Source organism: Moschus berezovskii, chromosome 22, assembly GCF_049115385.1.
Source record: "Moschus berezovskii isolate FMDL1 chromosome 22, NW_MosBer_1.0, whole genome shotgun sequence".
Taxonomy (NCBI): domain Eukaryota; kingdom Metazoa; phylum Chordata; class Mammalia; order Artiodactyla; family Moschidae; genus Moschus; species Moschus berezovskii.
In genome coordinates this window covers 50,609,589-50,752,288 of record NC_142481.1, presented here as the reverse complement: position 1 = coordinate 50,752,288, position 142,700 = coordinate 50,609,589, and the positions used below count along the sequence as shown (strand labels likewise).

Genomic DNA, 142,700 nt, shown 5'->3' with positions numbered 1-142,700 from the left:
CCAAAAAATTAGGTTGGTGCAAAAGCAATTGCAGTTTTGCATTGCTTAATTTTGCCATTTGATATTGGAATATATTCTTCCATGAGTGTGGTTGTGTTATACACCATTTTGATGCATTTTTTTGGCTTTATTTTTGCTAATGACTTATTACTGACTGTTTACTTTGTATTTATGTTAGACAAAAAGTAAATGTTAACAATTTTCTTATTTGAGTTCAAAATGAGTTGTCCAATCCCAAATCTATGGGATTCAGTAAAAGCAGTGCTGAAAGGAAGGTTCATAGCAATACAAGCTTACCTCGAGAAATAAGAAAAACATCACATAAATAACCTAACTTGACATCTGAAGTAACTAGAAAAAAGAAGAAAAGGAGAACCCCAAAGTTAGTAGAAGGAAAGAAATCATAAAAATCAGAGCAGAAATAAAAGAAAAAGAAGAGAAGGAGACTATAGCAAAAATCAGCAAAACTAAAAGGTGGTTCTTTGAGAAGAAAAGTAAAATAAACAAACCGTTAGTCAGACTCATCAAGAAAAATAGAGAGAAGAATCAAACAAATAAAATTAGAAATGAAAATGGAGAAATCACAACAGACAACACAGAAATACAATGACTCACAAGAGACTACTATCAGCAACTATGTGCCAATAAAATGGACAACTTGGAAGAAATGGACAAATTCTTAGGAAAGTATAACCTTCCAAAACTGAACCAGGAAGAAATAGAAAATCATTCCAGACCCATCACAAGCGTGGAAATCAAAACTGTAATCAAAAATCTTCCAACAGACAAAAACCCAGGACCAGATGGCTTCACAGGTGCATTCTACCAAAAATTTAGAGAAGATCTAACACCTATCCTACTCAAACTCCTCCAGAAAATTGCAGAGGAAGGTAAACTCCCAAACTCATTCTATGAGGCCACCATCACCCTAATACCAAAACCAGACAAAGATACCACAAAAAAAGAAAACTACAGGCCAATATCACTGATGAACATAGATGCAAAAATCCTCAACAAAATTCTAGCAAACAGAATCCAGCAACAAATTAAAAAGATATCATGGCCAAGTGGGCTTTATCCCAGGGATGCAAGGATTCTTCAATATTTGCAAATCAATGTGATACATAATGTTAACAGATTGAAAGATAAAAACCATATGATTATTTCAATAGATTCAGAGAAAGTCTTTGACAAAATTCAACACCCATTTATGATAAAAACTCTCCAGAAAGCAGGCATAGAAGAAACATACCTCAACATAAAAGCCGTCTATAATAAACCCACAACAAACATTATCCTTAATGGCAAAAAATTGAAAGCATTTCCTCTAAAATCAGGAGCAAGACAAGGGTGCCCACTCTCACCATTACTTTTCAACACAGTTTTGGAAGTCCTGGACACAGCAATCAGAGAAGAAAAAGAAATAAAAGGAATCCAGATTAGGTTAGAAGAAGAAAAACTCTCACTGTTTGCAGATGACATGATCCTCTACATAGAAAACCCTAAAGACACCACCAGAAAATTACTAGAGCTAATCAATGACTATAGTAAAGTTGCAGGATATAAAATTAATACACAGAAATCCCTTGCATTCCAATATACTAACAATGAGAAAACAGAAAGAAAAATTAAGGAAACAAACCCTTTCACCATTGCAACAAAAAGAATCTAATACTCAGGAATAAATTTACCTAAAGAAACAAAAGACATATATATAGAAAACTAAAACACTGATGAAAGAAATCAAAGATGACACAAACAGATGGAGAAATATACCTTGTTCATGGATCAGAAGAATCATTATAGTGAAAATGAGTATATTACCCAAAGCAATCTATAAAATCAATGCAATCCTTATCAAGCTACCAATGGTATTTTTCACATAACTAGAACAAATAATTTCACAATTTGTATAGAAACACAAAAAACCTTGAATAGCCAAAGCAATCTTGAGAAGGAAGAATGGAACTGGAAAAATCAACCTGCCTGACTTCAGACTATACTACAAAGCTACAGTCATCCAGACAGTAAGGTACTGGCACAAAGACAGAGATGTAGATCAATGGAACAAAATAGAAAGCCCAGAGATAAATCCACACACCTAGGGACACCATATCTTTGACAAAGGAGGAAAAAATATGCACTGGAAAAAGACAATCTCTTTAAAAAGTGGTGCTGGGAAAACTGGTCAACCACCTGTGAAAGAATGAAACTATAACACTTTCTAACGCCATACACAAAAATAAAATAAAAATGGATTAAAGAGCTAAATGTAGGACCAGAAACTATAAAAACCCTAGAGGAAAACATAGGCAGAACACTCTCTGACATAAATCACAGCAGGACCCTCTATGACCCACCTCCCAGAGTAATGGAAATAAAAGCAAAAATAAACACATGGAACCTAACTAAACTTAAAAGCTTTTGCACAATGAAGGAAACTATAAGCAAGGTGAAAAGGCAGCCTTCAGAATGGGAGAAAATAATAGCAAGTGAAACAACTGACAAAGAATTAATCTCCAAAATATACAAGCAGCTCACGTAGCTCAATACCAGAACAATAAATGACCCAATCAAAAATTGGGCCAAAGAACTAAACAAACGTTTCTCCAAGGAAGACATATAGATGGCTAACAAACACATGAAAAGATGCTCAACATCACTCATTACCAGAGAAATGCAAATCAAAACCACAATGAGGTACCATCTCACACCAGTCAGAATGGCTGCCATCAAAAAGTCTACAAACAATAAATGCTGGAGAGGGTGTGGAGAAAAGGGAACCCTCTTATACTGTTGGTGGGAATGCAAGCTAATACAGCCACTATGGAGAACAGTGTGGAGATTCCTTAAAAAATTGGAAACAGAACTGCCATACAACCCAGCAATCCCATTGCTAGGCATACACACCAAGGAAATCAGACTTGAAAGAGACACATGTACTCCAATGTTCATCACAGCACTGTTTATAATAGCCAGGATATGGAAGCAACCTAGATGTCCATCAGCAGACAAATGGATAAGAAAGTTACATATATACAATGGAATATTACTCAGCTATAAAAAAAAGAATGCATTTGAATCAGTTCTAATGAGGTGAATGAAACTGGAGCTTATTGTACAGAGTGAAGTAAGTCAGAAAGAAAACACCAATAGAGTATATTAATGCATCAGTTCAGTTCAGTTGCTCAGTCGTGTCCGACTCTTTGCGACCCTTTGAATCACAGCACGCCAGGCCTCCCTGTCCATCACCAACTCCCGGAGTCCACTCAAACTCATGTCCATAGTGAACGACTTGACTTTCACTTTTCACTTTCATGCACTGGAAAAGGAAATGGCAATCCACTCCAGTGTTCTTGCCTGGAGAATCCCAGTGATGGGGGAGCCTGGTGGGCTGCCGTCTATGGGGTCGCACAGAGTCAGACACGACTGAAGCGACTTAGCAGCAGCAGCATGTCCATAGAATCAGTGATGCCATCCAGCCATCTCATTCTCTGTCGTCCCCGTCTCCTCCCGCCCCCAATCCTTCCCAGCATCAGAGTCTTTTCCAGTGAGTCAACTCATCGCATGAGGTGGCCAAAGTATTGGAGTTTCAGCTTTAGCATCAGTCCTTCCAATGAACACCCAGGATTGATCTCCTTTAGAATGGACTGGTTGGATCTCCTTGCAGTCCAAGGGACTCTCAAGAGTCTTCTCCAGCACCACAGTTCAAAAGCATCAATTCTTTGGCGATCAGCTTTCTTCACAATCCAACTCTCACATCCATACATGACCACTGGGAAAACCATAGCCTTGACTGGAATTTAGAAAGATGGTAACAATATGCAAGACAGCAAAAGAGACACAGATGTAAAGAACAGACTTTTGGACTCTGTGGGAGAAGGCAAGGGTGGGATGTTTTGAGAGAATAGCACTGAAACATGTATATTACCACATGTGAAATAGATGACCAGTCCAAGTTCGATGCAGGAAGCAGGGCACTCAAAACCGGTGCACTGGGACAACCCTGAGGGATGGGATGGGAAGGGAGGTGGGAGGGGGGTTCAGGATGGGGGACACATGTGCACCCATGGCTGATTCATGTCAGTGTATGGCAAAATCCACCACAATATTGTAAAGTAATTAGCCTCCAATTAAAATAAATTAATTTTTAAAAATGAGTTGTAAAACAGTGAAGACAACTTGAAACATCAATAATGCATTTGGCCCAGGAACTGCTAATGAACATACGGTGCAGTTCAGGTTTTGCAAGGGAGATGAGAGCCTGCAGTTCAGTGGTGGATCAGGTTTTGCAAAGGAGATGAGAGCCTTGAAGAGGAGGAGTGTAGTGATCAGAAGATGACACTGACCAATGGAGAGCCATCATAGAAGCCTCTCACAGCTAGATGAGAAGTTGCCAAAGAATTCAATATCGACCATTCTACAGTTGTTTGGTATTTAAAGCAAAATGGAAAGATGATAAAGCTCTATAAGTGGGTGCCTCATGAACTGACTAGGAGAAGGCAATGGCAACCCACTCCAGTGCTCTTGTCTGGAGAATCCCATGGATGGAGGAGCCTGGTGGGCTACAGTCCATGGGGTTGCGAAGAGTCGGACATGACTGAGCGACTTCACTTTCACTTTTCACTTTCATGCATTGGAGAAGGAAATGGCAACCCACTCCAGTATTCTTGCCTGGAGAATCCCAGGGATGGAGGAGCCTGGTGGGGTTGCACAGAGTCGGACATGACTGACGCAACTTAGCAGCAGCAGCAGCATGAACTGACTGCAAATTTTAAAAAATCATTGTTTTTAAAAATCATCTTCTCTTATTCCACACAACAGTGAGCCATTTCTCGATCAGATTGTGACCAGCAACAAAAAGTGGATTTTATAAATCAACCCAGGCTTCTCAGGTGGCACTAGTGGGAAAGAACCTGCCTGCCGATGCAGGAGACATAAGAGATGCAGGTTCAATCCCTGGGTTGGGAAGATCCCCTGGAGGAGGACACGGCAACCCACTCTAGGACTTGGCAATCCACTTCCATGCAAATTTCCCACTTGCCTGGGAAATCCCATGGAGTGAAGAGCCTGGTGGGCGATGGTCTATAGGGTTGCAAAGAGTTAGACACAACTGAAGCAACTTAGCAGCAGCAGCATATGACAACCAGTGATTACCAACTCAGTGGTTGGACCAAGAAGAAGCTCCAAAGCACTTCCCAAAGCCAAACTTGCACCCAAAAAAAAGGTCATGGTCACTCTTTGGTGGTCTGCTGTCTGTCTGATCTACTACAGCTTTCTGAATCCCAGTGAAACCATTACAGCAGAGAAGTATGCTCAGCAAATCGATGAGATGCACTGAAAACTGCACCACCTGCAGCTGGCACGGTCAACAGAAAGGGCCCAGTTATTCTCCATGACAACACCCAAATGCACATCACACAACCAGTGCTTCAGAAGTTGAATGAATTGGGCTACGAAGTTTTGCCTCATCCGCCATGTTCACCTGACCTCTCACCAAATGACTACCACTTCTTCAAGTATCTCGACAACTTTTTGCAGGGAAAACACTTCCATAACCAGAAGGAGGCAGAAAACGCTTTCCAAGTGTTTGTCAAATCCTGAAGCATGGACTTCTACACCACAGGAATAAACAAACTTATATTCCATTGGCAAAAATATGTTGATTGTAACGGTTCCTGTTTTGATTAATAAAGGTGTGTTTGAGCCTAGTTATAATGATTTAAAATTCACAGTCTGAAACCACAATTACATTTGCACCAACCTAATTAAAAATTCCAGAACACTTTATGTGGCAGAAGTTGTTGGATTCTGTATCAGAAATTTACCCTCAGGAAGAAAACGTGTGTGTGTGTGTGTGTGTGTGTGAGTCGCTCAGTCATGTCCAATTCTTTGCTACTCCATGGACTATAGCCCACCAGGTTCCTCAGTCCATGAGATTTATCAGGAAAGGACTGTAGTGGATAACCATTCCCTACTCCAGGGATCTTCCTGACCTAGGGATCAAACTGGTGTCTCCTGTGTTGCAGGCAGATTTTTTACCATCTGAGCCACCAGGGAAGCCCAGGAAAAAAGCATAATGAGGGGCTAGTTGTCTGTAGCTGGGGGCTGGGTCTGAGTTTCTTTTGTAGTATTTCAGTCCCTGGAGGTGCAGCCAGTCAGGGCTGTGAGGGAAGTGGCCAAGGATGGTGGAGTCAGAGGAGAAAGGGAAGAGGAGGCATTTTCTGTTGTGGTCAGCCCAGGGTGCTGTGACAGGTCCATGCTGGTGGCTTCTGGGCCAGCACACTCACTCTGAGGCTAGGATGCTGTGAGGAGGAGATGCTTCGAGACTGTGGGTGGTCAAGCCAGCCAGACTCCCAAGTCTGCCTGCCTCCTGGCCTCTGAGTGATGCAGAATGGGTGTGTCAGTTATCTGCTGCTGCATAACAAATACCGCCCCCCCGCCCCGAAATCAGGGGCTTAAATAGCACGTGTGCTTTAGTTAGCCCATGGTTCCGTGGGGCAGGAGTCCAGGAAGTGCCTGAGCAGCTGTGGTCAAGGTGTCGCACAGGGCATCAAGGATCCACTTTCAAGGTAACTCTTGGTTGCCAGCAGCCCACAGGACCTCACTGGCTGTTCTTGGAAGGCCTCAGTTCCTCATCACATCTCTGGGGAGGGCAGCTGGCTTCCCACAGTGTGGGTAATCAGAGAGGGGGAGAGATAGACAGACAGACAAAGACATAAGCCCCAGTCCTCTTGTGACTTAGCGATGCCTGTTCTGTTAGGGGTGAGCAAGTGGGTGAGTACAGCCCACACTCAGGGCAGGAGAATAAAGCTTCCCCTCTTGAGGGGGCAGAGAGTCCAGGAATTTGTGGGCATACTTTTATTTTTTTAATTAATTTATTTGGCTGCATCAGGTCTTGGTTGCAGTGTGTGAATTCTTAGTTGCAGCTTGTGGGATCTAGTTCCCTGACCGGGAATGGAACCCGGGCTCCCTGCATTGGGAGCATGGAGTCTTAGCCACTGGACCACTGGGGAAATCCCCTGTGCACATACCTTAAAGCCACCACGACAGATGACCTTGCCCTGCTGGGGTATGTGGCTTAACCAGGGGTCCAAGACTGCAGTGATGCTCTGCTGGGAAAGCAGAGGATGACCTGTCTCCTGCCTCTACCGCTTACCTGCTGAGCAGCCTATCTTCTTTGTAAAAAAAAAAAAAAAATGACTAAAGGCAAAACCCAGGAACCATCCCTGATCTTAGCAGGATGTGGGATGGTTAACTCAGGTGGGGCTCAGTTTCACAGCAGTGAAACTGCTGCCAACAGTTTCCAAGTCATGTGTGTTAGTTGCTCGGTTGTGTCCTACTCATTATGACCCACCCCATGGACTGTAGCCCACCAGGCTCCTCTGACCATGGGATTCCCCAGGCAAGAATATTGGAGTGGGTTGCCATTTCCTACTCCAGGGGATCTTTCCAACCCAGGGATTGAACCCGAGTCTCCTGCATTGCTGTTGGATTTTTACCACTGAACCACTGGGGAAGCCAACCTCTATCCTCACCTTTAGAATGAATGAGAGCTGCTTGAATCAATAGAGATGAACCTAAAATATCAGGTGGAGGGGAAAAGACCCTCTAAAGGGTTTGAATGGTATGGCCATCTTTATTGAGTTTCCGTGGGCTACACATGACGATGGCATATAGTGGGAGGAACACACAGCAACTTGGCAAGAAGTCGCCTCTGAGCCAGGTGAGAGGGGAAGGACGGGGTGGAGCTTCCACTCTAAACTGATCTCCTTACAAAACACTGCAGAGCAAATATGGAAAAGATGAACATTTGTTCAGTCTGGGTGGTAGTACATGGGTGTCTGGTACAGGCTGAACCAGGCACAATTTAAAGTCTTGAGTGTGTTTTGACAGCGGAGCTGCCATGAGGATGCTATGGGGAGAGGTGGGTTGAATGCACCCCCTGCCCATGACACTAAGGTGCTGGAGACTCGTAGGGTCATCTCACTCCCTGGGCCTGGATTGCATCACTCGTGCCGCTGAGTCGCGATACGGGAGGCGGGCATGTCAGCACATAGCAGAGTCTGACTCCGACTTGGATGTTGGACTGCTGGCAGCTATGAAGCCTCCGCACCAATACCCCACATCCGGGCAGGCTGATAGAAAGTGGGTGCTCCCTCCTTCGTGGCTGCTGACAGCTCCGTTCTGAGAGCAGACACCTCACCCCCAATCACAGCAAGACCCAGGCAAATCTCCCTTCTCTGCCATTTCGGACCCACGTGGGTGGCCACCCTGCTCCCCGCAGCAAGCCTCATCATGGGTGCTCATCTCTCCTGACCTGAAACCCCCTCTTGGGGTGGGGGGTTCACCTGCTCCCTCCCGCCCAGCCACAGCACTCTGACACCTGGGAGCTCTCACCTCCTGGCTCAGGAAGGCTGGGCCAGGCGAGTCCCTGGTCCATCACACATGGGCATCTTGTCTTCGGGGATCAGACAGAGGTCGGCATCTCCTTCTGTCTGGCTTCCGTCTCCCCTCCCACCTCATGGCTCTTCCCTGGGAAGACCCTCGGAGTCTCAGTGGGAGACAAGAGGAGGGCAGCTCCTTCTGGCGCGAGACGGACAACAGTCTCTGGGGGCTCTGTCTGCTTCGCTGGCCAACAGTGCTCATGGGAACTTCCTCCAGGAAGTGACCCTAAAATGCTGGAAAGAGAAGATGGGGGCCCTGGCCCCCTAACGCCCCCCAGGGGCCTGAAAGTGAGCTCAGCTGTCAGGGGACAGAGGGGCCCCGAGCACCCTTGACATCTGATTCCCTGAAATATGGTCAGTGTTGGTGGCAATGTGTGTGAAGAGTGACGTTGGTGGCAATGTGTGTGAAGAGTGATGGTGCATCCTGAGAACAGGCCGATTATAAAACAGCCTCTAAGGTTTGCCACAAACTTAGCATTGAACCACATCAAGTTGCCCTTTTGCAGGGCAAAAAAGGCCCCAATTCAGCAATTTCATGTAGTTCGTACAGGAAACAAAAACACCCTATGCATTTTGTGCCTTCTCCCCTCCTTTCACCCACAGTGTAGTTGGTTGGTTGTTTGATCCCTGATTTCAAGAAATGCCCTGGCTTTGTAGCCCCTTGGGCTGGAGTGGAAGCCCAGCGTACACACTGCATCTGATGGGCGGGGAGAAAGCGAGGCGACTGCACGGACGCTCCCGTCCAGATGGGGTCTCCCTCGGCCTGCTCTCCGCTCCGGGCCTGCTTGCAGCGCCGCCGCAGGGACCAAAGCCGTAGGCCCGAGGCTGCAGGAAAGGCCCTTTGGGCAGTGCAGGGCTGGACCCCAGTCGCCTGGCCTCAGTGCAGAGAGCTGGTCTCTCTTGGCCTTTCTGGATAAAGTGAATTTGCTGGAATTCGCTACATAAACAGCTCCGCTGGACTGCCAGCTAATGGCAGAGATTCAGGCTCCAGGCTGAGATTCAGGCAGCACGCCAGGAAGGCCTTCTAGCCCCACCACTGACACTGCCTGGGGCTGCGGTCAACCCGGCCCCACTGAGAACCCCGCTTCCTGCAAGGCGGGCTGGTGGATAACCTGTATGCACCTGATGACCCCTACCCTTGGGGGTGGTCCTGGACCAGGTGTCAGCACTGCCTGCTTTAGAAATGCAGATCTCAGTGACCACCCAGTCCTGCCAACCCAGAATTAGAGCCAGGAGGCTCTGTGATGGGAGGCTGAGCTGTAGCAGGGAGGACCATCCGGCAGCAGCTGGTTTGCAGAATGCGTGTGCCCTTTGACATGGCGAGTCTGCACTTTGGAATTTATCCCAAGGAAGCTATCAGAGATGCACCAGGGAAAATCTGACCTAGTAACGCAGCACTCACTCCAGACACGGTGGATGCTTCATTCATTTCATGTCCTTGGGCATAATCCTGGGATGGAGCTGGCTGGCCAAGAGGGGACCAAGGCTTACAAAAGTTAAGGACCCCCAGGCTGCCTGCCAGGGCATGGTAGGGTGAGGAGTTGAGCTTGGGCTTCCTACCAGCAGTCCCCTGCCTCTTGGGTGAGTGTGGCCATAGTGGTGTTGTTTACAAGAAGTGGGCAGAATGGGGGTACCTCGTGCACTGGGGTGGGCACAGGGGGACTGTCTTTCCAACCAGGTATCCTGCCTCTGGTTTGGGGGTGTGGATACCAGTCCCTGGTAGGCCCCCCTGTACACTTGAACAGCACCCCTCCAAACTGGGCTAAGGTCCATAATTTCCTCCCTTCCTCCAGCCCCTGTAAGACCCCCAGGAACCCCAGGCACTGCTGTGGCTTCCCAGGAGTTGGGGGAACTCTGGTTCTCCCAGCTGAGGCCTGTGAGCCTGCTCTTGCTGCCACGGCTGCCATTGGCTGGGAAAGCACGTGTCTGTGGTGACAGGCTGGCATCGCCTCGGGCAGCTTAAGGCAACCTGCATCCTAGAACCTGGTGCTTGAGACCAAGGGGCTAGGAATTAGGCGCAGAAGAGGACTCCCAGCCCTTGTGGCTGCAGCTCCAAGGTGTCACTGTAAATGGGTTCCCAGGCTCTCGAAGGAGCTGGCAGGTGCACAGGTCCACACAGACGAGCGGGATGGCTTCCCTACCATCAGAGGCACAGATAGCCCAGCATCAGTTACAAGCTGGGCCCAGAGGCACCACTCCAGGTGTCTTCCAGAGCCCCAGAGAAGGGGGAGCCTGCCCCTTTATCCCACCGTGTCCCCCCAGTGCCTTTCCTGTCCCAGATCTGCTCATAACCAGGGCACTTCAGAGGCAGTGTGGACCCTGGAGCCAGACTGCCCAGGTTCGCATCCTGGCCCTGCCCCTCATGAGCTGTGTGATTCTGGACAAGTGGCTTCACCTCTCTGCTCTTCAGCTTCCTTCTCTGTAAAAGGGGTCATAATAGTCCACGGAGCGCATGCAGTTGTTGTGAGGATTAAATGAATTAATATATGGAAAGCACTGAGAACAGACAAGTACAATGTAAACGTTATAAAGCTCTAAAGGGGTGTAAACTATATTCATATCTAACATCTGCTATTATCAATGGCTCTGGACAGACACTAGCAACCTGGGCCATAGAAGACAATTTAATGAAATGAGAAAATGTGCAGGACATGTCCCAAGTGAAAAAAAAAGAAGTACAAAAAGCCTCTTCCTGCTTTTGTAAAATCTATCTGTGTTAACTGCGCACAGAAGAAAAAGCCTGAGAATAAAGAAATCAACTGTTGGCTGTGTAACTGCTGGACGTGGGTGCGATGATGACTTTCACCTCTTGTGTGTGCATTCCTGTATTTTCCAAAGTGTGTACAGTAAATGTGATGGTTATAAGATGAACCAAATACATTTTCAAAACTTTCCCACAAAGAAGAAAGCTATATTTCAGGAAGCCCCCAACTCTTGTCATAACAGGGGGCTGTCTTTCCTTTTCCCAAAGCTGTGGCTCCACTGCAGGGCGAAGGTGTGTGGGGGTGGACCAGTGGGAAGTTATCAGAACCCTTACCTCTGCCCCCAGCTCTCCAAGGAGCAAGAGATCCCTGAGCCAGCAGGCTCAGCCCCTCCCCACTCCTGAGCTTCTGTCTCTTTTCCTGGGGGTGTCTCCCACAGGGAGGGGTGGGGTTATTGTATAGATTCAGTGAGTAACTCTGAGGCCAGCTCTTCATTACTGCCTGCAGCCGGGTCAACACTGACAGTCACACATCACCTATTCTCCGCAGGAAGGTGGCGCTGATTCTTCTTCCCACATGTCAAGTGAGGACTGTGAGGCTCAGAGAGGCCGAGTGACTTGCCCAAGGCCACAGAGGAGCAAGGGGCAGGCTTAGGACTGAACACGCATCCCCCGAGTCCACCCCAGGCTCTGCAAATTCTTCATCAGGCAGGGATTCCTGCACTGACACCTATGTACCAGCCGAGCCTGGTCTCCATGTCACCAGTAACTGCTGGCTGTCAGCAGAGCACACTGGGCTTCTGCAGACGGCTTTCTGCCACCAGGGCAAAGGCCACACCTGTCCTCTGTCATATCCCCAGCCCTGGCCTAGGGTTTCTTGAATGAATGTTGAGTAAGCTGTTGAGGGTTCAAGGTTAAGAGCCTGTGTTTGGGAGGCAGGAGAGATTGGGAGAAGGCTGGGAAAGAAGCCCATCTGCTCAGCCATTCGCTTGGCTGAGCAGAGTGCAGACCGACTCCTGTGAGCTCAAGGCCTGGTGTGTTCTCTGACTAGTCGGGGTTCAGGGAGGCTTCAGTGGACTGGACTCAACCAGATTCAAGCATGCTCCAGGGTGTAGGCCCCCAAAGGTCCAAACTTGACTGGTGCTCACCCTCTGTGATTGCCACTTCATGTCTCACTGACCCTTCCTCCAGGAAGCCCTCCAGTGTCTATCAGCTGTGGTTACAGTGGGAATGGAAGTGTGTGTGTCTCAGAACCCATCTGTTCAGGTACCTGAAATGCTTTCCACAAGAACACATTGTTGGGGGTGCTGATGACTCTGACCTCATTGGTTCAACTACCCCTACATCCCCAGAGCATGAGACTCTCTGGGAGGCAAGACTACTGCACTCTGAGGATACAAGCTGGGTCAGATGGAAGAGGAGTGGCAAGTTGTCTCAAAGAAGCTGGGTGTGTTAGTGAAGATCCTTTAAGAGTGACACCAAAAGCACGAGGGATAAAAGAAAAAGCAGATACGAAGGGCTTCATCAAAATTAAAAGCTTTCATGCTGCAAATGATAAAACTATGGAGAAAGTAAAAAGACAACCTAGAGAATGAAAGGAAATATTTGCAAACAGTCTATCTGCTAAAGGATTTGTATCCAAAATATGCAAAGCACTCCTACGGCTTAATAAGAAAAGTACAGATTTAGAAAAGGGCAAAGGACTTGAATACACAGTTCTCCCAAGAAAACATACAAATGGCCAGTAAGTACATAGAAAGATTCTCAACATCACAAGTCACGAGGAAAATAGTGCAGCTGGTCTGGAAAACGGTCTGGCAGCTCCTCCAAAGGTGAAAGAGAGTAACCATGTGACCCAGCAATTCCTCCGCTAGGTTTATACTCAAGAGAACTGAAAACATATATGCACACAAACGTTTGAAAACAAATGTTCATGGCAGCATTGTTCATAGTGGGCAAAAATAGAAGCAACCCAAATGTCCATCAGCTGATGAATGGGTGAACCAAATGCGGTCCATCCACATGATGGAATGTTACTCAGCCACAAACAGGCCCGAGGTACTGATGCTAAAACATGAATGAACCTTCAGGACATTATGCCCAGTGAAAGAAGCCAGTCACAAAGAGCCTGCATTGTATGAGTCTTTCTATATGGGGCGTCCAGAACAGGCAAATCCGTGCTGACAGAAAGCAGATTAGAGCTTGCTGGGGGTTGGGGGAGGGGACGGTAAGGAGTGACTGCTAATATGTACAGGGCTTCTTTGGGAGTGATGAAAAGGCAAGATTACATTGTAATGATAGTTGACAACTTTATACTAAGAACCCTGAATTGTACACTTTAAGTGTAGGTATTATACGGTATGTGCATTATATCTCAATAAAGTTTTCAAAATTTTTTTATTAATTTCTTTTTTTAGTATATTCACAGAGTCATCACCACAATCAACTTTAGAACCTTCTCATTACATCAGAATGAGCTCCTGTACCTGTTAGCAGTCACTTTCCACTTCTCACCAACCTTCCTGGCCCTAGATAACCACTCTAGTTTTGTCTCAATGAATCTGCCTTTTCCAAGTATTTCATACCTTATATGAATTATGTACTATGTAGTCTTTTTCTTTTAATCTACTTTTGGCTGTGTTGGGTCTTACTTACAGCACCAGAGAGCTTTGTTGCGGTGTGCAGGTTTCTCTCTAGCTGCATCGTGGGAGCCCAGTACTTGCAGCTTGCAGGCTTAGTTGCCACAAGACGTGGGGTCTTAGTTCTCTGAACAGGAATAAAACCCATGTCCCCACATCACCTTTCCACATGCATGGAAAGGTGGATTCTTAACCACTGGATCTCCAGGGAAGTCCCTCCATAAAGATGTTTTAAAAACACCTTTTTGCAAAAGCCAGACAACCCAGCTCAGAGAGATGTGTGCAAAAAGGGGATTCGTTCCCTTCTGTACTTAAGTAAGTCGGTAAGTTCAGACAAAACCGGCCTTCAGGTACTGCCTGATTCGGGGGACTAAATCAAGTTGTCAGCCCTTGGGTGAAGGCACCCAGCATGTGGGCTGAGACTCAGGAAGACTCTCGAGTGCGTTTGTGTAAGCAGAGTGCTGGATTCTGAGCAGCCCTGTGTGCACTGCAGGCTCCAACTGGCACAGGGGGCTTGGGGGAGGCTACATCCATGGGAAAACAAGGTGGGGGTAGGGAAGGGCTGGAAGAGGGGAGGAGGGGGTCCTCAGATCACGGTACCTATGAGTTACTCTATGGTCCTGGGCAAACACTGGCCCACCTTCTTCATGCCGTCATCCCTGAAGTGACTCATTGAGCACCTGCCCTGGACCGACACTGAGTCAGGATAGAATGTTAGCCCAGCAACCCCGGTCCCTGCCGTCAGTCACCTGGCAGAGGACGCTGGGGAGGAGCCAGCCTGGACCGCATGATGCGGGTACGCAAAGGCCCCAGGGGCTGTGGCACCACAGGTGGGGCCACCCACCCTGGCCTTGGAAGTGGTCAAGGGGCCAGGCAGACTTCCTGGGAGGAGTTACAGAGCAGAGACCTGACAGGGTGCGGCAGGACAGGGGGCAGAATAGGTGAGGGCAGAGCCAGCAGCCCAGGCCAAGGGGACAGAGGAGCCAGGAGGGGAGGACGCAGACCGAGAGGCAGGCACCGGTTAGGGAGGCCTTATAAACCGGGTTAGGGAGGCTGGGTGTGATCCCAAGTCCAGTGGGCTCTTATGAGACACTTCCTGACAGGACAGGTGTGAACTCACCTGGCCTGGCCCACATACCTGGTCCACACTGCTTGGGGCTCCCATCCACGACTGTGACTTCACAACCCCCCCCCCCCAGCCATTCTGGTACACCCACCACCTATGGCAGCTCAGCCCCCGCCCATGGCCGTCGCCCAGACTCCAGGACTTTCATCCTCCCCTTTAATGAACCAGCAGATTTACAAGCCTCTTCAGGCCAACCCTGCAGCACACACACACACACACCCAACCCCGCTGCCATCAAGCTAATCATCACGGGGATGGACGAATCGGATACAGAGTAGATAAGGGAATGGCAGGAGGAAGCCACTAGCTGCCTCAGTCTAGTGAGGTCTAATCACTCTCATTAGCCCTGGGAGGCAGAGAAGGAGGAGGGAACCGAGACAAGCGATCTGGCTGGGGGTGGGGAAGCGTTTTCCTGGACGCCTTTCTGCCCCCCCACCCCGACACCCCGCCTGCTGAGCAGGGAGTGTGCGTGAGGCGTCCGTAATCCTCCCACTCCTCTGCCCATACACAGTCTGTGTCCCCAGCACCACCACTGTGACATCAGAGTGTCAAACAAGGTCAAACACAGATCGAAAGCAGCCCCAGCTGACAGCACCTCCGGGCTCCACCGTTCACTTATGTGACCAGCTCTGGTTTAACAAATGTTTAGGGAACGCCCACTGTTCATTCATTCATCGGTTTCTTCATTCATCATCGACTCAAAATGCAATGATCACACTCCTGGTGTGTGCCAGACACCGTGCCAGGCACAGAGAGGGGAGGAGAGGAATCAGATGGGGTCCCACCTTGCAGTGTTCCCCTGCCTGTGAGTGGATGAGACCATGATTTAAGAGATGTGACTTTACAAATAACTACAAGGCAGAACGACATGTGCTGAAACCAGATGAGCACAGCTGTCAACAAAACTCAGAGGAGACACATCTGCCTGGCCTGGTTCCTGGGGAGGGATGCTGATGGTGGATCGTGTGAATGAGGAAGTGTTCCTGGTGCAGAGGAGTGTGCACACGTTACAGAACACATAAGCTAGAAAGCAAAAGTAGCTGTTTGAATAGCCCCGAACTGGAAACAACTGACCTGAATGTCTAGTTATGTTGGAATGGAGCGAGTACCATCCGATGTATTTATACAATGGAATATTATACTGTTAAAGAAATGAATGACCCCCAGAGCTATGTTGGGTAAAAGAGAGTGCATGTATTATAAGTTCAGTCACATAAAGTTCCAAAACTAAACTAAACTACAGAACTTAGGAATACACATACACAGGTGGTAAAACTACAAAGAAAAAAAGATAATGATAAACTTGGATTAATGGTTCTGTTTGGGAGAGAGGTTATGATTAAGGGGAGCACACTAGGGGGTTTGAGATGCTGATAATGTTCATTTCCTTCACCTGGGTGGTTGTTTGTGGACAATGCTATACAACCACTCATTAAAATGTATGAACATGTAGCTTGACCATAGACAACAACTTGTCTTCCCCAGTGAGGGGATGTTTACACACTCAAGACAGAAAAGTGTGGTAGTTGCAAGCCTGTGCTTTACTGTTTACTGATTGGGTTCATTTCCATCTTAGGCAACTAATTTGACATGTCCAGGTCTCAGGTTTCCTCATGTGTAAAATGGGGATAATAATAGTACTAGCCTCACAAAGTTGTCATAGGATTAAATGTGATAGCAAATGTCAAGTGCTTGACACAGAGCCAGGCACAGAAATGTAGTAATTAATCCTGATCACCAAAATCATCACCATCAACATCATCACCATCACCACTACCACAATCATCACCACCACACCATCACCACCAGCACCACCACCATTGCCACCATCATCACTATCATCACCACCATCACCATTGCCACAGTCATCACCACCATCACCATCACCACCATCACCATCACCACCATCACCACCAACACCATCACCACCAACACCATCACCACCAACACCACCATCACCATCACCACCATCACCAACATCACCATCACCACCACCACCATCACCACCACCACCATCACCACCATCACCACCAACACCATCACCACCATCACCACCAACACCATCACCACCAACACCATCACCACCAACACCACCATCACCATCACCACCATCACCAACATCACCATCACCACCATCACCATCACCACCACCACCATCACCACCACCACCATCACCACCATCACCACCATCACCATCACCACCATCACCACCAACACCACCATCACCATCACCATCACCACCAACACCAACACCATCACCACCATCACCATCACAACCACCACCATCACCACCATCACCACCATCACATCACCATCATCACCACCATCACCATCACCACCATCACCATCACCACCATCACCATCACCACCACCATCACCACCATCACCACCAACACCATCACCATCACCACCAACACCATCACCACCACCATCACCACCATCACCACCAACACCATCACCATCACCACCATCACCACAAACACCATCACCACCAACACCATCACCACCATCACCATCACCACCACCACCATCACCACCATCACCATCACCACCATCACCATTGCCACAGTCATCTCCATCGCCACCATCACCACCATCACCACCAACACCACCATCACCATCACAACCACCACCATCACAACCACCACCATCACCACCAACACCATCACCACCATCACCATCACCACCATCACCATCACCATCACCAGTATCATCACTATCGCCACCATCACCATCACCACCACTGTCATCACCATCATCACCATCACCATCACAACCATCACCATCACCACCACCACCATCACAACCACCACCATCACCACCATCACCATCACCACCATCACCATTGCCACAGTCATCACCACCATCACCACCACCACCATCACCACCATCACCATCAACACCATCACCATTGCCACAGTCATCTCCATCGCCACCATCACCACCATCACCATCACCACCATCACCACCAACACCACCATCACCATCACAACCACCACCATCACAACCACCACCATCACCACCAACACCATCACCACCACCACCATCACCGTCACCACCATCACCATTGCCACAGTCATCACCATCACCATCATCACCACCACCACCATCACAACCACCACCATCACCATCCCCACCACCACCATCACCACCATCACCATCACCACCACCACCATCACCACCACCACCATCACCACCATCACCATCAACACCATCACCATTGCCACAGTCATCTCCATCGCCACCATCACCACCATCACCATCACCACCATCACCACCAACACCACCATCACCATCACAACCACCACCATCACAACCACCACCATCACCACCAACACCATCACCACCACCACCATCACCATCACCACCATCACCATTGCTACAGTCATCACCATCATCACCACCAATACCATCACCACCATCACAATCACCACCATCACCACCACCACCACCACCATCATCACTATCATCACCACCATCACCACCATCACCATTACCAGTATCATCACCATCACCCTTCCCACAGTCATCACCATCACCATCACCAGTATCATCACTATCGCCACCATCACCATCACCACCACTGTCATCACCATCATCACCACCATCACCACAGCCTCTCTTTTTCCTTCTCGTTAATCCATCCAAATCACTCCTTCCTTATCCTTCTCTTCCTTCTTTATTCTTCCTCCTCTCTCTTCTTCATAATTGTCTCTATCTAGAAATGGAAATGACCCAGTGACAGTGCTCCCTGGGGTCATGATAGTTCTAGATCTTCTTAAATTAGGAAGTAAAATGACGCCTGCCATTTTTCAAAGCTCTTTTATTCTCAGTTTCAAATCATCTGTCCCACTGTCAGAACACATGTCCTGGTTTATTTCATTGAACTATAGTTGTCTTACAATGCTGTATGAGATTCAGATGTGAGCATAATGATTCAGTTATATGCATACACACACATACATATATATATGATGTGATGATATGATGTGTATATATGTTTTATATATATAGAATACATATATTATTTGTATTGCATGTATGTGTGTGTATATATATTATACAAATAATATGAAAAGTATATATACATATATTTTCAGATTATTTTCTCTTTAGGTTATTATGACTTCCCTGGTGGCTCAGACGGTAAAGCGTCTGTCTACAATGCGGGAGACCCGGGTTTGATCCCTAGGTCAGGAAGATCCTCTGGAGAAGGAAATGGCAACCCACTCCAGTACTACTGCCTGGAAAATCCCATGGACAGTGGAGCCTGGTAGGATACAGTCCATGGGGTCGCAAAGAGTTGGACACAACTGAGCGAGTCCACTTTTTTCTTTGCTGCTACTGCTGCTGCTGCTAAGTCACTTCAGTCGTGTCCGACTCTGTGCGATCCCATAGACGGCAGCCCACCAGGCTCCCCCGTCCCTGGGATTCTCCAGGCAAGAACACTGGAGTGGGTTGCCATTGCCTTCTCCAATTCATGAAAATGAAAAGTGAAAGTGAAGTCACTCAGTTCTGTCCGACTCTTCGTGACCCCATGGACTGCAGCCTACCAGGCCCCTCCACCCATGGGATTTTCCAGGCAAGAGTACTAGAGTGGGGTGCCATTGCCTTCTCCAAAATTTGTGCTTAGACAACTTAAAAAAGTTAAGTGATTTGAGAAAGACAGCTAGTTCAGTTCAGTTCAGTTCAGTCGCTCAGTCGTGTCCGACTTTCCACGACCCCATGAATCACAGCACGCCAGGCCTCCCTGTCCATCACCAACTCCCGGAGTACACTCAAACTCATGTCCACAGAGTCGGTGATGCCATCCAGCCATCTCATTCTCCGTCGTCCCCTTCTCCTCCCGCCCCCAACCTTTCCCAGCATCAGAGTCTTTTCCAGTGAGTCAACTCGTCACATGAGATGGCCAAAGTATTGCAGTTTCAGCTTTAGCATCAGTCCCTCCAATGAACATCCAGGATTGATCTCCTTTTCTTCATAAATATAGATGGCCTAAAGATAAAATCTCATGACTTCACACTAAAAAATAAGTTGGTATTACATAATTTCAATAAAAGAACCAAGCAGAAGAAAGCTTCTGGTCATTTTTGATTGATTGATTTGTATTATTATTTTTTCTTTAGGTTATTATAAAATATTGAGTATCGTGCCCTGTGCTATACAGTAGGTCCTTGTTGGCTATCTATGTTACACACAGTCATGTGTATAAATTAATCCCACCCTCTTAATTTATCCCTCCCTACCCTTTCCCCTTTGGTAACCACAAGTTTGTTTTCTATGTCTGTGGGTCTAGTTCTGTCTTATAAATAAGTTCATTTGTATCTTTTTATAAAAGATTCCACATATAAGTGATATCACATGATATTTGTGTTTCTCTGTATGACTTACTTCACTCAGTATGATAATTTCTAAGTCCATCCACGTTGCTGCAAATGGCAATATCTCATTTTTTATGGCTGAGTAATATTTCATTGTGTGTATATTTCATCATATCTATATCTGTCTCACATGGCTAAATAACATGTGATATACATATATATATATATATATATATATAGTGTGTATATATATATATAGTGTGTATATATATATATCACATGTTATTTAGCCATGTGAGACAGATACATATAGATATGATGAAATATTACTCAGCCATAACAAAGAATGAAATCTTGCCATTTGCAGCAACATGGGTGGAACTTGAGGGCATTAAGCTCAGTGAATTAAGTCAGACAGAGAAAGACAAATATTTCATTGCAACTCTGTGTGGAATCTCTTTTTAAAAAGGGGGAAAGAAGCTCACAGATACAGGGAACAGAATGGACTGAAGGTTGCAGGGGAGGTGGGTGGGCGGAATGGGTGACGCAGGTCAAAAGGTACAGACTTGCATGTATAAAACAAGTAAGTCAGGGGTGTCATGCACAGCATGGCCTCTAGTTAACAACACTGACTGCATATTTGAAAGCTGCTAAGAGTGCAAACCTTAAATGTTGTCATCACACAAAAAAATAATTCTATAACTCTGTGTGGTGATGGATGTTAATTAGACTTATTGTGGTGGTCATTTTGCAGTATACACAAATATCAAATCATTATGTTGTACACCTGAAACTAGTATAATGTATGTCAGTTATACCTCAAAAAGAAAAAATGAAGTATGAAAATCCCTAGGTCCATCCATGGTTGCTACAAATGGCATTATCTCATTCACTTTTATGGCTAAGTAATATTTCATTGTATGTATGCATATATACACCATATTCTTTATCTATGTGAGATAGAGGAAATATAGATCATATAGATGTGATAAAATATTATTATGTGGAATTATAACAAGGCATGGTGAAGAAAGCCCTTTGGGTGGGGTCTTTGATCCACGTGGCATTTGCTGGAGTGGCTAGACAGGAGCTGGCTGACCTACTTTCAAAATGGTACGCTTACAGACCTTTCAACTGGGACTGGCTGTGGGCCAGGAGTCCAGCTGGGCTGACAGCTGGAGGATCTGTTTCTCTCCTGGTGCTGCTTGGGCTTCCTGACATCATGGCGAGTGGGGTCTAAGCTCTCCAGGATCTCAAGAGCATGAAGCAGAAGCTGCGTTTACGCTGTAACCTTCAAAATCACATTGCGCCCCCTCTGCTACATTCACCAGCCAGCCCACCTCCTGGTAGGAGAAGTATCAGCATTACGTTCCAAGAGAGCAGCAAAGAAGGGAGCTCCTGCTGCAGGCATCTCAGTGTCGGGTAAACACAGGCTCATTCGTGAAGTTTCTTTTCAGTTATTCAGTCATGTCCGACACTTTGCGACCCCATGGACTGCAACACGCCAGGTCTCCCTGTCCTTCACTATCTCCCGGAGTTTGCTCAGACTTATGTCCATTGAGTAGATGATGCCATCCAACCAGCTCATCCTCTGTCACCGCTTCTCCTCCTGCCTTCAATCTTTCCCAGCATCAGGATCTTTTCCAATGAGTTGACTTTTCACCTTAGATGTCCAATGTATTGGAGTTTCAGCTTCAGCATCAGTCCTTCCAATGAATATTCAAGGTTGATTTCCTCGAGGATTGACTGGTTTGATCTCCTTGCTGTCAAGGGACTCTCAAGAGTCTTCTCCAGCACCACAGTTTGAAAACATCAATTCTTTGGTGCTCAGCCTTCTTTATGGTCCAACTCTCGCATCCATTCATGACTACTGGAAAAACCATAGCTTTGACTACACAGACCTTTGTGGGCAAAGTGATGTCTCTGCTTTTCAATATGCTGTCTAGATTGGTCATAGCTTTTCTTCCAAGGAGCAAATATCTTAATTTCGTGGCTGCAGTCACCATCAGCCGTGATTCATGAAGATGAACCATAAACTGTAGACTGAAGCTCAGTTCTCTGAAGGAAACACACAGGCTTCCGTGGAGGTAAAATGGGGCCGTTCTTTAGATAGGGAAACCAAGAAGCCTTTCTGAAGCCAAAATCAGAAAACTTCTTGGTCACAGGAAGAGGGAGAGGGCAGGGAAATGGTAGCTCTCAGTCCTGGAGGCTGGAAAACTGGACAGCTTGGGCTGGAATCCTGCTCAGTCATTATTTTTCCTTTGGCCAGGCACTTCACTGAGTGAGTTCCAAGCTGGTGCTTTTTTTTTTTTAATTTAGTATTTATTTATTTGGGTGCATTGGGTCTTAGTTTCAGTATGGGAGATCTTTAGCTGCAGCACGTGGGATCTAGTTCTCTGACCAGGGATGGAACTCGGGCCCCTACATTGGGAGTGTGGAGTCCTAGCCACTGGATCACCAGAGAAATCCCCTCCAAGCTGGCCTTTGTGGAAGCTGAGTGGGTAAGCCCAGGTCACCTGAGGAGTGCCCTGAGGTCACTACCGTGAGTTGTTCACCCCAGAGCCTGGTGCACAGAGTCGTGATATTCCACATGGGGGTCTGGCTTTTTGTTTTTTCTCCCTGGTCTGTGTTTTGAAATTGCTGGGTGGTACTATGTTTATAACCTTAGAGAGTTTCCTCCAAAATGAAATCAATACCGTCAGCCCTACTTTATGGGAGAATGATCTCCAAATTGCACAGAATGAATGCCTCTAATATCTGCATTTCAGGAAAGAGAGTCTGAAACCGCTGGAGCTAATCTGACCAAACCTGGAGAGGAGGGAAGGATCCTGGGGGTTGTGTACTGGAATTGCCTGGAGGAAAGGTATGCGTTAGCTAGAGGTAGAAGGTGCTGGCCAGTAATTACTTGGAACCAATCACCATTTCCCAATGAGATCTCATTGCAATCCACTGCTTGTGTGAGGAAGGGCTGCTGAATCAGCAAAAGACAGCTTGGAAATAAAATGGAAGAAAGAAAGTGCAGAGTGTCCAAGAGAAATGGCAATTTTATGGCAGCTATGTTAAGGGGAGCAGGCTGAAGGCTGGGTGTCCCATGTAGAAAGCCATGACCTTCACTGGGGGTTTGCCTTCTAGTAACATCACGTCCCACGTCTTGAGCACCTACCTGAGGCGCTGGGCACTCAGTTCAGATAAATTCTCACAGTGCTCGGGAACTGTTATTGTGCCCATTTTACAGATGAGAAAAATGAGCTCAGAGACTTTAAGGGACTGCCCAGAGCCACACAGCTGCCAGTCCCTGGAGGCAGGATTTCAATCTGAATTGTGAGGAAAGTCTGTAGCCCTTCACAACATTTAATCTTTCTTTTACATGAACAGCCCTGAGATTTAGAGAGACAAAATACAATAAAAGCAGACCTAAGCCTGATAACATCACACGGAAGAGCTGGAAATGTGTTATTTGTTACTGAAACAGGTTTGATTGGATTGTAGTATTTTGAGAGGACTGGATATATTGGGGCTTCCCAAGTGGCTCAGTGGTAAAGAATCTTCCTGCCAATGTGGGAACATAGGAAATGCAGGTATAATCCCTGGATTGGGAAGATCCCCTGGAATAGGAAATGGCAACCCACTCTAGTATTCTTGTCTGGAGAATTCCATAATCAGAGGAGCCTGGTGGGACAGGTCCTTGGGTCGCAAAGTGTCGGACACAAACTAAGCGACTGAGCAGCAGCACAGATGTATTGAAGAAGACAGAAGACAAAGCAAGGTGAAATAGATTCTATGAGAAAATCTGAAATGAGTGACAGTTACAGGATTCAAAAAAAGGCAGAAAAGGCTCTTTAAAAAGCAAACAAAAAATGTGAATAAAGGCGCATGTGGAAGAAATACCTCTTTTTATTTCACAGCTGACATTATATGTAATAATTCAAAACTATCATAAGAGCAATTTAGTTTAGACTCTTAGAAAGGAATTCATGATTGAAGAAGCTCGCACCAGCCAAAGGTCAGACACTGGAGCCTTGAAAGTTCACTGTTGGTGCTGCCTGCAAGCTCATGGAAAACTACCGGCAAGAGGAGAGGCCCTCTCGGCCCTGACCCGGAGAACTCAGGACATCTGGGCTCCCTCAAAGGAAACCCCTAAGCCAGTACACATCCTCATTCATTTCAGTTCTCATGAGCTATGGAATAAAGGAAGATGTTTGTTAACATTTTTCATTAAGAAGAATCCCCCGACTTTTGATCTTTGGGACTAAGCCAAAATGTTTCTATTTAGTACATACAAGTTTTGTAGAATAAAATATACTCCATTGCTTAGTAATATTCAGTAGCAGTCCGATATGAATTTTTCTTCTATACTCTGTGTATAATTAACTATGCCCCCATTTTATGAGAAACAATTTTGTTAGCTACCTTCATAGCTTTGAATACAATGGCATCTTTTAAAAATACTTTTTGGTAAAATTTATACAGACTAGAATGCATGGATCTTAAGTGTACAATTTGGTGAATTTTGATAAACCTGCATATCCATGTAACAAACATCCAATCAAAATAAGGATATGTCTTGTGCTCAGCTGCTAAGTTGTGTCCAGCTCTTTGCAACCCCATGGACTGTAGCCTGCCATGGGGTTTTCCAGGCAAGACTACTGGAGTGGGTTTCCATTTTCTTCTCCAGGGGATCTTTCCTACCCAGGGATTGAAGCTGCGTCCCCTGATTGGCAGGTGGATTCTTTACTACTGTATTTGGGAAGTACAAGGCTATGTCTAGTACCCCACAAAGTTCTCTTTGTCTCCTTCTAATCAGTTCTCACTGTTTATGTTTCCATCACCATGCATTAGCTTCGCCTGCTCTAAAACTTCATATGAATGTGGGCATACTCCTGCATCTATGGCTTCTTTTGTTTAACATAATGCTTTAGTGATTCATCCACGTTGCTGCATATGTCATAGTTCATTCTCTTTTACCGCTGCGTGATATTTGATTACATGAATCTAGCACTATTTATTAATTCATTCGCCTATTTACAGATATTTGGGTTGTTCCCAGGATTTCGCCATTCTAAACATTCTTACTTAAACCAAAAGTCTTGTGGACATGTATTTTTTCTTCAAGATAAAGACCTAGGAGTGGAATTGCTGGAAGAAAGCTGATCGCCGAAGAATTGATGCTTTTGAACTGCGGTGTTGGAGAAGTCTCTTGAGAGTCCCTTGGACTGCAAGGAGATCCAAGCAGTCCATTCTAAAGGAGATCAGTCCTGGGTGTTCATTGGAAGGACTGATGCTAAAGCTGAAACTCCAATACTTTGGCCACCTCATGAGAAGAGTTGACTCACTGGAAAAGACTCTGATGCTGGGAAGGATTGGGGGCAGGAGCAGAAGGGGACGACAGAGAATGAGATGGCTGGATGGCATCACCGACTCTATGGACATGAGTTTGAGTGAACTCCGGGAGTGATGGACAGGGAGGCCTGGTGTGCTGTGATTCATGGGGTCGCAAAGAGTGGGACACGACTGAGCGACTGAACTGAACTGAAGCCTGATTACACTGAGTTTCAGCCAGGAAGCAGAGAACCAGAAACCCAGGGCACTGCTTGCGGAAAAGAAAATTGCTCCAAGTGTTCTGGAGGTCCCTTTGGCTACTTCCATTAAGTCTAAGATAGGCTAGGCCCAAGAACTGCACCCCCAGGCATGTAGGAAAACCTCCCAGAGGGCACAGGGAGGCGCCACCTAGAAGGTGCACGGAATCCCAGTAACTCCAAGTCACAAAGCAAAACTGAAAACTCCCTAACTGTCCCTCTGCTGAGGGGTGGTGAAGAGGGTACAGCCCTGCAGGCTGATGGCCCTTCAGAGAGGGGGCTTTGGCTATCCTGGGGAGAAAAGAAACTGGACTTGAATTCTAGGAGGAGGAGGGGCTGGTTTTCTCTTGAGACCCAAAGGTGGGAACACTGCTGGCTGGAGGTGTAACCCCGTTCCCCCACGCTCCCCTCGAAAGTGCAGCTCTCCTGGCCTGCCTAAACCTCGGCTGAAGGCCTGCTCCGCTGAGTACCCTCACCCCCCATCCCCCACTGCAACCAGCCTGTGCATTCTCGCAGCGCAGCACTTGGCTGCTGCCATTTGCCCAACATGTTCCGGAGAGCTGGGAACTCGGGCTCCTGTCTGCGGATTTATGGTCCAGGAAATGCACTTCAAATTGGTCCCAGGATACCCGGATCCAGGAATCAGACACCATCTCTTGGGGCTGGGGGGTGGGAGTCTGTGTGGAGAGAGACCTAATTACGCCTGAAAGGCGATTCCACTTTGTTCCCCCAAAGCGCAACGGCTCACGGGATGGAGGGGGGCTACCTGTTGGCCCGGGCGCAGGGGAGAAACGGAATTTGGGTGTCTTTACTTAAAGGTTTGTGCGTTGCTGGACTTTCTCTTAATTTATGGGGAGGGGCCAATGACCAAATACGTTTTCTAAGGCGAGCCTCTCCCTTCCCACATGTGGACCCAAAACGCGTGGAAGGAAAAAGGAAGGATCATTTGTCATAGACAAAACCACCTGTGGTCCTCCGAGAGCCTCTCCAGTCAAGTCAGGGCCAGGCGTCCCAGACAGGAGTCGGGCGCGAGGGGCAAGGCGCGCGGTGGGCGAGCCGAAACGCGCCGGGCGCCCCTGGCCTGCCCAAGGCCTACGGCGCCCGGCTTCACCTCGCGGCTCCCGGGAGGGGACAGAGAGCGCCCTGGGTGCTGGGCGCCTTCCCGTTACGCAGTTCCTGTCCCTTTAAACCCAAGTCCCGGGAAAGACGGGGGAGGGAGGGCGTCTGGACCCCTATTTCCAGGCCGATCGGAGCAAGAGGTGACGCCGGGCGGGCGGGGCTCCCTGGGTCCCCGCCTGCGCCACGCGCCCTCAGTCAAGCGGGCCAGCTCCCCTCTCCAGGCCGCGGGCGCGCCGGGGGCTGGGGGCCGGGCGGGGGCGCGCGGGCGGCGGGGTGCGGGGGCGCGCGGGCGGGCGGGGCGCGGGGTGCGGGCGCGCGCCGCGCTGGCCCGAGCGCGCGAGCCGGGCCCAGAGCGCACGCCGCCGCCGCCGCCGCCGCCGCCCGACCCGCCGCATTGCTGCTGCCGCCGCCGCCCGGCCCGGCCCGGCCCGCGGCCCCCAATATGGTGCAGCCGCCCGCGCCGCCGCCCGTGCCGCCGCCGCCCGCGGGCCCCGCCGCCGCCCTCGGGCGCCCGCAGCGCGGCAGCCGCAGGTGGGGGACTGCGCCCCGGGCCTGAGCGCCGCCGTCCCCGCCTGGCCTGCGCGGCCAGCCCGGCGGGCTCGCCTCCGAGGGGCACTTGCCGCTGAGGTGGAGCCGTTCGCACCAGCCGCTCTTGCTCCTGCCCCCTCCCTCCCCCTCCCCTCCCCTCCCCCGCCCTCCTCCCCTCCGGTCCTGTCTCCAGCGGGAGCGCGAGACGCTGGTCAGGCTCCGCGGCGCAGCTCGAAAATGAATAATCGCCCCCAATTGACTTGAATTCCTCCGAAGCCGACGCCGCGGCCGTCCGCCGCCCGGGATCTGTTCGCTGTGTTTTTTGCTTTCTCCATTCTTCCTTACAAAAAAAAAAAAAAGCAAAACAAAACCAGCCAGCCAGCCAACCAAGACTCCGGTTTGTTGATCGCCTTTTTTTTTTTTTCACCGTTTGCGGGATTTGCAAACCGAGTTACATGCATGTCCAGTGGGGGCAGGTTTAATTTTGACGATGGAGGGTCCTACTGTGGAGGCTGGGAGGACGGCAAGGCGCACGGCCATGGCGTCTGCACCGGCCCCAAGGGCCAAGGCGAATACACCGGCTCCTGGAGCCACGGCTTCGAGGTACTGGGCGTCTACACCTGGCCCAGCGGCAACACGTACCAGGGCACTTGGGCGCAGGGCAAGCGCCACGGCATCGGCCTGGAGAGCAAGGGGAAGTGGGTGTACAAGGGCGAGTGGACGCACGGATTTAAGGGGCGCTACGGGGTGCGGGAGTGCACGGGCAACGGGGCCAAGTACGAAGGGACCTGGAGCAACGGGCTGCAGGACGGCTACGGCACGGAGACCTACTCCGATGGAGGTAGGTGCGCCCGGCGCGCGGGGGATGGTGGAGGAGGGACCTTCTTCTCTCGCTTCTTCTGTTTTATCTCTGGGGAAGTCGAGCTTCTCCCTCCAGAGGGCCGTGGGCACCTGGGGCATTTCCTGGGGCTCCCTGGAGGCCACAGCGGCCTTGGCTACAGGTTGCCTCACTGCCTGGTGGGGGACAGCGCCCCTGTGCCAGCGGAAGGGTGTTGGGGGCTTTCTGGGAGCAGTGCCAGGCCCGGGAGCCTCGGAGCTGAGCCGGGTGTTAGTGCATCGTCCAAGAGCAGGCCGGAAAGGCCAGGCTGGGCCCGCGGCCTCCTCTGGGACCCAGCAAGGGCGCAGGGGGCTGGGAGAGGGCCCCCTCCCCTTGCTGGCCCAGCTCCCTGGGTGTCGGCCTCTGGGAGTTAGGCCCCTGCTCTGCTGCTTGTTTTTCCTGCGGTGCCTCCGGGCCTCTCTTAGTCCTGATCAACCCAAGCCAATGGAAAGAGAGCGGCTGGGAGAGCTAGAGGCGGGGGACGCGAACCCAAACCATCACAACAAGGCAATAAACTTCTAGGTGGTTGGACGCGGGGCTAGCGCTGTTGGAGCAGGCTGCTGGCGGGAGGGAGGGAGGGAGGCCCATCTGTTTAGCGCGAGCCCAGGAATCTCGCCTTTCAGTGGCTGAATCATTTTCACCATTAGTTTAGGGATGCTCTGTGCCTTCATTCTAAGATGCCGCCACATTCCCGGCTGAGCCGGCGCCGGAAGCCAGCGTGCTGCCCACCCTCCGCGGCTCTAAGATGGTTTCTGTGCAGGGAGCCCTGGCTGTCCCAGACACTCCAGTGTCCACTCCTCAGGGCATCTGAAAGGTGTGGGGCACTTCTGTTCCTGGAAGCCAGACCCCAAGTGAGCCTGCTCCCCAGAGGCCCCCTCCCCCATCTGGGAGCTTATCCTAATGAGTGGCTCCCCCTTGGCAGCTGGCTAATTTTTCAGGTTTGGATGCCTGGGAAAGGAGTGGGGACTGGAGGGGACTTGTGTGCTTCTACTGGGCACAAGAGTCACAAACGTACGTGCGGTCCCCTGCTCGTTCTCTGAGGCTCCTGAAGCTTGTGCTAAACACCTGCTCCCTGGCCACATCCAGGAGTGTCAGAGGGCTGGAGAGTAATTATTATTTTGGCTTATGCAACTGAGAGGCAGGGTTCATTATTCCTCCAAGGGGAGGAGGCGTGGGGGGCAGTTAATTATATAACGCTCCTGCCTGTCAAAGCCATGGCGCCCCGTCCCAGGAGGCCTCTTCTGTGCTGTTGTTGTTTTCCTGGAGTGGGTTGGAGAGCTTCCTTGACCCTGGGGTGCCTGGGCCAGGCCGAACAGACAGCCCTCCTTGGGTTCTAGGCCGTGGGCGTGTGTGTGTGTGTGTGTGTGTGTGTGTGTGTGCAGGCATGGCGAGGCCCAGGCAGCAGATGTGGGTGGCTGAGGTGGGCGGCCGAGCAGCCTGGCGCTCCCAGCTGGGCACTTTGGGAACCCAGGGCAGCCGTCACCCGTGGCTCTGATCTGGCTGCTCTGCAGATCTGTCCTTCCGGAGGTTCTGCCAGCTGTGTCTGTGCCTGGAAACTGGAGCCTGGGAGGAGAGGGGCTGGGCCGGTCCCCCGTGGGACTTGGCAGGGTGTCTGCAAGGGAGGTCCAGCACCCTGGTCGGCCCCTCCTTCCCCAGAGATTTTCAGTGGCCCATGGAATTCTAGCCTCTGTTCATCAGACACCTCCCAAGTGCCTACTATGAGCAGGTGCTCGGGGCCCTGGGAAGATGGCAGGTGGAAATCTGTGCCCTCACAGAGCTTTCATTTTAGAGGAAAGGGTGGTGGTTTCCCTGGGAGGAGAGGATCCGATCCTGTGGGGGCCATGAGTGTAGGATGGGCTGTGTTGTTGTGAGAAGCGCTGCTGTCATTGGGTGGTCATCCTTGGGTCTCCATCGGCTACCAACCAGCTCCACCGTGTTCACCCCCTAAAACGCTTTCCTCCACATCATCTTGCTTGAGTCTCACAGGTTTCAGGGGAGGAAGTCATGTCCACCACCTACCGAGCCAGGGAGGCCCTGGAGCCCATGGGACAGGACCAAGCTCCCAGCCTTTGGTGGCAGAGGCGAGGGTTTGAACCCCCAGCATGTCCAGGGTGGGAGCCCCCTTTCCTCACTGACATCCCATCACCTGTGTGCCAGCCGAGGCGGACACATGGATGCAGGGTACCAGGCTGACTTGCTGCCTTTTGGTTGGCGACAAGGCAGCGCAGAAAGTTGAACTGCCCTTTGTGGCCTGGAATAATCAGGCCAGACATCCGGGGCCACTGAAACCCGGTCCCCACCCCTCACTAGGAAGGGGGTGGCTGTTGAGAATGTTTGCTCCCAAGTCAACTGGTGGGCAGCGTGGGTCATGCTTGGAGAGGGCCAGCAGAGCCTTAACAAGCTCATGGTCCTGCCTCCAACCCTGCTTTCCTCTGCACATGGGATGGGGATGTGGGAAGGGCAGACGCCCAGCTCCCAGTGCTGACTTGGGGAAACGGCGATTTTCATGAATAATGCACCAACGGCAAATGTATTCTACATTTAGCTGGAATTGGTATGGAATCCATTTCAACTGGGGACACTTCTGCCAACTCCTCCTCCTCCAGGTTCATCCTCGCCCAGGCGCAAGGCCGGCATTGCTCACTCAACCGAGCTGAGTGGCTTCCACTGTCTGTCGGGTGACCCTGAAGAGACGGTGAGGCCTGAGGGCACAAGGGTGGCAGGAGCACACGCTGTGGGGTCGACACCCATTGGGCTTGAATCCTGGTTGTGCCTTTGCTCTTCTCTGTGACCTTGGGGTGAGTTACTCAATGTCTCTGAGCTTCTGTTTCTGAAGCCATACAAAGGGCCGATAGCAACGACTGTGAAGTAGGTGGGGCTTAATTGAGGTGGTGTACATGGCGGTGCCAGGAATAGAATAAGCTTTCATTATTATTTAGCACCGTTTTATTATTAGGGTTCACATGCAATGAATGTCACTTACAATGATCGTTATTAGAACCAAAAGCCAGACATGATGGTAATGATCAGTAAATGTGAATAAGCGGCCGTGCTCAGCACTTACTGCGCGCCGGACCTGTGGCGAGTGTCTGCGTGACCACAGCACTCAGTCCCTGCTTGTTTCCGAGCTTGGTTTTCTCCTTCCTCCCATTTCCCACTTTGGGAAGCAGAGGCTGAGGAGCCAGGTGACTTGGCTGCTGCACACTGGGCGGCACCTGGAATCACACTCAGGGAGGCGGTTCCCAAACTCTTGCTTCTGTGCGGAACACTTCTCTCTGAACTCCCATGTGCAAAACCCCATCCTTGTTCTTCCTCTCCCTCCACACCCTCCTTCTCCTCTGGGTGCAGCAGAGGAGTTGCCGGCAGGTGCACTTGCCCAGACACCCCACCCGGGCCCTCTTCTCCGCTTGATGGACCCCTGCTTTGCTGCACAGGTAAATATTTTCTGTCGGGTGCCATGTGCACAGGATCCCTCGGACCAAAAGTTACCCCCCGCAAATAAAACCCTCCCACAGCCCGAAAGATGTGAGTCATTGCACACACCCGGCCGCTCCCCCTCACATACAGATTCCGTTCACTGGCCCAGATCCCTCGGCCCACACGAATCACACACGCCCACAGTCAAAATTCAGATCCCCCTGCGCCTGCGTGCGTGCACACAGTACACCTGTCACCCAGAGACGGTTTTCACCCTGTCCCCCAAAACACAGCCACGTGTGCCCTCCAGCTCTGTTCGCTTGCCGGGTCCTCCAGGTCCCCCCACCTCCACTCCTCCCGAGAAGTGGCTCTCCCCGTAGAGAGGGTGCCAGCCACAGAGCAAGGCTCGGGTACATATACACATCTGCGGCTTTGTTTCCACTTTAAATACACATTTAGGCAGTCAGTACCCCCCACTTTAAGTGGGGGAAACCCTCTATCAAAATAAATGACCATTGGTGCTTGGAATATGTAAAAAAGTGAACTTTTTTTTTTTAATCTAAATGCTTAATTTAGGAGGAAGCAGGTCCATGGACAGGGATATTGCGCCAGTAGGAACTCATTTCAGAAACGAAAGGCAATTGGAGATGAAAGTGCGTCTTCAGAGAGTCTTTCAGCCCCTTTGGGGAGGGAGAAGGCTCCATGAGGTGAAAGGAGAAGGGAAAGCAAATAACTAGTTCTTTGTTGCCACTAATAGCTGAGAGAGGAGTGTTACTGAAAAGTCCCCTCACCCAGCACAGCCCTGGAGCAATTTGACGGGCTTTATATTAGGAAACCTAACTGAGCTGGTGAGGATCAGCACCCTCCGAAAATAGCCATCCACCGGGTAGCTAGTGAGTAGCCCTCGCTGACGCTGACAGTTCATGCAACAAACCCGAGGACAGGGGACTGTGGGTCCATCTTCTGAGGATGCCTGTGGAGAGAGGAAGCCCCCAGGAAAAGGCGGTGATGGTGGCAAGAGGTCAGGGCCAGGAGCGTCTGCCATTTTTCCTCAAGACTTTCTCTTCCTCATCTTCCATCAGGCCTCCACAGCTCTAAAGACAGCTAGCTATCAACCCTGAGCTGATAAGTCTGTATAAAACACTCCTCAAGTCCTTCAGTGTCAGCACGGTGTTAGATTTGTGAGCCCTGGAAGGACGGGTGATGTTTGAATTTTCTGCAGCGTTTCGTCCCCTCTTGGATCAACTGCTCCCCAGTTTGTAGTTTCCTGGCTTGGGAAAGGGCACGTGGTTGATGAAAGTGGTGCTATGTGGGGTCCTGGCTTTGCCAAACAGGCTCTATGGACTAGAACAACGGCTCGCCCTGTTCCGGAGACAGGAGCGGCCCATTCAGCACCTTGGAGAGCGCTCCCCTGTTCTGCCTGGGCTACTGGGAGACTGCCTTGCTCTGATTCCCTATGGGTACTAAGACCTTGTCTACTGGCCAGTTGAATGCCTTCTCGGTGTCTCCTGGTGAGCCAAGGGGGCATTTCCCAGCTAGGGTGGGCAGGGTTGGAATGGGGTCCTTTAGTAGAACTCATGAAAATAAAACCTGAGGTTTACATCTGCCTTGGGTTGTGTGTGTTCAGTTCCCATGGGGTGTACAAGGGTTCAAGTGCACACCAGGGGCTTCCCTGGTCTTCCAGTGGTTAAGACTCTGAGCTTCCACTGCAGGGAGTGTGGTTTCAATCCCTGGTCAGGGAGCTAAGACCCCACATGCCATGTGGCACGGCCAAATAAAGAGAAAATGTGCACACCAGGAAGTGCACACACGGCAGCAAAGGAAGGATTTTGTCTGTTGCAGACAATGAAAGATGGTCTTGCCTCCGTTCTGTTTAAATCAGCATCAATGGATTAGTCATCTGAACCAATTCTGCCCAATCTGCATGTGGCCATTTGAATTTAAATTTGAATTTCAATTAAATGAAATTTAGAAACTCAGTGGCTCTGCCATGCTAGCTGCATTCCACACGCTCAAATGCTGCTTGTGACTTGAGGCCATCACCTTGGCCAGGGCAGAGGCAGAACATTTCTGTCATTACAGAAAGTCATCTTGAAAAAGCACCAGTGTGGAGCATAAGAGTCGTGCAGGAAGGGCTGTGTGTCCCGTCACTAAAGTAGTGCCCACATACAGTGGTCACTCAGTAAATATGTGTGGGATGAATCCATTGGGCAGATGAAGCAGTATTTGGTAATTTCATTCACTGTCATCATTTCACACATCCATCCCTTTGCAAGAACTTAGAACTGGATATAGACAGTTAAAGGGAAATTAAAAAACCCTCTAAAGCATCGCTGTTAAAATTCCCTGATTGGTTTTGTTTTGTTATCAGCTCTGTTGTTGCTCATTGACTTGCCAGCATTTTACATGAGTAAGATAGATGGTGTTGAATACAGTGAATAATAGAGATGTTCAATGCTGTGAGGCAGTCATGGCCAGGACACATTGTTGGAACACTGTCTAATGAGCAGCATTCATTGTAAAGTGCTAGACAAGGGACTTTCCTGGTGGTCGAGGAAAGCCTGGACCCTGGTTGGAGAAATGAGATCCCATGTGCCACGGGGCAATGAAGCCCATGTGCTGCAGCTACTGAGCTCACACACTCTGGAGCCCATGTGCCACAAACAAAGAAGCCTGCAAGCCACAACAGAGAGCCTGTGTGCTGCAACTGAGATTTAATGCAGCCAAATAAATAAATATTTTTTTAAGTGCTAGGAAACACAAGCAGAAAAATAAATACCCTTTCATCTGTCCACTTTCTAATGGTCCTTTTTACTCAGCTTGATTCGTTCAGCAGTTGAGCAGCATTTACCAAGTTCCTACTATGCTCACAGCATAAAGACTGAAACCTCATTTCCAGTGGGTCCACCCGGCAGTATCTGCTGTGCCTGACTCTCTGTCTTTGTTCCTTTGGGCTGCTGCAGCAGAAAACCGTAGGCCAGGTGGGGGATGGGGAGGTTGTAAACAACAGCATTCATTTCTCATGCTTCTGGAGGCTGAGAAGTCCCAGATCAGGGCGCTGGCAGATTCAGTGTTTGGTGAGGACCTTCTGGGTTGTAGACCACCGGCTTCTCTATGTCTTCACATGGAGGGAGGACAGAGGAATTCTATGGGGTCTCCTTCATAAGGGCACCAATCCCATCGTGGTGGACCCCATCCTCATGACCTCATCACCTCCCAAAGCCCGTACGGTTCTGGGGGGACACAAGCATAGTCCATAGCTCTATGTATACAGTACATAGTTTGCAGTAATGTAGGCTGTTGGAAAAGAAATAAGCAAATAAAATCTAAAACACAAGAAACAGCATGACGACTTTTATAGAAGAATATGTAGTCTGGGTACAAAACTATAATATGTAAAACAATTAGGAGTTTCTCATGCCAAACTTTGGGCATCTCAAAAGGAAATGCCACAGGTGAGGGTTCTGTGAAGGGAAGGGAGAGCCATGTCTGTCCTTAAGTGAGCCCCAGAGGCATCCTTGGAGGGGCACCTGAGCCGAGTCTGAATGACGGTGGGTAGTGTGGTCATTACATCAGGACTGAAGTTGCTGGCCTTGAAGGAGTCTTGTCCTCAGCACTGGTTTTCTCATCTCCATGATGAAAATGTTAGTCACTTCAGTTGCATCCGACTCTTTGTGACCCCATGGACTGTAGCCCGCCAGGCTTCTCTGTCCATGGAATTCTAGTCAAGAATACTGGAGTAGGTTGCCATTCCCTTCTCCAGGGGATTTTTCCAACCCAGGGATCAAACTCGGATCTCCTGCATTGCAGGCAGATTCTTTACCTTTTGAGCTACCATAGCAATTTTTTCCATATGTGTCATCTCACGAATTCCCAGGAATGTCAAAGGTATTGATTTGGACACAGGGATGCTTTTGGAGACCTCTGATCGAATCAAGGGTCAGTCTTGCTGCTGGTACTGGCCTGCTATTGTCTGTTATCCTAGGCCAATGTGTTCTCCACCTGATTGCATCACCTGGGAGGTGTGTTAAAATAGATTGCTGGCCCCCTGTTAAAATAGGTTGCTGACCTCCTGGGTCTGAGAGGTACCCCCAGAAATTTACATTTCTTACAAGTTTCAGTTGATGCTGATGCTACTGGTCCGAGGACCCCACCTCTAGAACCACAGCACTAGGCAGCCCTTCTCATCCCCAGCCGCACAGTAGCTCCACCAAGGATGGTGTCCTGGGAGACTGTCAGAAATGGAGAGTCTGACCTTCCCTCCTCCCCCAGACCTGCAGGGTCGGAATCCTCATGCTTGCAAGATGCCTAGGAGGTTCACATGTGTTCAGCTCCATTGGAGTTCCTACCTTGGCTGCATGTAGAGTCATCTGGGCACTATGAAGAATACTTGGTGCCTGGCCCCACCCAGAGATGCTGACGGGGTGGTCTGGGCATGGCCTGGGTGTTTGAGTGCTTTTTCAAGCTACCCAGGTAATTCTTATGTGTGGCTTGGACGATGGTCTTGTGTCTGGAGCAGCTTCAGCTACACGTTGGGATCACCGGGATGGTTTGAGGGAGGGATGTGTCTGGGCTCCATGCAGCACCTCTCCAGCCAGGATCTCAGACGGTGGCATCTGGCTTGGGTGTGTGACAAAGGAGGCAGGGCTGAGAGTCACTGCTCTGGACAGAGTTGTTTAAACTCTGGGTCATATGGCTTACAAAAATGAAGTAGACTAGCGTTCCCCAGCACCACATCCACGAGGGTCAGCGATGTTTCACTTCTGCCCGGTCGCCAGTGGCCTCCTTCTCTGTGTCTCCCCTTTGTTTCTTGAAAGGACGCCTCTCATTAGATTTAGGGCTCAGCCAAAATCCAAGGTGATCTCATCTCAAGGACTTTAAGTTCACTGCATCTGCAGAGACCCTTTTTCTAAATAAGAGCACACAGGGGACTTCCCTGATGGGCCAGTGGTTAAGACTCTGAGCTTCCACTGCCGAGGGCATGGGTTTGATCCCTGGTTGGGGAACTGATACCCCACATGTCACCTGGCCCAACCAAAAATAAATAAAGATGGTTAAATAAGGGCACATTCCCAGGTATCGGGATTTAGGACTTGGACATCTCTTTTGGGGGACATTTTTCAACCCACTGCAATGTCATACCAGTTTTGGTTTGAAAGAACTCCAAGGCGAATACGTGTTAACTGGACTCCTGAAGCCAGGAGATTCCTTTGGAAGAAGGGTACTCACTGTCTTAACATCCACTTTGTTCCAAGGGCTGAGCTGTACACTTCCCATGGTGTTATTTCTTTTAATCCTTTGTTGTGGTTCAGTCACTAACTCACGTCCAACTCTTTGCAGCCCCATGGACTGCAGCACGCCAGGCCTCCCTGCCCTTCAGCATCTCCCGGAGCTTGCTCAAACTCATGTCGATTGAGTCAGTGATGCCATCCAACCATCTCATCCTCTGTCATCCTCTTGTCCTCTACCCTCAGTCTTTCTCAGTGTCAGGGTCTTTTCCAGTGAGTCGGCTCTTTGCGTCAGGTGGCCAAAGTATTGGAGCTTCAGCTTCAGCATCATTCCTTCCAATGAATATTTGGGGTTGATTTCCTTTAGGATTGACTTATTTAATCTCCTTGCAGTCCAAGGGACTCTCAATAGTCCCTAGAGAAAAGCACCACAGTTTGCAAGCATCAATTGTAGTCCTTAAATCAGTGGTTTGAGGTAAGGTATGCATGCTCAGTCGCTTCAGTTGTGTCTGACTTTTTGCAACCCCATGAACTGTAGCCTGCCAGGCTTCTCTGTCCATGGGGTTCTTCAGGCAGGAATACTGGCATGGGTTGCCATTTCCTTCTCCAGGGGATCTTCCCAACCCAGGAATCAAACCCACGTCTCCTGCATTGCAGGTGGATTCTTTACCACTGAGCCACCAGGGAAACCCTTGCGGTAAGGCATGGGGTCTCATTTAGGGGATGAGAAGGTGAAGTGTACACGTTCTGTGGCTTTGGGAGGTTGCATGACTGTTGGGTTGTGGGCTCAGTTGGCCCAGAGCTGTCCACAGTCCCAAGCGATGGTGTTCCCCAGTGGAGCCATAATTTCATCCCCCTCCTTACAGCTGAGGAAGCTGGGGCCAGAGGAACTGACGTCTCACCGTGAAGCAGAGGCTGGAGAGGGTGACACCATCTTTTGAGCCTGGACCTCCGGTGGGCCTTTGTCCACATTCATAAATGCGTGGGTTCTCCCAGGCCCTCCTAGAGCTGTGGCCCTTGCCCAGGGGAAGGCAAGTCCTGCGATGTTTTGTGGGCACCTCTGGGGGTTGAAGACTGCCCGAGGCTTCTCCATAGACCCCAGATGAGAACTCCGCCATTCTCCATGGGTGTCCGTACACACCAAGATCTCACAGCCGGTGGGGAGTAGACAGAGGACCTGCGGACTCCTACAGGTCTGAGTCCGAGGCCTAGGGCAGGAGTGAGCAGTGGGTCTCCCCTGCCCGCTCTGTCCCTCCTCTCCTCTCAGGATGCTCCACTCCAGAGGCCTATGGCCCGAGGCTTCTCCCAGAGGACTCCAGGGTCCACGCTTGCAGCTAGCATCTGACGCCCTGACCTTCCTCCCATCCTGCTCCCCACAGCTACCCTCTGTCAGCTACCCTCACTTCCATGCCTGGTGAGTGTCTGGCCTTTTGAGCTGGGAGTGACCCGGCCTTCTTCTTCCTTTTTTAAAAATTTTGGCTGTGCTGGGTCTTCCCTGCCACGTGTGGGTTCTTCATTGCAGTGAGGGCTCCGTATTTGGGGCATGCAGGCTTAGTTGCCCCTTAGCATGTAGGATCTTAGTTCCCCGACCAGGGATTGAACCCTGCATTGGAAGTGTGGATTCTTAACCACTGAGCCACCAGGGAAATCCCTGCCCAGGCTTCTTCCCTGTGGTCCCCTTGTGAGATAAGCGTGACCCCTCCATTTTACAGATGGGGAGTGGGCCTGAGGCTCAGGGAGGTAGGGGAGATGGGAAATGCTGAAACAGGGACTGAATTACTTGTGGCCTGACCAGGACCACCTGGACGGGCTCCCAGAGGAGAGCCCGGGGGCCTGCAGTGGGGCTGCCTGATGCGGGTGGTCATAAGGACCACGCTGAGAAGGCCTGTCCCCTCACCCCAGCGGGTCTTTGCATCAGGGCTGAGGACGGTTAATGGGGACAGAAGGTGTTTCCATGTGGGCCGGGCGGCATCTGCACCGTGGGAAGTCCTAGAGGGGTTTTCAATGGGAGGGTTTCAGGGACTAAGGGGGCTTGGGGGGGCCCTGCCAGGAGTGCCAGGTGAGATCCTACGTGGCTGGCCACTGTCACAAACCACGTAGGCTTTCTCGGAGACTGGTTGTAGGAGCAAAGCCAGGGGTCGTGAGCTGGGGCCCCACTGCCTACCTGGGGATGTGCAGCCAATGCGTGTGCGTTTCGGGGCCCTACCCCCAACCATTGGGTTGTTACTGGTGAATTTAGCGACCCAGCTGCTCGTGGGTCACTCTGAGATAAAAAGCAACAGTCGAAATGCACTTTGGTGAGGACAGTGAAGGTGGTCTGTGGCTTTGCAGGTGTGGTGCCCCTCCCGCCCCCGCTGGCCCCTGGGTGCCCCTGGACCCTCCATGTGTACCCATGCTTGTGCACTGGCTCCTGTGGCATCTTCTCTTCTTGGATTGGAAGCTCCAGAAGGGCAGAGGCCCATCTGTTGAGTTCCTGACTGTGACCGCCAGGTCCAGCCACAGTGCCTGCAGCAGGGGAACCTTGGGGGACCGTGGTTGGATGGTGAATGAATGACCCCTTAGCAGGGAGCTGGAGATGTGAGAGGGCAGCCTCTCGTGAAGAGGGAGAGAAGGTGCAGGCGGGGAAGACAGCACGCACGTGCAAAGGCCGGGAGGCAGGGCTTGGTCTGCAGCAGAGGGAGGCAGAGGGTAATGGTGTCCGAGCTCAGCTTCCGGGCTGCAGGAACGATGCTGGATTTTGTCCAGAAGCCAGGGAAGGGCTCTGAACGATTTAAGCAGGGCAGCATGCGATCTGGTGTTTGTGCTTTCGTAATTAAATGTTTTGTTTCCAGATAATTGTAGATTCACACGCACTTGTGAGAATGATGCAAGGACATCCCCTGAACCCTCCACCACATGCCCCCAGTGGTAACATTTTGCAAAACTCTAGCACGGTGTTACAGTCTGAATGCTAGCGTGGGTACTGTCTCAGACAGAATATCCCATCACCACCCAGACCCTCCGTCCTCCTTTAGGGCCACATCCGCCCTTCTCCCCTGGCACCAGTCTCCTCAGCCTCTGCTCTCCGTTTCTGTCATTTCTCAAGAATGTTCTACAGATGTAGCATTTGGGAGCTGCCTTTGTCGCTCGCGGGGGTTCCCTGGAGACCATCCAGGCCATTGTTTGCACCAACAGTTGGCTCCTTTCACTGCCCGCTGTGCTCCCGAGTGAGTGAAGGGGCGCTGTGGCCCCGTTGAGGGGCATCTGGAGTGTTCCCGTTGGGGCTTCTGTGAATGCCGCCGCCGTGCTCTTCCACGCGGAGGCTTTGTGCGAGCCTCAGCCTTCACTTCTCTGGGATAAATGCCCAGGTGTGCACTTGCTGGGCCGTGCGGCAGTTGTATGGCTGTGTTTGGAGGATCACTCTGGCTGCTGGGTGGGGAAGGAAAAGGGGGGCCTAGAGAGGAAGCTGGGGGCCCCCGGGAGGGATGCAGGTGTCCGGGAGGGAGGGGATGATGGCCTGGGTCTGGGTGGGGACAGTGCGCAGGGGAGAACCAGAGGCCTGGGAGTTTGGAGGTGGGCAGAGCAGGGTGGTGGAGTGCAGACAGACAGTGCCCGGGAACTGGGGGCTGAGGGGACCCAGGGAGGAGTGGATGTGGGGTCGGGTGAGGACGGTGTGGTGAGGGCTGGGAGTCTGGGTCTCAGGGGACATCATCCTGTGGGAGGTGATGCTGAAAGTCAGGGGAGGCGTCTTCCCAGAGGGGCCCTGGGACTCCGAATTGGAGGAGGAGGAGGAGGAGGGTGGGGGTGAAGACAGACGGGGGGGCAGGAGGACAGCAGGAGCAGAGGCGCCCCAGGACTTGGGCTTTGCTTGTCCAGTCCACGTGGCCACCATTTTCCTCCATTAGGTCATCTGATCACTCCCACAAGGTGTGCCCATTTACAGACCAGGAAAGCAGGGACAGCGGATAGAGGGACCTGCCCCAGTCATGAGAGAGAGCTGGATTCTGGAAGCCACGGAATCACAGAGCACAGGGCTGAGTTCAGACCTCAGGCCATCGGTTACAGGCCTGTGTGGGCCTTCCTGAAGGTGCATGAGCTCAGGCGAAGATTTCCGAGCTCGCACCTGGTACCCATGGATGCTCCATGAATAAGCTGCTATTGCTGCTGTAGACCCTTCACAAAGCCCAAGGGTGGATGGTAGCCCCCATTCTGTGCTTCACATCCTCCCCACTTATCCTATTATATCCCATAGGTGGTTCCAGGTCACGCCTGCACCCTGAGAGAAGACAAATCGTATTGTGTTTATTGAGATATAATTTACATAAAATCCACTTTTTTAAAGTGCATAATTCGGTGCTCTTAGGAATGTTCACAAGGTTGTGCAGCTGTCACCACCGCCTAATTTTAGAACATTTTTATCACCCACAAAAGAAACCCTGTTCTGCATTAAGCAGTGACTCCCCATTGCCCCCCACCCCCAGCCCTTGACAAGCCCTATTCTGCTGTCTGTTGACCTGCCTGTTCCGGACATTTCATGTGGATGGAATCCTACACTCTGCATGTGGTCTTCTGGGTTTGGCTTATTTCACTCAGCACCCAGGTCCATCCACATGCCACGTATCATAAGTTCATTCCCTTTTTTAGTTTAAAATTTTTTACTTTGTTTTTGGCCATGCTGGGTCTCCACTGATATGTGGGCTTTTCTCTAGTTGTGGTGAGCAGGGGCTACTCTCTAGTTGCGCTCCACGGGTTTCTCATTGGGACGGCTTCTCTTGTTGCAGAGCTCGGGCTCTAGGCATGTGGGCTTCAGTAGTTGCAGCCCATGGGCTAAAGTAGTTTCAGCTCCTGGGCTCTAAAGCACGGGCTCAGCTGCACAGCATGTGGGATCAGAGATTAAACTCGTGTCTCCTCCATTGGCAAGTGAATGCTTTACCACTGAGCCACCAGGGAAGCCCCTTCTTTCCTTTTTAAGACTGATTAACAGTCGACTATATGGATAGACCTCGGTTTGTCTATCCATCCATCCATCGATGGACATTTGTATTGGTTCCACCCCTGGACTGTTGTCAGTAGTGCTGCTGTGAACATTTGTGGACACAGTTTCATGTGGAAATGTTTTCCATTCTCCCGTAAACACCCACGAGTGGAACTGCGAGGTCTGACGGTAACCGTCTTTCACCCTTTGAGGAGCTGCTGGACTCTTCCAAAGCAGCTGTATGGTTTTGCAGTCCTGTCAGCAGGGGTATGAGGGTTCCAATCCCTCCACCTCCTCTCGAACATCTGTTATATCTGTCTTTTTGATTTGGCCATCCTGGTGGGTGTGAAGTGGTGTCTCACTGTGGTTTTGATTTGTGTTTCCCTAATAACCAGTGATGTTGAGCATCTTTTCGCCTGCTTCTTGGCCATTTGTGAGACTTCGGAGAAATGTCTGTCCAGATCCTTGCCCACTTTAAGATGGGGTTATTTGTCTTCTTATTGTTCAGTTGTTTTTTATTGTTCCAAAAAGCTTTTCTTTTTAAAATGTATTGTAGATACCACAGTGACTTAAACTGAAGCACCTGACTCTTAGCCACCCCCAGGGTGCCCACTGGCATGCTGCCGCCCCCTTGGGTGACAGATGCCTTGAAATACATTGTGGGTGCCTTTCTCTTGGCCTGAATATCTAGCACAGTGCCAGGCACACAGCAGGGGCTCAGCAAACAGTGGGACCTCAGTGCACCAGCTAAGGGGCCAGGCGGTCCTGTCTCCTTCGCAGTGAGGTGGCTCTGGTGGGTTGCATGTAGGCGCCGTGTTTCCAGCCAAGAGAGAACGGCAGTGGTGTCTGTGGGGAAGCGGGGACCCACGCAGGTATTTACTGAGCACTGACTATGCTGGGCAGTGAGCTAGACCCGGGGGAGAGAGGGGTCCAAGAGCCCCAGGGCGGGGTGTGCATTTGCACAGGGTGGGGACCTGTGTCAGCAAATCCTGGACAGGACCAGCAGATGTCTGGGCATCTGGGAACACCTTCTAGGGCAGCGCTTTTCTACAGAGACCTGAGGGTGGCAGGAGAGAGGCAGGTGTCAGAGGTGCACAAGGAGGAGATGTTTAATCACCCCCAGAGGCGGAGAGAACGAGGCCGCCCCAGGAAGTACGGCTGAGGAGTGGGGGACCAGCGTGGCTGTGTCTGGCTGGGCACAAGGGGCCGTGTCTGGGGGCCAGACCCCCCATCCGGTGCATGGGGCCCATGGCCTGACTCTTTTGTCTGCACAGAACCAACCGGATAGTCAGGAGGAACGAGCCAGGAGGTAACCCGCTGGGGCCCAAGGTCCCAGTCTGCAGCCAGATTCTCCCAGCATCCCACGGTGCCCAGACAGACTGGGGACCCGTGCACCCTGCGTGGGGGCCTGAACGGCTGTGTTCATGGGGCTGGGCCCAAATGTGGAGGAAGTGAATTATGAGTCCCCGAGAGAATGCGGCAGAAATACAGCAGAAGTCAGGGTTTTCTCGGGGCTGGAGGCTGCTGTGTTAGTGACTGTTAGTGGAGAGACAGAGAGGAAGTGGGGAGAGCAGGGGAGAGAGAGGGAGGGCAGAGAGGCAAGGCTGGGGGGGAAGAGCCAGGGAGTTGGGGGCGGGCCGTGGGGGCAGCAAAGGAGAATGAGCCCTTCCGCCCCACCAAGGGCACACGTGTTATTTCTCAGTCCTCCCTTGTTCAGAAGCCCAGCGCTCAGCCCCTCCCACGCACCTTCCCGTAAAGCCCCAGCAGCTGTCCCCTAAGGCCGGCTGTCCTATAGCCCAGAGCAGCCTGAGCAGGGCCGGGGGTGATCGAGGGTGGGTGGTCTGTCCCACTGCCGGCGGCCAGGCTGCTCCCATGCCCCAGGCAGGCACCCCTGCCTCAGTGTCCAGCCCTGCACTCCCTTCTCCAGACAGTGAGGGGCCCTCGGTAGAACTGGGTCCCCATTCTCCAAGCAGCCCACAGCCTGATCCCACTTGAGTTGCTGTCAGTTTAGTCCAAAGTCCTGGGGTGAAAACTCAGGGCCGCCTCACCCCCCTGTGGAGCAGGACCCCCAACCTGGGGACACCCCCTCCTTCTGCCCGGAGCCGCTCCCTGGGCCATCCTGTAGGAGGACCCCAGGCCTGGACCCCTGCCCAGCAAGCTGCCTGAGGGTCATCAGGGGTGATTCTGAGCCTGGGCCAGTCAGGCTGCAGGGGGCAGTGCTGGGGGCTCCTGAGTCCTCTCAGCGCCCTTGCCTCTCCGGAAGGTCCCCAGGCCCCTCGGGCGTTGAGTCACCTGGGGCGGTGGAGGTGGAGGGGTCTACTGGCCAGTGGACACAATGTGGGCCTCTTCTGCTCCCCCTCTGCCCTTGGGGTCCACGGGGCAGATTCAGGACAGTGGTGCCACATGTCCCGGGCCTGGGCCCGGGCCCCTCCTTGGCTGGCCACTCCAGCGTCCGGACAGGTGGGCATGTGAGCCTCATTTTCAGCCTTCCAGCCGGCAGGCCTGGGTGTAACACTCTTCCAGAGTGTTTGCAGCCACCCTCACTGGACGTGCCGTTTCCAGGGGTGACAGAGTCCCGGGTTTGGCGACCACCACCACGGTTGCTGCTGGTGAAATAAGGATACAATTTCTTCCCCCACAATCCCCAATTCCTCCCTCCCCCTGGGAGCCCACCGATCCTGGGTTGGGGGTCCTGCCCCAGCCCTCCCACCTCGGGAGCAGATGTATCGCCTGAAATCAGAGAGCCCACTTCCATGTCCTGAGGGGAGTCCTGACTGGAGCCTTCTCCACCCTACCTGCTGCCAGGGCCTCTGGGTTTGGGGGTATTCTGTGGAAGTTCAGGGCACAGTTTGGAAATACTCCTCAGCTGTGGGGCCCCCTGGGCTGCAGAGCAGTCTTTCTGGGAGTCTTTGTCTGTGGGGGCCCCCATGAAACCCAGTAATCAGAGGGTTTTTCCATGGCCTTCACAGAAAGTGGTCATGTCCCCATTGGAGTGGTCAGGGGAGCTGTGATGCCTGTCGTGGGAGCAGGACATGCAGAGACCCCCCAGGCCCCTCCCCAAGGCAGAGGAAGGTCAGGGCCAGCTCTCCCCCGGGGCCCACCCTGCTCAGACTGCAGGGCCTCTGTCTGCGGACCGAGGCTCTGTTTGTTATAGTTTGAGCTACAGTTTATACAACACACAGTTCCCCCATTTAAGACATGCAATTGTGTGACCTCTAGTATATTCGGAGTTGCGTAGCCATCACCAGTCAATTTTAGAGCATTTTCATCACCTCAGAAAGAAGCCCTGTGCACAGCTGTCATCACCCCGGCTCATCCCCTAGCCCCCAGCAACCAGGAATCTGCTCTCTGTCTCTGCGGATCTGTCCACCGTGGACACGTCATGGAGCTGGAACCCTGTGCTCTCTGGCTTCTTTCTCTCCCTGTACTGTTTTCGAGGTCCGTCCATGTCATAGCTTGACTGCAGGCCATGTGGGTATCAAGACTGGGTAGTATTCCACATATGGAAGGAGCGCATTCAGTTTATCCAGTCATCCAGGGATGGACCTCTGGGTTGTCTCACACAGTACTGCTGTGTGAACATTCTTGTACAGCTTTGTGTGTCGACGTGTGTTTTATTCATTTCATTCTTGGGTATCAAGCCAGGATACCCAATTGCTGGGTCAGGCTGGACCTCTCCACTTAAGAGAAACTGCCAGACTGTTTTCCAGAGCGTCTGAACCCTTTTACATTTCAGCTTCTTTTTAAAAGAGTTTCAACCCCCCACCCCTCACCCAAACCTGGAAATCTGTTCCTGGACGTGGTGAAGTCTGTGTTTGGAGAAAATCATTTCTTGAGTGCATGGTCTGTGCCGAGCGTGGAGACCGCTCAGTGTCGCCCCCAGCAGGTGGCCACACCCATGTTCCTCCCTCCCCACCCCCTGCCGCCCTGCTCTAGCTTTCTTCAGGGTGCGGTTCATTTGTCTCTAAATCTGTCCCCCTAAATCTCAGGTCCATGAAGTTCTTTGTTCTCTATACCCTCAGCCCCTGGTACTCAGAAGGTGTCTGGTGGTTATGGGTCGGGATAACTGGTCATTTAGAGGAGGGGCTGTCCCCAAGCCACAGGAAACTGGGGAGGGGACAGGGAGGGATCCTGGGGAGGCTCTCACACTGAGCGTGACCAGCGAGCCTGTTCTCCACGTTTGAGGGCTTTGGAAAAAGCCCTGCATAGTAGGGCCCAGGCTGGCAGGGGTGTGGGAGCCCCTGCTTTTGGTGGTAGACTTGGGTGTTTTCCTGTGACAGTGGCTCAGAGCTCAAGTCACATCTCGGAGGGGTCTGACCAGCCTGAGCCCCAATCAGCCATCCTGCCCCAGGTGCTCGGCCTGCAGCCTGGACCTAGGCCGTGGTCCTGGGGTGTCTGGTGTGTGTGTGTGCAGCGTTTGTCCCTGAGAAGAGCCGACAGGGCTCCCCGAGAGTGTGAAACAAAGGCTGCGGCCCGGGGGGAGGCTGGGAGCTTGACCGCTGGCAGCTCTTCAGCAAAAGCTTGGTCCTCAAAAAATGTAATGTAACAAAGAAAATGGTTATTGGTCCTAAAATAAGAATCACAGGCAAGCTTTTTTTTTTTAGTGGTTATTTATTTATTTGGCGGCTCTGAGTCTCAGTCATAGCACCATCTTCATTGCGGCATGTGGGATCTAGTTCCCTGACAAGGGATCGAACCCAGGCCCCCTGCATTGGGGGTGTGGAGTTTTAGCCACTGGACCACCAGGGAAGTCCCCGTCGGGTTTTTAAAACCCACCTCTGCTCAGGCCTTGCCTCTGACCGCTGAATCAGCGTCTCTGGGTAGATGGGGCATCAGCCATTAGTTTAAGGTCCTGCAGGGGTTCTCAAAGGACAACCTGGGTTCTTGACCTCAAGTGCTGAGAAACCCAGAGGGTGTTATAGCCCTGGTGATCTGCCCACCCCCAGAGTTTCTGCTTTGAAGGACCCAGGGGAGCCCGAGAATCTGCATTTCATTGAGGTCCTGGTTTGCGGATGCTGTCGGAGACCCCAGCCCAGAGCAGCCACGGCCACCACTGTCCTTCACGGCCCCCAAGTCCTCTGCCTGGTCACATGCTAGACAATCGTGGCTTCTGATGTGATGTACTTAATGCAGAACCTGCCACGCACCATCGTGAGGCGCTTTGCAAGTACAAATCCACTTTCTCCCCTTGAGTGTCCCACAGGGTGGACATTGTCACTGTCACCCTCCACAGAGTCACAGCCACGTCAGGTGTCTCAGGGCAGCTCTGGAGGCATTGAGTGTCGGTCTGGCTCCAGCTCCTGGCTCCTCCCCCTTTCTTTAGCCCGAGGGGAAATAATTTTATCCCCATTTTGCAGATGGGGAAGTAGAGGCTCAGGTCGCATCATCCTTCCAGGATCTGTGCTCAGACCTGCCTGACTTCCAGCCACTCTGGTGAAGGGCCCTCCCCGAGGAGGGGGCTCCCTTGCTTCCTCCTCCCACTCCTGCCCAGTGCCCCCTGCTGCCATACCTCACAATTGCTTCCGTGAACCCCTCACTTCTGAGGCCAGCTCTGCCGGCCTCTGCAGTTGAATCACGATATCCCCTGGGTGACCAGAGAGGGAGGCATGGGCCCAGAAGGAGACTTCCTGGGTGGCAGGATTCGGAACTCTGCGTTCTATTCCTGTCTCCCCTGTTCAGGCCCAGGGGGAGGGGCAGGAGAGGTGGGCAGGGGCGGTCCCTGCTCACTGAGGCCCAAGAGGAGGTGGGGCTGAAACTTGGAAGCTACGGGAGGGTTGCCCAGATCTCCCCAGCCTGTGCCTCGAAACCATTGACCCTAGAGAGGAGGCTGCACTTGACATGACTGGGTCAGAAGCAGCAGCCGCCACTTCTGAGCGAAGCCCAGGGTCCTCCTGCCACCCAGGGCCAGCCCCTTAGTGCTGGGCACAGAGCTGCATCCTAAAGGGACCTCCTGTGGGGTGAGTCATCCTGCCACCCTGAGTGAGGACCACTGGGCCAGGGGTCCTGGTGTTGTGGGAGCTGGAGGCTGTGTACTTTGATGCAGACCCCTCAGAGTTTTCTGTTGGGCAGTGGAGAAAGGTTGCCGGCCTGAGAACCCGGCACATGTGGCAGGGGTCCTAAGCTGAGCCGCTTGCTTCAGGACTTTGGGCAAGAGCCTTAACCTCATCACGCCTCAGTTTTTCTGTCTGTAAAATGGGCAGTGTCTCCCTAGTGGTTCCCTGGGGCCTGCTGTGAGCACTCTGCAGGGAGGTCAGAAGCTCTGCCCTCCCCGGGAGGTCAGGGTGACTGACAGGCGAGCAGAGGGGCTCTCCCCAGGGAGTGCAGCCCAGAGGGAACCAAGCTCAGGGAAGGGACCGCTGACTGGGGTCTAGAGACCAGCCGCTATTTAGACTTGCCCCAGAGGTGCACGCGTCAGCTGACGGTGCCGGGGGTAGGCCGGCCCCTCATCCCCATAGCCCCTTCCAGCTCTGGGGACAGCGGAGGAGGGAGGTTCAGATCTTCACCCCTTCCTGCTGTGTGGCCTCGGACAAGTCACCACATTGCTCTGAGCTTCCTGACGTGATGACAGGTCCTGGCCTTCTGTAGATGGTGAGAGCTCAGCAGATGTCCGTAGACGGTGTCCCTGGACGCTGTGGCTGTGGTTCCCGACCCGAGTGCCCTGGAGGGTTTTCTTGGTGCCTCCAACTGAGAAGGCAGCCAGTGAAGGGAAGTTCAATAGAACCCTGACTTGACAGTGCTCAGCTGTAAAGAATCCCTCTGCAATGTGGGAGACCTGGGTTCTATCCCTGGGGTGTGAAGATCCCCTGGAGATGGGAAAGGCTACCTGCTCCAGTATTCTGGCCTGGAGAATTCCATGGACTGTATGATCCATGGGGTCATAAAGAGTTGGACACGACTGAGCCAACTTTCACTTCACTTAACAGTGTTCGTTCATCTGAGGTTAGACCCATCTCTTGTTTTTCTGATGTGGAAAAGACCTTCCATTTATTCGTAATCACCAAAACTTAAAAGGTACCCTTGAGTTGGAGTGAAGGACACAGTATGGTTCAGGCCCACACAAGGCTCGGAGGTCTGTAGTATGTGTTGCAGCGTGAAAGAAGCCAGTCTGAAAAGGCTTCATACTGAGTCCGACCCCATGACTTTCTGGAAATACAGAACTGTGGAGACAGTAAAAACTGAGTGGTGGCCAGGCGCTGGGGAGGGAGGGTGAGCAGGCTGAGTGCAGAGGGTTTTGAGGGCAAGGAGACACTCTGCATGTCTCATTAAGGGCAGATACATGTTACATTTATCCAGAATCAGGGGATGGGCCACACCAGGGGTGCTGAGATGTGTCCGTATTGGCTCACTGACTGTAATACATGCCCCACACTCCTGTGTGTCTGTACTTGCACTCGGTTTTCTGTAGACTTTATAGTTCAGTTCAGTTGCTCAGTTGTATCTGACTTTTTGTGACCCCCTGCATTGCAGCACACCAGGCCTCCCTGTCCATCACCAACTCCCGGAGCTTGCTCAAACTCATGTCCATCAAGTTGGTGATGCCAACCATCCTCTGTCATCCCCTCTTGACGTTTAATCTTTTTTTTTAAGCTTTTTCTATTTTAATCTGTAAGAAATGTCTGATAACAGATAAATAGAGCATTTATTCATCTTAAAAAAAAACAAACCTAAACCTTCCCAGGATGAGTGGATAAAGAGACAGTAAAAGATGTGTGGTGCAGAAGGAGCAATGCTGGTGTGAAGTCGGTTGGGTGGGCACGACCTAGGATGCTGGCTGAGGCTGGCTCTGAGCCTGGTCCTCCCCCAGCCTTTGGGGACCCTGGCCCCCACTGTGGAGATGGGCCTGCCTGGGTGGCTCCCTGGTCCAAGGCCAGCCACGCCTGAATCCCCTCCCCTCTGGATGGCCCGAGGGCCCATAATTGCTGGTCTCCACGGGCTCTGCTTTTGCTCTCAGCCCCTCCCAGCCTTGGGGTGGCTTCCTGGCTTGTGTCCTGTTCTCAGCGTGGGAATGGCCGTCACCTGCACCCGATGCTCATGGCCTCTGAGGTCACTGACCTTTCCTGCCTGTCATCTGACATAGCTGATGCCTTCTCAGGGAGTTTTGTCCCCTCCATCCCTCCACGACCTCCACCGACCTGCCACCTGGGCTTCCTCTGCGACTTCCTCTACCCACCTGCTACATACTAGGGCTGGGTGTCCTCCCGGTCAGCGTCCTCTGTGAGGAGCAGGTTCACCTTTGGGCCCCCACGAGACGCAAATCCCGAGGCTTAGTTTCTGCAGCTGGGGAAACAGGCACAAGACCACTATTGTGAGAATTTTCTCGTGAAAGTCTCATCCCCCTTGAAACATTGAATCTTTATCATGATGATGTGCCCATAGTTTAAGATGTCAGTGGGTGCCACAAACAATAGCGCTTAGAACAAAATCAGCAGGATCCCGACCCCTCCTGCTCCCCAGAACTACGACTTTAAACTCCTGCAGCCATGTCTTCGGAGAGACTCACCTCCGAGTTTCTACATCTGTGTGCTTCCTTGGTTCATCGTCTCTTTTAGCTGTTAGGTACTGACTTCCTAAGCGGCTACAGTCCATTAGGTCGCAAAGAATCAGACACAACTGAGCGACTGAACACACACGCACTGACTTCCTCAGAGTCAGCATGGGACTCTTAGGTGAAGATTCTTAGTCTTGGGACTTGCCTGGTGGTCCATTGGTTAAGAATCCACCTGCCAATGCCAGGGACATAGGTTCTATCCCTGATCCGGGAACTGAGACTCCACGTGCCTGGGGGCAGCTTGGTCCACGAGCCACAACTGCTGAGTCCGTGTGTGGCAACTACTGAAGCCTCCTTGCCCTAGAGCCCATGCTCTGCAACAAGAGAAGCCCCCACAATCAGAAGCCACACACCCCAACTAGAGAAAGTCTATGTGCAGCAACAAAGAACCAGCACAGCCTATATCCTATATACATTTACGTGTATAGTCGAGACAGACTTAAATAAAAGATTCTCAGTCTTTTAGAACCCCCTTCCTCTTCCCTTCAACTGTTTCAGCATGGTTACAATGCTTCTGTTAAATTCGTTGTGAGTTGTCATTATTACAAGACTGTTAAGCATTACTTATTACTGGGGCAAGCGATGCACTGATTCTATATTCACTCAAGTACTTCTCCTGTGCAGCATAAGTTAGTAACTGCCTCATTTTTTCAAATGTATGAAGTGAAAGTTGCTCAGTCGTGTCCGACTCTTTGCAACTCCATCGACTGTAGCCCACCAGGCTCCTCTGTCTTTGGAATTCTCCAGGCAAGAATATTGGAGTGGGTAGCCATTCCCTTCTCCACCTGGGTTGGGATTGGGAACCCAGGTCTCCCACACTGCAGGTAGATTCTTTACCACCTAAGCCACCAGGGAAACTCAAGAATACTGGAATGGGTAGCCTATCCCTTTTCCAAGGGATCCTCCTGACCTAGGAATCGAACCGGGGTCTGCTACATTACAGATGGATTCTTTACAAGCTGAGCCACCAGGGAAGGCCTGGTTCCCCCATCAGGGAATCAAACCCCTGTCTCCCACATGACAGGCAGGAATACTCACCACTATGCTGGTCATTTCTTTCCCTGCCTTCCACATGCTCACTAAAATACTACTCCATACGGCTTTTTGCCTGAACAAATCCACCAAATTCTCTACATATATACAGTATACACACATTTCATATTTGTATATTTTCTTTCATTTCTTGCTATAAGTTATGTACAGTTGACCCTTGGACAGTGTCAGGATGAGGGCCTCCAACCCTCCAAAAATAGGAAAATCTATGTATAATTGATAGTCAACCTCAGTGTATGCAGTTGCACAGTATCTGCAGTTCTGCATCTGTGGATTCAACCGCTTCAGTTTTTACCATTGGAAAAAAATCATTTATAATTGGACCTTCAAACCCGTGGTATTTTTGTGTGCGTATATAAAATTGTTTCCCCTCGTGTTTGTTGGAACCCCCGTGTCCTCCCTCTTCTGTGGTTTGCTTCCTCGTTTTGGTGGAGTATATCCTGCAGTAGCTTCCTGAGAAAGGATGCGTGGAAGATAGTTGTTGTGGCTTAATTACTTGATCGATTGGTTGTATGTGTAGTTTTAGATTGAAAATCATTTTTGTTCCGAATTTGAGTGGAAGAAATTCCCCACCGAAGTCTCCATCTCGGTGTTGCTACAGAAGGGTCTCAGGCCATGCTCTCAGTCCTTCGTGTGAAGTCTCTTTTTCTTCTCTGGAAGCACTTGGGATCTTCCTTTGCTCACCGAGGTTCTGAAGTTTCACTGGACTTGGCCTGTGTCTCTCTCCTTGGTCGTGCAGGGGAGCCCTTTCAGCCTGGACGCTCACATCCTTAAATTCTGGGACACTTTCCCATTTTACATCTTTGGTAATTTTCCTTCCTTGCTTTCTGGAACTCCTAGTATATAGATTTGAAGCCTTCTACATGACTCATGGATGGCTCTAAATTTTTTCTGTCTCTCACTACTTTGCCTACCTCTTTTTGTTCTAGTTTCTGAAAGATTTCCTTGACTTTATCATCCAGCTCACATCAAAATTTTTATTTTGGCCTTTACACTTTTAATTTCCAGGAACTCTTTTTCCCTGATTTTTTTTCCTTTTCTTTAAAAATTGCACTTGATTCTCATTTTGAAGGTGCAGCATCTTATCTCGATGAGGATTACTATTTGGTGTCCACACCCTGCATTTCCCATGATTCCCTCCAGTTTTCCCCTAGGTGGGGCTCTTTCCTGTCACCTCACCGTCAGGTGCCATGGGTGGGCATCCTTCCAGGATGGGGCCCTGGCCTGGGCACCCCCACCCCCCCCGTCTGCCGTGGGCTCCATGCCCTTCCCAGGAAGAACAGTCCCCATCCTGCCCAGGGCTTGCTCTTGGAGGATGCAGCGTCTGGCTGGACTGACCTGTCTTGTCCCCAGGCTGGCCCCTGAAACTATCACAACATTGACAGGTGAACACGTTGGGTCTGTGATGAACGTGTTGGAAGAGTGTCAGTGGATAAGGCCGGGGAGGGCTTTCAGAGTAAGAAAATAAAAGTGTGAGAGAGACGTGAGGGCTCTGGGTAGACCCGAATCAGTCAGCAAGAGCAGACTGTGCACAGTACCCAAGAGGCTGGCAGCGGGGGTGAGGCCTGGATCTCCGCTGGCTGAGGGCCATGGGGCAGAGCCAGCTTTTGAATTTGGACCTGGTGGTGTCCAGAACCAGACGGCGCCAGTGTCCCTGGTGTGCCCAGAGCGACGGTCACAGTGGCCCTCGAGTGGGTCCCTGAGCACAGTGTTGGCCTTCCCAGAAGTCTCGTCAGGAACGCAGGGGTTGTGGCCAGGAGCTCGGGGGATGTTGGACAGCCCACAAGCCTGAGACCTGCTGGTGTTCACACCTCATTGGCTCTTCTCTGCAGGCCTGGGTCGTTCCAGTTGGCATCTCACAGGCCACGTTTGGGAGGTCCACTGAGATCTGGTTCTGAGTTCTGGGTGATGTGGGTCATCCCTTATCTTCATTGCAATGTGCAGAGTCCCTGAGTGGGTCATCTGCGTGCCACCCTACTCCCCCTGAGGTTACCTGCGCCCCCCCATCCCCAGGTGCCCCTTGGATAATTCATCTTCATCTGGGTGTTTCCCTGTGAGGGGCAGACACAGGGGGTTTGCGGGGCCCCGGGTCGGGGTACAGAGTGCAGACAGGAAGTTGCCCCTGCCCTGGGGTCTGCACCACCCAGACTGACCCCACAGCATCGCAAGGGCGCCCCTGCTGGGGCCACACGTGGTCTTCTCTCTGCACTGGGCTGGCTTCTGTCTTTCCTCATGCAAGCTGCTTGGGATATAACAAAACGATGGACTTAGTCTTTTTCAATAACCAACCAGATTCAATGAAACAGCCGTGGGGAACCAGGGGTTTGATTTCAACCCGTCCTCTGCTGTCCCCAAACAAGAAAGGGAGGTGGGAGGAGAAGAAAGGACCTGGCCCAGCGGGGGCCAGCCCAGAGCCCCCGCTTTAGGGGAAGCTGGCTCCTGGCTGAAGGCCTGTCTTCTTTCTTCTGATCTGGACCAGCCCCGAAGCAGGGCCCAGCTATCCCAGCAGGTCACAGCAGAGCTGATCAGGAGAATATTTCTGAAATATCGAAATTCATTTTTCTTACTGACGTCAGCTGTGAATTCAGAAATGTGTTCAGACTGGGAACAAAAGTGCAAATACAATAAAACTGCACGCCCTGAGCAAGGAAGGCTCAGCAGCCTGCGTCACACCGTGTGCAGGAGGCCACACCCACGACTCCATGTGTCTAGAGGATGGTTATGGTCGTCACCCCCATGTCACAGATGAATTAGGAGATCTGAGAGGTGGAGTGAGGACCCCAGGTCTGGGATAAGTGGAAAGCCCCGGCTCTGAACTCGGGACTCCTGACTCCCGGTGCCCATGCCCCAGGCTCCAGCACTGCTGGGCAGGCTGCCCCAGCAGGGCCCCAGCAACCACAGGCATTTGTTTCAAAGCCCCGATGCCCTCATTCCGCTTAAATCACCTAGAATATGACCAGTTCATCTTCTGTCTTGATATGTTTCTCACTGTGCATGCAAAGTTGCTTCAGTCATGTCTAACTCTTTGGGACCCCGTGGATGGTAGCCCTCCAGGCTCCTCTGCCCGTGGGATTCTCTGGGCCAGAATACTGGAGTGGGTTGCCATGTCCTCCTCCAGGGGATCTTCCCGACCCAGGGATCGAACCAGCGTCTCTTAGGTCTCCTGCACTGGCAGGAGGGCTCTTTACCCCGAGCGCCACCTGGGAAGCCCGTTTTTCACTGCTTCTGTTCATTTTTCTGCTGCCAGTTATTACCGTCTAATTCCAGACCATCTTCATCACCCCACAAAGAAACCCTGACCCTGATAACCATCACTCTCGTCCTCCCTCCCCCAGCCCCTGGCGACCACCAACCTGCTATCTCCCTGGACTGTCCATTGAGGCTGTGTATTTTAAAGCGGAGGCTGGCTGTGCGGAGAATTCTCTTCAGCATTTGCTCCTGTCTGGGCACACCCTCTGCACACATCTCTGACACTCTCCAGCCTCAGCTCACCTGTCCAGGGACCTCTGGAATCATGGAATTCAGGAATAGTATGCCGAGCAGCTTTTTCACTGATGTGAAAACAGACTCAGCTCTGCAGGACTGCGTGGCTTGTGGAAGGCCAGGGCAGCAGGACCTGGGAGCTCAGAGTGGGAGGGAGGCTCGAATCTCTACCTGGGACCCTTGCTTTGTCTGCGCCGATGCTCAGAGCAAGCTGCAGCTTGCCTTTGCCTCTGTGTATGCGTTGGACTCTGCGTCCATGTCTGGAAGGTGGAACGATGCCTTCCAGACTGCGGGGACGTTGTTCAGACTCTGAGATCCGCACAGGGATCCCGACGCCTCCCTGTTTTTACCCTTTTATCTGAGGGAGGGAGTGTGGGCAATCATTTTCTCAGGGATGGAAGTGGCCCGCACCTCACAGGATGCCAGGTGTGGCTTCCAGCCTGGTGCCCTCTGGACGAGGATGGGCAGGACCTCACTGTGTGCAGAGCCCTGGTAGGGGGAGGACGCAAACCCTGGGGTTGAATCCTGTCTCTCTTTGAGCCTCAGTTTCCTCACCTGCCAGGTAAAGTGCTGTTTATCCCTAAGGTTTTCTTCCTTAACCAAATATTCTTTCATTTTGTAAACTTTTTGTTTTATATTGGAGTATAGGTGATTTACAGTGTTGTGAGTTTCAAGTGTACAGCAAAGGGATTCAGTTTTACGTATCCCTAAGGTTTTAATGACAGTGATGAACAATAGTTGCTGATTACTGAGCATTAACAACCTTTCCGCACTTTTCGTGGATTACTGCATTTTATCCGCACAGCCACCTTCCCTGTTTTACAGGTGAGGAAACCGAGGCATGGGAACTTAAAGCAGACATTCCCAAGGTCACAGATGCAGAAAGAGTAGAGCTGGGAACTCGATCCCGTGTCTGCCCCCTTCCTAGCTCCTCCCTCTACCCCCATACCCACAACCTCCACAAGGCTGGGTGTTGGGCCCCCGTGTGTCCTCAGCTATATGCTCAGCCTGCCTTGAGGGGTGCAGGGGTGTTGGTGGGGAGGTGGACTGAGTCTCTTCATGCAAGGGCATCCTCAACTTTGTGGGGGGCTGCCAGAGAAACCTGGGGTGACATCTTGGGAGACTCCGGCGGGGGGCAGCTGGATTCAACAAACAAACACATGGGACATTTAGTTAACCCTGAATTTCAGATCATCAGTCTGATCATTTCTAGCCAAGTATGTCCCATGTAACATTCTCTAAAAATTACTTGTCCATGTGGAATTCAGATTTAACTCGGGGTCCTGTGTTTTATCTGTCCCCAACCCACAAGTGGAAGTGGCAGAAAGCTGGGAGTGAGAGATCCCTGCAACAGCAACTGGCTCCCAGCTTCAACTGGCTCCCAGCTTCAACTGGCCACAGGAAGGCCGCTGTCTGGTGGAAGGGTCTGGCCTTAAAGGGCCAGCTTCCCACAGCCACCCACCCAGGAGCGGAGGAGCCATCCAGGACCAGGAGGCTAGTCCAGCGTCCTTCTCACAACCCAGGGTGCAAGTCCTGGCTCTCTGCCCCAGCATGGGCAGCTGTGGCCCCAAGCAGGGAAAGCTGTTGGTATTGGTGGGGTGGGAGGATGGACGAAGGTGGGGAGCCCTGCCCTGCTGTGTGCGGAGTGTCATTTAATTTACACAACTACCTAACGCATGAGAAATGGGGACCCGTCCTGTTAAGAGTCACACAGCCAATAAGCAGAGCAAGAATAAAGCTCAGTGCTGTGATGTTTTAGCTTGATTGTGGCAAGATTTATAGATAACATAAAACTCGCCACTTGAACCATTTCTCAGTGCACAGTTCAGTGGCGTCAGTCACTCTTACAGTGTCACACAGCCATCACCTCTGTCTGCTTTCAGGACTACCGTCCCCCCAGACAGTAACTCTGTACCCAATAAGCAATAATTGCCCATTCCCTGCCCCAGCCCCGGCCCCACCATCTACTTTCAGGCTGTCTGGTTTGACTCCTGGATATCTCCTGTAAGAGGAATCAAATAGCAAGTGTCCTTTGTGACATGTTTATTTCACTGAAGATGGTATCCTCAGGGTTCATCCATGTTGTAGCAAATGGCAGGATGGCCTTCCTCTTGAAGGCTGCATGACCAATGTTTCATTGTCGGATGGACCACATTTTCTCTGGCTTTTGTGAGTAATGCTGCTGGGCTCGTGCAGGTACGAGTGTCTGAGTCTCCACTTTGGATTCTTTGAGACATCAAGTCTGCCAATTCTCATGCCTTCAGGTGTGGTGGTCTTCCCAACTCTTCTTGGATGCCTCCAGCAATGGAGAACTCACTACCTTCCAAGACTGTTTCGTCAGTACCCAGTCTGTAGCCTGGCTCTGTGTCCTTATTCTGTCACTCATGGGCCCCACGAGGCCAGTTTAGAGCCTCTCACCTAGGGTGTGCTTCTTCATCTCTCCCACACCCTTCCTTGTGCCCCTGTGCCTGAGGAGCTCTGCGGTTCACTCCTGACTGCATCGGACTCTTACTCCTCTCTCCCCCTCCCCGAGCCCTAAGGGAGCAGAATTCAGCTTCAAGAAACTGGAGGGAAGGGCCTTTAAAAATGACCACCCTTGAGTAACGTGGAAACTTACATTACCATATGTAAAATCGATAGCCAGGGGAAATTGCTGTCTGGCTCAGGAAATTCAAACGGGGCTCTGTATCAACCTAGAGGGGTAGGATGGGGAGGGAGATGAGAAGGAGGTTCAAAAGAGAGGGGATATATGTATACCTATCCTGGGTGTTCATTGGAAGGACTGATGCTAAAACTGAAACTCCAATACTTTGGCCACCTCATGCGACGAGTTGACTCACTTGAAAAGACTCTGATGCTGGGAGAGATTGGGGGCGGGAGGAGACAGGGACGACAGAGAATGAGATGGATGGATGGCATCACCAACTCGATGGACATGAGTTTGAGTGAACTCCGGGGGCTGGTGATGGACAGGGAGGCCTGGCGTGCTGTGATTCATGGGGTCACAAAGAGTCGGACAGGACTGAGCGACTGAACTGAACTGAACTGATGGGTGATTCATGTTGAGTTTTGACAGAAAACAGCAAAATTCTGTAAAGCAATCATCCTTTAATAAAAAATTTTAAAAAAAGAATGGTATACTTTAGACAGCACACAAAATAATGACCACTCGTGATACGTGATAGAAATCGTCAAACCACCTGGGGGCTGACGGTCTGTCTGCCTCCATGTAAACCTGGCCGAGTTGCCCCAGGACGGGGCGAACCGTGGCGGCCGCGTCACCCCGCCCGCCGCTGAGCCTCACCCTCTCGTTTGTCTCCGCAGGGACCTACCAGGGCCAGTGGGTCGGCGGCATGCGCCAGGGCTACGGCGTGCGGCAGAGTGTCCCGTACGGCATGGCGGCGGTCATCCGCTCGCCCCTGAGGACGTCCATCAACTCCCTGCGCAGCGAGCACACCAACGGCGCGGCGCTGCACCCCGACGCCTCCCCCGCCGTGGCCGGCAGCCCCGCCGTGTCCCGCGGGGGCTTCGTGCTGGTGGCGCACAGCGACTCCGAGATCCTCAAGAGCAAGAAGAAGGGGCTGTTCCGGCGCTCGCTGCTGAGCGGGCTGAAGCTGCGCAAGTCGGAGTCCAAGAGCAGCCTGGCCAGCCAGCGCAGCAAGCAGAGCTCCTTCCGCAGCGAGGCCGGCATGAGCTCGGTCAGCTCCACGGCCAGCGACATCCACTCCACCATCAGCCTGGGCGAGGGCGAGGCCGAGCTCTCGGCCATCGAGGACGACATCGACGCCACCACCACCGAGACCTACGTGGGCGAGTGGAAGAGCGACAAGCGCTCGGGCTTTGGCGTGAGCCAGCGCTCGGACGGGCTCAAGTACGAGGGCGAGTGGGCGGGCAACCGGCGGCATGGCTACGGCTGCATGACCTTCCCCGACGGCACCAAGGAGGAGGGCAAGTACAAGCAGAACATCCTCGTGAGCGGCAAGCGCAAGAACCTCATCCCGCTGCGCGCCAGCAAGATCCGCGAGAAGGTGGACCGCGCCGTGGAGGCGGCCGAGCGGGCGGCCACCATCGCCAAGCAGAAGGCGGAGATCGCGGCCTCCAGGTAGGAGGGTGAGGGGCGGCGTGACTGGGGGTGCGGCGCGGGGCGGTTCTGGGTCTCCGGACCTAGTCTGGTTGGTTGTGCTGCCTGCTTTGGTGTCTACACGTTTGTTTCTCAAACTGTGCCCCGTGGAACCCTGGGGTTCCTCAGAGGTTCTCAGAGGTGGTGCAAGGAGATGGTTGGTCCGAGGAGGCTCTGGGTCGTAACAGCCTCCCTCAGATGGAGCAAACGGCCCTTCCTCTCTCCCTTGTTTTATATGCTGGTGTTTGATGGAGAACAATGTTGGCCATTCTCTTAGTAGGATGCATAGCACAGCTGCTGGCTGAGAGGAAGGTGTGTGCCCCCATGGCCGCATTCCCAGGCGGGCATGAAGTGCCCGGTGCTGCAGGGATGTGGGAGGCAGGGAGTAGCTGTCCTGGCCACCCCAGCCCGAGGCAGATCCTCCACAGGCCCTGGAGATGGCACCAAGTGAACAGGGTTGGCCTGTGGGCGCTGGCCCAGGAGTCACTCGCAACTTGGTGCTGTCAGCCATCAGCTGTTCTCAGAGTAACACAGGGCTCACTGTGTGGATTCAGCAGCCTCCAGACCCTAAGCAGGGTCCAGAGTTGACTGTAGGCGGGCGCTGTGTTGGCTGTTTAGGTGTTTTTTTATTGGTGCAGGGGTGGGAACTTTAGAACTGGTAGAAGGGGTCCCTGGGTCCCCCCAGGAAGCGCAGAGGAAAGTGTGTGAGCCTGGGTCTACCCTGTGCTGCTGCGGGAGGCTGTGGACAGCAGGAACTGCCAGCCCCGGGTTGAAGGAAGCCATCCAGTTGAAAACCAGGGCCCCCGGGTGGCCACGCTCCTGGGTTCTCAGGGAACCATTCCTGGCTTGAGTGTGTCGAGAGCTTCTGGCCATCTGTCTACTTTCCTGGGTCAGGGTAGGGCCCTGGGGTCAGCCTCAAAGGTCATGGGGCCTGGGACAGGAGTGGGGCACTTTAGATGCCTCAGGCTGCCCGGACAGGAGATGTCCAGAAGGACAGACACTGACTCTTTCTGGATGATTCTGAATTCCTGGCTTAATTCCTGGGATTATTCCTGAGACGCCCAGCTCAGTTATGGCTCAGGCCTTCCCAACCTCATCGCTAATAAAACTTTAGCCCATTTGGTTCTGGTTTTCAGCGACCTTCCATCCATACTGAAAGAACAAAAAAAGGTGGCTGTGGTTTGTTGGCAGGATATCTGCCGCTCACATCCAAGGTCTTAGAGGGGAACGAAACCCATTCCAAGAAGCCAAGGGGAAAAAGGAATTACTGCCTGAATGTCAGGGTTCAGCCCTGCTCGGTTCACCCCTGCCAGTTCCCCCGGAAGTGTTCAACGATAAATAGGAGCAGCGTTTATCACTGCTTCTCTGATATTTTACAATCAAATTTGGTTCCCTAGTTATTTTTTCCTTTATGAATATATAACCCTTGCTCCACATAGAAAAACTGGATGATGGAACATGAAAGGCAGGGAGCAGCCTAAGGGTGGGTCTCATGCATCACCCAGAGACCCCACTGGCATTGGACATTTTTCTTTCCTTCCAATAGTTCATCTATTTTTTACCTTTTGTGTTTGTCTTGTTGACCTCAGTGGATATGAGGCACTTTACAGGGCAGGGGGTCAGTGTTGTCAGAAATTTAGGGGCTTGTGAGGCAGAAGCACAAAGATTTCATGGACAGTTTTCCCCGGAATTGAGTATTTATTTTTGCTAATATTTATTTGTTTGGCTGCGCGGGTCTTGGTTGTAGGGCATGGGATCTTCAGTCTTTGTTGCGGCATGCGGGATCTTTAGCTGTGGTGTGCAAACTCTGAGTTGTGGCATGTGGGATCTAGTTCCCTGACCAGGGATTGAGCCCGGGCCCCCTGCATTGCAAGTGTGGCATCTTAGCCTCTGGATCACCAGGGAAGTTCTGATTTTATTTAAAAGTCTGTCACTCAGGTGAACCTCTCGGGACTGGGGACATGTGATGCAGGACAGTTTTCTGACACACCCCCAGAACCTGGGGGGTGCTGGTCTCTAAGAAGGAGTACGTGGAGGTGGTAGTGTGGGCGGAGCTCAGAGCCAGCTCCCCGAGGACCCCTACCTGGACCCCCATGCAACTGCCTGCCTGCCGCAAAGGCCTGAGGGTGGCTCCGTGTATTGCTTGCTGGCTTGCTGAACGTCCAGCCTGGCCCACCACTGCTGAGCAGCCTTGGGAGGGCACTCACCCTCTCCGGGCTGGGTTCTTGTGGACAGATGGCATGGAGCAGCATGCAGTGCCTTCAGCGAGTGTGTGGCCTGGCTACCCTCCCAAGTGACCCCTGAACCGGGTCGGCGCCTCCCCTTGCTCCCTGGCCTTGCGGGGAGGTGGGTGTGAATGCACACCCTGATGTGGTCTCAGCCTGGCGGCCTCGTGGTGCCCTGGGCCACAGTCAGAGGTGGGAGGTCCCCAGACACGGTGAGGACAAGCCTCCATTCCAGGCTGCAGCAGGAGCTGCACTTGCCTGCGATTTCTCAATGGGCTTAGATTCAAAAAAAAAAGAGAAGCCAGAGGCTGCCGTCCTAGAGAGTGAAGCCAGTGAACGCCCGGGAGCCCCGAGGCCAGCCCTCCACCGGAGCGTGAAAGCAGCCGCGGCAGCCGCGTGGGGCCGCAGAGTGGCTGGCCCCGGGCGGGCTGTGGTCACTGTCACAGCCAGGAGCCGGCCTGGCGTTAGCGAGCTGCATCCTCAGGCCTAGAAAGGCGCAGTCGCTGAGTCGAGCAAGCCAGAAACGGTTCAGTGTGTGTGTGTCCTCTCTCCCAGTGCGGGGACCTCGCGGAGGGCAGCTGCTATGAGGATGGGCATGGGCCTTCCTGGGAAAGGGGGTGGCACAGAGCTTAGGGTCCCAGACAGGGTCCTGTTCCCTCTGTTTCAGGGTGAACCTCACCCACCCTGGCTCCTAGGGCCAGGGCCGGGCCACATGGCTAAGATGGGGAGCTGGGGTTCCTCCTGAGCGACAGGTCTGCAGGCTGGCCCCCATCATTGCTGCCCATCATGCGGGCTGGCATCACCGGGGACATGTAGGCAGCCTGCCCAGAGATGCCAAGCTCCTCGACGGGGGTGCCACCTGGGCTCCAGAGCCCTGCCCTAGCCCCCTCAGGACATGTGTAAAATGCAGACGCCCCCACACACACCCCGAACTTCTGCCTCAGCAGATCCAGGTGGGGCTTGAGAACCTGCATTCCTGGGGAGCCCCTGGGATCCTGGTGCTGGCTGGCCCCCGGGGGGTAGCAGACATGCCTGCGGCCGAGGTGGGAGGTGGAGGAGCTTCCTGCCCGGTCAGGTAACATGGAGCCGGGGCTGAGGGGAAGGTGTGCCAGGCTGGTCGGTCTGCAGAGACAGGCGGGCTCAGAGGCCCCGCTGGCCTACCCTGGGGACTTCTCAGCAGCGTCTTGTCTGCACAGAAGCTCGTTCTGAATGAATGAAGCTAGTTCTGAATGAATGAATGAATGAAGATGCTTAGCCCCGCCCCTTCTCGTCGTCAGGGGCCCAGCCACCTCCTCCGGTTCTGAGACCTGGAGGCAAGGCTGTGGCCACCGTGGGGCTGGGCCAGGTTCCCCAGGAGCCATAGCCACACCGTCCATCCCGGGAGGATCACAGGTCCCCTCTTGCTCCTGGGTGCCTGCAGACTCTCCAGGGCGAGAGGCGGACCTGCCGTGGTCCAGCAGGGCAGCATCCTCAGCAAAGCCCACAGGACAGAACTGCAAGTTCCCTTGGGCTCGGTCTGTCTCTGGCCCGACCTCCTGTAGATATGGTCAGTCCTGATCCAGGTGTGCTGTGGGGCCTGGTGGGTCAGCTGGCTCCACGGGGAAGGAGAGGTAAATTTCCCCCAAGGTCCTGGATTGTAGGGGTTACACCAGAGCCTGAGTCTGGTGAATGTGACAGCTCACTGTCCTCACCCCGAGACCCTGCGGGGACCAGAGAGGGAGGGGCTGGGTGGTGGAACAGGGACCCCTGTCCCCGCCGCCTCTTCTTGGCCAGGCTGCCCTCTGGCGCTAAACCTGCGGCCTGGAGCTTGGAGCCAGCTCTGTTTCCTGGGAGTGACCGCTGTGCTCGGGAGTGAAAGGGGAGGAGGTATGGGCTGGGCGGCCTCGCGGTTCCAGGCTGCGGGGTCCCCGTGGGGCAGGGGTGTGGGGGCAGGAGGTGCGCCAAGGCTGCCGGTGGTTGTGGTGGTCGGCAGGGCTGTGGGCACAGGCCCGCATGCTGCCCATCAGCTGATACCCCTGTCTCCTGATGCTTTGCTGAGTGAGCAGAGTCGTGGGCAGGTGGAGCTAGGAGGGACCTTGACCTGATGTTTAGGTGGAAGATGACAAGTTCCTGGCAGGGGGCAGTCATTCCTCCCTCCTGCACCCATAGGGGGCTGCATGCCGTATCCTTGTGCCAGACCAGCCGGCCCTTCTGAACAACGGGGGTGGTCCCCGCTGGCGAGGTGGGAGAGTGGGCTCCGAGGGCAGCCTGGCTGAGAGTCAGGCCCCCGTGCTGGCAGGGTGGAGCTGGTCTCCGAGCCAGGCGGTGGCCCAGGCAGGACTAGATCACATCTCAGCGCTGCCTGCTGCCCTGCGCCTGCTCTCAGCCCCTTCAGACCTGGACCCAGACTGGGGGCTCTGTGAATAGAGGGGTGCTGGCTGCCTTCCATGAAGTGCTCTTGAAATCCAGCCTTGCCCCTGGACAGGAGGGCTTCATGCATGAAACCTCGGTGAGGTCTGCTCAGGGACAGGCATCAACGTCCCTAGTTGCCATTTTTATGTCGATCCTGGGCTGGCGTCTGTCTGGGCCTCGGGAAGACCTGTTTGCTTTAAGCTTTCTGCTGTGGCTTCTCTCTGTCTCTCTTATTGCTGCGCGGGCTGCTGTCTCGTTGCCGCGAGCAGGGACTGCTGTCTAGTTGCAGTGTGCAGGCTTCTCGTCACGGTGGCTTCTCTTGTTGCAGAGCACGGGTTCTAGGGTGTATGGGCTTCGGCAGTTGTGGCTCCCGGGCTCTAGATCACGGGCTCAATAGTGTGGCTCACAGGCTTAGTTGCTCCACGGCGTGTGTGATCTTCCCGGACCAGGGATTGAACCCATGCCGCCTGCTTCGGCAGGTGGATTCTTTACCACTGAGCCACCAGGGAAGCCCTGCTGTGGCTTCTCTGCTCCTGTCAGTTACAGGTCTTCAGCAGGTCATCCCCAGAGCCCTGGGGGCAGGGGGACAGTGCATGAGCCCGGTGTGGGTCAGGACAGGGAGGGAGCATTATATGCAGGGGAGACTGCCTGGGGCTCTCTCACTGGGGCATCTTTCCATCTTAAAGAAAACAAAATATTTGAGGATCTGAAATCAGGGTGGGGGTGTGGTTTGTTATGGGTTTAAAATACGTTCATATCATTCCTTGTTAAAACGTAAGAGTAATAGAGCCTTGTAAAAATACTAAAGCAATAATGGAGATGGCTTCCCAGGTGGCGCTAGTGGTAAAGAATCTGCCTGCCAGTGCAAGGGATGAGGGTTCAATCCCAGGGTCGGGAAGATCCCCTGGAGAAGGAAACGGCAACCACTGCAGTGTTCTTGCTGGGAGAATCCCATGGAGAGAGGAGCCTGGCGGGCTACAGTCCCTGGGGTTGTAAAGAGCTGGCCACAACTGACTAACGGAGCACTCACACATAAGGCAGACCAGTGTCGAGTAGCCAGGTCCCACCGTGGGCTGTCCGTCTTCTTAGAGGAAATCAGTGTTTTCAACTTGTGTGCAGATAGCTGTATCACACCCACAGGATTCTGGGTCGTGCTGAAGGAATTGTACTGTCGACTTGTTCTGTAGCTTGCTTTCCTTTCCCCTCACTTATGTCAAAGACCTCTTTCCACGTCGGCTTTTTTCCCCTGGCGTCTGCGTCATAGTCTATGGGTGCTCCACCAGTGTCCAACTGTTAGGGGTGTGCTAAGTCGCTTCAGTCGTGTCTGATTCTTTGCAACCCCAGGGACTGTAGCCCACCAGGCTCCTCTGTCCATGGGAATCTCCAGGCAAGAATACGGGAGTCAGTGGCCATGCCCTCCCCTAGGGGATCTTCCCAACCCAGGATCGACCCCTCATCTCTTATGTCTCCTGCATTGGCAGGCAGTTCTTTACCATCAGCGCCACCTGGGAAGCCTGGTCCACGTCTGTGTCCCCTCCTGCAGTCTTACAAGGCAGCTAAGACTGTTCTTGTCTGCCCGGCTCTGCTGCTGGCACAGGTCTTTCCCACCACGACCCCCTAGAGCAAGTGTGTGTGCCTGAGTGACGTGTGCAAGGTGCTGCCTCGTTGCCTGGCGACAGGCTCCCTCACCTTACCTTGGCTGGGAGGGAGGGCTGCAAGAGGAGGCAGTGGGGCGGCCTTGAGTGACTGCTCTGTCATTGAGGTGTTTCTCCCTGCAGTCAGCCAGTAACAGCCCCCTACCCCCAGACCAAGAAGTCTACATCCTGATAATCCCTGGAACCTGCGGATGTGTGACCTTCCTAGGGAAAAGGGACTTGGTGGATGTGATTACATTCGACGCTACTCAGGATTGCCTAGGTGGGGGCCCAGTGTCGTCACAGGGGTCCTTGTTGCAGGGAGGCGAGAGGGCAGAGTAAGTGATGTTGCAAGTGGAGATCGGGATGACGTGGCCACAAGCCAGGGGGTGCTGGTGCCTCCAGACGCTGGAAGAGGGGACCTCCATCAGGAACCAGCCCCAGTTTAGCCTGTAAGACAGATTCGTTCCAGACTTCTGACCTCCGGAACCATAGAATAATAAATGTGTACTGTTCTGGGTTGCTGCAGCTCCGTAGGAAGCCTATGAGCCCCCAGCTCTGGCACCCGGCGGGCTGTGTCACCTGGTATCCCCCTTCTAGAGGGGGCAGGCCCGGCCCCTTCCCGCCCCCGGCAGGAGACCTGCTCTGCAGCCATGCTTCCAGGCCCAGCGGAGATGGACTCTCGGTGAGGAGTACATGCGGCTTCCTGCCTCCGGGGGAGGGCCGGCCACACGCCAGGAGAGGCCTTCTGGTGGGCGACAGCCATCTGTTCTGGCTCTGGCCTCCCGACATTAAAAAAAAAAGAAGGAGCAGAAGAGGCTGGGGAGTGGGATGCCGGGTCCTGGGAATTCCTGGGTCAGGGGCCAGCCTGAGGGCCCCAGGAGGTGCGAGGCCACAGAGCCCCCAGACCTGGCTCCACCCCAGAGACCCAGGAGCACTTGGCCTTGGGCCTGCGTGTCGCGTCTGTGAGTTGCTTCCCGGGGCCTGGAGGGTGTTGGCTTGGGGGTGCCAGCCTGTGCCCACACCTCTGTCACCTCCGGTCCTCACGCGTGGGGTCGGGGATTCAGGCTGTCAGATGGGATTAGGATCGCTGCCCACTTTGCTCTGGGCCACTTGTCAGACAGACGCGCGGAGCTCTGACTCACCCATGGGCAGCTTTCCCACCTGGCATTGGGAGGCGCCTGGGGTGACCTGGGCCCTGTGTTGGCCGTGTCCAGGAGAGCCCTGGCTTGAGGTTTTGGGTTGGGGACTGTTGAACTCGCCCCTTCTCAGAGAAGCTGTGGCCTCCTTTTCCACGGCCCTGGAGGACAGGCCTCCCATGTGGCCTTGGCAACCTGTCCCCAGACTTGGTGGCGCAGGGATTTTTCATCCTAATCTAAACCCATGCCCTTCTGTTACTTCCCGAGCCTGTTTCTTTCCCGTTGTTGAGGGAAACAGTAAACTGATCTGCTGTTAGTAGGTCTGTGGCCTCAGGCAAGGGTCATACACTCCCTGGGTCTCCAGTTTCAACCCTGTGAAATGGGCTGAAGAGACGATGTGCCCAGTGGGGTCGCTGTGAAGAGTGGCATGTCACTGGGAAAGACAGGCAAGAGGGGTGAGGGGTGTAGGGGAGACTCCCCTGCCCTTGACCCCTTTACCCCTGGGCAGCCATGGAGCCTGTCTCCTCACCCGAGTGCCTGCCTCCCTAGATGTGGAAACGACCATATCCACACTCGTCAGATCCGAGTTTAATTTGAGTTTAAACTGAGGAGTTTCATCAAATCGAAGTTCGCCTCACTGCAGCCTGGAACAGGCAGGCACGTGTGTAGGTTACTTGTCTGTTCCTCACCCCCATGCCCTTGGCCCTGTGACTGTGGTCCGCCCCCTGGAGGCACAGCCACGGGCTTTGCCTGGTTTGCGGGACCGGCCTGGAGTGATGGAGGGCCCGGCCCAGGCTGAGGCCCTTGGAGGCTCGCTGTGTTTCTGCTCACTCTCCTTGTACTTCTGCCGTCGCTGTGACAACACGCCCTGGGAGCCCCCGTCCCTGGGGGTGAGGCAGAGGGACACTTGGGGACACCTGGACGCATAAGCAAGAATAATGATTATTTTAAATCACCTCCTTTTGGGGATGGGGCATTGTTAAAAAGCGTTCTTTGGTATCGCTGACTGCAGCGGCCTCGTAGGTGGTCCTGGATAAGAGGATCGCTGTGCTTATCTGCACACACTGTGGGTCCGGCCACGCTAGTCCTCTGGGGAACATTCCTGATCCTTTGTGTGAGTGTCCTGGGGCTGTCATATCAAAGTGCCACAAATGGGGTGGGCTTAAACAGTGGGAATGTTCTCTCCTAGTCCTGGAGCCAGAAGTCCAGCGTCAGGCTGTGGGCAGCGTCACCATCTCTCTGGATTCTCTAGCGGGGTGGTGGGGGCGGTCCTTCCTGTCTCTTCCAGCTCCTGGGTGTCCAGGCATCCCTCCAACCTCTGCCGGTGTCTGTCCTTCCTTCTTATGAGGACATGTCATTGGATTTAGGGCCGCCACCATCCAGTCTCACTTTATTACATCTGCAAAGACCCTGTTCCAAAGAAGGCCCCACTCGGAGGTTCCCACTGGATGTGAACTTGGGGTCTGCACTCTGCACGACTGCCCCATGGCCACGGCTCCTGCGGATGTGAATGCCTCACTTCAACTCCTGTGATCACAGCTCCTGCCTCTGGAGTCAGGCTGGCCTCCGGAGGGCTTGGAACAAAACTTACTACTCTCCTGGGGAGCTCCCTGCTTCCCTACAAAGTGTCTTTGGGTCTCAGGGTCTTCTGTGCTCTGGGTCATCATGTCCCAAGCTCTGAGGGGCCACTTTAGCTTTCCCATGGTTTTTCTAACCTTGAATATCTTCCATGAGAAGCTGCCTTATCCTCATCTAAGGGGTGTGTTTTGGGAGGGGTGCGGCTTGCAGATGGCTTGGGGAAATAGAAGGGGTTTCCTTGGTCACTGCTTGCTGACCACCCTGTTCTCACAATGCCCAGCCTCTGCTCCAATATGAGCTTCAGGCTTTGTCTGCCAACAGCACCCCCACCTACCCCCACTGCCACCCCAGACTCTGCCCTGGCTCCCTTTGCCTCTCGAAAGATCCACTTATGGGCTCTGCCAGAGGGGAGGGGTCATCTTCTCCCAGCCTGTCTGGTATCCAGAGGAGTCATATACTATGTGAGCACTGAAGTTACGGATTTGGAAATTCCCTGGTGGTCCAGTGATTAAGACCTCATGCTTCCACTGCAAGGAGACCCAGGTTTGATCCCTGCTTGGGGAACTAAGATCCCACATGCTGCATGACACAGGCCAAAAAAGTTATGGATTCAGCCTTATCAGCGACAAGGCAGGAGGGAGAAACAGAAGCTGGGAAGAACAGAACATCCGGTGTGTAAGCACCTCTGAACTTACTGGTTTCTATTGTTTAAAGACCTGTGTATTCTGCATAATAGAGCCGCTCAGTGTATGTACTTTGGGGGATCTTTAAGAGTCATTTTGACCACTTGAAGTTTTCTCTAAACCTGAAGTCTGTGTAGAATGTGACTTGGCTCCATTAATCAGGACTCTGTTGCAAGCAGTAGCATCGTCATTCAGAGTAGCTCAAGCAGAGAGGCACTGTGTTGGCTCCCAGTCGCTGGGTTGGCTTCAGGCACAGCTGGATCCAGGGATTCAGATGTCAGGGCTCTGTCATTCTTTCCCTTTCTTGGTTCTGCTTTCCTCTGTGTGTTAATTCCACTCTCCAGCAGGTTCTCTGCATGCGGTGGGGAAGGCCACCAGGTCTGCCTTCACATACTCCTTAGAGTTCTCAGTCCTGGCGGGAAGGTGAGATGGTTTTCTCCCAGGGCCCATATAGTGATGGTCTGGAAAGGCTCAGCTTGGCTCTGCAGGAGTCACCTGCCTGCTAATTGCCCTTGCCGATAGAATTTGCTGATTGGCCAGGCTGGATCATGTGCCCACCTGAGATGTGAGGGGTGTGGTCAGAGGATGGACATCCTGACACCCCATCAGGAGTGCAGTGGAGTAGGAAAGGTCCCTGATGGGGGCCACTGGGCAAGCAAACCTCTGTCCAGCTCTGGAAGGGAGCACTCTCAAGGCACGTTCTCCTGTCCATGTGGAAGGTTAGAGGTGCCTCAGCCACGCTTCTTCCCGTGAAGACAACATTCACATACCATCAAGTCACTCTTTAAAGTGCACGACCAGTGGTCTCTAGAGTGTTCAAAGTGGTGCAGCCGTCTTTGCTGCTTTCAGAACATTTCCACCACCCCAAAAAGAAACCTGTCCCCCTTAGCAGCCTCCCGCCCCCGGCAGCCACAGATCTAACTTCTTTCCATTTGCAAGTGGAGTCGCACAGTAGGTGGTGTGGCTTATCTGGCGGCTTCATTCAGTGCAGTGTTGTCGTGCTGTCAGGGTTCAGCCCCGCTATAGCCTGTGTGTGAGCTCCTCCCTCCCCACCCGAGTGACAGCCCGCCATGTGCACGGATCTCATGTTGTCAATCTGCTCCCCAGTTGATGGGCAGTTGGGTTGTTTCTACTTCTGTCTGTTATGAACGGTGTTGCTGTGAACGTTCATGTACGAATATTTGGGTGGCTGTTCATTTTCAGTTCTCTTGGGTGGGTACCTGGGAGAGGAATTGCTGGGCCGAATGGCAGTTCTGGGTTTAATGTTCAGAGGTGCTGCCCCGCTGTTTCCCACAGTCCGCTCCTTTGACTTCCCCATCAGTACTGGATCCTGTGTCTCGGCATCCTCCCTGACTTGTTCCCATGCGTCTCTGATTCTAGCCGCCCCCGTGGGTGTGGAGTGGATCTCCTTGCATGTTTTTTTTTTTTTAATTTTATTTATTTATTTAATTTTACTCTGCCAGGCCTTAGTTGTGGCACGCAGGATCTTCAGTTGTAGCACGTGGGATCTAGTTCCCTGACCAGGGATCGAACCCTGGCCCCTTGCAATTGGGAGCATGGAGTTTTAGCCACTGGACCACCAAGGAAGTCCCTCCTTGTGGTTTCGATTGACATTTCGAGCATCTTTCCCTGTGCTTGTTGGCCACCTCGGCATCTTCTTGGGAGATCTGTCGGCAGCTTGGGTTTTAGTGAATGTTCGTGTCTCTCCCCTGTGGGTTCTGTGTGTTAGTTGGAGGCACCCGCCCCGGGAGGCAGAGCTGCCCCGTGCTCTAGGGCAGGCCTCCCCGGGGTGATGCCCGGGAGAGCTCTGGGCTGGGTTTGGTGGGCACTAAGGGAGGGACCTCTTCCCCAGCAGGGGTGTGCAGCTGCTCTGCACTGACCCGCCTGACTTGGAGCCCTCAGCCACAGTGCTGTCCTGAGGGAGCAGTAGGGCCCTGCTGGGGACAGAACTGACTTGTCTCTAGCTGTCACCAGGGAGACCCGGTCCCTCCAGCCCCAAGGCCCTGGTGAGCTCATCTTCCAGAGGGGTTACTGCAGAATCCTACCTGGCTGGGGTCCCTCGGGGAAGGGACTGAAGCTGCCCAGGACCCTGACCCCTCCCCGAACCTCAGCTGCCACTGAGGTTCCTTGCAGTGTCAGGAATGCTGGCGGCTGTTGATCGCTCTCCCATCCCACCTTGGCTTCTCTGGCTTCTCTCCCTTGAGCTCCTAGCCCTGCCCTGGGCCTCTGGGCTGGGGGGAGGGGCGGTGTAGGCAGTAGAGTTCCAGCTGTGAGTCTCAGGTCTCAGTGCAGCCACCCACCGGTGGGGGGCTGGTGAGAGACTGCGTGCATGGAAGGTGTCATCTCTGCAGTGGACAGACACGCACATCTGCAGCCGTAGGGTCAGTAGTCTGCTCTTGTCTGTCCCAGTGCTTCCAGGCCTCAGGATAAAGTGCAGATCCCCAGCTGGACGGCTGCCCTTGTACCCTGGCCCTCTGTCCCACACACCCACCCCACCACCCTCTGGGCAGCCTCTTCTTTGCACACGTTGTTCCCTGTGCTTGGAATGCCTCAGCTCCACCAGCCAACTCCTGTGCACCCCTCAAGACCCAGTTCAGATATTCCTTTCTGAACTCATCCCTGATTGAGGCAGGGATCAACTGCTCCCTTTCTGTAATCCCAAAGCACTTTCTCTTCCCCTCTGTGTTGGCGTCTGTCTGGCGGTGCAGGAGTTTTTGTCTGTCTGTTGGGTTGTGAGTTCCCTGAAGTTATGATTGTTTCCTTCTCAGCACCCAGTAGGTACAGGAGTGAGAAAGAGAAGGAGGGGGCCTCTCTAATAAAGAGAAACATGTCTGAGTAGTAAGGGTTGGGGCCTGTACGGTCAGGCAAGCCGTGGTGGGCTGACCTAGCGTGAGCCTTCACTGAGCCTTGGTTTCCCTGTCAGTATGTCAGGTGTGATGATAGACACACTCTTGGGGGGCAGTTGGGATGGACCGGGAGGACACTTGTAGAATGCTCAGCATGTCCCTGCCTCCAGGAAGCCCTCAGGAATATTTCCACCTTGGGATCTTCAGGGCGGTGGGAACTCACAACAGGCTACCTAAACACTAACTCGGGAATCAGGATTCTCCTGCCAGACTCTGTTCCTCTCACCGCCCACAGACACTGTTTTTCAGGTTCTGGTCACCAGTCTACCGTCTTCTTGTGGAAGGGTGACCACACACATGCACTGGTCACCTGGCACCTCCCGACAAGGACTCAAAATAAATCCCTGCCCTGGTTTGGCTCCAGGAAAGCATTGTCACTGCAGACAAGCTCCTGTTTGTTGCCAAGCACCCAAAGGGCGTGGCTATGCAGGCTCCCGTGGTCCACCGTGGACGAGGGCTGTGTGCCACCGTTTCCCTCGGGGGTCAGGGGGTAGTGCTCTGGGGCTAGAAAGGGCTGTGGCTCGTGTCTCCAGCCTCATCATGGCCCTGGTCTTCCTCCTTCAAAGTCTTGCTGGTGTGTGTTCGGCAGGAGGTGGGGACCTCCATCAACAACAGCCCCGCCCGCCAACCCCCGTGAGCACAGAATCCCGCACACGAGGTGCAGAACTGGCCTCAGGCCAGTGGCCGCCTTGGCAATGTTGCCTCTCCTTGCTGAGCTGGTTTCTCTGTCTGTAGGACAGGATCATTTTCTGTTTTGGTTTTGATTTTCATTTCCTCTTTCCCCTCAACAATCATGACTATTCCCAGGAGTGGCAGTCAGAATACTTACTGCCAATCAGCACAGCATCAGCTGGTGTCCCTACCAGTACGTGGAGAACCGAGCACCTGTCTCCATCCATGCCCCTGCCCGGCCCGCCTCCTGGGGAGTCGGGGTTACATGAGGCGGGAGGCAAGTGCACACAGCACGGGGCCCGAGCACACCTGGAATCTCGGCTGCTCCACTGCCGTCACGGCCCCGCACGGGTTACCTTTTGCCGCTGCCCGGCCACCCTCTGCAAGCTGACCTGAGTGGGGCTGCCGAACGCGGGGCAATGACAGTGGGGCTTGGATGAATGGGTCTCTCCAGGGTTGCCAGCAACCCCCAGAGTTAACTCATCAGTGCCCCGACCATGAACTGGCCTCCCCGAGCTGGTCAGCTGAGCGGGATGCCACTGGTCGCACTGGGGCCTCTGTGTCCCATCTTCACTGGCCCTCAGGGCAGCACAGGAGCCCGTGTGCCTGCTTCACAGCTGAGGAAACACAGCACCTTCCTCACCCTAACCCATTCCTGGCATCCTTGTCCTACTCTTTCCCTGGTGTCTTAGATGTGTGACAAAATCTCTCAGACACAGGCCTTACATAAGACATGGTCTCTCCCAGGTCTGGAGTCTGCAGAGTTTGAGGTCAGGGTGCCCGCGGGGTCAGCTCTGGCCTCTCTCCCTGGGGCAGGCAGCACCATCTCTGTCCTCATGTGACGTGTCCTCTGTGTGTGCGGAGAGCTCTCTTCCCCTTCCTCTAAGAACACCAGTTCTGCTGGATGGGGGCCCCACCCTTGCGACCTCATTTATCCATAAGGACCTCCTATAAGTGCTGTCACCAAATACAGTCACATTTCAGTGGTAGGGCTTCACATAAAAATTTCAGGGGGTACAAAACTCAGTCCACAGCACCTGGTGTGTTAGGAAGGAGGCAGATTGACAAGACCTAAAATAACATCGGTTTTAAGGTCTGATACAGGCTGTAACGTGGATGAACCCCGGGGACGTGGTGCTGAGTGACAGAAGCCAGACAAAAGGACAAGTCCTATCTGACTCCATTCAAGTGAAATACCTAGAAGAGGAGAATTCTGAGATTCTGTTTGGGGTACTGGAAATGGGTTTGAAATAGATCATGCTGATGGTCACACGACACTGTGGATGTCATCCCTGCTGCTGAATTGCACGCTGCAGAAGGATTAACTCCATATAGTTTGCCACAATAAGAAGCTCATAGCAGTGCAAAGGAGGTGCTTATGTCTTGCATGAAACATCCACACTGTCCCCTCCAAGGTGCACATGTCACTGAGCTCACACCCCATTGGCTAGAACAGAGTCACATGGCCACCCAGCTTCAAGGGAGGCTGGAAAATGTAGTCTTCTGGGCGGCCATGTGCTGCTATGCAGGAGTGGGGCCAATGGTTCCTGGGTGGGCAGCAGCCATTCCGGCCACACCTGGTCACAGGGCGGTCATTCTTGAGGACCTAGTGTCCACTCTTCTGTGCAGCCTTCCCTGAGCCCCAGGATTCGGGCCCTGCGGTAGCCCTGTGTTGCCTGTCTTAGGGAGGTGGGACCTGGCTTCCTCCACCCCACCTGCCCCAGACTCTTGCTCTTTGGGTGCAGGGCTTTGCCTGTTTGTTGACCAGCATCTCCAGGGCCAGGTGAGAACCTGGCACTGAGAAGATACTCAGCAAATACTTTACGAATGAGAAAGAGTGGGTGAAAGTCCTCTCCTGAGGGTCACAACTGTTCAACGGCGGGGCCATGATTTGAACCCCAAACATGACATCTGGGTAGAGAGTTCTGTGTTTGCCTTTTGGGAAAAGCATTGGGACAGGGGTTCCATCTCTGTATCTCCCTCTGCCCCCGTCTCTCCACCGTGGGTTCTGACACAGACCCTGGGCCCAGGGAGGACAGTGAGAAGGGAGACTTGCCGTTGACCCCAAATGTGGGTGCTGGTGGCAGGGAGGTGGGGTGCTGCAGGGCTGTGCTCCCCATTTCCTGCTGTGGGGAAGCTGGACAAGCTGCTGGGCGGCTGCTGGCAGAGTCTATGGGAGTCTGAACCCCAGCCTGGTGGGCAGGCGGCTGGGAGCCGGGCTGGCTGCTGGCCTGGAGTGCGGCGTCTGCCCCCGCCACAGCCCGGCTCCTGCCCTTTCCGACTGAACGTGCCCTTGTTAGCTGTCTGCCCGGCAGGAGACTTGACAGGCCCAGTAATTGCGTGAAGTAGCTGAACAAGGGCGCGAGCACAGGCAGGGTGCCACCGTGGCCGTGACCTCGGTCATCACTGGCTCTGGCGGAGGCATCTGGCCAGCCAGGGGGCCCAGCCAGGGCCTGAGATGGCCTGCCCTGCATCTGGGGCCTGGCACTGGGCTGCACGAGTTGTGAGGCCCTGGGGTGAGCACCACCCCCCACCTTGTCTGATGGGCAGAGGCTGCCTTGGGCTCTGGGTTGAGAAGGATTCTGAAGCCAAGTCTGGGCTCAATGGAAGGGCTTTGTCAGTGATCCAGACCATCTGTCGTGGGTTTGGGCAGGGGGTGGGAGGAACACCACGAGGGGCTATGGGAGCAGACCGGGGCGCCCACTTGTGGACGTGAACCTCTCCAGAGTGAGCTGTCCACCCTTTCTGGCCCTTGGTGCCTGCAGCATTTTTTTTTTAATGTAAAAAATTTTTGTAAAACATACGTAACATGCTGTGCTTAGGTCACTCAGTCATCTCCAACTCTCTGTGAGCCCGTGGACTGTAGTCCACCGGGCTCTTCTGTCCGTGGGATTTCCCAGGCAAGAACAATGGAGTGGGTTGCCATTCCTACTCTAGGGGATCTTCCCAACCCAGGGATAGAAGCCGCGTCTCTTGCACCTCCTGCATTGGCAGACAGATTCTTGACCAGTGGCAGCACGATTATGTATGGGCTTCCCCGGTAGTGATAGTGGTAAAGAATCCACCTACCAATTCAGGAGATGAAAGAGACAAGAGTTGGATCCCCAGCCCCTTCCCAGCCCCATCCCCAGCCTCAGCCCCTTCCCCAGCTCCCGGCCACAGCCCTTTTACTCTTTGTGTGAGCCTGGAGGTTCTCGGAACCTCACGAAAGTGGAGTTATACAATGTCTTGCATCCGGCTTATTTTACTGAGCCTAAGGTCAAGGTACATCCGTGTGGTGATGTGTGTCAGAATCCTCCTTTCTGAGGCTGAATGATACTCCACTTTGTGGATGGACCACATTTGTTTGTTCACGAGTCTGTTGATGGACACGTGGGTCACTTCCACGCTTTGGCTGTTGTGAATAATCCTGGTATGAATGTGGGTTTGCAGATATCTTTTTGAGACCCTGTTTTCAGTTCTTTTGGGTCTATACCCACAAGGGGCACGTGCCGACAGGCATTGTCTTCAGTAAGGGGCTCACTGCGAATGGTCAGACTAGACCCTTCTTCCCCAGGGAGCGCTCAGGGAACCCTGCCCTGGACCATGGGCCTGCCAGGAACCTCCTGTCTCACCTCAAGGGCCGGTCCAAGAAGCAGGTCAGGGCTGACAAGGACTGTGGTCTCTCCCACCTGCCGGTCGGGGTGGAGACCCCTTCCTCCTTGGGCCTTGAGCTTGGGCCTTGCTGTGAGATTGTGTCCATGATAAGGACCATAGGCTGACGCCTGACCACTGTGGGAATGGTCTCCTGTGAGCCCCAACACGAAGTGCTCGCCACGCCTTCCCCTGTGGCTCCAAGCTGGGGGCAGAGGGGACGGGACGCAGGATGCTGTCCACTCGCCAGCCTCTGAAACTGTCCCCTGCCTGCACCTGCCTGCCCACGCCCAGTCTCCGCCACGTCCCGCCCGGCCCAGCTCACCCTGGCGACACGTCCACACTCCTCCATTTCCTGAGGCTGTTCAGACAAAGCACTTTGTCTCTTGTCCAGAGTGTTCCGTCCCCAGTTGGCAGGTGGCTCGTCGTGGCTTTGAGGTCAGAGCTAACGGTTGGCCCTGACCCCAGGCAGCCCGTGAACCACTACCCCACAGCCGCATGGAGAACCTGGTCCTGGCCCTGGGTGGTGGCAGCTGGGCTCCTGAGCAAGGCGCCTCCATTTCAGGGCCTTGGAGCTCGAGTGGTGTGAGTCCTTGGCCTGCAAAGTTCCCCTCCGTCATTATCAACACGCTTTTCTGTAAACGATGAGACAGTAAATATTTTAGGCTTTGGTGGCCCTGAGCTCCCTGTCATAGAATCATCTCTTTTTTAATTTTTTTAAAAAATATTTATTTATTTTGAATTATTTATTTGGCTGCACTGGGTTTGGGTTTCGGCATGTGGAATCTGGTTCCCTGGCCAGGGATCGAACCCGGGCCTCCTCCGTTGGGAGCTTGGAGTGTTAGCACTGGACCACCATTTGTTGTTATTGTTCGGTTGCTCAGTCCTGTCTGACTCTTTTCGACCCCATGGACTGCAGTGTGCCAGGCTTCCTTGTCTTTCACCATCTTCCAGAGTTTGTTCAAACTCATGTCCATTGAGGCAGTGATGCCATCCAACCATCTCATCCTCTATCGTCCCCTTCTCCTCCTGCCTTCAGTCTTTCCCAGCATCAGGGTCTTTTCCAATGAATCAGCTCTTCGCATCAGGTGGCCAAAGTATTGGAGTTTCAGCTTCATCATCAGTCCTTCCAATGAATATTCAGGACTGATTTCCTTTAGAATGGACTGGTTGGATCTTCATGCAGTCCAAGGGACTCTCAAGAGTCTTCTCCAACACCACAGTTCAAAACCATCAATTTTTTGGTGTTCAGCCTTCTTTATAGTCCAACTCTCACGTCCATACAAGACTACTGGAAAAACCGTAGCTTTGACTGTATGGATCTTTGTCGGCAAAGTAACATCTCTGCTTTTTAATACACTGTCTAGGTTTGTCATAGCTTTTCTTCCAAGGAGCGAGCGAGGAATTCATTTTTCCTAAAATCATTGAAAATGCAAAACCCACTCTCAGCTCCAGGCATCAGCTGGATTTGGCTGGTGGGCTGTGAGTGGCAGTGCCCTGCCCTAAGAGGGGCCTCTGATTCTGTCTACAAGTGTCACACTACCCTCTAGCTCCATGGGCACTGGCCCATGAGTGGAGTGTTCAGGCTCTGTCCTTCCTGCTTTGGGTGTTTCTTTTCTTTAGCTGTGCATCAACGAGCGGAGCATGCTGGCCCCCCAGTTCCTGCAATGTTTGTTACTTGTCTTCCCTCTGACTACTCCAGGTCCTCTGCCTGCAGTGGCACTTTCTCCAGGAAGTCCTCCTGGTCTCCACCCAGACTCGCCACATTTGCTGCCTGAACGCATGAGAGCTGGGCCTTGGCTGGGGCTGACCTGGAACTTGGGGGCAGCCTTGCTCCAGCACCATGCTGCATTCTCTGATGTGGACACCAGGATTTGGGGTCCTATCAAGCCCCATCCCTCGTACAGGTGTTTGGAGGTGAGGTGCCTGCTCCCACCCTTTCTGGTCCATCTCAAATCCGGGCCCCACTAGTGCGACTTGGGTGGGGAGCTGGTGAGCACAGCTGAGCGTTCATCCTGCTTAATTTCATAGAGGAGGTGATAACGTCTCTCTGTCTGTCATGTGAGGGCTGGGGGGCTTCATTTCACAAAGAATGGCCCATCAGGCAGGCCCTGCCCATTATCCAGGAAGAGTCAGAAGAGCTGATGGAGGGGGCAAGGTCTTATCCTTCCCTCCCTGGCAGTGGTTGGGGCTCAATCTCTAAAGAGATCTTTCATGGCCGGTGCTGAGCCCTTTGTGCCCTCAAATTACTGACTAAAGAGCTAGATGCCAGTGCCACCTCTTCCCCTTCCTCCCCTGGGACCAGGCCTCCGAGCCCCTACCCCCTCGGGCCACCTCGCTGGGCGGGGCTCCTCCTGCCTGCTCCAAGCACTCGCCCAGATCTGCCCTCCGGGGAGCTCCAGACTTTCTACAAACATCACATTAATTCTCTGTGAGGTCCCAGGAGCTTGAGCCAGAGCAGCTCTGCCTTTGGAGAACTGATGATTAGTTATGAAGCCTCCCCCAGCTTCTCCAGCTGGGCACAGAGCCTTGAGGTGCTGTTGGTGTCTACCGTCTCGTGTCCCGTGGGTCAAGGGATGTCTGCAGTCCAGGGTCAGGGTCCACCCTGGGTCCTCCCGGGTGAAGTTGGCTGGAAAGCCCCGGTCCCCCCTGCACACCTGCAGGAAGTGTCGGGTCAGTGGGTAGATTCCCAATCCAGGAGGCTCACCTGCAGGGTGGGGCTCCAAGCCCAGACCAGGTGTCTTGTTCCACCCACACCTGACTTGGGAGATGCTGAAAAAAAAAAGGAGAGACTGGTTACTGTTAGACAGCAGCCTGTGCCCAGACTGGAGCTTCATCAGAGTGGGAGGAGCGGGCACCTGAGCTCAGTGGGCAGGATCTTACCCCCTGCCCCATCTGTCACCCGAGGCAGCTTATCAACCTCCCCTGGGCCACAGCGTTCTCCTCTGTAAAGCGGGGTGATCCTCACACCAGCCACTGGGATGGATGCCGCATGGAAAGTGTGGGTCGTCAGGTTGCTGGGACTGGTAAGCCAGATGCCTGAGAGCCGCCAGCCCGGGTTGGTGGGGGGCAGGCTGGATGGCGCAGAGGGAGGAGGATTAATGACGTTCGTGGCGAGACCGGCAGCTGATCAAGGGCACGACCCTGTGCCCGGCCTGCAGGGGCCTTCATGTGCTCACTCTGGCTGAGGAGCTTATGTTTAGGGGCTCCGGGGCTCAGAGAAGCTGGAGACCCGGAGGACTTCGTGAAGAAAGTGCCACTGCAGGCAGAGGACCTGGAGCAGTTGGAGGGAGGAGAAGGAACAAACATTGGAGGAAATGGGGGTCCAGCATCACACAGCAAGAATCCAGCTACATATGGAGCCCAGCCCTGTGTCCAGGAGGCTGTGGGAGCTGTTCCTTTAGCTCTGCCTCCAGCACAGCTCCCTGGTGGCTCAGACGGTTAAGAACCCGCCTGCAATGCAGGAGACCTGGGTTTGATCCCTGGGTGAGGCAGATCCCTTGGAGAAGGGAATGGCTACCCACTCCAGCGTTCTTGCCTGGAGAATCCCATGAACAGAGAAGCTGGGTGGGTTACAGTCCATGGGATCATAAAGATTTGGACACGACTGAGCAACTGACTTTTTCACCAGCATAGCTCAGCCCTTCCCGGGCTGTGGGGACTTCCTACAGCAAGTCAGGGACTGAGCGAGGCCCATCCCACCACTGGCAGCCAGTTCCTACAAGCCTGAGGCCCTGATTGAGCTTGCTGTCACTCTGCAGGGGCAAAAGTAGTGATGGGGTCACCAGGGGGGCTTCCAAATGGGCATGGGTGGGTGATTGCTGCACCTACAGGGGCCCAGGTACAGGGACCTGGCAGAAAGTTGGCGCCACCTCTGAGCGGCCTTTGTCTCCACTCCTCCTGGAACTGAGGCCTGGAGGAGGGAGCCCACAGGTAACACCCGCAGGATCTCAGTGCAGGGCCAGCCCGCAGGCCTAGGTGCACATGGCCTACCTGGCCTGGTTTTGTTTATCACCCAGCCAGTAGCACCCGTGAATTCTGCTGTGTGAATGGCCAGGTGCTGGATCCATGGGTGGACCCTGGACTAAGGTCCATCCCTCACCTATGGTGCCATCCCCCACTGGCCATGCCGTTCCATCCTCATTCGTCAGGGGAGTGTCTTCTGAGATACCTGTGCCCCAGACGGATGCTGGAGACGGGCACAGCCATTCTCAAGGGACTGGGATGGGGCAGGGTGGGGGAGCCAATGTTCCTGGAGAATCACTCACCTGCACCATCCATCCACCATCTGTCCAATACCCGGATGCCTGGTGGGGCCGGTCTGCCCCCTTGCTGCTGTCCTTGGTACTTGGAAGGAAGAAGGAAGATGCTGCTCACGGAGCATCCATGCTGAGGCAGGAACAGGATCTGGGCCCTGAGTGCCAAGGGGAAAGGGTGGGGGGTGCAAGAAAGACTTCCCCACAGAAGTGACCTTGGTCAGAGATCGCAGGGCCAGTGCCTCCTGGAGTTGAGAGGCAGCGTTGCCATCACAGAGGGGGCCGTAGGGTAAGCAGGGCACTGGGTGGGCTGTAGGTACAGTGGTCATCCGGGTCCCTGACCCAGAGGGCCCTGATGCTCGGCGTCAGCATCGTGACATGCCTGATCCTTGGCATATGTGTTGACTCAGGGCAGTTCAGTGGGACAGCGCATAGGGTCTTGTCCTTTATCCCAGGGGCAGGTTTGCGGCCGCTTGCCCCTGACCTCTCCTGGCCCCACCTCCCATTCCAACCCTGCAGTGTGGCCAGTGTTGTTGGTGAGGGGCCCACGTGCCACCACTGCCTGCTGCTCCGTGGGACCGGGGACATTGGGTTGGGCACACGGGCCACCCTGAGCTGAGCCGGGTCACAGAAATTTGCCGGGCGACGGGGCGGGCCGCCTCAGGGTTCTTGGAGAGCCGTGAAGGCCAGAGTCCTGGGCACAGTCCAGATGTTGTGGACAGTCTGGTGCCTTTTGAAACTGAACACAACTGAGTTATTTCAAGTTTCAAGCATTAAGTAGGCAAACCAAAGAGAACAGGGACCTGCTTCCTTTTAAACTGGTTTTTTAAACTGGGTTTTAAGTGAGTGTGGATTCCATGGGGCCTTACCCCGGTCCCCTCCCCTCTGTCCCACCCCCTGCCCAGCCCCGTCCCTGGCCTCCACCCTGTCTGGGCGCACAGACAACCCCTGGCGGATGCAGCCTGCCGCTGGAACGTAGTGCTGGCGCATCCGCCGTCTTCCCCCTCGCTGGGTGGGTACATAGGCTACTCACGGGGCGGCAGCTCTCCTGCTATTCCTGGTGTGCGGGGGCTTGCGGTGCGGGGTGAGGGGGGAGAAGGGGGTGCTCGTTCTAAACATAGACTGCAGCCTGGAGGGAGGTGGCGGGAAGGAGGGAGAGACGATGGAAAATCAACTCTTCAAGAGACTTGGGTTTCTAATGAGCGGGAGAGCATGTGGGTTGCCATGGCAACTAGGGTGTGCCTCCCCCCACCCCCTTGATCATGGCCCTTCTCTCTGGGCTTGCCTGGCTCAGACCGCAGGTGGGCTTGTCAACGCACCAGCTGTACCAGCAGGGCCCTACCTGCAGAGGCCTTGGTGTTCTCACCTGCGAAACGGGGAGAGGGGATGTTGCTGGCAGCCTCGACATACCTTTACAAACAGTCCTGAAATGAACAACAAACCCACCCTCACTGTTAATAACCAAAGTGCAGATTCAAACTACAAGGGTAAAATATTGTTTCACCTGTCAGCTTGGGAAGGAAAACATAGAAGGGTCCCACTGAATTGGAGATGCGGGAAGCGGGCAGCCACACATCTGGAAACGTGTCCTGAAGGTGGATTTGTGTGTCAATACCAAAGGCACAAGGATGTCACTGGCCTTTGATTTGTAAAACAAACTGAGAGTAGAGGGCAGCCTACCCATCTGTCTGTGGGGCAGGCCCAATGTGTTTGGCACAAAAAACCACGAAAGAGAACAAGACAGACCTGCGTTTGCTGGTGTGGAACAATCGCCAAGACACAGTGGAAGGCGAAAACAACGGAAGAGGCAAGAGGCAGAACCGAGTCGGGGGCAGGGCTGATGCCGGTGTCCAGACTTCCTAGCGTGGCAGCCTGTGTCGTCCATGCCCTACAGGCTTCAGAAACTGTGTGGAAAACCATGGGGAACTCGTTCGTCAAAATGTGTGTGACATGTGACAGGCAAAAGCAAGTCTCAGGAAATAGTATGTGGAGTGTGACCCCAGGCGTATTCAAACAAGCATTCCTGTACGTGCAGGTTTCCCGCGCTATCCAAAAGCAGAACACGTGTACGAACTCTCTCCGAAGCAAAGAAGTAGGACTTCAGTCCGTGGGGTCACAAAGAGGCGGACACAACTGAGCAACTAAACTGCAAGGACCTGGGGACGCCACCGGCTCTCAGATGCACAAGGAAGTCCAGGCAAATCACAGGGGCTTCCCGGGCAGCTCAGTGGTAGAGAATCTGCCTGCCAGTGCAGGAGACGTGGGATCGACCCCTGCTCCAGGAAGATCCCACGTGCCACGGAGCAACTAAGCCTGTGAGCCCCAACAACTGAAGCCCACGTGCCCTAGAGCCTGTGCTCCACAGCAGGAGAAGCCGTGGCAGTGAGAAGCCCTCCCACCCCAACTCGAGCGTGGCCCCTGCTCGCCGCAACTAGAGAAAAGCCCATGCAACAGACAAAGACCCAGCACAGCCAAAATAAAGAAATAAAATTATATTTTTTAAGAAAATGCCCCAGATTCTGGCAGAGGTCACAGTGCTGGTGGCTGATGCTGAGACTCTGGCTGTGACTCCCTGGGAAGGGGCTTGGCCCCTCCACCGCACAGCCAGCCCTGAACTCTGTTTTCGATTTTCCTCTCTTCTCATATGAACGATGGAAAACAGGGATGAACATAGGTTTTTCCTAAAAACAAAGTGGCATAAAGTGAACTTTGGAGAAGGAAGGGATCCCTTTATGTAGAAAGAGAGCTGGAAGGGTGTTGACCAGAGTTAACAGTGGTTACTATAGGGCAGAAAGTGAAGAGGAACTCAAAAGCCTCTTGATGAAAGTGAAAGAGGAGAGTGAAAAGGTTGGCTTGAAGCTTAACATTCAGAAAACAAAGATCATTGCATCTGGTCCCATCACTTCATGGGAAATAGATGGGGAAACAGTGGCAGCAGTGTCAAACTTTGTTTTTTTGGGCTCCAAAATCACTGTGGATGCTGATTGCAGCCATGAAATTAAAAGACGCTTACTCCTTGGAAGGAAAGTTATGACCAACCTAGATAGTATATTAAAAAGCAGAGACATTAGTTTGCCAACAAAGGTCCATCTAGTCAAGGCTATGGTTTTTCCCGTGGTCATGTATGGATGTGAGAGTTGGACTGTGAAGAAGGCTGATTGCCAAAGAATGGATGCTTTTGAACGGTGGTGTTGGAGAAGACTCTTGAGAGTCCCTTATACTGCAAGGAGATCCAACCAGTCCATTCTAAAGGAGATCAATCCTGGGTGTTCATTGGAAGGACTGATGCTAAAGCTGAAACTGCAATACTTTGGCCACCTCATGCGACGAGTTGACTCACTGGAAAAGACTCTGATGCTGGGAAAGGTTGGGGGCGAGAGGAGAAGGGACGACAGAGAATGAGATGGCTGGATGGCGTCACCGACTCTGTGGACATGAGTTTGAGTGAACTCCGGGAGTTGGTGATGGACAGGGAGGCCTGGCGTGCTGTGATTCATGGGGTCGCAGAGTTGGACACGACTGAGCGACTGAACTGAACTGAACTATAGGGCTGGGGGCTTCCTTGGTGGCTCAGGTGCTAAAGAATCCACCTGTAATGCAGGAGACTCGAGTTCCATCCCTGGGTCGGGAAGATCCCCTGGAGAAGGGAATGGCAACCCACCCTGGTATTCTTGCCTGGATAATCTCATGGACAGAGGAGCCTGGCGGGCTACAGTCCATGGGGTCACAAAGAATCGGACACGACAGAGCCACTGTCTGCTCAGCTCTGTGGAGCTGAGTAGATGGGGAGGGTGGAAGGGGAGTTTACACTCATCCTCCACAGTTTTTATTTAAACCTTTTTTTAAAAAAAGAACTCACATTTCTATATATACACATATGTGTGTAAGTCTCTGTGTGTGTGTGTATATATATATATATATATTTTTTTTTTTTTAATTTTAAAGACAGCATCCAGTCACAACAGCCCGGCACTGGAAGGTTTTAAACCTACATCTTCTGGGTTGGTCCCACTGCCCCGCTATGAGGCAGACCCTTGCCTTGGCCTCCCCAGCTTCTCCAGCACACGGCTTGTTCCCCTGCCCCGGGCCTTAGCCCTGGCTGCCACTTCATCCCAGGACTGTTTGCCTGGCCAGCTCCTTCCTCTCAGGCTTCGGGGAGGCCTGTGTCCACTCCAGAGTATGGCCAGCGCACACTGCTCCATGGACATGTCCAAACCAGCCTCCCCATCAGGCCGTCCACTCCCTCAGGGCAGGCCCTCCCCCTGTGCTCGGAGTCCCTGTGTCCCTACGTGTCCAGCGCGTGGCGGTCAGCCCACCTGGAGCGAGGGGACGAGCGAGCCCTGCTCTTCCAGGCGGTGTCTGGCGGTGACGGATCCCTGTCGTGGGAGGGCGTGTCTGCGTCTGGGTTGAGTTTTATACCCTCCTCTCTGCCGTTTCCTCTTTCATTCCAGGAGGGTAGTTTTCTAGTGTTGGGTGTATTTTTTTTAATTTATTTTTAATTGGAGGATAATTGCTTTACAGTATTGTGTTGGTTTCTGTCATCCACAGAGTTTGTTGTATTTCCTAACTCAGAGAGGAACTGTCCAAAGCAAAGGAAGTTCAGAAGTGGCCAGGCACCATGGAGAGCAGGAAGGGGGCTGCAGCGTGGCCCTGCCCCCCAGTCTCCCACCCCCTCAGCTGCACCCAGTTCAAACAAAGCCGCCCTTCCCCTGCTAGCGCCAGCCCTTAATTCCTCCCCAGAGAAATACTTCCATCAAAACAACTACAGAACAGCAGGCTGCCTGCTGCCTGAGCCTGGGAACGGGCATGAGGGCTAATGGGCATGAGATTTCTTAGTGGTACTGAAAATGTAAAATCCGGTTATGGTGACAGTTACAGGACTCTAAGTACCCTGAATATCATTGAACTGTACTGTTAAATAGGAGAAATTATTATGTCATAATTATGATATGTAAATTACACCACAGTGCAAACCTCTTCTATGAAAAAGCCACTAATAAGGAAAACTGAGCTGTGTGCCATCTATGCCCTGTCTCAGGAACCTTTACCGAGATCCCACAGGATCACTGTTTGAGACCCAGAGAGGCATAACGTGCCCCAGGTGGAGAAGGAGGTGGATGGAGCCTGGATGCCAACACTCACCCCCGTCATACCTTCTTGAGAGTTGATGGGGATCCTGGGAAACCTAGGTTGCTCTCAGAGGGGCAAGTGAAGTGGGGGTCACTTTCTGGGAGTTATTTTGGCCTGAGATCAAAGGTTCCAGAGAAGTGGAGAATTAATACCCTGTAGTGACTGTAGCCTGGAGAATCCCAGGGGTGGGGGAGCCTGGTGAGCTGACGTCTGTGGGGTCGCACAGAGTCAGACACGACTGAAGTGACTTAGCAGCAGCAGCAGTGACTGTAGGACTATACTTATCTGTAGGACAGTGACTGCAGCCACAAAATTAAAAGACGTTCCTTGGAAGAAAAGTTTTGAAAAACCTAGATAACATATTAAAAAGCAGAGCCATCACTTTGCTGGCAAAAGTCTGTATAGTCAGAGCTATGGTTTCTCCAGTTGTCACGTATGGATGTGAGAGTTGGACTATAAAGAGGGCTGAGTGTCGAATAATTGATGCTTTCAAATTGTGGTGTCAGAGAAGACTCTTGAGAATCTCTTGGACAGCAAGGCAATCCAACTAGTCAATCCTGAAGGTAATCAATCCTGAATATTCATTGGAAGGACTGATGCTGAATCTGAAGTTGAAATACTTCGGCCACGTGATATGAAGAGCCAACTCATTGGAGAAGACCCTAATGCTTGGAAAGACTGAAGACAGGAGGAGAAGGAGGCGACAGAGGATGAGGTGGTTGGATGGCATCACCAACTGGATGGACATGAGTTTGAACAAACTCTGGGAGACAGTGACGGACAGGGAAACCTGGGGTGCTGCAGCCCATGGTATCACAGAGAGTCGGACGTGACTGGACAATGACAACAATACCTTGCCGTAGGTTAGACGGTGGATCCCAGAAGACTTGTCCAGCTGGAACCTTAGACCATGCCCTTATTTGGAAGAAGGGTTTTTGCAGATATAATTAAAGATCTTGACGTGGGATCATTCTGGCTTAGGGTGGCCCAAATCCAATGATGAGTGTCTTTCTAAGAGGCAGACAAGGAGAGATGCAGACACAGGAAGAGGCCACAGGAGGATGGAGGCAGAGACCAGCACAGCCCCACGACAGGGACTGCCGGGGACCACCAGCCCTGCAGGAACCGGGAGGGAGGCCTTGAACAGCCTCTCCCAGGGCTTCGGGGGTGTGGACTTAATAGGTTTCTCTTTCAAGCCTCCAGTTGGTGGTCACTTGTTACCGCAGCCCCAGGAGCTCCTACAGACCCCGAGGCTGCTCGCCGGGAGGGGTCTCAGTGTCAGAGCCAACCTCAGGTCCTCCCCTGCCCCCTCTCGTCTTAGCACTGGGGCCAGACGTCCTCTGTGTGGCACCTTGACCCCCATCTGGTCTGCGCTTTGCGAGTCAGCCTCGCTGGACCTGCCGGTGCACTGGACAGCAGTTCCTTCATTACTTTGTGTTCTCTTTTCTCTTCCTTTGAAGGTTTTTTTAATAGAAAAAAAGAGGTGGAGGGGGAAGTGGGGAAATATGGCAGGAGGAAGAGAGGCCAGCTGTCGCGGTTTGATCCAGAATGTTCCCTGGTTTTCTGGGCTGCTTGTCTTAGACGTTCTAACTGGGTCTGACCAGATGAAATACCCATTTCAGGGCCTCAGGTGGGATTCAGGCAGTACAGACCCTTACCAATTTCCTGGCTCCAGTAGAAAACGCCATTAAAATAGCTGCAATAAGGGACTTGTTTTATTCTGGTTTGGTTTTTTGTTTGCTTTTGTTTTTGGCTGCACTGAGTTGCAGCATGTGGGACCTAGTTCCCCAAACGGGAATTGAACCCAGGCCCCCCATATTGGGAGCGTGGAGTCTTAACCACTGCACAACCAAGGAAGTCCCAGCTACTGTCCTTTTTTGACTTGAATCATCTTTGAAAATCCTGCTGGTCTCCTGCCTTACTTGCATGGATGGATGGACAGGGGCTCAAATGACAGGTTTATTCCTTCCCAGTCCTGGAGGCCAGACGTCTGACATTGTCTGACATTGGGCAGGCTGGTTTTGGGGTCCTCTCTCCCTGGCATGTAGACTGCTGCCTCTTCCCTGTGACCTCATGTGGTCTCTCTTCTTAAACTGATCATCAGGGTTTAAGGGTTTAAACTGGATCAGGGCCCACCCAAGTGACCTCATTTTAACTCAATGACCTCAGTAAAGACTCAAGGCTGCCCGGGTTAGAGCTTCAACGTGTGTATTTGGTGGAACACAAGTCAGCGTACACGTGTTCTCAATGTCTGCAACATACAAGCATTCTCTGTAATGAACCTGGCCGTGGGGGCGGAGAGCCACGCCTGCCCTGAGGGTGATGCTGGGTGTGTCCTTCACCTCAGTTTTCTCTCTCCCCTGTGAACTGGGTCATGTGGGGATTTGACGCCCCCCCACCATGGTGCTCACCACAGCCTGGCTCCTGTCTGGCATCGTCGGAGTCGCCATCGGGCAGCTGGCTCTGGTCGGCACCTCTCCTAGCGAAGAAGCCTCCATTCTCCACTTTCTGCCCCATCTCTGCTCCTCTGTGGCCCGAAGGTGTGGACAGAGAGAGACAACACGAGGGCAGTCCTGAATGGGGAGCCAGCGAGCCGCTGACGAGGCCACACGAGGTGTCGGGAGTCTGGTCCTCCCCTGACCTATCCCACGCTCCCTGGGCTCTGCACCACCCCTCCACCCCTGGGGCCCCAAGTCGTCTTGTCTGTGAGATGGGGGCTTTGCCGACCTCAGGGGGGCCATGGGGCTGAAGGGAGGGTGGCCACAGCTTACGGCAGCTTGAAGTGGGATCTGAGTTCCCTGACGGGGAATTGAACTCGGGCCCTGGAGGTGAGCTCGCCAAATCCTAGCCACTAGACCACCAGAGACTGGCGGCTAGAAGTGGGTCTCCAGGTCTTCTCTTCTTTGAAGAAAACGTTCAGCAAAGAGAAGGAAAATTTGTGAAATAAGTAGAATGATTATTAGAAGTAAAACATGCAGAGGACATGTGGGCAGGCTCAGGGAGTCTTGCACTTTTGGAGATGGTTTAAATGCTCACACGGTGGGCAGTTTCCAGGTGTTCTCTGGCCAATCATCTCGCATTGTCTGGCTTCATGTCCATACTGGATCTGACCCAGTGCCCTCCCAGATACGTGCATCTTTTACCCAAGATGGATTCCAGTGCCAGGGTTTCTGGGAGGTTGGCGGGACATACTTTGCTCTGACACCCCTCCCTCCTCTGATCTCCGCACATGTGTAGTCTGGGAGATCTCCTTGATTCTGAGAATGAGAAATATGTGGCCTCCTTCAGTTCAGTTCAGTTCAGTCACTCAGTTGTGTCCGATGCTTTGTGACCCCATGAATCGCAGCACGCCCAGGCCTCCCTGTCCATCACCAACTCCCAGAGTTCATCCAAACTCACGTCCATCGAGTCGGTGATGCCATCCAGCCATCTCATCTTCTGTCGTCCCCTTCTCCTCCTGCCCCCAATCCCGCAGCATCAGGGTGTTTTCCAATGAGTCAACTCTTTGCATGAGGTGGCCAAAGTATTGGAGTTTCAGCTTTAGCATCAGTCCTTCCAGTGAACACCCAGGACTGATCTCCTTTAGGATGGACTGCTTGGATCTCCTTGCAGTCCAAGGGACTCTCAAGAATCGTCTCCAACACCACAGTTCAAAAGCATCAATTCTTTGGCACTCAGCCTTCTTCACAGTCCAACTCTCACATCCCTACATGACCACTGGAAAAACCATAGCCTTGACTAGACGGACCTTTGTTGGCAAATTAATGTCTCTGCTTTTTAATATGCTGTCTAGGTTGGTCATAACTTTCCTTCTAGGGAGTAAACGTCTTTTAATTTCATGGCTGCAATCAGCATCTGCAGTGATTTTGGAGCCCAAAAAATTAAAGTCTGACACTGTCTCCACTGTTTCCCCATCTATTTCCCATGAAGTGATGGGACCAGATGCCATGATCTTAGTTTTCTGAATGTTGAGCTTTAAGCCAACTTTTTCACTCTCCTCTTTCACTTTCATCAAGAGATTTTTTAGTTCCTCTTCACTTTCTGCCATAAGGGTGGTGTCATCTGCATATCTGAGGTTATTGATATTTCTCCCGGCAGTCTAGATTCCAGCTTGTGCTTCTTCCAGCCCAGCGTTCCTCATGATGTACTCTGCATAGAAGTTAAATAAGCAGGGTGACAATATAGAGCCTTGATGTACTCCTTTTCCTATTTGGAACCAGTCTGTTTTTCCATGTCCAGTTCTAACTGTTGCTTCGCGGCCTCCTTACATTTACTGAAACAGGGCCCAGCTCCTCCCTTCTGCCTTACCGTTACCTTGAAGTGTCAGAAGGAGATGACGCCCAGCTGCTCAGGGGCCTGACTGCTCCACCCTGTCTCCTGGTGACACAGTGTGGGGGCCCCTCTGCTGTGTCTGCCCACTCGGGGCTCAGGGCTCACCCACTTGCCTTTAGCCTGGTCGGCCTGGGGGAGCATCCATGCCTGAAACTGCACTCTCGCTGGCATGCACACGGCCTTGCACATTTCCATCTATAGGGATGCACCGCTCCTCGGCTAGAAACCCTTAGCAAGGGCCTAACGGTGAGAAGGCAAAGGGTTACTGCACTGGCCCTGCCTGCGAAAGGAAGGCTTGTGTGCCTCTGTCTCCCCTTCTTTCTCCCCTCGACTCTGCCTTGCCTACCAGCCTCTCTTCAAGGGAACTAAGCCCTGGATTCTGCCCTTAGAGACACCCACACTCCTCAGGCCATGTGCAGGTGGGAACAGATACAGGTCTGGCTCTGCCCTCCTGCAGGCAGGGGCCAACAGTTAGAAAGAAGAGATCCTGTGGCCGGGGGGCCGGCGGGGCTGGGGTGGAGGGACAGTGGAGCACCTGCCCTTTCTCTACCCCCTGTCTCCAGCCTGGCATCCCACCCGCCAGGGTGGGCTGAGTGGTGCCCCTGAGAAGTCACGTCCACCTGCAGACACCCTGGAGACCCAGCGCAGCCCTCTTTGGGGAAACAGATCGACCAGAATGAGGGTCTGGAGACGTAGTCATCCTAGATAGGGGTGGTTTGAGTCCAAGGACAGCGCCCTTACAGAGGTCGGGGGAGGGGATGCCATACACTGAGAAGACAGCCCGTGAAGGCAGTCATGGAGGGACATGGATCGGCCTCAGTTAAACTGTTATAAAACCGGAGGGAGGAGGTGGTGGTAACGAGGTCAGATGCCGTCTGCAGGGAGACCTGCTGGGAGGACAGTGTAAGGCCAGAGGGCAGGGGCTGTGGGGATGAGACACGGAAGTGGAGCTCGGTAACGGCCTTGTGCAGTGAGGGCAGAGCCCTGGGTTGTCGGGCAGGCAGTCAGGGCCTCAATCCTTCTTTCTTGGACCCAAGAACACCTCTGGGCCCGTGGAGGAGCCCTTGGCACCAAGGGCCTCATGCTCAGCTCCACCATCCCGGCTGGAATCACATGTGGGTGGGCTCCAGAGGCTCCTGGGGGCACTCAAGAAGGCCTTCAGGAGGAGGAGTGGGGTGGGTGGGGGGTGGGTGGGAGCCCTAACACCTGGCTTCCGTTTGGTGCCTTCCCCCAGAATGTGCTCAAGGCACATCTCCACCTCTGAAAGATGGTCCTTCACTGGCTGGAGAAGTGTGTGTACCTGTCCCAGCCCTGGGCCCCAGAGCGTGCCCAGCCAGGTGAAGAGAACGTGACTCCTCAACTGGGCGGAATCAGCGAAGGTCGTGGAAGCCCAGATCCCTGTGCCTCAGTCTCCTGACTGGTCAGTGAGGAGTGACCCACATGCCGACCTCAGGGTTGTCACGGGCATGGAACCCAGCGGCTGCCAGGGTCAACAGGGTTCACGACAGTGTGTAGAGGACCACGGACCCCTGGGCGTCCCCACACGTACACAGCAGGCGCTCAACAAGTGCTGAACTGAATCTGGGCATGAGAAAGTCAAGCCTGGACTTGGGGAGGGGGGCTGGTGGCCATGAGTGGGACCACACACCTCCTCCTGAGCAGATGGTGAGCTGGGGGGCCCGGGGCAGCCCTGGAGGGTGGGCACGCCTCAGTCTGGGGTGTGGGAACATGTTGAACCAGTTCACTGTGGTGTCAGCCGGGAGCAGAGGGCTGGCTGCAAACAAGTTCAGGTTCTCAGGCCCGCCCTGACCTGCTGAGTCAGACACTTGGAGGGGCTTGGCCATTTGGGGTTTTATCACAGCCCCCCTCAAATAAGGTGACATTCCCAGTTCCCAGATGGACAGAGCTTGGGGAGACACAGGCAGGTCACTGCACACCCCACCCATCTGTCCTTCCCTCTGATGCACCTATGGCCTTGTCTTGTGCAGCCCTGTGTTTGGGAGGTGGTGACTCCCTGGTTGGCAGGAACGCCCGGCCCTCTTCTCTGGGAGCTGGGGTGCAGGGGGCAGAGGTGCAGTGCACCAGGTGGAGCTGCCAGGGGGTGGGGACCCAGGACTCCCCAGCCGGCTCACGGCACCGGCCTGACCCCTGCTTAGCGTCCCCAGAGGGCAGGTCCCCATGGGGGCCGTCACCTCGCTCCAGCCGAGAGCCCTGTATGTCTCACTTCCGGGGAACCTTCGCGATGCCTTGGGAGGTTTCTTCTCTATTAAATGCAGTTGCTTGATTTAATTTTATTTTAAGGTTGCCACAGCGTGTTCTTTTTATATACGTGTGAACGTATATGTGTAAATATACGTATGATGTTGGGGGATTAACGTCCATGTCTTTTTACTAAGCAAAGCTGCAGGAACCAGACCGTGGCCCCTCTGGGATGTCTCCATCCCTCCCTCTAGGGGGGGTGTGTGTGTGTTCCTGAGCAGGAGGTGGGACCAGCGGGATCTCCTCTCTGGGAGCCTCCAGTTGAGGGGGTGTTTACCAAGTACACCATGAAGGGGACTGGATATGGCCACCACGCTGGCCTTGAGGCCAGGCCATCCCAGGCCAAGGTGGTCGTCTGAGGGTGGGGACCCAGCTCCCGCAGTCCAGCCGGGCCTCCCAGGAGGCTGGGCAGGAGGTGCTTGTTCTCAGTTCCATGGGCTCAGAATAAACAGGGAAACAGCCCGTCATGCTTGGCCTGATGAAAGCTGGGCCTCCATCAGCCTCTTGGATGAGCCCGCCCCGGAGCTGCTGTCGTGTCTGAGCCATGTGTGCCTCGGGACAGAGGGGATGGCACATGTGTGTTTACACAGGATGTGTGTGCAGAGGTGCGCTAGATGACGCCTGTTGGCCTGACCTTTGGGGGGATTTGCACTGAGTTCTTCGAAGTGGGCACTGATCCAGTAAGGCTCACGTCATTCCTCTAATGATGAGCCAGCAACCCCGCTAGTTCACAGTGCTCAAACCCTCCTCGATTTCACATCCCCCCATGGCCCGCAGCCTGGCCCTGCCTCTGCCCTAGGGGCCTGCCCTGCCCGCCCTCCCCCGTGGTCCTGTTCCTGCCACCCCATCCCTGGGGAGGGGCGGGGGGGGTGGGTCTGGGCTGCAGCATCGGCATTTGTCACAGTGAGTGTGGGGACCTGCCGTTAGCGGGCGTCAGGGGATGCTCCCTGGAGGGTGGGGGAGGGGTGTCGACTTGGAGTCACCAAACCTACACGGACGCGCACTGTTCCCTCCAAGCCCACAGTGCTGGTCTCTGGGTCATTCCAGCCTTCCACATTTAGTGCTGAACTCAGCCTGTGTGGCTTCCCATCCTGCATTGAGGAAGCCTGGAAGCCAAGAAGCTTCCTCCAGGCCCAGAGCCCAGGCTGGCCACCTCTCTCCTGAGCCAAGGCTTTGATTCTGTCTGGCAAACCCCTGAATATAATCAGTGCTGTTTCAAGCCTGCCTTGGGCCCTGGGGAGCTCAGAGTCCTTCCACGGCCCAAGCCCTCCAGCACCCTCTCTGTGCTCACCCCACGTCCTTCCTTTCTCCTGACCCTAAAATACCCTGCTGTCAGTTCATGCATCAGCCTGCTCAGCATGGAAAGAATTCAGCAAGAGGCAAAGTCATAGATAGGGCTTCCCAGGTGGCACTAGTGGTAAAGAACCCACCTGACAATGTAGGAGACATAAGAGATTCGGGTTCCATCCCTGGATCAAGAAGATGCCCTGGAGGAAGGCCTGGCAACCCACTCCAGTATTCTTGCCTGGAGAATCCCCATGGACAGAGGAGCCTGGTGGGCTACAGTCCATGGGGTCACAAAGAGTCAGACACGACTGAAACGACTTAGCACACGCACACAAGCATACAACGTCGTAGATAAGAAGCGACTTATTAGAATAGGATGCTTGTGAGGCTTACAGGCGGGTGAGCGAGAAGGTGAGCTACAATTCTATAATCAAGGGAAAACTGGGGAGGAGAAAAAGACCACCTTCTTCCTCGTTCTTGAGTAGACGTCAGGCTTCCATCATCAACTTCTCCTCCAGGTTGGGCAGGGGAGTCTTCTTGTCCCTGCATGGTCAATCCAGGACTGTTGTGGGGCTCTGGAAATGAGCGAAAAGGCAGGAGCATATGCTAAAAATGGGAAATCATCCCAGGTTTCAGTATCATGTCACCTTTTCCTTATATTTTTGTTTTTAACGAACACGCCCTAGTAATCAGTAACTACCTGAACTCCTGGGCAGGGTGCAGGTCTCGTGCCACCACCGTCCTTCTGTTTGGGGGTATGTCTTGTGCTCCTATTGCATGGTTTTGTGGTTAAGCAAACCTGCTCTCTGGAGTGACATGAACATACAGGGTCTCCCACACTTTTTTCTCTACTTCCAACCCCCAGTGGGATTAACGATTTAATCACCTACCTTGTCCCTGTCACTCTTAGGGCTTCGAGACACCCGCTCCGATGACAGGTACCCCTGGAGACACACGAGCCCTGTCCCCACCCTCAGCCTCCTGGACCTCCTGTCCTTGCAGCCTCCTCGCTTGAGGCGCTTCCACTGCTAGGCTCATGACCCAGACACATTTGCTTCTCAGGGTTCCATTGTCTGTGACAGGAGCACACTCACCCTGGGGGCCAGGCCCGTCCCGACGTCACATCTGAGGGCCTTCAGGAGGCTCAGAGTGGATGTCACCGGCTTGGGGGACACTCGTTAGCCAGGTGATGACCCCAGGTCCCCAGGAGTAGGGACAGCACAGTGTGGCGGGGGTGCTCCACTCAGACCCCAGGAGCAGCCCTGGGACTCGCCCCGCCACCCCACTCGGGAGGGGATCAGCGTCTCCACGCAGCGATGGGAGGGGCTGAACTGAGGCTCAGACCCCTGCTGCTGGGCTGGGGGTGCAGGTGGGAGTGACTGCCCTGGGGAGGGGGCTGTTTGGGGGTGGTGGGAAGGTCCTGGCACTGGACAGGGGTGGTGGCTGTGGGGCCTGTGGACGTGCCGGACGCCCCTGCCCCGTGACCTCCCAGGCGGTGCCCGTTGTGACGTGCGTCTTCCTCGGTCAACTCAAACACGCATGAAACATCCACAGCGGGCAACCCTGCTGACCACCGAGGACGAGTGCGGGGGCTCTGGGGAAGACGGGGGTGACTGATGGGGGAACGGGGTCTTTGGGGGTGGGTAGAAGGCTCTAAGATTGACTGCAGTGGTTGTAGTACAGCTCCACAAATGGACTGAAACCACCAAATTGTACTCCTCAGATGGGTGAGTTATGTATGTATATATTATGTATATATAGTCACTATTCGGAGAAGGCGATGGCACCCCACTCCAGTACTCTTGCCTGAAAAATCCCATGGCTGGAGGAGCCAGGTGGGCTACAGTCCATGGGGTCGCGAGGAGTTGGACATGAGAGCACCTTCACTTTCTTCACTTTCACTTAACTATATATATGTATACAGACACTATCAACTATACAAACACACACACACTATTATATAGACACACACTATCACAGATACACAGTATTATACACACACACACTGCTACAGACATATACACACATGTGCACACATGTATATATTGTGCAGACACACACTGTTACATACATGTTGTTGTTTAGTCACTAAGTCATGTCCGACTTGTTTGTGACCCCAAGGATTGTAGCCAGCCAGGCTCCTCTAAGCATGGGATTTTCCGGGCAAGAATACTGGAGTGGATTGCATTTCCTTCTCCAGGGGCTCTTCCCACCCGAGAGATTGAACCCACGTCTCCTGCACTGGCAGGCAGATCCTTTACCACTGATCCACCAGGGAAGCCCTTTTATATATACGCATATGCTTTATATTTATACACACACACACTATTATAGATATACAAACAATTATACATATCCACACACTATCATAGATATCCTATCACAGGCACACACTACAGTATATGCATGCACACTATTATAGACACACAATTATATATACACACACCATTAAATGATACACTAACATAGTATACACACACTAACGTATATACACAGACACTATTGTATAGACACACACACTATTGTATAGACACATTATTGTATACATGTGTGTGTGGAGGTGTGCTCAGTTGTGTCCGACTCTTTGTGACCCCAGAGACTGTAGCCCACCAGGCTCCTCTGTCCGTGGGATTCTCCAGATAAGAATACTGCAGTGGGTTGCATTTCCTCCTCCAGGGGATCTTCTCAACCCAGGGATTCAACCTCATCTCTTGCATCTCCTGCATGGGCAGGCAGATTCTTTACCACTGCACTACTTACTATATAGACACACACACACGTGCTATTGTATATGAACACACACTTATATGTACACACACTGATATATATATTCACACACTGCTTTATGTATATAGACGCTATTATATATATTATATATATACACACTCTGAGTTATATCTCAATAAAGTATTACTACAAAAGCCAGTGCCTGGAACATTCTGGAGAAGCCGCAGCATCAGCTGAGACGAGCCCCGGCCCACAGGCAGGTTCCACGGGAGCTGGCGTCCTGCCCCGACCACAGCCCTCTCAGCTACGGGAGCTGCCTTGCAGGAACCGGGTCACACCATCGGTCCGGGACAAGCGTGTGTGGGACTGTGGGCCCCTGCTGGGGGGAAGGAGGAAGCAGGTGGAACTCTTCGAGTGCAATTTCAGGGTGCCCTGGTCTCCAGGCCGGGGTGTCCGTGTAGGGGTCGCTCACCGGGTCCCACGCGGCAGATGGACAGAGAAGGACAGGGAGACAAGGTGGGGAACTGGCTTACCCGACAGGACCCCTGCAGCCGAAAACCCTGCCTCAGTTCTTTCCCCTCTGTCCCCAGGGCTCTGGCCCCGAGATGGGCCTGGACAGCCGGGGCCTCATAGTGGCCCTCACCGGGTCTGACGCGACCCTGCCGGTTCTCAAAGCGCACACGGGCCTCGGCCAGCCATACCCCCATCAGGGGCCGCAGACATGCCTTGTGCTTTCAGGGGTGCAGGTGGGGGACGCCACGCGGGAGCCCGTGGGCTGCAGCCACGGCTTATCAACTGATGACGACCGATGAGCTGCATGTTCGTAATTGGTGCCACGTTACTGGCTCTGCCGCCCCCCCGAGCTTCCTGCCCCTCGTCTGTCATGATGACAAGCACAGGTTCCCCGAGGGATCGTCCACAGGGCGCTGCTTCTCCGCTTCCACTCCGAGGGGCCCACACTGAGGGAGGCTGTCTTTCCCCATTGTTCAGAAACCGTGAGAAGGGAAGAATTTCCCCAACACTGCGCTTCTACGGTTAATTCTGTCTTAGCAGCCTGCTCCCAGGTTAGGCGGCGGGCTGGAGGGCAGGGGGAGCCTGGAGGCGGTGCTGTGGGTCCTGCACTCCTGCTCACGTGATGCCGGGCACACTCTTTGTGTGCGTCACACCCTGTTTTCTTCTTGTAAACTCGTCCTGGTTAGCACATGGCTTACAAGGAGTGAGGGGTCTCCAGGTGGAGCCCTTGGAGCAGGTCCCTTGGCCGCTGAGGGGTGTGTGGCCAGGCTGCTCAGAGCGCTCCGGGGAAGGGAGGAGGCCCCTTGGAGGGTAGGCTGCAATCGTCTCGGGGGACTGGCATTTGGGAAGCAGGCCCCTGGAGCCAGGACAGGAGGCAGGAAGAAGTGGAACCCAGAGGCAGGTGAGACCCTCCATCTGGGTGACCCAGCCCTGCTCCCAGCATGTCTCATGCGGACTCAGCTGGGGAGCGACAGGTCCAAGTGTTGGGCCGGAGGCTGTCCTGCTGTAAGTTTCTGGGCCGTACATCAAACTTGTTTGGAGTCGTGGCTCCTGTGTCCACCCTGGGGTGTGAGGTCCCCACGCTGGGCCTGTGCCCCTACACGAGAGCAGTGCCATCACCACGGAGAGCCATCTCCTTGAGTGCTAAGGGGAGTCGGGCGTCGCCTTCTCACAGCTTCTGGAGACCATGGCTCCCACCCACTTGGGGAGGTTTCCTCAGACCCCCTGGGTGCATCTCCTCCACGTCCACAGGGTTGGCAGCACCAGCCTGCTGTGGCACTCTGGTGGCCGAGACAGGGTCTGGGGGGAAGAAATGCTGGGCTGGGGGCCAGGGGCCAGCAAACCCATCCTGGCCTGTGTCCTGGGAGCAGGAGCTACGCAGCTCTTGGCTCAGCTGGGTTGAGTGAGGCCCCTTCACACGGGGTGGGACAGAGGCTAAGCGGTTGCCTGGGGCAGGTCAGAGCTGGTGAGCAGGCAGGCCACACTCCTTGGGCCTGGCACCCTCTCTGTGCCAGGCTGGCGGGTCCTGCCCCTTCCTGCTCCAAGCCGGCCACCTGGAGCATGGCCCACTCGGCGCGCTGGTGGAGGTGGCATCAGTTCAGTTCAGTCGATCAGTCATGTCCGGCTCTTTGTGACCCCGTGGGCTGCAGCATGCCAGGCTTCCCTGTCCATCAGGGAATAGCCACCACCAGAACCCCCGTCTCTGGTCTGGGCCACACTGAGCACCGGCCCACCCCTGGAGGCTGAGACGAGTCAGCCAGGGGTCTAGTCTGTGGTCAGGACCCGGGAGGAGGGACACTCCCCAGGCAGGACTGGGCTCATCCCAGGCCAGGTTCCGCTCTCGAGTGTGGCCTGCCCCGTGCCGCAGCAGCTGGAAGGCACCGAGGCCCTGGTGGGGCTGTGCAGGCGGGCGAAGTGTCAGGCGCCCTGTCCTGGCCCATCCTGTGCCCTCACCGGCCTCCCGTCTCCCCCGCCCAGGACTTCCCACTCCCGGGCCAAGGCGGAGGCAGCCCTCACCGCGGCCCAGAAGGCCCAGGAGGAGGCGCGCATCGCCCGGATCACTGCCAAAGAGTTCTCCCCTTCCTTCCAGCACCGGGAAAATGGTGAGTCCGTGCGCCAGGGTCCCTGGATGCCTCCCACGGGTTGTGCCCCAGAGCCCCCTGCCAACCCACTGCATCCCTCCTGCCTGCCTCTCCCCCAAGATTCCAGTGTGCTCCATGCCCCCCTGGGCTGTCCTAAAACTCTGTCCCTGCTCTGCCCAACCAGGTGGCTGCCCGCCACACAGAAACTGGCCATTGTGGCCCCTGGCCTGCTCTTCAGTCCACATTTAAACATTAGCAGCCACACATGACCGAGCTGGTGGCTGAGCTGGTCAATGAAGCTCGGAGACACTCAGGGGGTGCCCACCTGTCCTCTCGGAGCGGGGAGCGGATGAAAGGCGTTAGAAGCCCCTTGAGTCAGCCAGAACCGAGACCCTTCTCCCTTCTCGGGAGCAGGGGGGTGACTAGTCCGAGGGTCTGCAGAGGCCGAGGTCCTGGCAGCCCACCCGCTACCCTCCTCACGCAGCTCAGGATCACTCCTCTAGACGCACGTTTCCCAGAGCGACTGGAAGGCTCTTGAGGTGCTGGGGTCGGATCTGTCCTGGGACCACCCTCTGGAGCTCTGCTCTCAGCCCTGCCTTCGCAGCAGCCTGGAGAACCCCAGGACCCAGGATGGGGGCAGGGGCAGTGGGACTGTCACTTAACCTCCACGTTCTGCCTTGCGGAAAGTCACCCAGCACAAGACATTCTGTCCTCAGCAGGAACGCATGGGGGTGCAGCCTGGGTCACCTCTGCAGCTGGGAACCACCCCCATCATCCTGATCCGGTCACCCTCAAAAGTGCCCACAGATGGGGATGGGGGTCTCCTCAGGGCTTTGAGAACACTGTCCTCCCACTTTCTCTGCCCCCCACCCGCTGGCAGGCAGTGAGTGCCGCCTGGCCCAATCCTGGTTGCCTCCGTCCTCAGGCGAGACTGGGCCTGAGCACAGAACGCCGAGTAACCTGCCCGCCGGCACCTGTCTCCTCCCCACCGCAGGGCTCGAGTACCAGAGGCCGAAGCATCAGCTTTCGAGCGACGACATCGAGGTGACCTCCACGGGGACGCCCCCGCAGCAGGAGAGCCCCGAGCTGTACCGCAAGGGCACCACCCCCTCGGACCTGACCCCAGACGACAGCCCCCTGCAGAGCTTCCCCGCCAGCCCCACGGCCACCCCACCCCCAGCCCCCGCCGCGAGGAACAAGATGGCCCACTTCTCCCGGCAGGTCTCGGTGGACGAGGAGCGGGGCGGGGACATCCAGATGCTGCTGGAGGGCCGGGGAGGGGACTACGCCCGCAACAGCTGGGCCGAGGAGAAGGCCGGGGGCTCCCGCGGCGTCCGCAGCGGCGCCCTCCGCAGCGGCCAGCCGGCGGATGACTTCCGCACCCGGGGCTCGGGCCACAAGCAGTCCGGCAACCCCAAGCCCCGGGAGCGGCGGACGGAGTCCCCCACCACGTTCTCCTGGACTTCCCACCACCGGGCCTGCAACCCCGGCCCCGGGGGCCCCAAGCTGCTGGAGCTGGACGAGGAGAAGCTGAGCAACTACGAGATGGAGATGAAGCCCCTGCTGAGGATGGACTCGTACGCACAGGACGTGCACCCCCCGAAAAGACGCTACAGCAAGGGGGGCGCCGGCCGGGGCCCGGGGGAGGACCACCGCGCCGAAGACCGGGCCTTCGGGGCCCAGAGACTGCGGTCCAAGTCCCAGAACAAGGAGCACGCCAGGCCAGCCCCCTGTGCGGAGCCCGCAGTGCAGAGGCTGGAGAGCCTGAGGTTGGGGGACCGGGGGGAGCCGCGGCTGCTGCGCTGGGACTTGACCTTCTCCCCGCCCCAGAGGTCCTCGCCCGTGGCTCTGGAGTCTGACGATGAGAACGGGGATGAGCTCAAGGCCAGCATGGTGAGTGGGCACCAGCCGTGGGGCGGGGTCAGGGGTGGGGGGTGGGCGGCGAGAGCCCGACCCCGCCCATCCAGCTCTCCCCCTCAGGAAGGACCTTCCCCGGCAGGAAGCCCACCTATCAGGATGACTGAACTGCCTCTGACAGGTCTAAGTGAGGTTTACTCCCCCAAGGCCATCTTTCCAGCAAAAGCGCTTGGGTGATTCTGAAGGCTCCCCCAAAAGAAATGGGCAGCCTGGGACGCCCCCCTTGCCCAGACCTTCCTCCAGCTTTCTCGGACCTCTCCCCCTCATGTCCTCACCTCTAAGGAAAGTTGTGTCCTGAAGGGAAACCCAGAGGCCAGACAGAGCAGGCGGGACACATGCGTGCCCTCTCCCACGTGGGTGAGATGGACACAGTGCCTCAGGCCAGTGGGATCAGATACGCGGGGCAGGGCTGTGACCCAGGTTCCTCAGGCCCATCGGGGGTGGGGTGCCTCCTGCTCAGCTGTGAGGTCCACGTTGTCTCGTACACGCCCGCCATGGAGGGCAGGTGGTTTGGAGGAGAGGACAGAGGCCTGGATCAGACAGAGCGCTGGGGCTCTTGCACCCTGGAGGGACTCCCCAGGTCCCTTGCTCCCCCCACCCCTGGCTCCCACCTGGAAGCAGACACTCCCTGCTTCCTCGATCACATGGCAGCAGGCAGGACCCATGAAATTTCTCTGACCACACCCCAGCGGCTGACGGATGCCGTGTGTGACCAACCCTCAGGGCCCCTCGCAGCGTGCTCAGCCCCTAGCAGCCACTGTGAGCCTGTGTCCGAGTGGAGGGCTCTCCTGAGACGCCCACCCTCTCTGAACCCAGGCGGTCTTTGTGGACCGAGCGCCCAGCTCTCTTCCCGAAACGCGTGCAGTGTGTGTGCAGGTGCACGCGGTTAGTTTAGGAAGCCGAGCAACGGGCAGGGTGGGAGATGCAGGAAGGGCTTTCTATTTAGCCCCAAAACCGTGCTCCTGCTTTAAAAACCTCTTAAAGCGCATCTTGGGTGCTTTAAGACAAAGCTACTTACAGGAGCAGCACCACTGCCAAACCCTTAGCCGCTCTGTTCATCCCTGTACAGCTCTGGGGCCTGCAGAGGATTGAGGATGGAGGGTCCAGGGAGGGAAGGGCTGGGGTCCGCATGCCCTGGTGGGCTTCATGCCCCAGGATTGCACAGGGGGCTCCCGGCGGTTGCACACCACAAGCCTGTGGAGAGGACTGGGAGAGCTCCGCCCTCCCTGGGTTGGGGCCACACTTGGGTGGAGGGGCTGCTTCTGAAGCCTGGTTGTGCAGAGCTGGAGGCAGCGACACCGTAGGCCAGGGGGAGACCCGGGGCAGGAGAGGTGCAGGCCTGAAGGGCTTCAGAGTCCAAACTTGGACACTCATGGGAGCCTCAGACTGGTTCCTCAGCTATCCATGTCTGTCCCCAGCAGCCCCCGGGAACCCCTAGTTTGGCTTAGGAGGAGGGGAACGGCTGCGGGCTCACCTCACCTTTTCTCCTTCTGTTCCAGGGCTCCGCGCCGATCCTGGTTGCCATGGTGATCTTGCTAAACATCGGAGTCGCCATTTTGTTTATTAACTTTTTCATCTGAGGAGATTGTCACGTTCGCAAAAAACAGTTGGGGTACAAATGGGGGACGTTTCAAAGTGAAACAACAAAAGGGAAGGCTCGTCGCTCGGACACCCAACGACAACTTCCGAGTCTTTTCACAGAACCACACGATTGGGTATTACTCACAGTTTGCCTTTTTTTCTGGGTAATGTTTTTTGGATTTTAGCCACAGTTCCTTGCTTGTATAACACTATGCTGTGTGGCATGGCAGAAGGAGGCCAGCACGCCGACCCTCCAGCTTGATGTGGAAAGAAAAGGGATCCCGGCAAGTCCGCGGCAAAAAAATAAATCGTCGCCATCATCATCATCATACTCCATCTGGGACGTGGAGGGGGCAGCCTGGGCGGAGGATCGGATGGTCCAGCCGTGGGGAGGCGGGGCGGGGCAGGGGCCAGGGCTGGGACAGGCCACACACAGGGAGTCCGGGAACCCTGCGTTCCTGTTCTGGGCGAGCGGGTGACAGGCATGGGCATCCCCCTGGGCCTTGTTCAGTCTCAGACCTCTGCTGCACACCCGGGGCGGGGGGCAGACACCTGCCCTCTCTCCTGCCCATGAAGCCATCACACCCCGGCCCCTAGCCCTGCCCCACGGCCCTCCTCGCGAGGCCGCCTCCCCACACCGTCTTACAGCAAGTCCTTATTTTTCTGTCTCTCCCTCCCCCACCAACCCAGGCCCCCAGGGCTGCTGTGCAGTGGGCGTCCAGGGCACTGGCACTGGGGACAGGAGGGGGAGCACTGTGGTTGGGGATGGTGCGGGGGGAGACCTCGCGGGGACAGCCTGCCGTTGGGCCCGGGCCCCAGCACGTGGCGTTCGTGCACTGCGGGCTGTCCAGGCTCCTGCTGAGGTCCACAATCCGGTTGGCCCCCACGCCACGTGGTCCTCTCTGGCTCTCTGAGCCCGTGGTCTCCACATTCTCTTCCTGCTCCTGCCTCCACTGCCCTGGCAGACACGCGTTTTGCTCCAACATGCCTCATGTGCTCTTGGGGGCTGGTTGGGTCCCAGGACAGGAATGTGGTCACAACCCAGAGGGGGCTTGACAGCTCCTGAGCAGTCATGACATATCCACCTCCAGAATATGCAACGTACTTATTTCAGCCCCACAAGACCAGGTTCTGGTGTGTCTGCCGCCAGCGCTGTCCACTGTCCAAACTAAACACCAAGGTCCCAGACCGTCTGGGTGCCCGCCCGGCGGGCCGCGTGCGTGAATGCGTGTGTGGGGCCCGCGCTCAGCCTGGGAAGGCCCGGGGCTCGGCGCCCGTGGGCTCTGCTTGCTCTGCTTCTGTTCAGCTGTCTCTCTGCTACGTTTTGAGCAGATTTCTTTACTACACTGCACTGGATTGCTATATTTTTAACCAGAAATAAACTAAAGATTAGAGCATGTTCCAGTTAAATTCAGTTCTTTTTTTTTTTTTCTGTTACAGACTCACCCCCTGTTCCTTTTCCCAGTTGGGTTGAGTTTGGGGGTCTTCTTCCGGGGAGTAGGGGACACAGGAGAGGGAGGGAGGATCTACAGAAGATACATTTCTGATGCTGTTACTTTCTAAAGGGATGTTCCATGTTTTTGTACATCTTTTGTTCATTTTTTTTTTTACTACCGCGTGGTTGCCGCAGCCCTGGAGAGAACCAAATAAACATGCCTGCTCCTCGCAGCTCCACGCGTCGTCCGTGCTGGGTGTGTGTCCTGTGATTCCGTCCGTAACACTTGGCAAAGGTCAGGGACCTCTGGTACATTCCGGGCACTGCAGGACACAGACGGTACCTGCACAGGCAGGGCACATATTCATTCACACGCAAACACCCTGAGCTGCATGCAAAACAGTGGCAGCACAAACGCGCATCATTCGAGGCAGGGGTCTCACCAGGGGCAGGTTGGTGTCCCATCCCGCGTCTGGCTGCCGGCAGCACCCCTGAAGAGTGGAGCAGCACCTGCCAGGACTGCTGCCATTTCCCTGCACCCGGGGAATCCATGTGGGTTCTGCGGAGACCATCACACGCTGGGGCTGACAGGCTCCACAAGCTAGTTTTTAACTGGTTTCCAGATGGGGGTCAAAGACCAGACTGCCCCGCCTACCTGTCGGCACCCCGGGTTTCCCAACAAGCGCGTCCACGGGCTCCCTCTGGGCCAGGCCGGCTGACCTGCTGCTGCCGGGCACGTCCCTGGTGGACACGCGGGACGGGGAAGAACGGGCGCGGCGGCAGCCCTGGTGGTGCAGAGCGCTGGCAGGCTTTAATTAACCCCAGAGCAGCCTCATGAGAGGAGTCTTGTCCCCTGACAGCTGCTTCTGAGCTCTAGATGTGAAAACCAGGGCAGAGAAACCGAGAGACCTGGGCTGCTTGGCTGGGCTGTGAAGAGCGGGGCGTGGCCGTCCCCAGGCTGGGAGCTGACGGGGAAGATGGGGTCCATGCAGAAGAGCTCAGAGTGGCTGCGGGAGTGCAACCGTGGGCCTGCTTCCCTGCTGGACGCCCTCCATGGGGGCTCTGTGGGAGCATAAGGGCACCCTCCACCTTCCCATCTTCATGAAGCCCACGACTCCCCAGGGAAGTGTGCAGAGCGCAGGGCCGGTGCCCAGACTCTTGTGTGGCTGGGTGAACGTCCCCCAGCGTGCTGGCCTGCTCATCAAACGGCTCCCTTTTGTTTCTAGAGCCCCACTTTAGACAGTAAGTCATGTGGCCGTCCCACTTTAAAACCCAAGAGGACATTCCCGAGAGCCCCGGGGAGAGGTCCAGGTAACAAGCCCAGGACATGATGGACTTGAAGCAGATGAATGTTGGGGAGAGTGAAACAAGCTGTTTCTGTCTTTTACCCTTTCTTAGTTTGGGTTTTCCTGACCCAGCAGCAGGACCGGCCCTGTGGGTCCCCCCTGCCCCCTGGGCGAAGGCCATCTCCTCTGGGTGAAGCTCAACTCACCCTACAGGGCTCACCTCCAGCTCTTCCTGCTTTTGTCTAGGAAACTTGATGTAACAGTGCCTTCCACACATCACGACCCCTCTGCCCACGGCCACACGTGGTCAACTCACGACACCCAGCTCATACTGTCCTGGTGTCGTGAGTCTCATGGGGGACGCAGGTTTTCTACCAGGCAGTTTGGTAAGAGGAGCCCAGACAAGGGCCGAGTGATCAGCAGCCAGGCTCAGGCTGGTCGGTCTTGCTCTGCCCAGAGCTGCATACATAAGGAACCCAGCAAGAAGCAAGGAGGAGAAACTACAGGCCCAGTTACCAACCATGTCTCTGACTCAGCCTGAAAGGAAGAGAGCACAGCTGCCTTTGTCTCTGTAAAACCAGAGACAAAGCTGTACTTGCGCTGCGTGTCCATGAGACTGGGAAGACGACCTCTGGGACACAGACTGCCCCAGCAGTTGGGGTGTGAAGGCGTGGGCACAGACACACTGGGGCGCTGGCTGCCCAAGGGACAGAGACAGACAGGCTAGGCGGAGGGGGCCAGAACAGGAGGACCCCATGAGGGCGATGGAGGCAGGACACTGCACTGACCCTGTCCCCCGAAGGGAAGCCCCTGTTCTGTCCAGGGGAGCCCCCACTCTATCCAGGGGAATCCCCTCCCCATCCAGGGGTGCCCCCACTCCATCCAGGGGAGCCCCCACTCCATCCTGGGGAGCCCCCACTCCATTCAAGGGAGCCCCCCTCTCCATCCAGGGAGCCCCCTCTCCATCCTGGGGAGTCCCTCTCCGTCCTGGGGAGCCAATGAGAGAAAGGGGTGGAGCCCATCCAAAGGTGGGGAGGTGAGGTGGGCTCACCAGCCAGTCAGCACAGCACGGAGCAGGCAGGAGGCCCACGGAGGGCCTGGGCAACCCTGACAACGGCAGACACACCAGCAGACCCCAGGCCAGGCCCGACTGCACAGCAGAGACCACCGACCGACAGGCACTTTATTTTCCAGAGAACTAAGAAAACTGTACAGCAAGTGGCCGGAGGCTGCCGGCGCTTTTTAGACACGGATGAGACAGCTGAGCACGCAGTCAGGCAGAGCTGGACTCCTGCTCCCGCTGAGGGGAAGCTCCGTGAGGCCTGTGTCCCAGGGCGCACCCTCGCCCTCAGTCTGGCCCCGACCTGCCAGAGGCCCAGCCAGACGTGCAGCGCAGCACAGAAGAGGGGCAGCGGCCTTGGGCCAGGTCAGTTTATTTTAAGCCGCGGGGAACCGCGCCTCCCTCGGTCTATCTTCCAGCCGAGCCATCATAGAAGGCCTGGGCCAGGGCCTGCGCAGCCCTCAGCACCCTCCTCTCCGGGGCGCCGGGCCCGACGTCGTCCTGCGCACACCTCAGCCAGTGCTGCTCCGTCCTGGGCAGGTAGTCTGCGAACAGCTCGCCAGGTGCCACCGAGGGGTGCTCCTCTTTGGTGGGGAAAGAGAGAGAAATGTGTTCAGTGAGGAAGGGGCCCACATCCTGCGGAGCGAGCCTGTGAGCACGCCACGTCCATGGAGGACTGCACAAGGAGAGCACAGGCCCCGCTCACCAAGTGCTCACACACCTTCCACGCAGTGAAAAAAATACACACACCAGCTGCCTGCCTCGGGGGCACGTCTATACAGCACAGTGAAAGAAGTCAAAGAAAGGGTGAGTCGCTCGGTTGTGTCCAACTCTGTGCGACCCCGTGGACTGTAGCCCACCAGGCTCCTCTGTCCATGGGATTCTCCAGACAAGAATACTGGGTTGGGTTGCCATTTCCTTCTCCAGGGGATCTTCCCAACCCAGGGATTGGACCCGGGTCTCCTGCATCGCAGGCAGTTTCTTTACCATCTAAGCCACACAGCAAAGTAAGCTTTAACATAAACTTAGTAAACTTTAAAATCTTACCAAAAAAAGGAGGGGAGCTGTGAGCCTGGCGGAGCAGGCCCCTGCCCTGGCCCCACGCTCCTCCCCTCCCCCTCCTCCGAGTGCCCCCACCCCCGGCACTCACCCGCGCCCTCCTCGCTGCTGTCCTCCTCCTCCTCGTCCTCCTCCCCACCACCCTCGGCACCCTCGGCCTCCTCGCTGTCCTCGTCCGAGTCGGTCTCCTCCAGCCACTCCTGAGATTCTTTAAACAAAGGGGAGAACCAGTCTCAGCACGGCTGCCCTGAGGACGCCACCCTCTGCCTAAACACCGGGACGTGAGCGCAGGGCCCACCCAGCATGTCTGGGGCTCAAGGCCAACACCTCATCCCTGTGTCTCACAGCAGGGCTGGGCAGAGAGGCTGTGCTCCGAGACAGAAGGGTCTCACACAGACACTCAGAGCCTCTCCCCAGACATGTGGCTCGGAAGGTGTTTCAGCCTCAGCTCAGGACTGAGCAGTGGCCACACCCACCGAGCCCGCCTGTGGTGCGACGGGGCGGCGGGTAGGAGGGTCCACGCCGGGCACACAGGGCCCCTTGGGGAGAGCAGGCGTCCAGTCCACGCTGCCTGGGGCGGGTCCGGAGCTCACGAGTGGTTTTGGGGTGAGCCCGCGCCCTCCTGGGGCCTGCAGGCACTCTGTGGGCATGGGGTGGGTGGCGCTCCCCCTCACCTGGGTCCGTCTCTACCAAGACCGTCCACTCCTCCATCTTATGGAGGTCCAGGCAGTAGAGGTCGCTGAGGGTCACCTGGCGGTCGCCGGCCTCAAACATGCCACCGTAGAGGTAGAGGCGCCCGTGCTTCACGGCCAGCATGGCGTTGGAGCGGGGGCTGGGCTCCACCGGGGCCATACCCGCCTCCTCGGGGCCGCCGTTGTCATCCGACTCCAGCTGCCCTGCCGCTCCCGGGGCAGCGAGCACCTGTTTGATGGTGACCACAGTCCCGTCCTCTGAGACCACCTCCCTGACCACCTCCAGGGGCTCCTGGGCACTGGGCCCCTTCACTTCCTGCTTGTCGGCGCCCCTGGGCTCCACCTTTCTGCCCCGCCTGCGCCTCTTCTCCACCTTGGGCCCCTGCGGATGGAGAGCAGGCAGCGCGATGCAGCGAGCGCCCAAACACCAGAGAACCCCTGTCCGCCCGCCGGGCTCGCCCCGGGCCACACCCCCGCCGGGGTGACCTCTTGGAGGAACAAGCCACAGACATAGTGCACACGCCGTCCAACCCGCATCAGAGGTGCCAGGGCACTTCGTCTGAAGCCAGTCTTCCCCACAGGGTGGGCTGCCCCCCTTTCTGGCCCTAGGGCCCTGTTTCTGAGGCCCCTGACCTGACGCACCCCCAGGGAGCTGAGCCCCAGCCAGCAGCCCCTGACCGTGCTCCCAGCCTGTGCTGGCGGCAAGGGCAGGGGCGACCCGGTCCCCGCCTTCAGTGACGTGAAGACGGTGACGATGGTTCCACAGACACGGGGACGGGGAGGCCCTGAGGTGAGGGAGCGGCCGCAGGCCGGGGGCCCACACTACCTTCAGCTGCCCTGCAAGCCAGCGGTTCCTGACGGGGTCGTAGAAGTGCAGGTCATTGAGGAAGTCCCCCTCCAGGCGCTCCTCCTCCTCCTCGTCACACACCCCTCCGAAGAGCAGCGTCTGGTGGTTTGGGGCCACAGCCACCGAGAATCCGGACCTTGGCGTGGGCTTGGCTCCAGAAGGGTGAATCCGTGTCCACGACCACTTGCCTGCCAAGGAGAGGAGGTGGGGACCCATGGACCCGCAGAAGGGCACAGCCATGGTCTGTGCCTCCCGGGCCAGCCACCCCGGAGGTCATGCGTCCTCGAGGGCCAGTCTACACAGAGGTCACCTGTCCACACAGCCTCACGACATTCGCCCGGGGTACTGAGCAGTGGTGCTGTGAAGGCAGGGGTGAAGAGGAGGCCGGTCCACTGGGTGGGCACTGGGTTTGTCAATAACCCACAAGAGGGGGTTGGGTGTGGTACGTGAGCAAGTCTCCCCAGCACATTTAGAAAAGGACAGGGATGTTTTTCTGTAATGAAGCGACCCACAGCAAGCATCCCCTGGAGGCGTGACCCCAGCGGCATGCACTAGTGGGCTGTAAGATCACTCCTGACAACCAGCGTCTCAGTGTTCAAATGAGAGAAGACTGGCAGCGTGCCTCACATGAGGCCAGGGTCGGGGTGTGCTCCCCCAAGGATGAAAGGGCTAGGGTTCCACTGCCTAGAACACAGTCCACTTTCAAGTGCAGGTTCGCTGATGGGTGAAAGGGGCTCTACACTTTGGCTCCACGTCCCCAGCACCTCTGTACCTGAGAAACGCCTTGTACAGAAAGAACGTCACAGCAGGAAAGAGGACAGGTCCCCGCCCGGGAGGCCTCTGGTCCCGCAGAGACATGCCTCCCAGAGCCAGGGAGCAGCCAGAACCAGACAGGCCCATCCCCTTAGGCCTCTCTCCCACCACTGGCACCATGCAAGCCAACCACCTCTGCTGCAAATCCCCCTCCCTTTTTTTTTTTTTTTTGAGAAAAGCCAGTATAAAGCATTGTTATAGCAATAATAATAAAACTTAAACTCATATGCAGTGCAGGCGATGGCAGTAGGGTGGGGGAGGAGGCAGTGATTTCTCTCACCAAATCACTAGTTTTTGAGCTTTAAAAAATGAACAATGGGAAGACACCTAAATGACTACTGACAGAAGAAATGGATGAAGAAGATGCAATACATATATACAACGGAATATTGGTCATTAAAAAGAATGAAATAACGCCATTCGCAGCAACATGGATGGACCCAGAGATGATCATACTAAGTGAGATGAATATCACACAATGTCATTTATATGTGGAATCTAAGAACGATACAAGTGAACTTATCACAAAACAGAAACAGACTCACAGACACAGGAAACAAATTTAGGATTACCAAAGGGGAAGGTGTGGAGGGATAAATTAGGAGTATGGGATTAACAGAGACACATCAGTGTGTGTAAAATCAACAATGACCTACTGTGGAGCACAGGACCTCACTCAGTATTTTACAACCTGTAAGGAAAAACCGTCTGAAAAACAACACATATACTTGGATATAACCCAATCATTCTGCTGAGTACTTGAAACTAACACAGCATTGAACATTAACTACACTGCAATTAACAAAAAAGAACACTGGTGACTTCAACCCCACCATAAGCCTTCCAGGAGTCGACGTCCTAACACTGAACATGAAGGAATGAGAGATGACACAGGCACCGTGCATGGACCGACACCACTGGGGTTTTTAACTCTGCATCCTCGGTGCCCCGGAGGGGATGTGGGAGCTGTTCGCGAGGTGTCCACTGGGCTGCCCGTGGGTGAGGGGGCACGTGCATGGGCTCCCCACCAGCCCCAAACCCTCTGCCGCCTTCCCACCGACACACAGCCGCCCACGTGGCTTGTCCCTGGCACAGCGCACATACCTTCTTTCCCCTCCTCAGCCTTCAGCAGGAACATGTCGGAGTGCTGGGTGCCTCTGTCCACGTCTTTCCTGACTCTCTGCAAAAGGAACAGGGAGCCATGAGAAGAACACGTGCCACACCACGCCACGCACGGCCCCTCAAGCTCGCGGTCCCAGTTCCTGTGGAGGCGACTCGGGAGCCTTCACTCAGATCAGCTTCAGAATCTGAACCACGACAGGTTCCCTCCAAGCCCATCCGCACAGACAGAGTAAATGGCCACAGGTCGGGACACCCAGAGCCCTCTGCTCAGGGCTATACCTGCAGCCGAGAGGCGAGCCCTGCTTGGGGGGGACGGGCTGGCGTGGGGACCTCCCCTGTCATCACACGGCCACCCTCCGCCTTCACCCCACGTGCTCTCCATCCCCATCACCTCCGAATATCGGGACTCAAGCTCTGGTCCAACGACCAGATGAAACTGCAGACGCCAGCACAGCCACTCAAAAGCTTCGCCGAGCTCTCAGCAGCACCGCCTGCCTCACACCAGACACAGGGCTCTCCAGAGCACACCCAGTGCACACTGCACCTGCCCGTCAGGGCACAGGCATCTGGACAGCGACCCAGCAGACTGGCTCTCCTGGGGGCTCCAGCTGCTGGGGGCAGCAGCTTTCACTTCCAGGTCTTTGTCCTTCAAACTCCCAGTTTTTAATAAACTCTTAACTTCGGAATATTTCTGCGTTTACAGAAAGCCAGAGCAGCTGGTGCAGAGAGTTCCTCTATGCCCTGCGCCGTTCCCCTTCCTGTTGGCCCTGCATTCGTGGGTGTGTGCGGCGCCATGGCTCACTCACACTCCCATGCTCCCTGACGTCCTTCTCCTGTCCCATGGCCCGCCAGACTGTCGTGGATCCTAAGGCTTCCTGGGCCACGAAAACTGCTCAGACTGGCTTGTTTCTGGCGACCCTGAGGTTGAGGAGTGCTGGTTGTGTGTCCTGTAGAGTGCCCTCCACTGGGACCCGGCTGACACTGTTCTCATGACTGGACAGGCTGTGGGTTCCAGGTGGGGTCTCAGAGGTCAAGTGCCCTTCCATCCCACCCTACGAAGGGTGCATGCTGTCGCCATGATCGCCATCGCAGACGTGGACCTGGGTCACCTGGCTGAGATGTTCACCAGGTTTCTCCGTGGTCCAGTTATTGCCCCCCCCAACTTTAAAGCCTGTCCTTGTGGGAAGAGCGTCCCTCTGTGCAGCCCCTCTTAGGGGGGTGGGGGGTCGTGCTCCACCTCCTGGAGGGTGGAGGGTCTGCCTGGGGTGGAACAGAGCACAGGGTGCCTGCCTCTCCTCCCCGTGCACTGAATTTATTCACTCACTGGCTTCTCATCGCATGCACCCATGCACCGTTGGGTCTCCTCTGGACTACAGTCTGACAGCACCTGATTCACTCTGCTGCTCACACATCTCCAGCTCTGGCCCCTGGGGACCCTCTAGGGCAGGTCCCAGGCCCCTGATGCGCCACGCTGGTGCAGGTTTCTTGGGTTTCCTGGGCTCCGGCACCGTTCACATACTTCCTGCCCCAGTTCTGGAATCAGCCACTTCCCCGCAGAGCCCTGTGACTTCACTGGACAGTCCTAGAATCCCAGTCTGGGTGAGAGGCCTTATCACTGGGCGGTATCGTTTTGTTCTCTTAGCTGACGTGCACATAATTCATCTTGTTTTGTTTACTAATGAGTACCTGTTGTGTTTACTGTAAAGGGGAAGCTATTTTCCTTTTGGAAAACAAAACAATCCACCTTCCGTGACTGGACTGTGGTCTGAGCGTCCTAGAACCAAGGATGAGGCCGGGCCCCTGCCTCCTCTTTCATCCGTGGGGACACTCAACAGTCAGGCGGCCAGCATCTGCGTGCCACAGTCCCCGAGACGGACAGTCCTCCCGTCCTGCAGGCTGACCAGGAAGTGGCTGCCACTCCCAGGCCCACCCCCCAGGCCAACGCCCCCCACTCATGGGAGCTACGCCCACACCGAGGCCTCACCCATGGGGGCACATAAGGGAAGTCGGTGCTGCAGGCAGGTCACTAGAAACCAGTCACAGCCGGCACAGCCCTTCCCCTCACCCCCCACACCTGTGGGCTCCATGGTATTGCTCCACTGACAGCAACCATCTTTCCGAGACCAATAAGCAGAGTAGGTCTTCCTCGCTGTCACGTGTAAATACGCCCCCTGTGGCCTGTGAGCCAGAGCCCCTCCCAAGCAGGCGTTTTGCCTGCCGGGTCTATGGCTTCCACAGAACAGCCGGGGTGCAAGGAAAATGCAGCCGTCAGGGCTCCTCTTGAAGTGTGCAATGCCCCCATTCCACCCCTCGACCCTCACGGGGGTGACTGGAGGCCACCGTGCACTGGTTTCTCTCATGGTGGCCTGTGCTGTCCTTCCCGGTGACGCGCAACATGCTGGCACAACACTCAGCCCTCCCACTGGAGGACACGGGGTGGGCATGACTCCTGAGGGCTGTGGCGCGTCCACCTGGGGTCTCGGCTGTCCTCAAGGGTGAGCGGATGTTGACTCCACAGAGTGGTGACTCGGGCGTGCACTTCACACACGGCTCACACGGATATCTGAGAGATGTGTGCCAAGTGTGACAGTGCTACGCTGTCACAGCACAACCGTCAGTAACCCCAGAGCCCAGGACAGCCTGTGCACGCGCCCCACGTCCTCCTGCCTGGACCACGAGCTCTGGACACGTGCCCTGAGTCTCCTGCTGCCCCAGCCTCACACTCAGAGCCAGGCCCTTCAACTGTCAGCAGGACTTCGGTGCACCTGGTCCCAGCAGCGGGTGCACTCTGGCGCTCCAAGGGCGGCACTGCAGTGGACTGGACCCCCGGCCACTCTGAGAAAGGACTCCAACAGCACTGGGGGACGACTGGAGCGGGGGCATGGGGACACCAAGCTGAGGGAGACAGAGCTGCCAGGGAGGGGCCAAGGACCCCCACGTCACTCCCGACCTGAGCACTGAGACACAGTAGCAGCCTGACAGCAGAGCAGGAGGCCCTGTCAGCACAGGGGGCGCCAGGGGAGGTCAGGGGCACACTGGGCCGCCTCGCAGTAGGTGGACAAGCAACCCTACTGTGTGTGCTGGAGGCGCCCTCTGGACAGGCCAGGACGCACAGCTATAAACCTGCCAGGCCTGCTTCTTGGCTCCGTGTCCAGAAGACTGAGGCACATGGGGCCTTCCTCCTCCGCCTGTCAGCATGACTGCCGGTCAGAGGCCGCCCTCAGCACCTTGGCAACAAGAGGTCAGTCTTTATCACCACTTCCCACTGGTTCTGCTGAACAGACAACAGCAGGAATTTTTCAGAACTGGGGGTGATGATGGCTGAGGTCCCCAGATGGACTGTGGAACATGGAAGCCACCAAGAGGTTGATCCCCATGAGCTAAGGGCTGCTGGTACAGGCTGCCTCGCTGGATGCTCAACCAGATACCCCGGGCTGGGTGGTGACCTGGGCAGGCGGAGCCATGCGCTGCTCCAGTGATGGGTGTCCCCACCCAGACGAACCACACCATCATACCCGCGTCTTTCATCAATTCTGGTAAACCCCCATGAAGGCAAACAGACCAGCTTCTCATTCCATCCAATGCCAAGGCCTGGCATCAGTGGGCTCTGAAGCATGGTGCTAGGACTGCCCCCTGGCTGTCTGTGTGGCTGTAGAAGACCAGCGGTGGGGAATGAGACCCTGTCTTGATTAAAGTGGGGTCAGCCTAATGCAGCTTGCTGTTCGTCATCCAGTTTGGCTCTGCGGAGCATCTGCTGTGATTAAGAGGCAGGCCTGGCCACAGCCCACGTCTCTCACGTCTGGATGAGGCCCGGGCAGATCACAACTGCAGAAAACTGTCTGTTTTCCTTTCCAGAGCGAGGGCTGACCACTGGCTTTGTGGGGGTGGGGCAGAGCGGAAGGAGGAGGGCAGGGCACCTCATGGCACATGGATGAGAACGCAGCGAGGCTGCACAGACCCTCAGTGTGCTCACAGAGGAGCAGACCGCACCCCACTGTCCATGTCTCATCTCAACAACAGAAAGACTTTCACGTTAAACTAATGTGCAATCTTATTTGAGGTTCTCATTGTTGGCAAGACTGAAAGCACAGCAGACAGAAGTCCCCTGCGTCCTGCACGTCTTACCTGTTTTGAGTAGCCACCATAGATGATGATGTTGCCCTGAGGGGTGACGGTCATCTGGCAGCCCGACCGGGGTGTGGGCCCAGTCCCGGACGGGGACAGCTTGCTCCATGTATAAGTGTCCAGGTTGAAGGCGTACACATCGTTGTAATAGATGTAATCTCTGTTGTAATACAGGAACAAAAACAAAGAGGCAGCAACATGAAAACGTGAACTTCACTTAAAGGTATCTTTCCTACACACTGTGCCTTCTTAGGCATTCCAAAAGGCATGGTGGCCCTGCTCACTCCACGCTCCTGGGACCTCAGGGGCAAAGCACTCAAAACACAGATGGGGCCTTGAGAAGGGAGATGAATGGGGAAGGATGGGTCTGCCCAAGTCACACACAGGGGGAATGGTGTCCTGAAGGAAGGTCACAGGCAGCCATGGGCAAGGGGCTCAGGTCAGAATCACATGATGAGAGCTGGGCCTGCTTCCGCAGGAGGGACACACAGACACGTGGAGAAGCAAGCGGTTCCACCCGTCGGACACGATTCCTGTCACTCCTACTGCACTCGGGTCACCCTGGTCTGGGGCCCGGGCCCACATGCAGGCCACTGTGGTACTAGGAGACCCATCCACAGCAGGGCACTGGGAACGGGACGGGGGCGCATGTGAACTCTGACCCGCGCCCACCACCAAATGTACCCTTCCATGGAAGCAAGGCTTTCAATAGGTGAACTAATGAAGCCGGGGGCTCAGTTCTTAAAAGACTTCATCACATTCCACTGTTTTCTCAGATTGCACATGGCAGATATCTAGCAAAAAAATTCTGTTCTGCACGTAGGATAAATAAAAACTGTAACTGAGTTCTCAAGGTCGAACTAATTTGATACAGATGGTGACCACACAGATTATCTCTTTGAAAATCTTTAAATGTTTTCTGTACTCTTGAAACACTTCATAAACAGTCATTTTAACAATTATGAAGAATTCCACAACAGGGATAGCAGAGCAGTAAACCAAGCTCGGGGCCCTCCTGTGCGACTGCCCAAGCAACGTGCCCATGCCGTCAGCCCTTATTCTAAGGGATGGGCAGCGTCCTGCACATGTGTTCCAAGCGGCTCTTCCCAGAGAGCCCCCTCCTTACTGCACCAGGAAAGAGGATCCTCCTGTTGGTACTGACCTTGTACTCTCATGGAAGCCACCAAAAAGGATTAACTGTCTCTTCCAGGCCACCATCCGATGTCCACTCCGGCCTGAAGGACCACCTGCTGATCTAAAATTGAAAACACACCAAAAATAGGCACTTGGCAGGCGGAGGAGGAGAACGTGGAGCTCGGGAGCTCCCACAAACACATCAAAGCATGTCTACGAGTGGAACGACTCACAAAGAACATCTACTAAATGCCAGGCAGAAGACCTCAGACTTCCCAAAGCGCAAGAAAACCTCCACGGAACCAGGCAGGAGAAAAGAAAAAAGCAAACGAACTGAACGGATGTGAAAGGGGACCCACACCCGTGGAGGGGCTGAGGAGGGGGAGCGGCTCTGCATCCGGGGCAGGCCCCTCGCTGGCTGGGAGACTGCCCTGGACATAGGAGGGGCTTTGGAGCCTCAGAGAAGAGCACAGGACCCCGAGAGCAGAAGGCACAACAGCGTGACCTGCACGGACAGTGGGGACCGCCACCTTGTGCTCCCCAGCCTCAGGCGCTTGTCCACAGGTGTGTGCGGGGGCCTCATGCTCGACGCCTGGGCGTCAGAGGTCAGATCCAGGGGGAGGATCGGGCCTCGCTGCACAGAGACAGCCTGAGGAGGCTGGACTACGGGCACCGAGGGTCCACTGGGAAGAAGCCTGGGCCGCCAGAGGCAAGGCACCACTGCTGGGGCACACAGAGCAGGGGCGGGGCCACCACAGAGCGTCCCTCCATGCACACCACGCTTGGGGAGCAGGACGCACCCACAGGGACGCCAAAGGCATGCACGGGCAGCACAACAGCCACGACACCACGAGCAGGCCCCAGGCGCTGCCCCCACTGTATGAGGAGGACACGGTCCACCACTACCGTCAAAAGACCTGCAAGCACGTGGCAAGTGCCGCCCCCCCCAACCTGGGGAGTGCACGTGGGCTGCACCGGCTGCCAGTCACTGTCCCTGCCATCTCAGGAGCTCGCAGCCTGCCGCCGCTAAGAGACTTGGAAGCAGGCACCAATCACTGTCCCTACTGTCCCACGGGCCCAGGGGCCGCCACCACTGTGGGGACCCACAAGCAGGCACTGACCACTGCCCCACCATGCCAGGAGTATGCATGGGCCACAACACCTGCACACCCCGTATCAAGGGAATAACAGCCAGCACACACGAGGAAAGGGGCAGCAAGCATCCAAGCCCGCACATCGCAACAAAGACCCAGCGCAGCCCAATAAACAAACCTTTTTTTTTTAAGAGTTTTACAGACAAGCAAGTTCAGATCAGTTGCTCAGTCGTGTCCAACTCTTTGCGACCCCACGGACTGCAGCATGCCAGGCTTCCCTGTCCATCACCAACTCCCATAGCTTACTCAAACTCATGTCTAACGAGTCAGAGATGCCATCCAAAAGCTAAGGTAATTCAGCAGCACCAAACCAGCTTTATGACAAATGTTAAAAGAACTTCTCTAAGCAGAAAAGGCCATTAACTAGAAACAAGAAAATTATGAACAGAAAAGCTCATCAGCAAAGGCAAACACACAGTAAAGCTAGGAAATGACCCCCACACAAATAGGACACCAAGCTCCACAATCATGAGGAGAATATAAATGTAGGATACTGGAAGTGCATTTGAAATTAAGACACCAGCAGCTTGAAACAATCTTGTATATATATAGACACAGACCGCTGTATCAAAGCCTCACAAGGGAGACTCCTTGGTGGCCCGGTGGACAGGAATCCGCCTGCCAATGCAGGGACACAGGTTCAATCCCTGGTCTGGGAAGATCCTATGTGCCACAGAGCAACTAAGCCCAGGTACCGCAACTACCGAAGCCCATGCACTCTGGAGCCCGTGTGCTGCAACTACTGAGCCCGTGCACTGCAGCTGGAGAGTCCACATGCCACATCTAAGATCCAAATCAGCCAAATAAATAATTGTTTAAAAAACTCACTTATGTAACAAATTGCCAGCCACAGGTGTTAGCTTCTGCAAAAAGCCCCCACTGTGTTAAATGACACATTAGAGTAGATGGGCTTAAGTGATATTTACACAACAGCCCACCTGAAAGCAGCAGCATACACACTCCTCTCAAGGGCACACAGAACATTCTCCAGGACAGACCACAAGCTGGGCCACAGAGCAAGCTGAAGGAATTGTAAGAAAACCTGAAATCATATCAAGCATCTTTTCAGACTATAACACTATGAGACAAAAATCAATCATAAGAAGAATTTTAAACAGCACAAACATGCGGAGGCTAAACAATGTTATTAAACAACCAATGTATCACTGAAGAAATCAGAGAGTAAATTAAAGAAAAAAAAAAGAAAACCTAGAAACAAATGACAACAAAAACATGGCAATCCAAAACTTATGGGACACAGCAAAAGCGGTTCTAAGAGGGAAATTTACAGCAATACAATCTTATCTCAGGAAACAAGAGAAGTTTCAAAAAACCTAACCTTACACTGAAAGCAACTAGAGAAAGAAGTAGAAACAAAACCCAAATTTAGCAAAAGGGAAAAAAAAATCATAACGAACAGAGCAGAAACAAGTGTAACAAAAAGGAAAATAACAGAAAAGATTAATGAAACTAAAAGCTGATTCTTTGAAAAGATACACAAAATTGATAAGCCTTTAGCCAGACTCACCAAAAAAAAAAAAATGGGAGAGGGGTCAAATCAATAAAATTAGAAACGAAAAAGGAGAAGTTACAACTGAAATCACGAAATACAAAGAATCACAAGAGACTACTACAAGCAACTGTAAGCCAATAAAATAAGACAACCTAGAAGAAATGGACAGATTCTTAGAAAGGTTCTAACTTTTCGAGTCTGAACCAGGAAGAAGTAGAAAATATGAACAGACCAACCACAAGTACTGAAATTGACACTGTGACTTATAAACTTCCAACAAACAATAGTCTAGGACCAGATGGCTTCACAAACAAATTTTACCAAACATTTACAGAAGAGTTAACATCTACCCTGCTGAAACTATTCCAAAAAACTGCAGAGGAAGAAACACTCCAAACTCATTCTATGGGGTCACCATCACTCTAATACCAAAATCAGACAAAGATACCATAAAAGAAAATTACAGGCCAGTATCACTGATGAACAGACACAAAAATTCTCAACAAAATACTAGCAAACTAAATACAACAACATATTAAAAGGATCACACACCATAATCAAGTGGGATTTATCCCAAGAATGCAAAGATTCTTCAACATTTGCAAATCAACCAGTGTGATACACCACATTAACAAACTGATGAATAAAAACCATATAATCGTCTCAATAGACACAGAAAAAGCTTTTGACAAAACACCCATTTATGACAAAAAGTCTTCAGAAAGTGGGCACAAAGGGAACCTAACTCAACATAACAAAGGCCATATATGACAAGCTCACAGCTAACATCATTCTCAATGGTGAAAAGCTAAAAGCATTTCCTCTAAAATCAGGTACAGAACAAGGATGTCTAGTCTTGCCACTTTTTTTCAACACAGTTTCGGAAGTCCTAGCCATGGCAATCAGAAAAGAAAAAGAAATTAAAAGGAATCCAAATTGGAATAAAAGTAATTATCTGTCATTTTTTGCAGATGACATGCAACTATATACAAAAAATCCTAAATATGCTAACAGAAAACTATGAAAGAAAAAGACTACTAGAGCTCATCAATGAATTCAGTAAGGTTGTAGGATACAAAATTAATCCACAGAAACCTGTTGCATTTCTATATACTACAATGAAATATCAAAAAGAAAAATTAATGAAGCAATCCCATTTATTACATCAAAAAACATAAATAAAATACCTAGGAATAAATTTACCTAAGAAGACATGAGACCTATACTCAGAATGTAAGACGGAGATTAAAGAAACTGAAAATGGGGGGAGGGGGAGGAATTGAAACCGATATAAACAGATGGAAAGATATACCATGTTCTTTGGAAGAATCAACGTTGTCAAAAAAAGGATACTACCCAAGGCAATCTACAGATTCAGTGCAATCCCTATCAAATTATCAATGGCATTTTTCATAGAACTAAGACTTTTATAATTGTATGAAAACACAGAAGACCTCAAATAGCCAAAACAATCCCAAGAAAGAAAAACGGAGCTGGAGGAACCAGACTTCCTGACATCAGACTACACTACAAAGCTACAGTAACCAAAGCAGTGGGTATTGGTGAGAGAAGAAACAAGTAGGTCAGTGGAACAGAAAAGAAAGCCCAGAAACAGATTTCCTAAGTACAGTCAACCAGGACTTGCCTTGTGATCCAGTGGTTGAGTCAGCCTGCCATGGTTTCAGGGAAGACTGTGCATGCCATGGGACAACAACTAAACCCATGCGCCACACCTACTGAGCCCATGCACAGCAACTGCTGAAGCTTACTCGCCCTAGAGCCCGTGCCCCGCAACAAGACAAGCCACTGCAAGGAGAAGCCTGCGAGCCTGCCCACTGCAATGAAAAATGGTCCCTGCTCGATGCAACGAGAGAAACCCTGCGTGCAGCAAAGGACTCAGCACAGCCAAAAACTAATTAATCAGTTTTTTAAAAAGTACAGTCAACTGATCTTTGACAAAAGAGCAAAGGCAATACAATGGAGCAAAGACAGTCTCCTCAACAAATGGTGCTGGATCAACTGGATGTCCAAATGCAAAAGAATGAACCTGGACACAAACCTTATGTGTCCTTTTGCAAACCTTTAGCAAAAAATACTCAAAATGGATCACAGGCCCACATGTAAAATAACTGACAGAAAAGCTGGTTTCCCAGATTGCTCAGCAGTAAAGAATTCACCTGCCAGTGAAGGATATGCAGGAGACATGGGTTCAATCCCTGGCTAGGGAAGATCCCCCACAGGAAGAAATGGCAACCCACTCCGTACTGCTGGCTGGAGAACCCCATGGACAGAAGAGCCTGGTGCACTATAGTCTATGGGGTCGCAGAGAGTCAGACACGACTGAGTGACTAAGCACGCATGCAAGCTGGACTGTATTAAAATTTAAAACTTACACTCTGCAAAAGATATATCAAGAGAATTAGAAGTCACAGTATGGAAGAAAATATTTGCCAAAAACACACCTGATAAAGGACTGTTATCCAGAATACACAAACAACCCTTAAAACTCAAGAGTAAGGAAACAATGACCCGATTTAAAAAGAGCTGACATGGTCAAGCCAGGCCCATCTGCCAGGCTGCCTCTGCTCGCCCTGCTCTGCACTGGTGCTGTCTCCATCTGGCTCTCCCACCCACACAATCCAACCACCAAGTCCTGGCTACAAAGGATGCTTACAACCTGAGCCCCCCAGTCTGGCTCTTCTCTACAGAAGGCATTATTATCCATTTATTTCCACTTTTTTCTACAAAGCTTTCCCCCAAACCACAGGCCCTAAAAGATACAACAGAGACTCTCAAAATGAACGAGAAGCTCGAGCTGCCCAACCCAGTGTCTCCCCACCAGCAAATCTCAGATGAACGACTCATCACACATGGCCATGAGGACCCCCAGGGTCCCTCCTTATTCCAATCTAGAACAAATCCCTTTCCCTCACCTTTCCTCAAACACCTCAGCATCCCAGTCTCTCTCTCCTAACACCCAGTTTACTAACGTCCCTTTTAACATGTCATTCAAACTGACCAATGTACTCAGCCATGGAAAGTCAACCAAAAACTATCTGTCCCTGTCGACTATATCCTGCTAATACAATCTTTAAGCATCAGCCTTAGGGTAGCATCACCATATGCAGACAACGACCAGGATTTCAACTTACTAAATCCTTCTTCCCTTCTAGCAAGGGCAGTTCTTCCAAATGCAACCTAGAAGGAAAACTCAACCCCACTTCAATTTCTTCTTGCTTGATTTGGTCCACAAAGATGATTTTGGAAGCTGAATTTGTCAACCAACTTATTTGCTTTCCCTCCTAGCTTTTTACCACCCACAAATCGAGTAAGCATGTTTTCTCATGTAAACTCGTGATAAAAAACACCAGAAGAACAAGGTTCAGAAGGAGGGGCTGTGCCAGGCCGCAACACCACAGGTCCACGCCTGTGCTCTCTGCAGAGAGGAAGCAGCTCTGTCCTCAGAGCAGGCTGCAGGCAGAAGCAGCCGCACCACCCCCCCATGCCCCCGTGCTGGGTGCCGCGGTGATAAGCCCCAACATACAGCTACCTACACAACAGAGAAGGTGAATGAGAAGAACACCACCTTGCTGGGTGCGCAGCAGACTCCCTTTCTGAGAAACTGTTATAACACTTTACAAATATACAATCTGGGGAACAGGTTTTCATTCAAAAGCTAGTAGGTTCGCTTCCAATTCTACTTCAAGAAAAGGTACACAGGAGAGCACAAATGCTCCCAGTGTTACTCTAGTAACCATGACTGCAGAGGCCCAGTGACCTACAGAAACAGTGCCAGCAAGCCAAGGCGCCTCTAGATGACCCCCAGGGTGGCCAGGTCAGGGCCTCCTGCCCAAGAATCTGAAGGGAGTGTCACCCTTCCGTGGGCCAGGCACGGAGGAGTCAATTAACTTTGCTGGCAGTAGCCGAGTATCACTGTGTTTTCTAACCAAAACGGGAATTTTTTTTCTATAAAAAGGCTCTATATACCCCATCAGAAAAATAAACTCACCCAAAAAAATCTGTTTATATTTCAATCTTCAACAGGCACTTTTCAACTGCCGTCACTCCTAAATATGGAGTCTTAAAAAATTCACATGTCCTACACAGCCAGATCTATAAGCGGCACAAAATTACATGTGTCCTGCCGTGGGAGGGAGCGCTTTCAGCACATCCGAGTTACGTGTGGTACAGCGCTCTGGCAGGGCATGCTGCCACTCAGCATCACCCAGGCCCTTTCCAACCCGCCACTGCAGTGACATTTACAGAAAATGCACACACATCAAGTAACTCCATGGGCTTTGGATACAAACAGAGCGTTAGGCACTCAGTATGCAAATACGTCCCCGAGTTATTTTAAAGTTTACACCTTACAAAAGATATGCCATAGTACCACACTGTTCCTGAGACATTTACTAAGCAGAGGAAAAATTTCTCTCGTAACCCCAGAGATTCAAGACCACACAGGCTGAGCTGACGGGTAACTTGATCTAGCGGCCCATCCTCAGAAAAAGAAGGGATCTTCCTGCAAGACTGGTTCTGACATGGCCAGAAGCTGGACTCAAACCACAGGCAACAGCATCTCCCCCATAACCAAACAGGTACCTTCAGAATCTGGCCCCACTTTTCCAAGCACCACTCAAACAGATTTGGGGAGTTAGTAAGTATTTAATCACATTGCATAGAAAAACTAGCAGCAGTTTCTAGAATCCAGGCAGCCTATCAGAGCTGTGTCCTGTATTTTAACTATTACGATCAGTAATCAAACCACCATTTGTCGGGTGTTCATAAAATAATAAACTACCACAAAGGAGTCTGTGCTGTGAGAGACAGGTGCTCAGTAGCTCGGCAGTATCCTACTCCTTGAGACCCCATGGGCTATAGCCTGCCAGGCAGCTCTGTTCATGGAATGTTTCAGGCAAGAATACTGGAGCAGATTGCCATTTCTTCCTCCAGGAAAGACAGGAGACAGGACAGGTGGGTAAATGTCGACTCCTGCCTTTGCACGTCCGCAGAACACAGCCCACTCTTCTCCCCTACTTTCTGGAAGAAATGCAGCTGAGGATAGGGAGATAGGCTCTATATTATGAAAGTAAAAACAGAATTAGGAGACAGAATCTTAAAATCAGGTCAGTTGTGCAGGTACCGACCACGGAAGGCAGAGACTGAAGGGACTCTCAAAACATCTGGTAAAGCTCATCACGCTTGCCCAACATAAATCGGGAGGCCATGCTGACATTTAAGCTCTGGTCTCCTTGACATTAGTAACAAAAAGGACTCTTCCTCTTGTTTTCAAACTGTCATGATGTCTATTAAACTACTCTTGCCTAGAAAATCCCATGAATGGAGGAGCCTGGTAGGCTGCAGTCCGTGGGGTCGCTAAGGGTTGGACACGACTGAGCGACCTCACTTTCACTTTTCACTTTCACACATTGGAGAAGGAAATGGCAACCCACGCCAGTGTTCTTGCCTGGAGAATCCCAGGGAAGGGGGAGCCTGGTGGGCTTTCGTCTATGGGGTCACACAGAGTCGGACACGACTGAAGTGACTTAGCAGCAGCAGAATGGAGAGCGTGCATAAAAAGAAGACAGCAAAGTCTCCAAAGTCTACTCGTAAATGTGCTACAGAAACATGAGTAGGGCAAACATGAAGGACAAAGCGACGTCTGGGAATCACCCTGCTTCCCAGGAGAAAAGCCTGCTTGAAAGCCAAGAAGGGACTTCCCTGGTGGTCCAGTAATTAAGACTACGCACTCCCAACACAGGGGCATGGGTTTGAACACTGGTCAGGGAACTAAGATCCCACACTGCGTGGCGTGGCCCAAACAACGAAAAGAACGATGACCCTCAAACACTTCTCAGGACCATCAGACTTAAACCCACTCCCTGCCCCTATTCTCCATACACGCTCTGGGGGACCAGCAGCACTGTGACAAGGCCAAGGCTGTGGGTATCCCCCACGTGGACATCAAGGCACTGAAGGAATTCAACAAGAATAAGAAGCTGGCCAAGAAGTACGATATGGTTTTGGCTTTGTCTGATCAAGTAGACCCCACAAACGTGGGGCCCAGGCCTGAAGAAGGCTGGCAGGTTCCCTTCCTTGCGGACCCACAGTGAGGACACGGAGGCCAAAGTGGATGAAGTGACGTCCTGGATCAAGTTCCAGCTGGAGATGGTGCTGGGTCTGGCAGTGGCTGCTGGCCCGGTGGAGATGACAGACAAGAAGCTCCGGCACAAAATCCACTTAGCTGTCAACTTCCTGGTATCACTGCTCAAGAGAAACTGGCGGAAATGTCCAGGTTTCATACATTAAGAGCACTGGGGATCAGTCCCCGCGCCAGTACTAAGGCACGGCTTCATAAACCCTAATTCACAAGCTAAGAAAGGTTCTACAGACCCCAGTGCTGATATAACCCCACCTCTGTGGCCTTCACTGTTGGATAACCTTTTCTCACTCTCTCCTTCCCTCAAACTACCCCACAAGAGTAAAAAACGTTTCCTAGAAAACAAAACTTTACTAAGAGTTCTCACTCTTCTAGAGAGCAAGGCCAAATCCTGGAGTCTGGAGAAACTCAGTTCACAGTGAACTCCTGCTGTGCTGTTCCCAGGACTGGAGCCCAAGACATGTGGACTCCCCCAGGCTCAGCCATATTCCCCAGAAACAGCAAAACCAGCCTTCATTTCGGCCCAAGCTCCTTCCCTGTGCTTCTCGGTCAGTAAGAAAAAATTACAGAGAAGCTGCCAGCAGTCACCCCTCTCCCCACCGTGGCAGTTACGTCGGCGTTATTAATAACCAAGCTCAGTGACCAGCAGCAGCAGCAGCTCCAAGACAAAGCCCACCCAGAGTAATCAGCCCACCGGCTTCTCTGCAGCTATGCTGGGCTTCGTCAATTAGGCCCTCATGTCCCTGCCAAACAAGTGGGGAGATGCTTTCATTTTGCAATAAGTAGTAAGTTACAGAAGCCATATCCACACTCTTTTTCATTGTGAAGGATTTAAGAGGCATTTTACGTGAGTTTTCTTACAGGGCAGCAGACGTTTTTCACATTAGTGAACAGTGCCTAAGATAAGTATGAGACCCACTGGTAGGCGAGGCCTGCAGCTGAGATCCAGGGCCGTCTGGATCAGGGCCACTGAGGAGGGGAGAGGCAGATTCCTGAGTCCCGTTTTAAAGCAGCTCTGGGTCAGACGACATCTGGAGGGAGGAGGATGAGAACATGTGTCTTCAGAGCTCCCCGGGCATCGCAGTCCAAGAACCACCAACACAGGTGTCCGCTCAGCTCTGAGCCCTCCTCACAGGCTGACAAGTCTCCCAGACATTCCACCACCAATTCGTGTTATCGGACCTCCTGAGTCCTAAAAGACACCCCTTCTTGGTGCCGATGAGGTGGCCACCCCGCGGTAGCGCCTGCTGCACTGTGAAGTAAGGATGGAGCCTGAGAACAAGTAGAAACCTCCAGACAAGACCCCTGGGCGCTGCTCAGAGCTGTGCCTGCAGTGCCATGGGAGAAGGCTCTAGGAACACACGCTCTCTGACTGGAAAGTCTACTTCTGGGCCAGTTTAAAAGTTACTGAATGATAAAAAATAAACCTAACTAAGACTGCTAAGAGCAGGTATGTGAAACATCCCTGGGCTGTGGCGTGGGAGGGGGCACTGAGGATTAGACAGGTGTTAATTCTCTTCGGAAAGAGATGGGAATACCAGACAACCTGACCTGCCTGTTGAGAAACCTGTATGCAGGTCAGGAAGCAACAGTTAGAACTGGACATGGAACAATAGACTGGTTCCAAATAGGAAAAGGAGTACGTCAAGGTTGTATATTGTCACCCTGCTTATTTAACTTATATGCAGAGTACATCATGAGGAACGCTAGGCTGGAAGAAGCACAAGCTGGAATCAAGATTGCCGGGAGAAATATCAATAACCTCAGATATGCAGATAACACCACCCTTATGGCAGAAAGTGAAGAGGAACTCAAAGGCCTCTTGATGAAAGTGAAAGAGGAGAGTGAAAAGGTTGGCTTGAAGCTCAACATTCAGAAAATGAAGATCATGGCATCTGGTCCCATCACTTCATGGGAAATAGATGGGGAAACAGTGGAAACAATGTCAGACTTTATTTTTGGGGGGGCTCCAAAATCACTGCGGATGCTGATTGCAGCCATGAAATTAAAAGACGCTTACTCCTTGGAAGGAAAGTTATGACCAACCTAGATAGCATATTAAAAAGCAGAGACATTACTTTGCCAACCAAGGTCCGTCTAGTCAAGGCTATTGTTTTTCCCGTGGTCATGTACGGATGTGAGAGTTGAACTGTGAAGAAAGCTGATCACCGAAGAATTGATGCTTTTGAACTGTGGTGCTGGAGAAGACTCTTGAGAGTCCCTTGGACTGCAAGGAAATCCAAACAGTCCATTCTAAAGGAGATCAATCCTGGGTGTTCATTGGAAGGACTTATGCTAAAGCTGAGACTCCAATACTTTGGGAACCTCATGCGACGAATTGACTCACTGGAAAAGAGTCTGATGCTAGGAGGGATTGGGGGTAGGAGACGGGGACGACAGAGAATGAGATGGCTGGATGGCATCACCGACTCGATGGACATGAGTTGGAGTGAACTCAGGGAGGCCTGGCGTGCTGTGATTCATGGGATCGCAAAGAGTCGGACACGACTAAGTGACTGAACTGAACTGAACATTCAGAAAACTAAGATTATGGCATCTGGTCCCATCACTTCATGGGAAATAGATGGGGAAACAGTGTCAGACTTAATTTTGGGGGGCTCCAAAATCACTGCGGATGCTGACTGAAGCCATGAAATTAAGAGATGCTTACTCCTTGGAAGGAAAGTTATGACCAACCTAGATAGCATATTAAAAAGCAGTGACGTTACTTTGCCAACCAAGGTCCATCTAGTCAAGGCTATGGTTTTTCCAGTGGTCATGTATGGTATGGATGTGAGAGTTGGACTGTGAAGAAAGCTGAGCGCCGAAGAATTGATGCTTTTGAACTGTGGTGTTGGAGAAGACTTTTGAGAATCCTTTGGACTGCAAGGAGATCCAACCAGTCCATTCCAAAGGAGATCAGTCCTGGGTGTTCATTGGAAGGACTGATGCTAAAGCTGAAGTGCCAATACTTTGGCCACCTCATGCGAAGAGTTGACTCACTGGAAAAGACTCTGATGCTGGGAGGGATTGGGGGCAGGAGGAGAAGGGGACGACAGAGAATAAGATGGCTGGATGGCATCACCAACTCGATGGACAGGAGTTTGAGTGAACTCCGGGAGTTGGTGATGGACAGGGAGGCCTGGGCGTGCTGTGATTCATGGGGTCGCAAAGAGTTGGACACGACTGAGCGACTGAACTGAACTGAATTCTCCCTAGATTGTAGGTGCAATCTACAAATGGCAATCCAATCGAAATCCCATTAGAATGGTTAAGGACAGAACCTGAAACAGTGATCCTAAAGCTCTTATGAAAACAACGAGTGCACGACAAAGAAATTTTTTAAGGAAATGAGGAAAACCTTCTGGCTATAAAACCATATAGCAATTAACATGGAGCAATTCTAGAACAGGTGCAAACAGAAGATCTAGGAGTCAGAAGAAAACTTGGAAGCATCAGACCTTTCTGGGCCGTGTGTGAACAAACGCACTCGTGTGTGCGTGTGTGTGTGCACACGCGGGCCTCTAGCCCACTCTGCAGGCACGTGTGTGCACATACGCTCAGGCACGTGTTGCTCTAGTGTTTCGTGCATATACTATATCTCCATCCATGATTTCCTAAAAGCAGTATTTCTTTAGGGTCTGTTCCGAAAGGTGAATGGAGTCGATGGCAGGCGTGCAACAGGAAGCTGCTAACGCTCCGGCCAGCATGGCCTTGCTCGCCCCGCCCTCCCCACCGGACCACCCCAATCTGCTCTGGGAGCCCTCGAGGCTGCTGTCTCACATCCAGGAGCTTGTTGCTGACCGCTCGACAGAAAGTCTCTATGCTGGACACAAGCTCACAGCTCGTACAGCTGCCATGACTCCCCACTATCCTGGTGGCGTCACTCCCGCTAGAGAAGGCTTCCTACTTGCCATGCTCAGGCAGTCCCTCTCTTGTGGCTTCTGGGGTATGGCTCACTGAGGACCCCTCCCTGAGACACCTGCCCCCTACCCATGGTGTTCACAGACCCTGTAACAGCAGGAGAAGAGGCCACACGAGGCACGCTGTCCTGGCCATCTTATGGACCACGCTGGGCTGGGTGGCGCGGGGGCTACAGCCCAGAACCTAACAAGGGGAGTGGAGGCAAACAGAGGAAGAGGCGAAGCCAGGGACACAGCCTCCATCCCCTGACTTCTACCCCGCAGGGACCAGGGCTCTGGTCAGTTGCACAGCTGCACCCTGACACTGAGCTCTTCCTAGAGCTCAGCACAGCCCTGCCCCTCTGCTCATCTCCTCACTGAGAACCAGAGACCATGGCCCAGAAGGCAGGCTTGGAAAAAAATCCATCAGACAAAAAAAGACAAGAAATAAAGCACCTAACACTTTCCCTGCCACACCACTCCACCCAGGCTGGAACAGAGGGGCCGAGCTGTCTCTGCACCTCTGTATTAGCATGGAGCAGGCTCTACAAAAAAATCACTGCAGATGCTGATTGCAGCCATGAAATTAAACGACGCTTGCTCCTTGGAAGGAAAGTTATGACCAACCTTGATAGTATATTAAAAAGCAGAGACATTACTTTGCCAACCAAGGTCCGTCTAGTCAAGGCAATGGTTTTTCCCGTGGTCATGTATGGATGTGAGAGTTGGACTGTGAAGAATGCTGATCGCCGAAGAATCGATGCTTTTGAACTGTGGTGTTGGAGAAGACTCTTGAGAGTCCCTTATACTGTAAGGAGATCCAACCAGTCCATTCTAAAGGAGATCAATCCTGGATGTTCATTGGAGGGACTGATGCTAAAGCTGAAACTGCAATACTTTGGCCACCTCATGCGACGAGTTGACTCACTGGAAAAGACAATGATGCTGGGAAAGGTTGGGGGCAGGAGGAGAAGGGGACGACGGAGAATGAGATGGCTGGATGGCATCACCGACTCTGTGGACATGAGTTTGAGTGTACTCGGGGAGTTGGTGATGGACAGGGAGGCCTGGCGTGCTGTGATTCATGGGGTCGCGGAGAGTCGGACACGACTGAGCGACTGAACTGAACTGAACTGAGGCTCTACAATGTTTCTTACAGAATTCTCCGCCTTCAGTTACAATCAACAATGAAGTAAAGACCTGCTCAGCAGGAACAACTTCTGACTCAGGACGGAGGCTTCAAATGCTTTGCAAGCGTCACCGAGCTAACAGCAGCAGAACACAGTTCGAGTGGGACTTTCAGCTGGGGCTAGAGTCCGTGGCCACGGGGAGCCCTGCAAAGGGCAGTGACTGTACATCCCCAGTGCCTCCCTGCTTCCTTGGAACTAACACCTGTAACAGACGTGGAAAGTCTGAAGGCCACGAGACAGCACATGTCACACACAGTCTGGCAGGTCACTGAGGGGACAACCCACCACGTGCTGCTACCACCACCATCAGGCCTGGACGAATGTGCTTCCCTAGAGCCACTTGCTGTGAACTCCAAATGCTGGCAGGGGACAGGAGCGGGCCCAGGGGTTGGGCTCATCACCCAGCACCTCACCTGACTTGCTCCCAGGTCTTGGTGGCCAAATGCAGCACCCAGAGGTCCTTGTAGTGGTAAAACTGCTCTCCGTCAGGAGAGGCAAACTCCCCACCGAAGATCCACACCTGCCCACCACCCTGGGGCACCACCACGGCCTGTTGAGAGAATGGTGATGGGTCAGAGCACAGCCAGACAGCTTTCGGTCCAACTGGAGACCTGTCCTGGTCACTCAGTTCCAAGCCCACACCCCAGTCTCAAAGGCCTGCCCCTCTGGTTCTGCTGAAGGTCCAGGACTCACAGGTCACACGGGACCATGCAGGAGTGCCTGGGCCGACAGAGTCACAAAGTCATTGGAGGCCAGTGGCCAATGGAGCCCCTCCCTGGAGTGCCCCCCACCCAGGGAGGGCATGGCTGCGGAGACAGTCTCAACTTGGCTGCTTTTATGTGAACTGCGTGAGGGGACAGACTTCACAGAAATCACTTCTTCTGCCAGTACCCCAAAAATGTGGGGGTGCTGCCTAGTCAGTGAATGCCTGCAGGGGGCAGATGGCGAGCCAGCCTGCCCCGGTGTCACCAGTCCCAGGGCTCTGGCAGCAAAGCAGGCCACAGGGCACGTCTTCACACCAAGTGGCCAAGGGCTCAGAAGCAGTGTCCACGGCAGCAGGCACAGTGTGGCTGGGGCAGGAGAAGTGGGCTGGGGCAGCTGGACACCAGGTGCTCCCAAGCATTCTGGGTGAATGCCTCCTGCCCCAGCAAACCTCCACAGACAAGCACACACTGGGCAGTCAGACAGTGGTTCCCAGGATGCCACCTTCAGGCACCCTCAGAGCACCCCAGGCTTTCACTGCAGCACAGGCTGTCACTTAACTAAGCTTAATGCCGCAGAACTATGGCTTTATCACCATGCTGTCCCTGCCCTGGACTAACTGGAGGATCCTGGTGACACACGCAAGGTGATGTGGCCCCCCACGCCATTTCCACTCAGTTCTATGAATCCTCTCGGCATTGACCTATCAGAAGACAAATCAGCTTCCTGTGACTCTAAAACCCCAGTGATTGTAAGGAACTATTTCAAATCTTTAACCCAGACAAGAAAATTAGCTTAGGCACAAACTTAACACATTTTTCTGAGTTTAATGAAGTTTGGGTGGTATATTCATATTGTGCGATACAACGTGGTTTTGAAATATCTTATTATAGGAAGTATTTAATGCCTGGGATAGTGTTACAAATACTGCATCAACTGGAAAGAACAGAACAAAGAAAATATACACACACACATGTATGTGCTCAGTTGTGTCCAACTCTTTGCAGCCCCATTGACTGTAGCCTGCTGGGCTCCTCTGTCCATGGGATTCTCCAGGCGAGAATATAGGAGTGGGTTGCCATCTTCTCCTCCAGGGGATCTTCCCGATGAGGGATGGAACCCACATCTCTTGTGTCTCCTGTACTGCAGGCAGATTTTTTTCCACTGAGCCCCCTGGCCCTCTTTGGAGTGATTATGTATTTGAAAATAAAGCAATAAAAATAAACTCCTTGACATACATATATTCACACACACTTATACATACTCATGGTGGTTTTGAAGTAATGGTTTAGACGGACTGACGGCCAATGGTCCCTGGACCTAACAAAGGTCAAACACTGTCCAGTGACCAAAGCAGGATGGCTCTGCTCCCAGGCCGAGGCAGGGCTTCCCCTACCAGTGTCTACGTTCCTACGTGTCACACAAGGCTGGACGCTTCCCAGGCATTTGAGTTTATGTGCCGTCTATGGGGTCGCACAGAGTCGGACACGACTAAAGTGACTTAGCAGTAGCAGCAGCAGCTGTCGTTTTCAATGGAATAAAATCATGTCCAGAAAACCTTAAGGTCACAACTCTCCCTCCAAAGGCCAAAAAAAGGCACAATGGAGTCCAAAACAACATACAGACTCTGACTGGATTCTGATGTCAGCCACTCGCATCAGCTTTGTGAAAGTCGAGTCCTAACAACTTGCCAGGTCACCAGAACCAAAGAAAACAGAACCCAGGGGACACAATAAAAAACGGCAAATGTGTCCTTTTTGTTGGTGCATCTCAGCCCTGGAAGTGTGCCTCACGTGTAAAAAATGCTCAGTTCCCAATGAACAAGCCACCCCTGTTGCTCAGGTGGAACGTGACACAGCTGTGACTGAGCTGCAAGGAAATGCCTTCTGCAGCTACCATGGGCACAATTCCAATCACCCAGAAGTAGTCATTCTGTAAACACTGACTACTTACTGCTCATGTACACACAAAGGCTGATGAGAAGAGAGGTGACTCTTTTTTTAAACCATAGGGAACTGTTTATTCTGTTTGCAAGAACGCATTTTGTTTCAAGTGAGTTATTGCTTTGGGAAAAACAAACCATCAGATGAGTAAGAAGAGGTGAACTTCACCTGCGCCCAAACCCCTCCTCCCCCACACTTCAATTCTCAACAGTCCTGCTCAGTCCATCCAAACAGGAGCATCTGAACATTCTACCCAGGGAGGGTCCCGGGAGGGCAACACCAGGCAAGACCTGACAAGTGAGGTCCAAGAGGTTGTTGGGCGCACCTTCAGTGGGCCTGTGGCCCACTCCTTTCTCTCACCAGCTGTATTAATTTTAGAAAATGGCATTAAAATTTCAAATTACATGCTAAAATAAACTTCACCTCCCAAAAACCTAGGATCTCAGAGAAATGACAGAATGATGGGTGCACATATAAGCTTTCTCTTTCTACTCCTTCTGCCCGATTGATTAAACAGAAGATAAAGAATATGGCTTCTGTTATCACATTCATTAAACTAGTCCAAAATGAGGAAATTTTTATACCTCAAAATATAATGTAGTGGAATTTGAACTGTAATGACCTCTAGGCAAAAGACTTCTCCCCCAATATTCTGTTTCCCATAGCTCTGATTTGTTGGAAAATTCAGAGTAAATAGCAAGCCAACCTTACCTACAGGGATAATATTAAGTCCCAGACTCAAAAAGTACTCACAAGATATGCATATGAATCAGAGCCTGCCCAAATGACTAAATTAAAATCTCAAAGACTCTTCTGATACTAGTTCTTCAAAGACAGTTAATAACTAATTGAAACGGGTAAGAAAATACCAAAGGAGCGCCTCAGCCTGCATGCCTGGGGCCCGGGAACTGTCCGGGCATCGGGCGGGGGCACTTAGGAGTACTCCTTGCTTGACCAGGACAGGATTTGGTGCTTAGCCTCGAGGCCTGGGTGAACAAGTTCTCAGAGCTGGAGTAGGCTCAGGTGAATGGACTCAAACTTATCGAGAGCCATTTACTAATTAAAACCCAGGCTTACCAAGATCTAGTTTCTAAATCAAAAAGCAGGGCACGTATTTCTTTCAAAATATGAACCAGTCCAAATGGCTGCAAGCCTAGCTGTGCACGAGACGTCGATGCAGTTCAGGCAGGCAGGTCCCCCTTGCGGACCCAATATCAAATCAGGACGCTACTTCTGAGCACTGAATCAGAAGAACCACAGTGTGGAGGAATGTTTCAGTCACGCCCTGGGAGGCTGAAACTGGAGAGGTTTCACTCTTTCAAACTACCTTTTGAGCCCCAACACTGTTTCAAATACTTAGTTATAAGAATGAACAAGAGGACTTCGTTGGTGGTCCAGTGGGTGGGAGTCCGCCTGCCAGTGCAAGGAATATGGGTTCTATTCCTGGTCTGGGAAGATTTCACATGACGCGGAGCAACTGAGGCTGTGTGCCACAACTACTGAGACCGCATGCCCAAGGGACTATGCTCTGTGATGCGAGAGGCCACTACAATGAGAATGCACCGCAACTAGAGAGCAGCCCTCGCTCTGCTCAACTAGAGAAAAGCCCACGCAGTAACGAAGACCCAGCACAGTCAAAAAATAGAAAAAACACGTTCCAGGCAGAGGCAGCAGAGTGAGGAGGCTGCCAGCTCAAAAGCCCATCACGGAATCCTGCGTCAGTCAGGACCCCAGCATGAGAAGAGGGGGCGCTGATGGTCACACGGACACGTACCTGGTGAGCACAGCGCCTCGGAGGTGGGTTGGGGATCTCCACTTTGGTCCAGCTGTCCTTCCTGATGTTGTAGATGTAGAGTTCGTTATACAGAAAAGTCTGCAGGAAGGAAGAGGAACTTCAGTGTTACGAACGATGCTTCCACACAAGCAACGGCAAGCAGAAGGTAGAGCTCAATCACTAGCCCTCCCTGGGCAGTGTGCTTCCTAAGGCCAGTTCCTGGACCCTCCAGGATGGTGACACAAAGTCAAAGACCACCTCTGGACCACCACACAGGGAAGCTGAACTCAGGACTCTGGAACTATTTCATCTGTAGCTCTGAAACACAGGGCTATCTGGTATGCTCAAAAATAAAACTTACAGTTTTTATGATGTTATCAATTGCTCTACCATGTGTCAGCACTTTGCCTATTCAAACACCTCTGGAAACTTACCATGAGGAAGGGCAGCAGGGTGCTGGCCCACCTCATGCAGGCAGGAAGAGCTGTGACCCTGAAGGGCCCGCAAGGATCGTGGTAGCTTGTCAAGGACCACACCACAGGCCAGTCCTGCCGTGTGAAGGCAGGATACATGAGGGGGGAGTTAAAGGACCAATGGGTATTTTACATCAGTGCCTAAAAGGAATTTTTCTCTAAATGAGACTCATGAAAATTTGAAGGGAAAGAATAAAATATATACTTTACTTTTTGGCCATTGAAATATTCACCTCCGAAAAGGATTAATTCATCTTTCTCAGGATGAGTGGAGAGGGAGGCATTTAACCTGCAAGAGACACAAGCAGCAGCTCAACACAAAAACCAAACCATGTGACACCCAAACCAACGGCCTGTCTCTCTCCCTCCACAGGCTGCGCCACTGGGGACCAGCCTGTCCTGAACTTCTGGAAAAGAGGAGCCAGGGCTGAGGACGGAAGCTGAGGCACCACCCTTAATCCCAGCCTCACCCTCAGGATACTGACACCCAGGCTAGCCTCCCAGGAGGGCCCAGGGCCTCTCAAACAGCATCTGGCTAAAAATCATCAGGCGGGCTGGGGTGTAGGGTCTACTCCTGTGCCACTCTTCCCAGAGCTTTCCTGCCTTACAGCTCTGTCCTCTTACATCACAATCTAACTGTCCTCAGAGGTCCACTATTCAAACATTTCAACATACATCCCAGACTGTTTCCATGTGGAAAACGCAAACACCTTTCTGCTTACTTTCACACGTGAGGACAAGGCAATAGCTCTACAGGAATTTTAAGTGTGCCCTGACATCTCGGCAGGAAGCATTGAAGGGTATGGCCACGAGGAGGGAAAACATTCTCTGTGCAGAAGCCCCTGGGGCAGTGTTCCCGAGGTGTCCTCTACCACATCAATGCCAAACGATGCTTCTCAAAGGGAAAGGGAAAACTGTTTGTTTTTTGTTGTTGTTAACTGGGGATTTATTATACACAGAGACATTCTATCGGCTGAGAAACTCTGCAGTCAAACCCTCAAGTCAAAATAGTGCAGCCTGGTCTCCAATACAACCGAGCACCTCACCCTCATGCTCCCATTAAATTACCTCTGAGCAAAGACGTGAGGATATACACACTTAAACTTGGTGATTTTCATGGATTTTTCCTGTAATTCGATGGACTAGTAGGAAGCGAGATGGTACTGAGGTGACCCCTGAAAGGTCTGTGTCCCAGCAGATCTCAGCTCTAACACCTGCCCTTTTTCTTCAGGAGGCTGCCCAGTGACCTGATGACCTAGGGCACTGCCAAGGTTTCAAATTATACTGGAACATTACATCTGGCTTTTAGGGCAACATACTTTAAGGCAAATGTCATCCAAAAAAAAAAAAAAATCAACCCACATTCAAAGTGAGTTCCCTCAGGCGTCCTGCACAGAGGTAAAGCCTTCACGATCTCATGGATTTATCTGCTTCAACAATTCATATGAACATGTCCCCCTACCACATGTGACCCGTAGGCTTGACCCAAAGATACCATGACAAATAAAATGAATATAAAGCCTGACTCCCAGGGGAATTTATGAACTGAAGGACAGAAGGGATCTTTGGGAGCCTAGGGAAAGCCCCTGGTGTCGCTCAGGAGTGAGCACACTGCTCCTGACCCTGAAAGGTAACCACCACAAGCCAGGGCCGAGGTTGTGGGATTCAGGCCATGCCCTGCACCCCACTGAGGCAGAGGGGACACTCCACCACCTCCCTTCCTGACATGCTGGGCCAAGGCCTCCACTCAGGCCTGAAGGAAATGAAGCAAATCATTTCTCAGCTTAACAAAACAGCCCTGGATGCTTGGGTAGTTAGGCATTTCCCATTCTCCAAAGGGCATGCATCTCCTCATCAGGGTCACTTGGCCTCCCTGGGCTCCTAGCTCGAGGTGCTCTGTGTCCTGGCCCTGCCTGCCCGGAGCAAGGATAAGAATGACGGAGCCCTGGGTCCTGCATCAAACCAGAGAACTGCTGGCATTCAAGAGCTGAGGAGGCAAGAACGAAGAGATAAGGAGCCAGGGAAAAACCACAGCCTGCTCCTTCCTCCTTCTTCCACCAGGTCTGAAATCCTACAAAAGATACGGGAACTCCTCACATAAACTACAAACCCATCTATAATGGCTTACAGTTTTATGTTTAATGGTCACGCTTCCCACATGAGAACATAAAAGTGCTGTGAACGAGCACAGTGAAAAGCATCGTGATTTTTTAACTTTTGTACCTCTGAGGAGCCTTTAAAAACCTCAGACACATGGAGAAGGAAATGGCAACCCACTCCAGTACTCTTGCTCGGGAAATCCCATGGACAGAGGAGCATGGCAGGCTACAGTCCATGGGGTCACAAAGGGTTGAACATGACTTAGCAACTAAACAACAACAACATATATGCATGCATGTACAACCGAGGCACTTTGCTGTATGTCAGAAACTAATACAACATTGTTTAAAAAAAACACAACCCTCAAACACAGATCGTCACCAGATGGGGTTTCAAACCCACATAACCTCCCTGAAGAGCAGCAGTGCCGGGGGACCTCTTCTCCGTGTTTCCATGTGACAACAGAGTTGAGTTGCCTTCCTTCCACTTGTCAGAGACAGAAGTGAAAAATAAGCCTTGTCTTGTAGGAGCTGATCTAGTAGATTCTAATGATGGAAATGCCCCAAGTGCCCAGTTACTTATGAAAACATGGTGCCTGTTTCAAGCACCTTTCCAATTTCTACCAGAAAACTGTCAGAAGCTACCCTGTAGCTTGCTTACCGTGGGGAAGGTGGTGAGCAGGGTGTCTCCACGACCTGAGTCTTTCTGGCATCGAGAGTCTGGAAGTGGGCTATGAGGGCTTCCAGGTCCTCCTGAAGACAGACAAGCAGTTACACATGGCCAAATGCCTGGGTCAGCTCTCCTCAGACCCCCTGACCTGACCGGAATTAGAACTTGTTCCTTCCATTTAAAAGTCACAGAACCTGACACAGGCACACTCAGAACCTGAGATTCCGGCACATGGCACATGCGTCATCTCATTCCAAACCCTCACTCCCCACACCCACCAAAGGCCTTCTTCTGAGACAAGCCCACCCAATTTCACACCAACATCTTCAATCACCGCTGGAAACCGAGGCCCGGGCCACCACACCAGCCTGCTTTGTTGTCCGCAGAGCAGGGTCTAACGTTTCTAAGTTCATTTATTTAGTTTCCACCTTCTACCAACATAACAAAATGTAAGTTCCAAGTGACCCAGACACGTCAGTCTGCTTACTGACATGTGCCTGCACACTGCGGGGGTCTCGTCAACTACCAGCTGCAACCAACCTGTGTAAGATCATCTCCACCGTTACAACTACAGATTTAGAGGTTAAGGTGCCTATTTCTGTACACGGCTGGACAGTGCTGGAACTCAGACTTCCACCCCCAGTCCCTGCATTTATACTAGTGTCCCCCAGCCCACAGGGATGCTGACCCGTCTATCACGGGAAAGTCTCCCACCTGCCCGTCAATGCTCATCCCAGCACCTGGCTCATGCTGACACCTGGTATCTGTCCCTCATCGTTCCTCCCCACTTCACCTCATGCCAGCTCTCCCCCAGCTTTCACACTCTGCAGGGCCTGAAAGTCAGTGAGGTGTCCTTCCTGCACCTACAAACACTTTCAGGCCATTCTTCCTCCCTCACCCACCTCATATCTCACCCCACCTCCTCACTCTCCAGCTGCCCAGGCTCCCTCTTGGCTCCTTTCAGCAGAACATCACTTGCCCTGGGCTTGAACAGCCACATGCAACCCCCCTCCCCACTGTACCCCCTTCACCTCCCGGAAGCAGCCACTGTCTGGAACTGAGGATTCCTGACTCTTAGGCATTTCTCTCTATACTTTCACTACCTGTCAGTGAAGTTGCTCAGTCGTGTCCGACTCGTCGCGACTCCATGGATTGCAGCCTACCAGGCTCCTCCGTCCATGGGATTTTCCAGGCAAGAGTACTGGAATGGGTTGCCACTGCCTTCTCCATTAATGTATCCCTAAGCTCTGTACCTTCCTGTCTCAAGTTTTCCAATTCCATGTAAATGTCATCACACTGAATATTCCCTTGGACTTGCTTCTTTGCTTTACCCTGCTGAAAGAGCAGTCTGATGCCCCGGGTCTGTTCGCTGTCATGGTGGCAGTGCCACACGGCTTCTCCACCCATTCTGCTGCTGCTGAACATCTGACTCAACTTCAAAACTTTACAGGAAATACTACCATGGCTGTTGGAGGACCTGTCTTTGTGGAGTTGGAGGTAATTTTTCCAAGCTAAATCTTTATGTATGCAACTGCTATGTTGTATCTGCCACTCTTGTATGTACTGACAATTTAAGACCCAACTGACTACTAATTTGCACCCTCACAAGAGTCCACAGAAACACCTGTCATCCTGTTACTTCCGTGTAACAGCCATCCTGCTGACTTCAAGACCCAAGTGCAAAACACGCCCCTTTAGGTACTAAAGACAAGTTACTGAACCACTGGTTCTTTCCAGGAAGGGACAGGTGAACAAGGGACTACCGGAACCTTGATGAACTCAGAGGTTCCAGTCCAGTGTCATTACCTTCCTTAAGGCAGAAGAAAAGATGGAAACAAGGTGGGAGGAGGGCATGGTTGCGACAAGCAGGCCTGGAGGGAGAGCTGCTGTATCAGTCATGGGGCGAGTGGCACTGATGTGCCCTGGGCTAGGTCAGCAGGAAGCACTGAACCCCCGTCACTCGAGAGCAGGAGTGACCATGGTGTCTCTGGTTGGGAGCAGGCCTGGTCGCAGCCTCCGTTAGAAGCACAAGCCCTGCCGTCTTCTAACCAAGACTTTGGGGTCTTCCCGGGACAGACCACCCCATCCCACCCCATGGCACACCCCCGTAATGTCCTCCGCCTCCCTCTTGTCTGTAGAAAAACTAGCCTCCCAGGCCTTCTCGAGTTCCAAAGGGTAAATTTAATCAGAAGAGTGAGAAACTGCAGAAAACAGTCAAGCAAGACAAAATAAAAGTAACTTAGCCTTAAAGTCAGGACTTTTAGTTTCTCTCCAAGGCCTACAGATAATATTCTGAGCCATGTCCACTGAGCTGTTTTGCAGACACTGAAACCCCTACCAGGTGGAAGAAGTTAACTGCATGCTGGCCACAAGGATGGAGACCCCAGACCAGCTGGAATCAGAAGGTTGATAACGTTGATTCCCAATTACTTAACCATCAACCAACCAGAATGTCCACGAGCTGATGCTGCGACAGCCCCCTCCCTCACCCTGTCTTTAAAAACCTTCCCTGAAAGCCTTTGGGGAGTGAGCTGCTGAGGAGGCAAAGCCCAGGAGATGCAGGTCGCCCAGACAGGGTGAAGAAATAGGGCTTCAGCAGGACCATGCAGAAGGGGAGGAATCAATCTGTGTGACCGCCACCTGCATGCAGATGTCACCAGGTATCTGAGACATGAGTTCTGTGTTGGGCAGAACTCTAAGTTGTCCCTAAAGACCGCCAGCTTAGTCCCTCCCCCCTCTACCCAGCTGAAAAATGACAGCAGATGGAGAGAGAAAGACCCCAACCTCATTATTTGACAGATGACGAAATGGACACATGAATGCCTTAGGAAGAAAAGGGACAAGGGTATGTGGTCAAGAGCTCTGGATGTGAGATGTCTGGTCAAATTTCAGCTCCCGGCCACCTCACAGCTGACCTGCGTAACCTGTTAGCTTCTGATTTCCTGACTGTCAGGTGGATATGCCAAAGCTACCTAATTCAACTGGCTGTGAGAAAGCCCAGAGAGCACAAAGCCTAGAGGCAGCAAACACTCATTAACCATTATAAACTGTCCTGGGTTAGGGAGTCCCTGAGCAACAGTCAGGAACAGAGCGCAATTAGGAACAGAGCTCTCGCCTCTAAGTTTAGCACTGACCCATCTGCAGACCCTGCTAAAGATGAGGAGAGAAAGAGGGTAGGAGAGGAAGGAGGGAGGGAGCGAGAGGAAGGGAGAGACAGAGGGAGACAGGGACAGACACAGAGAAAGACCCGTGGTCACCATCGACCGTTATGGAACTTCCCACAGTCCCACTCACTCCACCGACGCTCACTGCTCAGGGCTGCCCTGAGGGTCACGCGCCCCGCTTAAAGCCGAGGGCTGAGGCTTGCAGAGGTGCTCCGGCTCAGCCCGGCCGCCGCCAGCGCCCCTCACAGGAGTGCCCGGATACGCCCGCGACCCCGGACGAAAGAAGTCTGACTGCCCCCAGGGCCCGCTCACCTCCTCCTTCCGCGAGCGCTTGGACACTTTCTTCTCCATCTTAGCGGCCGTCTTCTCGGCCCCGCGGCCCTTCTCTTTCTTGCCCTTTTTGCCCATCGCTCCGGGTCGAAGGAGGCTTCTGAACCACCAGCGACTCTAGCGGCGCGCGGCGCGCAGGAAATACGTGCTGGGGGCGCGCAGAGAGCGCGTCACTTCCGGTTTGCCTCGCGCGCGCGCGCGCGCGCGCGTTTCCTGGCAGGTGGTGCGGCCTGAGCCTGGGTCTGGGCTTGGGGATGGCTGTTTCCGTAGTCCTTCATGGTTCGCCTATACAAACGGGCCTGGAGGCCTCGGGCTCTGGATGGTGCCCGCTAGAAGCAGCGAGGCTGGGCCCCTTCCCTTCCCCCTTCAGCTGTACCGGGTACGCGGCGCCTGTCGCTCGCTGTGTTCGTTCAACAATGCTGAGCCCCGTGCACAGTGACCTAGTTGGCTTACTCGGTAGCACGAACCCTTGTGCAAGTTAAATGATTTCTGTGGTTTCCTGCCCCGGAGAGACGGTCAAGTCGCAGACCCCGAGCGAAGGTGTAAAACGCGCTAGATACTGTTAGGGGCTGAGGATACTGTACTCAGCAAGAAAAACAGCCCTGCCCATCCGCCTTCCAGGTGACTGTCCTCAAGGGTGCTGTGTGAGGGGACTTGTTTTCCCCATCGTGGCACAGGGCTAATGACCTCTCTTCAAGAGCAGTCAGTTTCCAAGTCTGGAAAACCAAAACTGCCCACTCGCTTTTGACTAAACATAATAAATGCGAAAAAAACACATATAGTAAGTGGACTGCTAAGGTTTGGACAGAGCAGAGTGAAAATGCCTCTCGTTGCTTAGAAGGTATCATTTCATGCTCGGAATCAGGAAATAGAACAAATTAAGGACAAGGACAAGCAAACAGCAAAGGGAAAGCATAAAGGAGGAAATAATCCCCTACTTTGTGAGTGAACCACCACAAGACTCAGACTTAAAGAAATTCAGATGGGCTGGGACCTGGGACCCTTCCCTCAGTGCTTGCACCTGGACTAATGCCTCCTCCATAAACAAAATTCAAAGAAACTATCAGTTCAGTCGCTCAGTCGTGTCCGGCTCTTTGCGACTCCATGAATCACAGCACGCCAGGCCTCCTTGTCCATCACCAACTCCCAGAGTCCACCCAAACCCATGTCCATCGAGTCGATGATGCCATCCAACCATCTCATCCTCTATCGTCCCCTTCTCCTCCCGCCCCCAATCCCTCCCAGCATCAGAGTCTTTTCCAGTGAGTCAACTCTTTGCATGAGGTGGCCAAAGTACTGGAGTTTCAGCCTTAGCATCAGTCCTTCCAATGAACACCCAGGACTGATCTCCTTTGGAATGGACTGGTTGGATCTCCTTGCAGTCCAAGTGCTTCTCAAGAGTCTTCTCCAACACCACAGTTCAAAAGCATCAGTTCTTTGGTGCTTAGCTTTCTTCACAGACCAACTCTCACATCCATACGTGACCACTGGAAAAACCATAGCCTTGAGTAGATGGACCTTGGTTGGCAAAGAAACTATAAGGGATTAAAAATAACTGCACGGCATGCATGCACAGTTGTGGCAAATTATGAACAAGATACAAAAAGACAAAAACCCCAACTGACACTTCTGAGAAGTCAGAAACAAAAGTGTGGTTACTGTACATGATCCTTGCACACAGCACCACCAAGGGAGTGAGCAAGCCACCACCCCCACACCCCTGGACCAACCCTACCCTCACCTGTATAAGGGACCAACTCACCTACCCCATCCCCTGTCTGGGAGCAAGCAAGGGAACCCGCTACTTGGTTTCACTCCCTCTTGCTGCAGCAGAAGTCCCAATAAAGCCTTGCCTGAATTTCTTCTATGGCCTCTTATCAATTTCTGTTGATTATGAGTACTGTGCTAAGTCATTTCAGTCATGTCCAACTCTGCAATCCCATGGATTGTAGCCCACCAACCTCTGATGTTC

General features: G+C 53.2%; 2 protein-coding genes across 2 annotated transcripts; one reads left to right on the top strand and one right to left on the bottom strand.

Annotated features, from left to right (window-relative positions):
- Positions 1–27,916: 27,916 nt before the first annotated feature.
- JPH3 (junctophilin 3) lies at positions 27,917–102,404 on the top strand. Its single transcript, XM_055411135.2, has 5 exons — positions 27,917–28,298; positions 58,342–59,119; positions 98,480–98,604; positions 99,578–100,476; positions 102,000–102,404. The coding sequence occupies exons 1-5, from the start codon at positions 27,917–27,919 to the stop codon at positions 102,078–102,080; spliced, it is 2,265 nt and encodes a 754-aa protein (XP_055267110.2). The 3' UTR covers positions 102,081–102,404.
- Positions 102,405–105,973: 3,569 nt separating this feature from the next.
- On the bottom strand, positions 105,974–140,855 carry KLHDC4 (kelch domain containing 4). The gene is made up of 12 exons (XM_055412986.2): positions 140,711–140,855; positions 137,226–137,317; positions 134,676–134,754; positions 133,993–134,091; positions 129,987–130,123; positions 115,683–115,775; positions 114,521–114,680; positions 110,378–110,453; positions 108,440–108,648; positions 107,596–107,995; positions 107,013–107,129; positions 105,974–106,446 (listed from the first exon to the last, which is right to left on the bottom strand). The coding sequence occupies exons 1-12, from the start codon at positions 140,804–140,806 to the stop codon at positions 106,271–106,273; spliced, it is 1,734 nt and encodes a 577-aa protein (XP_055268961.2). The 5' UTR covers positions 140,807–140,855; the 3' UTR covers positions 105,974–106,270.
- Between the last annotated feature and the right edge of the window lie 1,845 nt (positions 140,856–142,700).

Excerpts from the sequence above, each read along its gene's own strand:
- JPH3 (XM_055411135.2), top strand. The coding sequence starts at position 27,917 with ATGTCCAGTGGGGGCAGGTTTAATTTTGACGATGGAGGGTCCTACTGT. Across the intron at positions 59,120-98,479 it reads GCGGAGATCGCGGCCTCCAG|GACTTCCCACTCCCGGGCCA; the intron begins GTAGGAGGGTGA and ends TCCCCCGCCCAG. Across the intron at positions 100,477-101,999 it reads ATGAGCTCAAGGCCAGCATG|GGCTCCGCGCCGATCCTGGT; the intron begins GTGAGTGGGCAC and ends CTTCTGTTCCAG.
- KLHDC4 (XM_055412986.2), bottom strand. The coding sequence starts at position 140,806 with ATGGGCAAAAAGGGCAAGAAAGAGAAGGGCCGCGGGGCCGAGAAGACG. Across the intron at positions 134,755-137,225 it reads TGCTCACCACCTTCCCCACG|GTTAAATGCCTCCCTCTCCA; the intron begins GTAAGCAAGCTA and ends TGTCTCTTGCAG. Across the intron at positions 130,124-133,992 it reads CGAGGCGCTGTGCTCACCAG|GCCGTGGTGGTGCCCCAGGG; the intron begins GTACGTGTCCGT and ends TTCTCTCAACAG.